At 35.1% G+C, this 118,452-nt stretch overlaps 13 protein-coding genes and 1 pseudogene across 19 annotated transcripts; 9 read left to right on the top strand and 5 right to left on the bottom strand.

Annotated features, from left to right (window-relative positions):
* Positions 1–4,379: 4,379 nt before the first annotated feature.
* On the bottom strand, positions 4,380–6,135 carry LOC145602863 (glucan endo-1,3-beta-glucosidase 1-like). The gene is made up of 3 exons (XM_081659015.1): positions 5,966–6,135; positions 4,761–5,870; positions 4,380–4,663 (listed from the first exon to the last, which is right to left on the bottom strand). Exons 1-3 carry the CDS (start codon positions 6,024–6,026, stop codon positions 4,632–4,634), a joined length of 1,203 nt encoding a protein of 400 aa, XP_081515141.1. The 5' UTR covers positions 6,027–6,135; the 3' UTR covers positions 4,380–4,631.
* A 3,693-nt stretch (positions 6,136–9,828) lies between these two features.
* On the top strand, positions 9,829–13,410 carry LOC145602611 (uncharacterized). The gene is made up of 4 exons (XM_081658791.1): positions 9,829–9,883; positions 9,926–10,823; positions 11,516–12,652; positions 13,383–13,410. Exons 1-4 carry the CDS (start codon positions 9,829–9,831, stop codon positions 13,408–13,410), a joined length of 2,118 nt encoding a protein of 705 aa, XP_081514917.1.
* Positions 13,411–18,281: 4,871 nt separating this feature from the next.
* LOC145601565 (formin-like protein 6) lies at positions 18,282–22,667 on the top strand. Its single transcript, XM_081657605.1, has 4 exons — positions 18,282–20,097; positions 20,185–20,387; positions 21,124–21,365; positions 21,438–22,667. The coding sequence occupies exons 1-4, from the start codon at positions 18,521–18,523 to the stop codon at positions 22,227–22,229; spliced, it is 2,814 nt and encodes a 937-aa protein (XP_081513731.1). The 5' UTR covers positions 18,282–18,520; the 3' UTR covers positions 22,230–22,667.
* Positions 22,668–24,186: 1,519 nt separating this feature from the next.
* Positions 24,187–27,548, bottom strand: LOC145601793 (BTB/POZ and TAZ domain-containing protein 4-like). 2 transcript variants are annotated; one of them, XM_081657866.1, is made up of 6 exons: positions 27,377–27,548; positions 26,681–26,949; positions 26,222–26,352; positions 25,804–26,110; positions 24,764–25,077; positions 24,187–24,370 (listed from the first exon to the last, which is right to left on the bottom strand). In XM_081657866.1, exons 2-6 carry the CDS (start codon positions 26,927–26,929, stop codon positions 24,241–24,243), a joined length of 1,131 nt encoding a protein of 376 aa, XP_081513992.1. In that variant the 5' UTR covers positions 26,930–26,949; positions 27,377–27,548; the 3' UTR covers positions 24,187–24,240. The 2 variants fall into 2 exon arrangements, with proteins under 2 accessions (XP_081513992.1, XP_081513993.1); XM_081657867.1 differs by having other exon boundaries at positions 26,681–26,946.
* An 8,677-nt stretch (positions 27,549–36,225) lies between these two features.
* Positions 36,226–38,462, top strand: LOC145602380 (cyclin-D5-1-like). Its single transcript, XM_081658574.1, has 5 exons — positions 36,226–36,511; positions 36,608–36,694; positions 36,816–37,104; positions 37,216–37,352; positions 37,619–38,462. The coding sequence occupies exons 1-5, from the start codon at positions 36,245–36,247 to the stop codon at positions 37,820–37,822; spliced, it is 984 nt and encodes a 327-aa protein (XP_081514700.1). The 5' UTR covers positions 36,226–36,244; the 3' UTR covers positions 37,823–38,462.
* A 3,280-nt stretch (positions 38,463–41,742) lies between these two features.
* On the top strand, positions 41,743–50,093 carry LOC145602079 (OVARIAN TUMOR DOMAIN-containing deubiquitinating enzyme 12-like). Of its 5 annotated transcripts, none has more exons than XR_014104496.1 (12): positions 41,746–41,884; positions 44,449–44,814; positions 44,914–45,083; positions 45,832–45,905; positions 46,209–46,263; positions 46,601–46,675; positions 46,787–46,860; positions 47,335–47,383; positions 48,007–48,091; positions 48,825–48,881; positions 49,194–49,262; positions 49,788–50,093. XR_014104496.1 is itself a non-coding variant. In XM_081658217.1 (12 exons), exons 2-12 carry the CDS (start codon positions 44,475–44,477, stop codon positions 49,847–49,849), a joined length of 951 nt encoding a protein of 316 aa, XP_081514343.1. In that variant the 5' UTR covers positions 41,748–41,884; positions 44,449–44,474; the 3' UTR covers positions 49,850–50,093. The 5 variants fall into 5 exon arrangements, 3 of the variants coding, with proteins under 3 accessions (XP_081514344.1, XP_081514343.1, XP_081514342.1); XM_081658217.1 differs by lacking the exon at positions 49,194–49,262 and having other exon boundaries at positions 41,748–41,884; positions 44,449–44,634; positions 44,725–44,814; XR_014104497.1 differs by lacking the exon at positions 47,335–47,383 and having other exon boundaries at positions 41,743–41,884; positions 49,788–49,937.
* Positions 50,094–52,971: 2,878 nt separating this feature from the next.
* On the top strand, positions 52,972–59,255 carry LOC145601940 (uncharacterized). The gene is made up of 5 exons (XM_081658030.1): positions 52,972–54,062; positions 55,368–55,832; positions 55,935–56,996; positions 57,352–57,523; positions 58,136–59,255. The coding sequence occupies exons 1-5, from the start codon at positions 53,025–53,027 to the stop codon at positions 59,092–59,094; spliced, it is 3,696 nt and encodes a 1,231-aa protein (XP_081514156.1). The 5' UTR covers positions 52,972–53,024; the 3' UTR covers positions 59,095–59,255.
* A 137-nt stretch (positions 59,256–59,392) lies between these two features.
* On the bottom strand, positions 59,393–64,975 carry LOC145603070 (calcium-transporting ATPase 2, plasma membrane-type-like). Its single transcript, XM_081659192.1, has 7 exons — positions 64,309–64,975; positions 63,293–63,347; positions 61,257–63,202; positions 60,945–61,103; positions 60,673–60,844; positions 60,185–60,483; positions 59,393–60,035 (listed from the first exon to the last, which is right to left on the bottom strand). Exons 1-7 carry the CDS (start codon positions 64,480–64,482, stop codon positions 59,796–59,798), a joined length of 3,045 nt encoding a protein of 1,014 aa, XP_081515318.1. The 5' UTR covers positions 64,483–64,975; the 3' UTR covers positions 59,393–59,795.
* A 5,922-nt stretch (positions 64,976–70,897) lies between these two features.
* On the top strand, positions 70,898–75,638 carry LOC145601296 (mitochondrial outer membrane protein porin 2-like). The gene is made up of 6 exons (XM_081657294.1): positions 70,898–71,052; positions 71,182–71,249; positions 74,290–74,400; positions 74,517–74,603; positions 74,680–74,888; positions 74,974–75,638. Exons 1-6 carry the CDS (start codon positions 71,004–71,006, stop codon positions 75,278–75,280), a joined length of 831 nt encoding a protein of 276 aa, XP_081513420.1. The 5' UTR covers positions 70,898–71,003; the 3' UTR covers positions 75,281–75,638.
* Positions 75,639–78,255: 2,617 nt separating this feature from the next.
* On the bottom strand, positions 78,256–78,937 carry LOC145602341 (large ribosomal subunit protein uL24z pseudogene; annotated as a pseudogene).
* Positions 78,938–83,513: 4,576 nt separating this feature from the next.
* Positions 83,514–87,544, top strand: LOC145602609 (BTB/POZ domain-containing protein At3g49900-like). Its single transcript, XM_081658790.1, has 4 exons — positions 83,514–83,719; positions 83,861–83,930; positions 85,122–85,634; positions 86,783–87,544. The coding sequence occupies exons 1-4, from the start codon at positions 83,514–83,516 to the stop codon at positions 87,542–87,544; spliced, it is 1,551 nt and encodes a 516-aa protein (XP_081514916.1).
* Positions 87,545–91,434: 3,890 nt separating this feature from the next.
* Positions 91,435–96,184, top strand: LOC145600992 (adenylyl-sulfate kinase 3-like). 2 transcript variants are annotated; one of them, XM_081656890.1, is made up of 7 exons: positions 91,435–91,849; positions 92,633–92,773; positions 93,582–93,731; positions 93,845–93,963; positions 94,076–94,160; positions 95,517–95,563; positions 95,784–96,184. In XM_081656890.1, the coding sequence occupies exons 1-7, from the start codon at positions 91,588–91,590 to the stop codon at positions 95,880–95,882; spliced, it is 903 nt and encodes a 300-aa protein (XP_081513016.1). In that variant the 5' UTR covers positions 91,435–91,587; the 3' UTR covers positions 95,883–96,184. The 2 variants fall into 2 exon arrangements, with proteins under 2 accessions (XP_081513016.1, XP_081513015.1); XM_081656889.1 differs by having other exon boundaries at positions 93,582–93,740.
* A 2,355-nt stretch (positions 96,185–98,539) lies between these two features.
* On the bottom strand, positions 98,540–106,964 carry LOC145602681 (uncharacterized). The gene is made up of 4 exons (XM_081658846.1): positions 106,685–106,964; positions 99,241–99,394; positions 99,070–99,140; positions 98,540–98,956 (listed from the first exon to the last, which is right to left on the bottom strand). The coding sequence occupies exons 1-4, from the start codon at positions 106,883–106,885 to the stop codon at positions 98,732–98,734; spliced, it is 651 nt and encodes a 216-aa protein (XP_081514972.1). The 5' UTR covers positions 106,886–106,964; the 3' UTR covers positions 98,540–98,731.
* Positions 106,965–107,572: 608 nt separating this feature from the next.
* On the top strand, positions 107,573–112,984 carry LOC145602297 (peptidyl-prolyl cis-trans isomerase CYP65-like). Its single transcript, XM_081658485.1, has 11 exons — positions 107,573–107,904; positions 108,002–108,064; positions 108,163–108,266; positions 108,900–108,991; positions 109,184–109,273; positions 109,379–109,457; positions 109,543–109,910; positions 110,689–110,945; positions 111,021–111,309; positions 112,114–112,221; positions 112,502–112,984. Coding segments are annotated over exons 2-11 (1,590 nt in total). The 5' UTR covers positions 107,573–107,904; positions 108,002–108,062; the 3' UTR covers positions 112,703–112,984.
* Positions 112,985–118,452: the final 5,468 nt, after the last annotated feature.

Here is a 118,452-nt window from a genome sequence, read left to right as displayed (position 1 = left end):
TAATCATCTCGACAATTTTTATTTCCGGGCGAAACAAGGTCAAAAAATTATAAAATTGAAGGCTATAATCAACGTTTTTAAAGGAAATTTTGAGGTTTTGAGCCCCGGTGGCAAAAAGCCTTGAGACCATAAGGGATATATCTCGAGGTCATATAATGCTGTTTGAAACCATATATGATCATTATATGTTGTCATTTTTGTACGTGGTAGGCTTGAGTTTACAAAATCACTGCAAGTTCCGAACGAGTAAAATGACCGTTTAAGGGCATATTGGATGGATCCACTGACCTAATTGAACTCCCGGAGAGTATTAGGGACCATTGTAAACATCTCGGCAATTTTTATTTTCGGGCGAAAAAACTTTCAAAAAATTACAAAATTGAAGGCTAATCCATGCTTTTTAAGGAAAATTTGAGGTTTCGGGGCCAAGTGGCGAAAAGCATTGATACCCTATGGGATACATTTTGGGGTCATACAATACCGTTTGAAACCATATATGATCATTACATAATGTCATAAACGTTCGTAGTAGGCTTGAGTTTACAAAATTGGTGCAAGTTGCGATTGGGTAAAATGACCGTTTAAGGGCATATTAGATGGTTCCGCCGACAAAATTGGACTCCCAGAGGATATTAGGGACCATGGTTAACATCTCGACAATTTTATTTTCGGGCGAAAAAAAGTTCAAAAATTACAAATTTAAAGGCTATAATCCATGTTTTTGAGGTTTTGGGGTCCGGTGGCAAAAAGTGTTGAGACCCTGGGGCATACATCTCGGGGTCATATATTGCTGTTTGAAACCATATATGATCATTATATGTTATCATAAACATACGTGTTAGGCTTGAGTTTATGAAATCACTGCAAGTTGTCAACGGGCCGGTAAAATGACCATTTATGGGCATATTGGATGATTCCACCGACCCTATTGGACTCCCGGAGGTTATTAAGGACTATAGTTAACATCTCAACAATTTTTATTTACGAGCGAAAAAAGTTTAAAAATTACAAAACTGAAGGCTATAATCCACACTTTTTAAGGAAAGTTTGAGGTTTTGGGGTTCAGTGACGAAAAGCCTTAAGACCATAAGGGATACATCTAGACATCATATAATGCCGTTTCAAACCATATATGATCATTATATGTTGTCATTTTTGTATGTGGTAGGCTTGAGTTTACGAAACCACTGCAAGTTCCGAACGAGTGAAATGACCGTTTAAGGGCATATGGGATGGTTCCACCGACCCAATTGAACTCTCGGAGGGTATTAGGGACCATGATAAACATCTCGACAATATTTATTTTCAGGCAAAAAAAAGGTTAAAAAATTACAAAATTGAAGGCTATAATCCACGATTTTTAAGGAACTTTTGAGGTTTAGGGGCCCGGTGGCGAAAAACCTTGAGAACATAAGGGATACATCTCGTGGTCATATAATGCCGTTTCAAACCATATATGATCATTATATGTTGTCATTTTTGTACGTGGTAGGCTTGAGTAGTTTACGAAATCACTACAAGTTGTGAAGGGTAAAATGAACGTTTAAGGGTGTATTAGATGGTTCCACCGACCCAATTGGACTCCCGGAGGGTATTAGGGACCATGATAAGCATTTCGGCAATTTTTATTTCCGGGCAAAAAAAAGTTCAAAAAATTACAAAATTGAAGGCTATAATCCACGTTTTTTGAGGAAATTTTGAGGTTTTGGGGCCCGGTGGCAAAAAGTGTTGAGACCCTACTGGATATATCTCGAGGTCATATATTGCTGTTTGAAACCATATATAATCATTATCTGTTGTCATAAACGTCCGTGGTAGGCTTAAGTTTACGAAATCGGTGCAAGTTGCGAACGGGTAAAATGTCGTTTCAGAACATATTGGATGGTTCCACCGACCTAATTAGACTCTCGGAGGGTATTAGGGACTATGGTAAACATCTCGGCAATTTTAATTTTCGGGCGTAAAAAAGTTCAAAAATTACCAAATTGAAGACTATAATTCACGCTTTTTGAGGAAATTTTGAGGTTTTAGGGTCCGGTGGCGAAAAGTGTTGAGATCCCAGGGGATATATCTCGAAGTCATATATTGTTGTTTGAAACCATATGTAATCATTATATGTTGTCATAAACGTCCGTGGTAGGCTTGAATTTACAAAATCGGTGCAAGTTGCGAACGGGTAAAATGACCGTTTAAGGACATTTTGGATGGTTCCACCGACCCAATTGGACATTTGGAGGGTATTAGGGACCATGGTAAACAACCTGACAATTTTTATTTTCGGGCGAAAAAAGGTAAAAAAAATTACAAAATTTGAAAGCTATAATTTACGCTTTTAAAGGAAATTTTTAGATTTTGGGGCCAGATGGCGTAAAGTGGCAAAATTGAAGGCTATAATCTAGCCTATTGTTCGAGTACAGGCTGGGTTCAGATCATTGTCGGTTAAGGTCGGCTCCTCGGGTTCAATTTGAGCCAAATTCAAATTGGATTCAATTTCAGGTTTGGGTTGTGTGTGAGTCAGGTTTGAGTGGGTTAATGGTACATTCGGGTTCGAGTTAGTGCTGAGTTGGGTTTTGGTTCAAGTTCAATTCCAATAAATATCGATGTGCTCAAGTTGAACCTATATAATTACGCCTTCCATAATTTGATACGCATTATCAAGATTTTATTAAACCTATATATGAGTAATAGAGAACAAAAGGTACACAAGCTGAATCGGGTTGTGGGTTTACATATTTGTACCAGTATATAAGTTAAACAAATGACATATAAATTTTATTAAACCTTCCATGACTCAGGTACAGGTTCTAATTGGGTCGGAACCTAGTTTGGGTTCAGATTGTTGTTGGGTCGGATTAAATCAGTTGACTGTTACTCTCAGGTCGGGTGCAGGTTCGGGTGCAGATCGGGTTCAGGTCAAAAAGTATTGGATCAAATCGGTTGTCGGTTAACATCAGGTCAGGTTTAGGTGGGGTTACAGTTCACTAGTTTCACCCCATTGTTCGGGTACAAGTTGGGTTCAGATCATTGTCGGTTCAGACCAGGTTCTCAGATCCGGTCTGTTTTTGACAGCTCTACTCTTAGGCGGCATGAATTCTCTTGATCTATTATACCTAATACTAGTCACATGAGTTGTATGTTTGCCGATGTTTCATTATTTTTACCACTTTCAAGTTCTGAGGTGGTAGTTGCTGGCACATTGAAGTGAAATCTAACAAAATTTTGGATGTCTTCATATTCAATGTACCTCTTATCTACATTACTAAACTGAGTAGATGACGGTGACCTATATGTACATGATTGGGTCTAAACTTGACATGAATCCCATCGGCAAAATTAAATAATACTCTGTATAAAAAAAAACCTAAAATATAAGTTTGTAGAAAACCACAGGCTTTTTGTGTCAAAAAAATAGGAGGGAAAAAAAAAATCTAATGTACTAAGTATATACAACAATACTTGTTAAGAATTGATTATAGGTTAAATAGAGTAATGAATTTGATTATCCACCTACCAAAAGTTTGTTAAGAATTGCATGACTGCATGATTCCCATGCTATTCGTAATTTGTTCAAGGTATACATATTTAAAATTTCACAATATTAACAACAAATCAGAGTGGCGCAGCGGAAGCGTGGTGGGCCCATAACTAGAGGTGGTTATTGGACAGGGTAGCCCAATGATAACAGGGTCAGGGCCAAGCTTATAGGGCTTTTAATGGATAGAGCTATTAATGGACAGGGCCCTTATTGGGTAGGGTCAATATAGGGCCAACATGTTTTTCCAATTTAGTTGATAAAGAAAATACATAATGTAAAAATAATTATATAGATTAATTTGTATTCATATGTATTTAATAATGACTTTGTCCAATATTTATTTTAATTGATATTTTGTAGGCCCGCCCATTATCAACCCGCGACCCGTATTAGGCCCGACCCTATATTGACCCTATAAAATGTGACCCTCTTTGACCCTGACCCGCAACCGACCCGCACCGATCCTGACCCGACCCGCCCAATAACCAGGTCTACCCATAACCCACAGGTCCCAGGATCGAAACCTGGCTCTGATAAATTAGAGAAAGCTTCCCGCAAAAATTTTTTATTTATTTTTTATTTTTATTTTTTAATATTTTGTGTTCTTCCAATCAACTTTATCTTTTCCATTATTCAACAACAAAATTAATTTATGTACTTATGTAGTACATAAAGTTATTGTGAGTCTTGGATACTCTAGATTCAAGGAACCTTTCAGGTGAATACTTCTTAATCCAAAGACACAAACCCCATAATTAAGAACAATAAACAACAAAAGAACCAAAAAGTATGAGCAAATAGATACTCTACAAATTAGATAATCTTAATTCTCCTTTTTTTTCCCATACAAATCAAAGGGCACTAAAGTTTTTGTCCATCAAGCACCATACATTTAATTTAACCTTGCTAAAGTACAAAGCTTTAGTAACCTTCAAATTAACAAAAAAGGCCCCTTCTTAATCCTAATTCCTACCTAATCAACACAAATTAACCCATACTTACTACTTAAACTATAATCATGATAATGCTACCACCATTACAACTGTTCATCTTTGGCATTCATAATTCACTGACATACCAAAAAAGCTCCTTGAAATCACACCATAGTGAACTTACACTGAAGAAAACCTGCCAAAAAAAAAAAAAAAAAAATCATTAAAGTTAACATCATAAAGATTTAAAGTAACTAATGTAATATTTTGATAAATGAAAAAAAGGAACATACTAGGATCAGAATTGATGAGCATGGCAGTGCCACCAAAGTCACAAGTACCACCATTAATCTTGTTCTTCTGCCAATAACTATTGAAAGCATAAGAAGCATGAGAAACAAGAGAATCAGGAAAATAACAATTCCCATTTGGTTGAATTTCATCACATTCTGCTCCTCCTTCACCACAAGCATAATCCATTGCTTCCTGCAATGTCTCTGCAGGAACACTTGGCTTTGCTACACACCACAGTTTCTTTCTCGGCTCGAAAGCCGGGGATGGTGCAGAAGCCTGTGGTGGTGCTGGGGCTGCCGCCTGCGGTGGTGCAGGGTAGCAGGGTGGTATGTAGTGGTGGTGGTGGTGGGGGTGAGGGGGAGGGGTTTGGGTTGGGCTAAGCCCAAAATGTGGGGTACCAGGGATTGGGCTTGGTGGGGAGATTGTAGGCCCAACTCCAACTAGAGGAGGAAGTGAACCTGGGCCTCTAGCAGTAGGTAGTTCTTCTGGTGATGGAGTTGGAAGAATGTATGTCAATTTTCTCATTGTAGGGTTGAGTTTTTGAGTGGGGTTGTTTGAAACTACCATGAAATTGAGATCTTCTGAGCTTAAAAATCCAAACTTTTTCAAAGATTTCAAGTGGGATAAAGCTAAAGATTCAAACTTTGGGTAAAAAATTGGGGTTTCATCAGAAGATGGGTTAATCATATAAGAAGAATTAGTGGAATGGATGAACTGTAGAAGAGGTTGGAGGAGAGAGAAAGCAGAATCAGAGGGTAATTCCAGACAATGGGAAGAAAAAGAAGGGGAAACCTTGATTTCTGAGTGTAAACCCCATCTAGTGAGAGAATGGTGAAGATTTTTGAGAGCAGGTAAAAAAAGATGGTGATTTTGTTGGTGGGTTTTGGAAGAACAGAGGAGATTATGTCCAACAACAATGTGGGTAATGTTGTAAGCAGGGTAAAATTGCAGGACATGGTTTCGGAGCCAAGTTTCCGCCATTAAAACACTGTTAGAAACCTCAGTGAAGTCTTGGTTGTGGACAGAAACAGCCATGGAAGTTGCAGCAGAAGCAGCAGTACTGAGGTCTGAGTGGACTGTCAGGATTTCAGCAGAATTTATGGTTGCAGCTGCAGAAAAAAAAACATAAAGTACATTGTTAGTTTCATGATTCAAAATTAACATAAAATTGCATGAAATTTAAAGAAAAGCAAGGAAATTTTACCAGTAAGACAGAGTATGAGGAGAGAGAAAGTGAGGAATTGGCATGCCATTTTGAACACCATTGTTGAGGTGCTCTGTTTTTCACTCACTCACTAAGTGTGTGTAGTGGAGTAGAGTGAGAATCTTGAGTAGTGTAGTGTTGGTCTTGGTCAAGGCTTTGTGAAAGTGTGAAGTGGTGAAGTGTGAAGAAGTGAGCATTGAAATATGTAGAGTGAGTGCATAGAATGGGCCAACCGTTTTTGGTTCTCCCCTGTCATTTTCCTTCTGTCCATTTCTGTAGTCCTTTACCCAAGTTACTATTTTACCAACGGCTCTAAATGTCCTTTCTTATTGTTATTTACTGAGACTGTTATTTTATTTTTCCCCACTCATAAAATAGATATGCAATATAAACACTCTCTTTAATCTAATTGTTTGCCTAATAGTCAAATCATATTTGATTTAGTTTGATCAATCGAAATTTTTTGTGAGTGTAAAGCTATGATCTCTCATGTACAATCTTTAAGAGCCAGCTTAAAAAGAAAACCAAAGCAGTAAAGTAAAAGGAAAAGAAAAAAAAAAAACCCTTTTGATAGCACATATTTTACATTGAATTGTACCTTAGAAAACAAATACCAGTACTATATTAAGGCATTTGATATGTGAGAACAGATGTATGAGGATTTAAAACTACTACTATAATTAAAATAGGGATGCATCCTAGATTTGTAGATGTTAAGGATAAAAATATAAAATACAATTTTAGTTACTTATCCTTGCTAATATTTGTTCCGACATTCCCTATATTAATGGCAAAACAATACTGTGAACCCACATCAAACAATTCCTATCATCCATATGTACACATTATTATGGGCATAATCTATATCTATCTATCTATCTATCTATCTATCTATACTTCTATACTTTATTAGTATTTAAAAACTATAACCAAGAAACGAATAAAGACACATGTCCCCATCCATTCTATTATACTTCTCTAACCATAGTGCCATATGTCATCTTACACTATTAATTTTTTATTAAACCATTTTTTTTTAATTCTTTCATTAAACTTATACTTCATCTTTCATACACACTTCATCTCTTCATCTTCTTCTTTACCCTTTAATTCAACCTTTTCCTATTCTCACTTTAATTTTAGCATTTCCACCTTCTATTCAAGACTTTTTTTCGATTAAAGTTCCAAAATGTTAATTTCTTTAATCATGTTTCTGATTACATATTATAACCTATCATGGCTTACTGATATTTCCTCACTTATCTCTCAATACAATTTCATATGAATAACCCGTGCATTGCACGGGCCAGAAGGCTAGTTGTATTAAATGGCGAAAACAGATGCAGTTTATTCTATATTCCTACGATCCTATCCCCTGATTTTTTCATACTTTTATCATACAAACAAGTAACAAACATAGGTTGTGTTACAAGTTTACAGCTTACAAGCGGATTAAAACTACCATTCACTGATTCACATCCTCAATTTTCATACACCAAACAGTCAAACACCCTCACCAGTCAACAATCATGCCAGGTACTTAATGAGCTTCACCAACTTGTTAATCATTTGGGCCTGGTTATATTTATATGGTGAACGGGCTGATACATCAATAAGCAGGCCAAAAGCCCAAATAATAATATTGGACCATTGCATAGCTGGTTTTCTCAATGGGACTTTTAAATTGTGGAGCCCATTTGTGATTTGTGACTATTTTAAGCTAAATAAGGTAGTAACCTAATTTAGCAAGCTATTCAAACGTGGGAGTTTGGTAACATGGGTCACGGGCTTAACTCAAATGCTGTACTAGTACAAATTTGGTGACAATCTCGTCAAATTTAAAAGGATTTGACTAGTACCAGAACAATCAAACTCTGCATTTTTTGAAACTTCGCAGTGAGTTGGCCTGATGCCCTCATGGGTGGGTCTGCTGACCCTAATTCTCAGCTACTACTAATACAAGTTTCAACATATTATTATTATTCTTAGTTCAATTATCCAGATTTTACTGAATTTTACGTTTTCCATTAAGAATTATAATTAAGGATATGAGGTAAAATCACAAAATAGAATTTTACCTTTGTTTGTTATGGGAGCAAACAATTAGAGACAGAGGGAGCATGAATTGAGAGAAAAATTAGGCAAGGTTGGAATAAGTCCAATACAGTGCTAATCACTAAATATGCCACATTTTTTACTCTTTAGTAATCAAATTTAACTTTTTCAATAATACTATTCATATATGAATAAGAAAGGACACCTCTAATGGCCTAAACTTGATGGTAATAAGGTGGCACATGAATAATGCAGCATAGGATGCTGCTACACAGAAAATGTCCAATTGTAAACAGAAAATTAGGCAAATGTATAATACAGTTAGCAATATACAAATACGTAAGTAATATATTAATATGAGTTGTTGAATATTTTACTCGCTTTTTGTTCAGTTTAGTGGTCTGAAATTGTTCCCCTGCCTTCTTCTGTACATTTGTCGATTTCCAGAGCTTAAATGTAGTATTCCATATGAACCATATCTTATTAGTCAGTAGTTCAGTACCCACTAATCCCCTATTATTTTACTCAAACACCATATTAAGGCTGTTATACAAAATTAGCCAACGTGTAACAACCTAGCAACACTATATTACGGTGTATTAATTAAGCTATATTCCCTGTTCTTTCAAAAAAAAATTAAGCTATATTCCCTCTCAATTATGTTGATTAGCTGATCTATGACTCTAAGAAGGCCAGTCTTTGACCAAACTCCGAAAAATAAGTTGAAGTTTATGTATTAATTGTATTATGTAATCATTCAAATAGCCTATGATGATCTTGGTAAGGAAATTTAGAAAAGTCAATTACAAATCATTAATCCATTGCAGTGTACGAAGAGAATTTTTCTTAGAGCATTCCCATTAGTGAGGAGAAATTTGCTCATGAGCAAAATTCATGAGCAAAATTGCATTATTTGCTTTCCCACCAATGAGCATTACAAAATATGCTCATGAGCATATTGAAATTTGCTCATCCTATGAGCAAAACTGATAGTGAACAGTGATAGCGTGGGGCCCACAGCAAGCACTAAACGTCTATTTTTTTTTTACTTTTCGCACCCTCAAAACGACGAGTTTTGGGGTTTGGTCTGAACAACCATCCTCCAAAACGCGTCGTTTTGAAGGCAGCAAAGCAAAAAAAAAATTACATTTATCGGCTGACAGGGCGCGTCAGTCCAGCCAATAGAAAGCTGACACGCGTCCCTGTCAGCCTGTTCCTCCAATCAAAAAATTCAACCGTTTAGCAACGGTAATTAAATCAAAACGGTAATTTGGCCGTTTTATAATTATTAAAAAAAAAAAAAAAAATTACCAACGGTTATATTTTTTTTTCCCCTACAAATAGAGATCCATTTTGACATATTTTGGTATAATTTCAAAAATCACAAAAACACCCAATATTACACTTAATCACATTTCTAGTGATATTTATGTTATAATTTCTAATATAAAGTTGAGAAAGGTTTTTTTTTTTTTTTGGTTTATTATTTTTAATTACAGTTTTTAGTACTTTAATTTTTTTCAAAACGTTATTAATGATATTTTAAGTAGCAATATTTTTTTTTGTTTAAAAAATCCAAAAAACTCTTTATTATTTTCACTCCCAAGTTTAGTTTGATTCAATTTTCATTTTCTAATATTACTGTTTATTTTTTAGTATAACTACTTTTTTTCTCAACAAAAAAAAAAAAATAAAATTATTTAATTACTTTTTGTAGCACTAGAAATTATTTAAAACGTTATTAACGTTATTCCATTTTAATTTAGGTGTGCCTCTTAAGTAATTATTGTTTTTTGTTATACAATATAATGGATCCAAACAACCCTAATTACAATCAACTTGCTCAACATTTTTCTGATTTAGGTGATGATTTCATTAGTAGTCCAAATTTTCAATTATTCCTAGGAAGATTAGGCAACCCTTTTTCTCAAAATTCCGTTCATCAACCAACACCTCCTCAGATTCCCAACAATGAAAACACTTTTTTTGAGCAACAAACTCCTCCCGTTACCGAAGGGAGCAACTCTGAGTACGATCTCAGCCAAGAAGAAGCTGTTCCGGAGACACCACAGTACCCTCCACCACCTCCAAGGATTCCGACCAATCAACCACTTGCCAAAGCGAGTCGCATTTGGTCGGTTGCTGAGGATGAAGCTCTAATTCATTTCTATCTAACACTAAGTGATGATGCGCTTCGTGGTACGAGCCAAAAGGCATCCGAACTATGGCGAAAAGTTCATGCAGCTTACTGTAAACTACAAGCTGAGAAACCGCATATTCTCCCGCCAAGACCTTTGAAGAGTTTGGAGACACATTGGAGAAGAATGGCAGCTGATTTGCTACAGTGGACTAATTGCTATGAGGAGGCGGGCAAACTCCCTGAAAGCGGAAGTGGTTACAACGAAACCGATCGAATTAAACACGCTTCCAAGTTGTTTTATATCTCCTCTAATCCACAACATAATTTTGCATTTTCACATGGAGTGGAAATGGTTAATAAAGATCCGAAGTGGAGGACTAAACTAAGATGGGGTCTGTCAAAGGAGGAAAGAAAGGGTTGCGGTGACGATGATGAGGAAGATAGCAGTGGAAGTGGGAAAAGGTCTAGGGCGGAGAGTGAGAATGAAATCCGTACTGATGGATTTATGTCCGGAGGATTACCACGACCAGACGGTGTCAAAAAAACGAAGGCTAAGCGTAAGGGCAAAGCAGTTGCTTCCGAAAGTGCAATATTGAGCATTAGTGAGCAGATAAAAGCGTGTACTGAGGTTAGAGAAAGGGAGGCGAATTTACGACAACAACGGTTGGAACTTGATAGAGAAAAGGAAAAGAGGAAGCAAAAACAAGTTGAGTTAGCAGAGAAGAAGATGAATTTTGATATGCTTCAATCACTTTTAGCAAGGACAACACCGCTCACTCCAGCTGAAGAGGCCCACAAGGACGAGTTACTTCAACTAGTCTACGGTAGAAATTGACTGTATTTCCTTAAGTAGTTTATTTTTAATTAGTTGTATTATTTGGTTAGATTTGTTTAATTAGTTTATCTTTTATTAGCTTATCTTTATGTTGTTCAATTTCAATTAGTTTATTTTTAAGTAGTTGTATTCCGAATTTAGATTTGTTTAATTATTTTATCTTTAATTAGTATATCTTTATTTTGTTTAATTTTTATGAGTTGTATTCATGTCCCTTGTCTTATTAGACATTGAGTAGTCATATGTATTTCATGTCAGTTGTATAAATGTATTTTGAATAGTCAAGATTCTTTTCTGTCTTACTATCTTAAGTGTCATTGAATTGTCAATCATGTTTCATCACTCATTGAGTTGTCAATCATGTTTCATCAGTCATGGAATTGTCATTCATATTTTGGACTTGTCACTGAGTTTTCATGCTTATAAATGATAGTGATACCAACTTAAGCAAATATAATCCAACTCCTCAAAAAATATTGCAAACACTCAAGTAACCAGCAAACACAATGTTTTCCATTAGCTCAACCTCCAGCTCGTCTGATTCTGATCAATACGTTGAATTTGATCATTTAGTTGACGAATTTGTCACAACCCATCTACCAACTTTGTTATATAACAACCAAACACAACACCAACCCGTATCCGATGTTGAATGTGTTCCAGAGCGTAGAGGGGATACGGATAGAAGAGATAGGGAAAAGGGGCATGTTCAATTATTTAATGATTACTTTGCAAGTAATCCAGTTTATAGCGACAAACAATTCCGGCGTAGATTTCGAATGCAACGACCTTTGTTTTGTAGGATTATGAACAAGGTGGTCGAGGGGGATCAATTCTTCCAGCAGCGTAGGAATGCAGCTGGAAGGCTTGGTTTATCACCGTTGCAGAAATGCACCGCTGCGATTAGAATGTTGGCGTACGGTACCTGTCCAGATGCGGTGGATGAGTATCTGCGCATTGGCGAAACTACCTCCAGATTGGCTTTGCAACATTTTTGTCAAGGGGTTATTACACATTTTGAAGCTGAATATCTCAGAAGTCCCACCGACGAAGATTTAAGGAGAATCTTGCATCAAAATGAAATGCGAGGTTTTCCCGGTATGATAGGTAGCATTGACTGCATGCATTGGGAGTGGAAGAATTGTCCTATGGCTTGGAAAGCGCAATACGCAGGCCGTAATAAAAATGCAACCCTCATTCTAGAGGCCGTTGCAGATCAAGATTTATGGATTTGGCATGCATTCTTTGGGATCCCGGGTTCTTGTAATGATCTTAATGTCCTTTACCGATCTCCGGTCTTTGATGATGTTCTTCATGGTCGGGCACCTCCAATTCATTTCACCGTGAACGACCATGAGTACAACTTGGGCTATTACTTAGCAGATGGCATTTACCCAAAATGGGCTACTTTTATTCAAGGTATAACACTTCCACAACTTCAAAAGGAAAAATTATTTGCTGATAAACAAGCTGCAGCTCGGAAGGACGTTGAACGGGCTTTTGGGGTTTTACAGGCTCGGTTTGCCGTTCTACGACAACCCTCCCTTGCGTTTAACGAAGACATATTGTGTGACATAATGAAAGCTTGTATCATTATGCACAACATGATTGTCGAAGATGAACGACACAACTATGCTCGGGCCGAAGTTTTAAGAAGGTACTATGAACAAGATCGCCCGCAAATTACAAGACCCACTACAAGTGCTACAGTTAACAATAACGAGCCTTTTGAATTCAATGTTGGCCGACCGCCAAACGTTGATTTCGACACGTACGTCCACAGAAGAATGTCAGTACGTGACAGAGACACTCATGTTCAATTAAAAGCGGATTTAGTGGAACACATTTGGCAAAAATATGGCTCTATTAATGAGTAAAAAAAATAAATTTGTCGTAAGATTACAATTTAATAGAGTATTAATCGTACGTTTAAAATCTAGGTTCGTTAATGGTTTGTAGTATAAAATGTATTCGTACGCTAATTAAATTTTATGTTGTATTACATTTATAATTAATTAGCGATTAAATTTCAATATTGGTATAATTAGTGATTAAATTTCAATAATTAATTAGCGATTAAATAAAAGTATAATTGTAATTAGTACCCATAAATATTATTTTAACCAAAACATATTAAATATTAATAGGGTGATGTGTAAGAGAGAGAGATATTGGTGGGGTATGTGAAAAAGTAGGAGAGAGATTGATGAGCATTTTTTTTTTTGCTCACTAGTGGGATAGATTTTGCTCACTAAAAATGCTCATGAGCAAATTTAGTTGGGAAGAGAGAGAAAGTGGGTAGAGAGAGAATGAGGAGAATTTTTTTTGCTCACTAGTGAGAATGGTCTTAGACATCTTAAATTAATGAAAGTAGTCATTGTTTACAGATACATATATGATCAACGCGACTACTAAATCCAAATAAAAGGAGTGAGCCTTATATGGAAACGGACAAAAAAGTAAGCAGCAACAGACAAATCCATAATAAGATTATGGTAATCTAATTACGTGATCAACAACCCAGGGCAGGTACTAAAATAAGAGTTGAACCCTCATGCATCAAAGTCATGTTGGAGTTTTGGAATATAGTGTCGGTGGAAGGTGAATAATACAAAGTACATACTAGATTCATAGTGGGGTGAATCAGGCAATCTATTCTAATACAGGCTATATAGCCTATAGTCTACGTAGAGACAAAGATAGTGGGCTGATGCTACACCCTAATAGGGGCCTAGCCAGAAATTTTAAGCTACAGGGGCAGTTGAATCAATATACAACCATCATTACATATTATTTGCAATAATTTGACATAAAGTAAAGAGAAAAAATGTCTAATCGTTGCAAATAATATATAACAGTATGTGAATAGAGGATCATGGCTCAACTAATAAAAGGAGAAAATTTTAATTCATGTAGCGGTATGTAGCCGATTCCATCTTTAAGATGAAGCCTCGGTTATTGTATAACTATACTTCGTATGAAATTTCCCTAGTATTGCAGTCGTATGTGGAATGTACAAGATAAAATAGATGTGAAGTGTGGCAAATGTTGGTTGCATGGTTACAAAGTAAGGTTTTGGATACTTGACGTGCTAATATTTATTAATTGGTGGTGTTTACTACGATTACTATCATGTCTTTTATTTGTCAAGCTTTGAACCAATAATGCGTAAGACACAATCATGGAACATTATAACAACATTACATTTTTTTTAAGATTTTGGACTATCATTTTTTCTTTGACAGATGGAGAAGTACGGGGCATGTTTCACAACTTTAATAAAAAAACTTGATCAAAAGGAGTAAGAATAGGTGCTGCATGAAAATTACGTATGGGGTACTCTAATTCACATTGAAAAAGTTTGACAAAGATTTATAAATTTATTTTCCCTTTTATTTCATTTTATTTTTGGTGATATAAACCAGTATCAAAGATAAATGTTAACTGCGACAAGTACGTGCTAGTAACATATCATCTAAACACATATCAACAGTATAAAATCTAGACTTCAAACAATTTCTAGTCATTAAACAATACCTAATCGATCCCCTTGTCCACAAACGATGTTGGTTTGGGCTTAAAAGTCTGGCCTATAACATGTCTAACACGAGATTCTTTAAGAATCAACATCTAACAAGTTTTAGACGCAGCTTAAAGTCCCTCCGTTTTATATGATTCATCAATAGTTAGAAGTTTAGAACCAAACATAAGAAATAAAAGAGGAAAAAGAAAAAATAACATAATGTACAATGCTTCACTATAAGAAGCTAAGAGGCCAAAGGAGGAGCCAAGGGACATATTGTAATAGTAATAAGTACTAAGAAATATATATGTTGACACTCCTACATTAATTGTTACAACTAAACTAAATTTTCTATAACACTACTAACATATTATCACCAGCTATTGTTCTTTTTTTTTTTTTTTTTTTTTTTTTTTTTCTGGGACAATCAAATTCTTGTTTATCCATTAAATCCAGAAGATATTGACAGTTGACTTTCAGTTGTACAAGATTATTGATATCAATTTATATCTGAAACAGTTAAGGATTGATAGCCTGTAAGATTAATTCCTCCTAACTGTTAAACTTTATTTATTATTGAAAAACAGAAAAAGAAAATTAATGAAAGGATATTGTAATTATATTTGTACAGCAATGTAAATTAGTAGTAGTTGAGAGCCTGCTAAAATTTCATCATGAAAAGGCAGAAATTAATTGTTTTGACATGCCACTATTATTAGTGATGGACATAAAATCTCTACCACCACTTCTATTGTTGCTCTTTGGGGCTTCAGAATTACTACTTAACATGCCACTATCAACCATTAATAATGTACTAATCATGAGAACAACCCATTTTGTTTTAATTAATTAAGGTGGTTATCCGATCCAATTTCAGTTTTTCTATTGAAATTGGCCCCTACGTAGGCACCACGAGATTAGAGCACACTAGACGCCTATACGATAATCAATAATAATCCTTATTGGGAATGAACATCTAATACACTCTTTAGCTAGTTGCTTAATGTAAATGACCTCGACTTAGTTATGAAAACCCTAACAAAATTATACGAAGTACATTATTACATATACACATAATAAGTACCAAGTTTATTACTTCGTATATCAAAGGCTTAATTTCTACCCATTGAATAGAGTGTCGCCCTATGTTCATATTTGGGGAGTAATCCGAACATGGTGCAATTTAAACTACTAGCAATAGACTAGTAGTAACTAGTAGCTCTATAACTATGTCTATGCCAAAAGGACAAATTAAGCACAGATTAAAAAAAAAAGCATAAGAAAAACCCCCCAAAAAAGTTGGAACTTGTACATTTAATCATTTATGTCCTGAAATGGGATCACTATTTCTTTCGTCCTTGATTGAGAGCTAATAGATGTTCATTTATCTCATAATGACACTGTAAAAATAACTTTTATTTATAATAAACATTCAAAAGTACTGAGTAGTACGATAATTATTATTCATAGACGGAGAAAGTAATGAGCTATAACTTATTCACACAATATATTTTATACTAGTCTTATTTCATGTAAGCAGATTATCTAGTGGATATATGTAGCAATGACTAACTCTAAAGCTTCAATATGACACATTTTGAGAAAAAGTGTTATAACGGGTAAAGCTACAAGTAGATCTCATGTTAACCACCTTCATAAATAGATTAGTTAAGCTAAGAAAAACAAGTAAAAAGAACAAGTAGCAAACATTCATAATGAGCAACAACTTTCCAGATAAGCAAAAGAGAATTAAAACCCTGGTCTAAAAACGGTCATTTGTAGGCTATTGTAGCTAGAAGTTGTATGATGAAACGCAATAAAAAGCCTTAGAATGATTAAAGTTAGTCATACAAACACGCAATATTAAAAGAGTAAAGATTGCTTTTATTAAACGATTAAAAAAGAATTAAGGATCCTAAACCTAAAGGGTTGGAAAAGGATAGCATTGTCTTTACACTATACTTTGGAATTGCCACACACTCACCCAAATACCAACAACACCAACAAAAGTTAAAGATTAAAGCAAGAATTATGTACTGTACGTCTAAAGAAAGCATATGCTCTTCATCTTGTCATACTGTCCTATGAGTCGGTGACTACTTGGTGGTTCACTGGACCAGGCAGGGTATCAAATCAAAAGGCATAAATAATGTTCAACATTGCACATCACCCCCTTTTTTTCCTACAAAGAATTCAACACTTACGTCTTTACCATTAGACAGGTCGTGTAGAGAATTGTCAAATGTCATCTACATACGTTAAATTGATTGATCTAGAGAAAGATAATGTTTCTCTCAAATTTATAAACGAAAGGTCAATTAGAAACAACTTCTCATATATCGAAAGAAATACATTATACTCGAGTATTAAGATAATGTTCACGTTGATTGTGCATGGAATGGCCTTGATTTTTTTTCTTTTTCAGCCATAAATTCATGGGCCTAATAATTGGAATTCATGTAAGCCCTAAACCTCCCAAATTTAATGGTATAAAATCCTTTTCACCACCTGCGACAGTGTACTAAAAACAGCTAGATCTCACGCACTTGGCGGTGGAGAAGGAAGTAGGGTATCAATTTTGATTAGTACTCGTATTAATATTGACGTTTTGCTTTAGCACGTGGCCAAATTTCCTTTAATCTTATTCTTTGATTAAATTTTCCCCTCACTTCTATAACTAGGGTCCAATATGACAGAGCTCAATCATGTTAGTGACAGTGGATTGGAAGTTTATACGGTGTATTACTAAAGCACCAAACAAACTACTTATGTTTAAACATAGAGAATTGTTATTATATCTAAATCAGGATTATAAAACATATTCTTAACCTATATGCTACATAGTACGACCCAAAGATAAACTAATACTCTACATGATTACGTACAGTCACTTATACTATATTGGGACGTTACTCTACCACAACAACCTCATATTGGGACATTCGAATTGGATGGCCATATTCGCGGAATCATGTTGGTTTATGACTGTTCGACCGATGGTAAAACATGATGATGAGGGGTTATCTTATAATCAAAGAGAATGAATGAATCAACAAAGGTCAAGGAAAAGTTTAGAAGCTCTAGGCATAAAAACAGGAGATTGCCGCCCCACTGAAAGTATACAAGGAATACTATGAAGAAGTGATCCCGAAGCATTTAATGGCTCTAAAGAAAGAATAACTAAACGAGAAAAAAAGGAAAGAGACAAATTAGTTTTTTAAAGAATATTTTACAAAGCAAGGACGAATAAACTTTATTTATTTTTCGATTTTAGCAGTTCTACCAACCAAGCAAAATTGGTTCTTTAAATATTTTAGCACTATCTTCTCACTATCTTCCTTTCATTGTAGAAAAATAAGAAAAAGAAACCATTTAAAAACAGAAAAGAAAAAAAAAAAAGAAAGCAGATTCTCTTCCTTTTTCCACTTGGCAGTAGATCTCTCTTTAGAACAGCAAATCAGCAATCCCACTAATCTAAGCTAGATCAGTAGTAATAAAAATCATGAAATGTTTACCTTTTACAATTAAGGATGTGACATAAAGAGTAATTTTAATGAAATCGATCTAAATTAAGTTAAAAAAAAACGTTGAATATTAATAATTTATTTGGAAATCCTGATTATGGAATATTAAATAATGTGACAACTTTTTTAGTTTTTTACTGGGTATGATTTAAAATAATACAAGTATACGAGTACATGATTATTACTCCGTATATTTTTAGACCAAGATTTAGATGCTCATTAATTGAAAAAAGAAAAGAAGAAAAAAAAAAAAAAAAGGAATGCGGCTAAGTTAATGACATCATTTCACTTCAGTACAGAGTTCTGGGCATCCAGATCTTGCAGCCTAAAGAAGGTTCCCTCCACACATACTCTTCTCTCTCTCTCTCTCTTCTTTCTCCACAAACCAAGATTATTGGAAAGCCAAATAGCCAATGAATTTAGACATGAATTGGTGGGATAATATACACATAATAAAACAATCCTACAAAAATTCACAATGAAAATTCATTCTTTAAACTTGATATTGATCATTTCACTAACCTTATCTGTTGTAGCCAATGGTGAGAAATTAAGAAATGTTGAAGTCATCAGAAGAATCCTGCATCAACCATTGTTCCCGGAAAGCTCATCGCCTCCACCCGGACTCGATGATTCGTCATCATTGGCACCACCTCCGCCTTCAGCTGATAATTCCGGGGATACACCGGACCAACCCTTCTTCCCGGAGGTGCCTGCAGGGTCAACCCCAACTCAGAACCCATCACCACCACCTCCTGTAACGTCAAATGGGGTAAGTCCGATACCAACAGCGACACAACCAGCTGCAAAGCCTACCAAGAAAGTGGCAATTGCAGTCTCAGTGGTAATAGTAACATTGGGAATGCTATCAGCATTGGCATTCTTCTTGTATAAACACAGGGTGAAGAACCCTGTTGAGACTCAGAAATTGGTTGGTGGTGGTGGTGGTGGCCGTGGTGCGAATAACTCGACAAGGCATACAGAAGAACCAAGAGTGCCCCCTTCAAATTTCCTGTATATAGGGACAGTAGAACCTTCAAATCAGAGATCAGTACCGGTTAATGAGAATAACATAGCCAATGGATCACCTTACCATAAGCTGAATAATAGTAATAGTATTAATAATGATAGTTCAATGAAGATGTCAGATCGATATAGGCCTAGTCCTGATTTGCAGCCATTGCCGCCATTGAATAGAGCTCCTCCGAGGAGTGTGCCACAGAGGGGTTCCCCAACGGCTACTATGTCTTCTTCTGATGAGGACAGAAGTGATACTCTGTTTTATACTCCATACGGCTCAATTCATGGCTCATTTCATGGCTCGGTTGCTAGTGGTGATGATGGGTATTGGACTCAAGCTACACGTTCAAATAGTAGAACCAATGGTGGAAGTTCCTTCCCTCATTCTAGGAGGACTTCACCTAAATCAAGGGGTTTAGCTTCATCATCTCCTGATGTTATCAAGCATGCTATCATTCCATCCATTAAGGCCACTGCTCCCCCTCCACCCCCTCCACCACCACCCCCGCCACGAGCAGAGATGGAGTCGGATTATGAAAAGGAGTATGAGACTCAAGGAAAGGAGGAAACAAGGTCAAATATACCCAAAAGAGCTAAATTTGCAGCTCCTCCACCACCACCGAATTTAGCACTCCTCCGAAAATTCAGCAGCAGTAGTCCATTTCATCCGAGTGCTAATCCACCACCTCTGCCGCCACCTCCTCCTCCGCCACCACCCCCTCCGCCACCACTTCCTCCACGGGCACCATCACTGACACCGAAGAAAGTGTCTAATAAGATGGAAAATGGGTCTACAGGGGCTTCGCAGGTGTCACCTAAGGCACAATTGGAAAGTCCTAACTCAAGAGATGGCCTAAGGAGAGAAACAATAAAAACAACAGAAGAGCTTGATAATGGATGCAGTTCTACTGGAAGGCCTAATGGAGACGACTTAGATGAGAGAAGGCCAAGGCTGAAGCCCTTGCATTGGGATAAAGTAAGGGCAACCTCGGATCGAGCTACTGTTTGGGACCAGCTGAAATCAAGCTCCTTCCAGTAAGGCCACCAGAAGAAAAAAAAAAAAAAAAATTTGTGTATTTTGGTTCCAAAATAACTTATGACTGACTCCTAAATTCATTGCAGGTTAAACGAGGATATGATGGAAAGTTTATTTGGCTGCAATACGGCCCCTACGACGGTTAAGAAAGAGACAGGTAGAAGATCAGTTCTCCCCCCTGTTGAAAAAGAGAACCGAGTTTTAGACCCAAAGAAGTCCCAGAACATTGCCATTTTATTAAGAGCATTGAATGTGACTCGGGATGAGGTTGCTGAAGCACTAATGGACGGTATGCATAACTCTCTTCTTAATAATCCCTGGGATAATTCCTTCATGCTTTATTTACAGACCTTAATTGCTTTTTTTGCTCTTGCCCATTGGATAAGTGAGTTAATCTAGATCGTATAGGTATGTGTCTAAGAAATTATCAGAAGTACATTCATTTATGAGTTCATTTTTTCCTGATAGCCATAAAAACTCTTTCCCGTGATTACATTAGCTAAATCACACAGATGAAGATATAGGGGCCAGAAATTGTTGATACTTGCAGAAGTGGAAGAGCCTGATCTCGATGTATATACTCATTCAATTGAGATCCTTTCTAACCATGCCTAATGATAGTACAGAAAGGTGATCATATGTCTTAAAAATGCCAAGATTTCAAAAGTCATAAATCCTAATTCCCGAGTTCAACAAGTGAACTTTGCAAATTGTTTACTGTCTCAATCTATAGTGCTTAAATACTTCCCGGATGATTCACCAGCCATGTACTTCACACATTAGAGCATTACTCGTGGTGTATAGAGAAATCTTTTAGATGCATGAAAATAGATTACATGTATTTATGATGTAGCTCAGGGAGGTTATATAAGGAACCTTCAGCATAATCCAATTTATGGGTGCATGCAGATGACAAAACCAATAAATTCCATGGCAATCAATTAATTAAGTAGCTAATTCACGTGAATAAGTTAAGTCTAGCAATACATTCCTTATAATATTAAAATCCATATTTCTTGGAGCAGGCAATTTAGAAGGCTTGGGTGTGGAGCTTTTTGAGACATTGGTCAAGATGGCACCAACAAAGGAAGAAGAAATAAAATTAAAAGACTACAATGGTGACCTCTCCAAATTAGGTGCTGCTGAGAGGTTTCTCAAGGGGATACTTGAGATACCATTTGCCTTCAAAAGAGTTGAAGCTATGCTGTACAGAGCTAACTTTGACTCAGAAGTGAAGTACCTAACAAAGTCATTTGAAACCCTTGAGGTAAAGTCCCAGAAATCCCCACCCTCTAGTTTGACTCCTTTTTACCATCCCTAAGTGAATGACATATTACAGGTAGCAAGTGATGAATTGAAAAGTAGCAGACTCTTCCTTAAACTCCTCGAAGCTGTTCTGCAAACAGGAAACAGAATGAATGCAGGAACAAATCGTGGAGATGTAAAGGCCTTTAAACTCGATACACTCCTAAAATTAGTAGACATCAAGGGAACAGATGGAAAGACCACATTGCTCCACTTTGTCGTCCAGGAAATCATAAAGTCTGAAGGCATTGGCTCTGATGTCAATCCTCAGACAGCTGATCAATTGAGCACCACAAAGAAGGAAGAAGCATTTAGAAAGCAAGGGTTGCAGATTGTGTCAGGACTAAGTAGAGAGCTAGGAAGTGTTAAAGGTGCAGCTGGGATGGACTCGGATGTCCTAAGTAGCTATGTGTCAAAGCTAGAAATGGGGCTTCAGAAGATCAAGCTAGTATTGCAACTTGAAACACCAGATATGCAAGGGAAATTCTTCGAGTCAATGAAGAAGTTTCTTAAGGAATCCGAAGAACAAATTGCACGAGTCAAGACTCACGAAAGGAGAGCATTGGCTCATGTCAGAGAAGTGACTCAATACTTCCACGGCGACACAGCAAAGGAAGAAGCACACCCATTCAGAATCTTTCTAATTGTGAGAGACTTCCTCGCTGTACTAGACAATGTGTGTAAGGAAGTTGGAACAATGGAAAGCAGAAGTGTAATGGGAACGGCTAGATCATTCCGAATATCAGCATATGCAACAGCACCAGTACCCACAAAGTATAATGTTCGACGAGATGACAGTTCAGGAGACGAAAGCATGTCCTCATGATACAAGAGAACAACGCCTCCACACAACCACAGGTTGTATATGAGTCAGATAATCAAAATGGAATATAAAAACGAGGCAATCATGCCCAACAAGTCATTCATATATTTCCATTTGAGAGGCAAGCAACGGTATACAACAAAAAAAAAAAAAAAAAAAAGTCGGTCGACAAATCGATTCTTCAGGGGCATTGACAAGAATCTATTGAAAATACATAATTATAAAGCATCTTCTGGAAAAACCCAGCAATCAAAAGCTCAATAATTTCAGATTTTTTGAGCTTTAGTGGAGGAATTATACAGTAGTCAGATTAATTAGTGTTTTTTCTACAATCTACACTTTGAAAATAGGTTTGCTTCCTATTCCATGTAAAATTATTATTAATTTTATTCTACCAAAATATCTTAATAAATGAAGCATGATTTGTTACAAATTGTACAACATTATCCTAAAGTTGTTCATAAAGATGTGCAATTTATGAACAATGATTGATTGATGGAATTTAAAGAAGTGCACACCACATGTTTGTGAAAATGACTGAATGAGCAGTAAATCAAAAGATATGAAAGTAACCATAATAAAGTTGGAAAATTTGCATTCTGATATTAGATAGTGTAAATTTCAACCCAGAAAATTAAAGTTGAACGTTAATTAAGGAAATTTAGGTTAAAATGCATACCAAAATAGCGACGGAAACTGCGGAATTTGCCGGTGACAGTTGGATCCGATTAGCGGGAGCTTTCAAATTCAACTTCTTTTTGAATTGTGTTTGGATTTTTCGAATAGAATCTGGAAAATTTAGGCTTTGTATACTCAAAATTAAGTGGTTGGATTTGGAAATGAAAGCAATTGATTTCACTTTGATTGGCTTTCTAGTTTCTAGGTATGAATTGATGAAGCCTTGTATGTCATCAACGAAATTCTACATGCATTGATGCATAAGGGAATAAGATCACCCTCTCGTGGAGAGTGCACTTACAGTCCTAAACTTGAGTATACCTGAGCGGCCCGTGTGTAGAGGTGTCAAAACGACACCCGATCCAACCCAATTCGAAATCAACTCGAAAAATATCCGATTTACATTTTGACTTGTGTGAATACAATAATATAACATGACTCAAGTTTAAAAATAGACCTGATTAAATTGACACCTCTACCCGAGTGCATAAATAGATGTTACGGTAACTATGGGGAGTCTATCAAAAACATTTTTGTTGATTGGTATTGTACTATTGTTACTGAGTAATTCCTTTTTTCCTATCAATTTATTACATTTAAAGTATAGGGTACCCTGTATAATATTTGGTAGAAAAATGAGAAGAGGAAGGAATTATTATTAAGCAAAACTAAGTTCAAGCAATTAGCTGGTTTATCCAATTATTAGGAATAATGAGCCCAACAACCTTGTGGACTTGCTTGATTCCAGAATCACTCATAAAATTTAGGACATATGCTACCATAATGAATAAGTTATTAAATGGACCCAAAAACACCTAGCATGCTTTTCATGTGCCAATGCACAACGCACACACTACTACACCAGTGAAGGAGGCGTATTTCTTCCATAAACTAACGCATGAAGACATTGTGGACTTTGTGATCCAATTTGCACAATATAATTCTACGAGTATCACATACCCAAATCGCCCAAATTCACTATGTAATGTGCACTTACGAACACATTGCAAACTAGACTATTATACGTAGAAGCTCTATCTTATACATTCACATACAAAGGCTCTTACACAAGATTTTGAGCCGTGTACAGTTAATCATCCAACTATAATGAAATCCCTCACTATCCTACAAGGTCTGAGGGGAAAGGAGGAAGAAGTTACGCCCATTAATAAAATAGAGCACATCTTCGCCCACGTCCTTTGAATAAAGTTGACACTTTTAATGAACAATACTCTAACCCCTCACGTAATCAAGAGACAATATTCGTGCCAAGAATAAAGAATAAAGAATTTTATATATTCAATTGTCAAGTAGCTGAAAGGTGTTCATTACATTGTCATGTGGAGCTAGCCAAGGAAAAGAATGGCGCTCCAGAGATACTCTTGGACCTAACTATCTTTCTTGCCAATATCTTCCACCTCATTTCTTCCTTCTTGTTTTGCTTCATACTTTTGTCCTTGAAGTTCCTGAAACCACCAAATTTTTCTTTAATTAGTAGCAGTGGGTAATTACAAAATGAACATGAATATAGAGTAACAACCTAAAAGTAAAAGAATAATGCTTCTCTGTCCTGTTGTATGTGTCGTAGTTTTTACTTTCTATATCATTGAATCCCGGAAATAAAATCACAGTTGGTCATACAAACTTGCTCGTAGGTTCATGAGTATTTTTTAATATGAGCTGAATAATGGTTATGAACAGATACTGTATGTTTCTTGATATATGAGTGTGTTATTTCAGCTATAACAAACAAGGTGCAATGTAAAGAGAGCATTTGTTAGCAATTAACAATAACCAACAAGTTTTACTTTTAAACTAGCTTATAAGAAAAGGAATATGGAAAGGAACATCTTAAGTACCTGCACAAGGGAACTCTGCATGCTTCAGAGTCAATGCAAAGGCGGGAGTGCAATTCAAAGAGCTGCCACATCCTCTTACACTTAGCGCAACCACCAGGAACTCTAAGCTTGCAGGCAGCAAAGTGTCGGACCAATTGTTCGAGTCCTTTGCAGGCGGTGTACCCACAAGGATGTTCGTCTTCCTTTAGTGCTTTATCATGAGGGCCAATTGTTTTGCATCCATCTCTGCATATATGGACTAGAGCCTCCATGGCCTCGTACAGTTGTACATACATCTCCTTCTCCTTCCTCTTTCTAAAGAGTACCCTTTGCTTCTGCAGGTGAAAATAATGACAATGAATAAATTGAGGACATGAAGCTGGGTGAAAACACTGCAAAACTAAATCACGAATGAAAAAACCCTAAGCTTTGATCTAAGTGAGTAGCTACTGCTGCAAATACACAGGCAACACAGCCTAATGAGCCTTAAATTGTTTTACTGAGGGCATTAAAAAAAGATGTTTCCCCGACATTTCCAATAACAAGAGCTATGAAGAGTCAATGCCATAGTTATGAATTTAGTTAGTTCATTGTTGGCGATTTGGTGGTTGTTACAGCCTGGTTATCTAATTATTCAAGTCAGGCATCAGAAAAAAGGATAACAGCCAAGTTGCCAGGCCAATATTTGGATAAATTTTTTGTCAGGAGATGGGATGGGACTCCAGAGGGCTAATGGGCAATGCCGAAGGGGTGTTTATTTACTTCCAAATTCCAAGTCATTCCAAGTTTGGAAGATGTTAGTTTATTAAAGAAGGAAAATGGATCCATCCCGTTCCTTTCCCTCCCCTTCCCTAATCTAACCAAACAATATACCAATCAATGGAAAATTAATCCCTTACTGTTCCTCTCCCCCTATAAGAGATCAAAAGTTGAGCTTAGTCCAGAATTGACAAAATGAAAATATACCCATACATAAAAAATGTACACAGATATGGAGAATTATATAAGATTAAAGATGAATATATATTGATAAGCCATAGAGGTGTATACTGTATACTTACTCTATCAGCTTCGGCCACAGTCGCTAGAATCTCTCTTTCAAGGATTGGGTGAGCCTCTTTCATCGCATTCCAGCCATCGGTGGCTGAGACAGCCTTGAAATTGTTCAAGATCATCCGGTGACATATGAGGCTGAGCCTTGGGGCATCACATAGAAGAGTAAGCTGGAAAACATCGACACTGTTCTCTATGTTAAGCAAGCCATTCTCTAGCTGTATTTCACACTCTCTTTTCAAGTGAGGAACCACATACACATGAGACAATACCAGAAGGTGCAGAATATATTCTTCCATATCTTCTGGGTTATAGCTGCAGAATGACAGCAGAAAATCAGCAATCAACATCCATAAAATAATGTGCTTTTACAAGATTCATTATTACTATATACAATTGAAAAGATGAAACTCTGCAATATATTACCACGAAGAGTAGAGAAATCTAATGAAAACACGAACTGCATCATGTGGAACACCACGAATTGTGATGGATCTTCGTCGATTTTTGCCTTTGGATTCCTTCACCAGGTGTCTGATCACTGGAGATGTCATGCCCTGTCAGTAGACAACTATCATCAGCAAAGGCTACAAAAAAGTTGTTGAATCAAGAACATCAACATCTTCTTGAATGACAGCATAAAATCCATCCTAATTAAGTCTTGTTTCCATCAAGAATAAACTAAATCTATAGCAATTCAAGGGAACTTGGGTATATTGGACCATGCATTGACAATATCACCAACTAAAACACGCGTTCTTTCAGCAATATGTATAGATTGAAAAATCAAAGTTTACAAGCCAACATTGAATATAAGCTGAATTGAGAATTGTCTAATTTCATGAAAAATATGCAAAAAGTCAAATGGGTTCTGAAAGATCTTACCAAAATGTTAGCATGGGCATAAATCTGGCCACCATCATCTGTATGAACGACAACATCAGCTCGATAAGCTTCATCGAAAAGGCGGTCATACAAATCCGTTGTTGCAGTGCTCACAGAGCATTGGTCTCTGTTAGATGACATGCCCCTAGACTTAACCAAAACCCTCTTAGGTTGTGCACAGGGCAATGGAGGTGCTGGTGGAGGAATCACACTGACTGAATTGTCTACCACATCTTCCATTTTACACATTTTTAATATTTCTACTCCTGCTAATAATGAAAAATTACTCAATTTTAGTAAATCATCAATTTCTCAATCATAATTCAAAACTCTTCTATCTTCTACTCACAACTTATATATTGACTATTTAAGGCTCCAATCAAATACAATAAATAAAATCAATCTCTAAATTTAGTCTAACATAATTTTCATTTTCACCTTCCCTAAATTCCACCCAACAAATTATAAATCTATAAATTTTATAAAAAATTATAAAAATTAATAATATCCCTTTTGGGTTAAATTCAAGCATAATTGAACCACTTTCATATAAGATCATACCACCCAAAAAAAAAAAAATCATTTACAGACATTGATAGCAGATACCCAGATGAATGACAAAGCTCAACTAAAACAAAAAATCAACACCCATTAAAACTAAAATTATAAACAGAGGAGAAGAAGAAGAAAACTTACAATTTGATGACAAAAAAGAATCCCAGAATTAAGAACAGTCGCTATCTATTTATGATGAAGAAAATTGAACCCAGAAAATAGAAGTGTAATGTTAGTTTTCTTTTTCATTCTTCTCTTAAGTAGTAGTAGTTGAGGGAGATTTGAGAGGTGGGGTTGATTGAATCTGTGAAGGTGGGTCATGTCATGGATATGAATTGACTGTGTAATTAACAAATAATAAATATTAATTAAATCCATTATTAGCATTTTGTTGAATTGGAAAATACAAGATAAAAGGTAATAAGACAGGGTACTTATCATATAACTTTATGATCTTCGTCTACTTCCTGTCACCTTCCTTTTTCTTAGCTGTTTCTGGGTTTTCTTTTGGCTATTCCTACACATTTTATTGCTATTACATTCTTTGTCCTTTGCGTTTTTTGCTGTAAAAACCTTAATTCATTTAATTCTCACGATTCAATTGATTAAGCTACTAAGACGATAAGGGTTAATAAGTTCATAACTCAAAAAAAAATTAAGAATATAATAGTCTCTTTAATTTACTTACAAAATAAATTAAAATTACGAGATGTTATATTAAAAAGTGGATTACATGTGAAACTATTACACCTAAAGTTTAAGTGTGATCTGAAAGGATTGATATGTCTGTTAATCTCTTAAGATTTAATGTATCTCACAATTTAATCCCAGTTTATATCTTAGTTTATACTGTAATTTTATTATTAGATTTAATATGGATTATATCTTAGTTTATACTGTAATAGACATGTTATACAATTATCCGTAATTAACTAATTATTGATAATTCAAATTGTGACTCATAACCGCTTTAAATTTCACAATAATGGATATAAAGATTCAACAAGTCTCATCCTCTAAAATTGGCGAACTTTTCAATAATTTAGAGGTGGACTTATTCATATATTTACTTTTCCTAATCTTATTATTGGTACTCATACTATTAATTTGTTTTTTAAAGGTGCTTGGTCCTCATTATCCACATAAGAAAAAGGATTATCCTAGTCATAATCTAGTCATGAACAAATTGTATGCTAAAGTAGTAAAGTACACGTATTAGTAGACGAAAAGGTACGTTCAAATTGACAAAATAATCTATATTACGTTTATCCATTAAAAATGATAATTAATCAAACTACTTTTTGTCACAAGTTTTTCAGTTAGAAGCTGCTCCAGCTAAAAGATTAATTATAATTAATTAATTTTGTATGTGTGGATAGCATGCATTTCTGGTAAGATAGTACACGAGAAAATGAACATCATCATGTTGGCGTGGATCCAAGTCATTGCAACCATACAATTTTTATTTTGTCAACACCTAATAATATTTCCATTTTCCATGCTATCTTCTGATATTTTTTATTATTAGATTTATACTTCTATATAACAACAGCACTTTTAACAGTTTTTAAATAGTAGTAGTTCTTTAAGGTGGACGGTGGAAAGGAGAGTTCGACCGCCTTACGTATGTTCATACAAGTAATTTACGTTGCCCTAGTATTTAGGGATTGCCCTTGCCCCACACGGTCACCTGCCCTATGAAACACATGCATTTCCAAAAAAATACATAAATGTCGTCAAGATCTTTAATTTGGATGATTTTGATATATGTCGCTTTGCGAATAGTGTGAAAGAAGTTGAAGCTTTAGGTATGGTAACTGAATAATAGATGTAAGCGTGGGAGATTTGTCATTAGAATTGCGTATGATGACACCATTATCTACAACGGAGTATCTTTAATTATAAGTCACTAACGACCAAAATCATCGAAGTTGTGTTTAAAGAAATTAGGTACGGTGAATATACATCCTAAACATCCATAATGAAGCTGGATTGAGGTGGTTGTGAAAATTGAGTTTTCATATAATGAACCGAGCAATATATAATAGCCTAAGTTGTCGTCACTCCTTTTTCTCTTACAATTAAACGGCTCCCATACACATTTGCTACATACGAAGTACGTCTTAATTTTTGAACAAAATATAGCATGTGTGAGTCAAGTTTAATCACCCCACATGAAGATGGAGTTGGGAAATTAACATGTAAGTCTAGTGGTCAACTAGACACATATGAAATTATGAATGTCATATGAAATATGCTTAAAATAAAAGAAAAATAAAAAAATATACATATATAATGATTGTATAGTCGTATACAGTACTTTGAGGTGAGGGTCAATTATCCTATTCTTAAAGTGTTTGACCCGCAAATATCGGACTAAAAAAATCGTAACAGTTGTGGTTCGCTACTTTGGTCAGGGTTCTTCTCCTTACCTTATCGTGTTTTAAAAAAATAAATAAATAAAATACTTTGTTATCAGCCCAAAAAGGCAAGAGCACGTCTACGGTCTATCCCAATTCTTAAAGGTGGGCCGAAAGTCCTAAGCAGCCTAGCCACCCAATACATTGGGCTGAGTCAAGGTCAGAGGGCAAGCTGAAAAACGTGGTTTTAAAAGTTGGATTGGGCCATTAATGGGCTCCACTCACTGAACCTGTGGGCTGGTACGGTGATTTATGGTCAACTATAGCTCTATATCCAACATAAAAAGAGAATAAAATAAAGAGGTCAAGTCAAAGGTTCATAGTTCAATGTTGGAGTATTACAGGAGTTAAGTATAAAATTAGGGACTATCTTTTTCAATTTTTCACCTTTTGGGACCTCAAAGTTTTTTTTTCACCTTTTGGGACCTCAAGGGTATTTTCCGGCCAAAAACTAACCAAAGGTGAGTAAATAAGATAGTCCCTTGATTAAGAAGTGAGTGCTCTGAAAAGCTATTTGGGAAACTAAAAACTTAGTCCCCTAATTAATACTCCATATGTCTGCCATCAGTAAATACTACCTCCGTTTCTTATTAGTTGCAACTTTGGGGTATTATTTGTGAGATATAAAATATTCCAAAGTTGCAACTAATACGAAACGGAGGTAGTATTTGAAAAAAAAAAAAAAAGAAATCCCTCACCCACCCACTATTCCTACGATCCTGCCCCCAACTGCCCCCTACCCACCCACTACCCCGACCCGTACCCAACCGTTTTTCTACCTAAATACCCACGCGGCCACGCCACCCAACTCCTCCTTACCCACCACCACCACCACCACCATAAACCCCCAAAAACATCATAAAATCCACGAAATTTTAATTAAAAAATCAGTAAATACTAACATACCCTTAGCCTTTTTTCATTTCTTATGGCTTTAATGGTCAAATTCGACCATTAAAACTCCATATCTGGAGTTTATACGGTCGAATTTTACCAAAAAAAAACGCAACTCCGATCAAGTAGCGCAACAATCAAGCTACTATCTCCATAAGCATAGTAGAAATTAAAGATTGAGAGAGAAAGAAAGAGCAAAACAAAGAGAGAGGAGAGAGAAAATGGGAGGAGAAGGGGAATGAAGAGAGACGTGAGAGGGATATGCATGGTAATTAATTTGGGGATTTTTTTTTTTTTTTGTCAAAAAGGTAATAAAGGGACTATCTTTTTTTTTTGTCATTAATTAAGTAGGGGACTCAGTTTTTTTTCCGATGGGTTAAAGTTGGGTTAATTCACCGGAATTCTAACTACAGGTCCCAAAAGGTGAAAAAAAAACTTTGAGGTCCCAAAAGGTGAAAAATTGAAAAAGATAGTCCCTAGTTTTATACTTAACTCAGTATTTTAGTAATTGAATTCATTCATTCATTCATTCCTGGATAATCCCAAGTAACTTCATATCATGATACTACGACTCTTCAAGGGTGACAACCTGACAACTGAATCTTTGCCGTTCGATGCACGGGGCTCGTTACACATTGCATCGTTTTCGCCACTTTCCAATTTACAACTACTAAGAGTTTGAGATTATAGGTAATAAAAAATATTCCCTTCGTCCCTTACTACAATCCCTCTTTTGAGCATTTATTCCTCACAAGAGAAAGAGGCATTGTATTAAGAGACGGAGGAAGTATTGTACTAATAGATAAAATAGAAAATCATATATATAGTGTTTAAGGCTATATATAAAAAAGAAAAAAAAAAAAAAAAAAAAGGATAAAATACATGAAATTTACATTTATTGTCTTGTACTTCTGAATTAGAAAAGATATTACATGCTTATGGCTTTATGTGTAAGACTAATCCTAAAAACTACATATATCATTATTTTGGAGATTCGGGAGCACAATATTCATGGTAGATTCTTGTGTTTTGTAAATAATGCTCTCATTTCACATGATCAATGTTTCTTATCCTATTTTCATGTCAATTGGTTGTGTGTTTTACACGTATGTTTTAGTAGTATTTTTACACTGTAATATACCTTTTCAAGAACTCGTATAAGGGCTTTTCAAGAACTCGTATAAGGGTGTGTATAGTGCTCATAAATACTAAGGTTGTGATATATAGTGGACAAAATAAACAATTAATATGTACTTTATTTCCCATAATTATCATCACACCCTCACAAGGTAGTATCAAGAGGTGCAAGCAAAGGCCCAACGCAGTTACGCAGGGTGGTAGCTAAACTAGAGATCGATGAAAGTGAACTAGCAACACGTACTTGTACACACATACATATAAGAAATTTAAAAAACCGGGTATTCTTAAATAATATGTGGATATATTATTAAGAGTAGATCGACCAAAGTTCATATCCCTTTCCAAACTATTCGTCAATTAATTACTTCTATTTTCCTTTTAAGATGTGGATACATTATTAAGAGTAGATCGACCAAAGTTCATATCCCTTTCCAAACTATTCGTCAATTAATTACTTCTATTTTCCTTTTAAGACCCTTAATTAAATTTTCAACAAGGGGATCATTAATAGATGCATGACATGTCTTTAAATCTTTGTTTAACATAGAGGCATTATGATTAATGAGAACATCCTGAAAAATAAAAGGGGGGCATGATTAGGATACCATTCATACCAATGCACTCATGTGAGTCATACTTTTTCCTCTTCGAATCTCTGTGATAAACCTACTTTCTCAACAAAATATAACATCTTAAATTATCTATTCTTAAAAAATTACCTCTATTTCTATTTATTTTTACAACATCTATTTTTAATCTATAAATTGTTACCTTCCATTTTTGGAATCTTAAGAGTTACTATAAGCTTTAATTATCAGATCGAATAATAACTAGCAACTGTGTCATTGACTTATACTTGTATTATTATTTTTTACTAACATTATATTCATTTAGTTAAATTAGGTAGAGACACGAGATACTGTAGCTTAAGAATTAGGTAGACAGCAAATTGATTTTATGAAATGAGTGATAGTATAAATGTCACACGTTTATTACTTTTATTTTTTAAAAATTTTATATTGACAGCCACGTTTATGGCTAGGTGGGCTGGAAGATAAATGGGGACTCAAATACACTAATTTAATAAAATTTGCAATAAATTATATAGTGTAGCATCTAAATTTAAGTAGGGTTGAAAATTGGGTTGGTGACTTGAACTAACAATTTACTGTTTTGTTGCCAAAATTGAGACACGATTTAAGGAATTTGCAATCGATCTAGTTAAGAAAATGAAACCTAAATTAACAAACACTATTAGTGCTCCTTAAATGTCATTAGGTCTCTAACTAGTTTCACATTTGATTTAGTGGATAAATTAGTATAACCAAAAAGTCTTAATTTTCATAGGATTAATGAACTAAAAAGTTTTATTACATCTTTATTGTAGTGAATGTTAGTAAAGAAAGACTCATGTCCTTGCTAATTGGTTGTCATATTAATTATCTCACATAGTTATGTGTAAATATTAAATATATTTCCTACTTTGATGTAATTTGTAATTATGCTTTTGCGAGTTTTGTCTATTATGTTTGGTATTAGTTCATACGACTTAAAAGATAATTATGAAACGGTAGATAATGCACATTTAAGAAAACTCGAGCTTGAGCCACATTCTCATATGTCCAGGTTAAACAAACATATTTCATGTAGAGACAACAAACGACAACCTGAGTCATATTGTACTTAATAAACACTAATTAAAACTAGTTTTTCATGAGATAATTGTGCAAAGTAAGATATTGATGTATTAATTACTAAGACGTGTTAATGTTGAGATATACTTTCTATACATGTATTCATTGGTACAATGAACATTAAGGGCATGTTCTCATACGATTATTTTAGTTCAGTTCGACTCTAATAAATTCAGTTCAATTCATTAACTAATTTTCTACTCTTATAAAATATTTATTTTAGTTCAGTTCGATTCTAATAAATTCAGTTCAAACACAGTGTTAAGTTGATCGATTAACAAGTGGAAACATTTTTTTTTTCATCATACTTATAGTTTATGGTTGACTTTTGGTCAAACCATGACAATTTTAACAATTAATTGCTCACATAATAGTATAGTACCATAAAGTAAAAATGTTATAAACATTTGTGACCTTTGAAAATGAGATGCACCCTTGGATAATGGGTGGTGGTAAAAGATAGAGTGAAAAGTCCACATAGTAGTGAAATTGTGAAAGCAGCAGTCCCAACTCCCAAACCAAGCAGATCAGAGAGGAAAACAAATACCAACTGGCAAAGTCTGTGTGATTATTTTAATAAGGGGTATTTGCCAGTTGGGAATTAGAGTAGTCAATATTGATAGTTGAAATGTTCCATTATTTTGGCGCCAAATTAAGCAAAATAATTATAACATGGAATGACGTTGTGGTCCCTCCTTTTTTCTGTTTTCTTCCCACGGGGATGATGCTCGTGTTTGCTAATTATACTCATCTCTGCTCACTCGAGTATAACACTATATTTTGATACATACTACTCGTATAATAAGATTAGTATCTATATTTTATATTTCGTATTACTGAAATTGTTGTATAGCATGAATTAATTTGTCTTCATTCTAAAAAGCGTTCGATAAAGAATTTCTTTTTTACTCCGTATATGCGTATGATAATGCATTTACATGACACAATTTATAAATACAATAAATTATGTGTCAGTCAATTATATTATAAAAATCTATAATATTCTCACCAATACCGTACATCGTATGTATTACAAGATTTAATTGAAAGAATGGAGTATTACACATAGTCATAGTACATTCTCAGTATTACAAGATTTACAACACACATTAGCATAGGTCCGATCTCGATAAATATGTATAAATGGTATGTATTATCAGATAATTAACTATTTATTTTTCATGATCAACTTTTATTATTTTACATCAACAAATAAATATTTTTATTGTCCAATTATACAGCCTTACGAAACTATGTGGCTAAAATGAAATATTGAACAATACTATTGAGTTCTTATCCTCAAAAACAATAATCTTTATATGGAAACTTGAGAGGAATCTTTCTAATTAATTTATATATTTTCTTACTATTTAAATCCTTAATTTTGTATTCTTCAATAAGTTACCAATCATGGTGATTGTTACAAATTAGAATTGATTAATCCAAATTTATCCACGGGTAAACTTGAGTATTTGGAGTAGAAAACAGAGCTTAAGAGAGTATAGTTTGTTTAAGGTGATAGGAATTTGATTGTTATCTTCATGAGAAAGATATACTTAGCTGAAAATGGTAATTTTATTGATTTTTTGTGTTAAAAGGAAAAAAAAAAAACAATTAAATTACCATTTTCAACTATATCTTTGAATTTAGACTCATATATAAATAAGTTAGAAAAATACTCTTTTGACCGATCGTCAAACTTTAGTAACTACCTATTAGATGATTAGATTAATGAGTATATATTTAACAAAATACAAGATTAATAGATTTAAATTAATTCATATAATTTCTCCTTCATGCTGGTCTAATAACTATCCATTTCCATGACCTTGCTCCAAAAATTATGAATATTCATGCTTTATCTTTGTAGATATTCTCCAAAATCCAAATCAATTCTATATACTTTGCCAAAAATAGCTTAATTGCTAATCTTCTCTATAATCGTTTTTGAATACTAACCATATAGTGTCAATTATTAGTGAACTTCTAAAATAATCACATGAATTAGTCAACACTACATTACAAACCTCCCTTATAGCTTACAAACATAGGATGCAACATACATACTCGTATTACGCTATATTGTGTATACTAAAATCTAATACCGAATCCAACAGTCTACCATGCATTTATCAATGCACACCTGAAATCCTTCCAAGTAAATACGCAAAACTAACACATGTACATAACAAATAAACACTTTAAATTTCCCACATTCACGTGTACTATGTACTGCATGCAAATATGCGATAGATCAATACCATCTAGTTAGTGTATACACTTAAACACACCACACACATGTTACAATACGACATATATCATACATGGTTACATACACTGATACACACTATTTTAAAACTCGTCCTTAGTTGACTTTATTACCATCAATTAACCCCTTAACCCACATTTTACATAGCAGTCAATAACTAATCTAAAAGTAAAAAAAAAAAAATGGAAGAAGAAACTGAAAGTTTAAGTGAGTGCAAAAAAAAAAAAGTGAGTGCAAAAAAAACAACAGTTAGTTCATATATAACCGCTGGAAAAAAAAAAAAAAAAAAAAAAAAAAAAAAACACAATCTGTATATCACATCCGCTAATTTTGGCGGCACCAAAACCGCTCTCAACACCTCCCCCACACCTTTTAGACACTCTTTTAGCGCCAGAATCCTCTCTCCTCTTTCTTCCTAGATTACCTCAATCCCAATTTTCTCTCCTATTTTAGCACTTCAATTTTCCCTACTTTTTCTTCTTTCTTCACTCCTTTAATTTCCTACTGCTACTACTACTGTAAAATTCTTCATGTAATCCAACCCCAAAACCCCACAAAATTAATTTAAAAAAAAAATAAAAATAAATAAATAATGGAGGGTTCAAGTTCTCAACGTTCATCATCTAATCTACTTTGTCGAGAAGATAAATCTTACTTAAATGAAGGGGATGAACAAAATCGGGAAACCCAATTTCAGAATTCTCAATTAGTTCCGTACTATCAAGATTTGGATTCTGAAGATGATTATTATCTTCAAATGTTGGTTAGAAGAGAGATTAATTCATCGTCTAATTCTTCTTCCAATTACCCTTCTTGGTTAAAGAATTCTCGTGCTCTTGCCATCAATTGGATTCTCAATGTATGTGCGTTGTTCTTTCTTGTCCTCCCCCCTTTTTAATCAATCACTCAATTAATGGGTTAATCATTAATTTGATTTGTTGTTTGTTTAATGTAGGCTAAAGATTCATTTGGGTTTCAAAATCAAACTGCTTATTTATCAATCTTGTACTTGGACCGTTTCTTATCAAGAAGATACATCTATGTGAGTTTTCTTTTTTTATCATTATCTTTATCTTTATTTTTTATTATATGGTTCTTGAAAATGAAATGTAATGTTGAATCAATTTAATTAATGGGTTTGATTAATTTTTATAATATGATAGGAACATCAACCTTGGGCAGTTACATTACTAGGAGTAGCATGTTTATCATTGGCTGCCAAAATGGACGAATGTAAAGTGCCTGCATTATCAGAATATCAAGTACCCGATTTCGAATTCGAAAGAAATGTGATGCAAAATATGGAGCTTCTTGTGTTAACTACTTTGGAATGGAACATGACATTGAGTACTCCTTTTGTTTACCTTAATTGCTATGCTACTAAGTTGGATGATCAAAATGTTGATCGATTGATTTCAAGAGGAACTCAATTAGTAATGGGGTTTATTAAAGGTATAATCTTTACTAATCTTATGTACTATGTAGTAGTTTCAATGTCAAATTTGTGTATGTTATGATTTGGAGTAATGATCGTATAATGTATGGTTTGATTTATTGATGCAGAGAGTAATTCGGTTGGAGATTATTATCCATTTGTGGTTGCTGCCACGGCAGTGATGGCTGCTATTGATTGGCAATTAACACAAGAAGCTTTGAAGCTTAGGATTAGTACTGTTTCATTGTGGCAGACTTCAGACGATGTAAGATTTCTCTCTTTAAACTTGTGATTAATCAATGCATTGTTATTACTTGTGTTACTCGGACTTGGGTACGTGTCCAAGTGTTGGGACTACTTGAATATTGTGTTTTTTGAGAAATTTTGATACTCATGTGACAATGTGGGAGTGTTGAGGATCCGATATGGGTACTACATTACTAAGTGAGTTGAGATGAAGAGTTTGGAGTAAAATGTAGTAGATTGGAGCAACTGTAATCTGATTCTGTTTACATGATTGTAATGCTGCAGCAGCAGAAGCAGCAGCAGGAGAAGCAATTGGTTTCCTGTTATAGCTTGATGCAGAGATTGTGTTCTAGGGAAATTCCTAGTACTCCTAACTTGACTACTGAGGTTGAACAAACTACTACTACTACTGATAAACCAAGTACATCAGGCACAAAGAGAAAGCTAACATTCAGAGACAGTGACCAAAATCCTGATCTGCCAGACTGACAAAGCTAAGCTCGATCGATCAATAACCAATCCCGGGATAATAATCGAGTTTATCGTTGATTAAGCATTGTTTTAGGATGATGGATTAGTGAAAGGGAGGTTCTTACTTCTTAGTTGAGAAATTGTTACTTGCATTATTTTTGTTTTTGTTTTTGTTTTTCCTTCTTATAAACAGAAAAAAAGAAGGGAAGTTTTTTTTTGATTGTGGGGTTACAAATTTCCTATACCCAACAAAAGGGTCTGGCAGGGACAACCTAGCATTTGGACCAGAAACATGGAAGTAAATAAATAAGAGAGAGAGAAATAGATGATTTTTCAGAACATCCAGGTATAAGAGGTTGACTGAAAGGCCAAAAGTCATTAAGTAAGAAATAGAAGAAGTGAAAAAAAAGGGGGCCAATTATTTGTTCTTTAGTTCATTCTTAGGATACTGTTTCATTTCAATGCCTTCCTTTTAACCATTTTTCATATTTTGTTGTAGTAAACTAGTTGTAGTTTTTATATTTATAATGCTTTCTCAGACTTTTGGTTGATCATATAAAATGTATTCTAGCTCATATTGTTTGTTTGAGCATTCATATAAGCATACATACTCTTTTTACAATATGTATGGAATACTTTTCAATGGAAATAATCTGTTCTCATTTGGTGCTCTATGATTTCTACAAAGTCGTCCCTTTCCTTCACGTCCTTTTTATGCATGTAAACTTGATAAAGTTGACTCATACCTAATCATTCTACCTAATTCGAAATATTTATGGAATTGCAATGGCTTGCTTTTGATTCGAGGTGAAATTGACCATAGTTGAAATTTAATGTTACTTTTATTAGTTACTAAAAGAAAATAAGCTAATTATTAACACTAGATATGGCAATGCTTTGACACTAGAAAATCTAACCTAAATCATCGGTGCTTAGATGAAATTACTCTATTTGTACGTAGATAACATGTATATCTATTTTTAACTCGTCCAACATTAATAAGTCGCTTTTAATTTTAGTTCTTTAACTTTCAACTTGCTCATTACCCTTTTTCAACATCTTGAAAAGAACATAAGCTTGAGTAACACATATATAGTGGAGATGTACAACTTTACATAGAGAAGAATCACATAACATTATAACTCAATTTAATACTATATATAATCACTATTATTAAGGGACCAAGGAATAAAGTATGGTGAAGTTTTTAGGTCTTGAACAATGAAAGTAGTGATGAATGTAAGGCATTTACTTCTGTTAAGGTAGATTGTAAATATGAGCTGGTATTTGGTAGTGTTGCCCTACCCCTTTTTTTGGTTGGATGTGCTTCTTAATTATATGCAACTTCATGTGCCTTTCGAAAAGATTGAGAGCTATGAAGAATATATACACTACTAAGCTCTTGCTTTGGCTCGATTTGACATTTTTGTGTTACATATTGATCCAACCTTTGGAGATTATTGGGCAATATGATAACGACTAATTTGTCAAAGTATAAAAGGACACATGCCTTTTCCCTTTTTCGGGGGGTTTAACTTAAAAATAAAACATCAAACTTAGTATTAATAACTTAATACGATGTATAAAACATCAAATGTCTCAATGACTCGGTCTCTCAAAACTAATTAGGACTTTATGTAATGCATGCAAAACGTAAATAGACGAAATTGGTGTACATCATTTTGTATTATATCTCAAACAAGGGTTGATTATGAAGTACATATTGGCAGAAATAGTACAGAAAATGTTATTGCATACCGTTAGAACGACTAACCTATAGTATAAAGACAAGGTTTGGAAATTGCTCAAGATATTACTACGACTATAAATTATTGAAGAGTCCACTATCATCTGTCCACCAATTGTGAACTCAAACACTCTATATCAATTCTGAGTAAATTTAATGTCAATTCGTTGTTAATTACAATTGGGTTGACGAGTAATGGGGTTGCTGCGGCTACTCAAATATTCAATACTCGCTCCTCGTGGAAGAAATTAGTTATACCAACTTCTTTAGCTAGAGAAAAAAATTCTAGTAAAGGTGTCAAAAACTGTAGTTTAGAGACTAAAGACGAATAATTAAATCGATAGCTAGGTTTATCACATATTTGAATGTCACTTGCTTGTCTTAAACCCCTGAAAATAACATCTTGCAAATGCCAACATTAAAGTTGCTTAATATTTTTCCGACACTTTTCGAAAAATGAAACTCCTTGAATAAAAATACAAATCTACATACCTAATCAAACATTTAATGTTAAAAATAAGTGTTGTATGAAATAATGTTAAAAATTAATATCGACACAGAAATAAGTGTTGTATGTGTTACTTTTTGGGTGCAAGTAATTACAATTGGAACTAAATTAAAGGTAGAATGACAAGCGAGTTAGAAGTCATGTGTGATATTCATGATACTCATAAAATTCACAGCTCGATGGAATATGGAACTAAAAGACATCCATTCATCCATCCATTATTCCATATAGTAAGTAGTAAAAGAATTGATGAAGAAAGCATGTGAATCAAATCATTGAGTGTGAATCTTGTAAATATCACATTGACTACAGTACATGAGGTAATACTGTTATAGTAGTGGGTAGAAATAGAGCAAATTTAAAGCCATTATTAATCAAGCACAAAAAGAGTGCTATGAAAAAGACTATCATGAATGAAAATCATAGGGAATACAAGTCAGAAAAAGGAGCCATTTTCTCATTTATAACTTAGCCAAAAAAAGGGTATGAAAATTTAATCAAAGTCATTTTCACTGCCTCAACATACATGCAGTAAGCAGTATATATATAATTTTTTTCCATTAGCCCATAACAGAGTGGCCATACCACTGGAATTGAATTGATGAGTGCTTGTTTATGCCATCAAAAGGGCTTTTATGTTTCACTGAAATGGTTGTATATGTGATATGTCCCACTTCACACCATTTTTTCACTGTGCCAGTCAATGGACCTTAGCTTGCATAGTTGCAGAGTATATCAGTTTATGCATGTGCTATATTACAAATATGAGAATACACTTGATCATGATTGAATCTTTTGTTCTTTGCTTTGTTGTTCTTTCTTTCCTTACATGAGTTACACCACCATGACACTTGTTCAGATCTAAGGATTCAAGGGCGAAAATAGTTTTCTCACTTAAATATTTTCTTATCTGGACTTATATGCGTCGTATAAGTATATATATATATATATATATATATATATATATATATATATATATATATATATATATATATTGTGACTCACCTACTCCTATTCTCCTATAGAATCTAGTGGCTAGTTTTCCAAGGCTCATAACGATCACACGGAGTATCTCATTAATAAATAACTTAATAATTTCACGTGTGAATTAGTATTAGGTATGCAAGATACAACTAATCAACTCAAAATGTTTTGAATGGTTTTAATGTTTTGTGTTACCTTAATCATTCTAAGGTGTCATGTTTTAGTTAGTTCATACATTATCTGTTGTTCATGTTTTAGGGCGTGAAATTCATGAACCAGAAAGTAGGGTGATTATTATTGGAATTCAAGGAATAGAAAACCAAATAATTCAATTGGCCAATTGGATGTAATGCACAAAAACCCAAAAAGAAAATTCTTTTTTATGAAAGCACACATCACCTACCTTAATCAGCAAAAACAACCAAAAAGTAGAACCAATAAATTGAATTTAAGAGAGGTTTAAATCAAATTGCCTTTTTGTAGCTTAACCAAGAAGAAATAATAATACTCAATTAAAAAAAAAAAAAAAGAAGAAATAATAATACTCAATTAATACAATAATAATAATACGTATACTCAAATAAAAGCCCAAATAAAAAGTCAGCTTTTCACATGATATCCGAATCCATAGGCCCAAACCTTCCGCAAGTTTCATAACCCACATCATTACGTAAAGTACCATTCATTTTTATTCACCGCCCATAAAATTTCTCATCCTAAGTTCGTTCTTCCAACCCACAATTTAAGCCCATTTTCTCTCTCCTCTCTCTTTCTCTCTCTACTTCTGCCGTCGATTTACCAGATCTCGTTCGCCGATTATCGTCTCCGATCGCCGATTTAGGTATTTTATTAATCATTCTTATCTCTCGATTTTCATCTTTCTTGATTATTTTAGGTTTTTTTTTTTTTTTTTTTAAATCCATTTTATTTTCTTTTTTCTGTTGATTTTATCATCGTTTTGAATATTAAAGGTTAGTTATTGTGTTCGACGTGATTGATTTTTAATAGGTTTTTGATTAATTTTGAATTGATGATTTAATTATTTTTGATTTGTTTAATCGTTTTTGATGATTATTTTGAGTGATTTATGTCAGCTAGATTGAATTCTGATCAGTTTCGTCCGTACTTTTATTTTTGATGCTGTTTGATTGCTGCCGCATGGAATTTTATATAATTATTTACTCACAACTTGTAATTGTTTCATGATTTAGTTGATTCATAATGCAATCTTTGTTTTATTTTTGTTGAATTTTAAATGTGAAAAGTAGAAGCGGCTATTGGTCTGATTATATATTATTCTTGTGGACCTAATTGGAGAGCTTAATAGTTGAATTGGTAATTATTATTATTTATGGAATGCGTAGTTTTATATTACGAAGCATATAGTTTGGATTCGATAAGTCCTTCCTGTGATAATTGATGCTACATATGCAAAGTTTAAGTAGCTTATCAAGTTTGATCATTGTGGCAGATGATAATGTCATATGTAAGGTTTACGGATTAGGTTATTAAGTTTGATCACTATGGCGGAAAGTATTTCTTGGTTACGCCTTCCTGATTTCTATTCCTAAGAGAAGTAAAAAAATGTTATGTACTATGAAAATGTTAGGTGTGATCTCAGTTCGATTGTATAGGTAAAGGTTTATGGATTAGGTTATTAAGTTTGATCACTATGGCAGATAGTATTTTTTGGTTACGCCTTCCTGATTTCTATTCTTAAGAGAAGTAAATGTTATGTACTATGAGAATGTTAGGTGTGATCTCACTTCGATTGTGGTTGGTAAACTACAAAGCACTATCTTTAATTGAAGGGAAGTTGCTTCAAAGGGCTTTTCAAAGGAAAAGGTGAATTTTTAACCCCTATGGGATGAGAAGCTTTTGCTGGAGATTTAAATTGTTGATATAGGGAAGGAAAGTAATCAAGACGCTGTTTTAATGTGGGAAAAAATAGACTTCCCAGTTTATTTTGCTGAGGATTTGGTTTTGGCAAGGTTTAATACTTGAAGAAGGATTTTGTCTTAAATACTACATACTGTATGTTTTCTAGAGTTCTAGATTCCTCCCTCTACCCCCCTCCATATTTCAGTTAAATCACCGTTCTTTATTTATTGAAGTTATAATGGTTTTCTTTATGTTTTAATTTCTGGTCACTGATCTGTTTGGGAAATTCTGAAGTGTTCATCATGTTTAATCGCCAAAGTTCTTATTGTCATTGTTGAACACCATATATGTTTAAGTTAAGCTGTATAATTTTGGAAACTAGATGATAAAAAATGTGCATCAATGGGAGTAGATAGAGGGGAGTGGGGTAGCCTGTAATTGATCAAAGTCCTTCGTTGAGTTATGATTTCTTGCATAGTTCATTTGGATGGAGAGTGAAATATATGAGAGTCAATTTGACACATCATCGTTTTCTTCATTGGTGTTTTATCTGTCAAGAGAGGAATTGAGGGGACTCTTTTTTTTTTTTTTTTTTTTTTTTTTTTTTGTGATTTAGACAATCATAGATTTTGGGGAAGAATAGTGTCTGGCAATTTCCAAAAAACATACAAGTATGCACAAGTGTATTCACCAAATAGTAATATTTGTTCCGTGTTTGGTAATTACTAAATATTATACTGAGTAATAGTGTTCCGTGTTTGCTTGTGGCTTAAATATTCTCCTGAAAAATAAGGTGCTCCTCCTTATCCACTGTGTATTCGGCCTAGTAAAAGACACAACTATTTTGGTTGAATTATAGTAAACCTAAATTTGTTTGGGATTGGGAAAGTTTGACACATACCAAAATGGCAAAAAATAATTTACATAAGTGACTATTATTTGTAATAAATAATTAGTTAATTTGCCATTTAAATTTGATAAGTTTTGTAGCTGCATATTAGAAGGGGAAAGTAATAGGAACATGTGAATAACTCCAATAATAAGCAAAGGGTTTGTGAAGAATGCAATTGAATCAATTCTTGTATCTAGGTTCTTATAACTTCCCAAAAATGTTGATTTTTTTTCTATGCTCTAATGATAGACATATACTTGTTGTGGACTTCCTAGAAATAGATTTTTGCCTACAATTTCTTACTTAGCATGCTCTCATGGAGTCATGGCTTTTGTTATGGTTAAGTTATCCCTGATTTGCAATTATAATTTAACTTTGTGAAACTTATAGACTTGGGCCTGTTTGAGTTATATGTCGCTTAAGGAAACATTAGATAGGCAATTTCTGGGTTTCAAAAAAAAACACAGAGAAAGAAAGAAAGAAAGATAGGCAATTTCTGAAATTCATGGAAGGATAGATTGTTCCACCATTTTTGAGGCATGTAGAAATGCCTAACTTATTCTTCATAGTTTTTGTGTGTGTGTGCAAATTTGATGGAGTATGACCTCTGCTATCATTGACTACTTATGCAGGTCTTTGGTTGATCTAACATACAAAGATGACTACTGATGAGCAAGATCAAGATGTCATCCGGTGGGGTTTGAATCTTCTTGATTTTGGACCTCTGTTCAATAGTACATATGGTGGGGATTATAATACAGAAGATGGGAGCAGTTATCATCAACAATATATGAGAGAGTACAATTATGACCCAGCGTGTAATTCCCACTGTAATTATGTAGAAAGTGATGCTATACTAGCGCATAGTCTACAAGAAGAATTCTCACGATTAGAAGTTGATAATGCAGCTCAATCTTCGCATGCAGAACAGCAGCAGTTTCATTCATCCAATGTTTCATCAGACTGGCTTATACCATCTTCTGCCAATTATTGTCCTGGTATTTTTAATTGATTATAGAGTGACTCTTCTCCTTGTTCTTCTTCCATTATCATGTGCATATTCTGATTGTGCTTTTTTTAAAAAAAAAAAATCTCAGCTCTTGAGAATACCCAGGAGGCAGATGATACAGGACACTCAAGTTCATGTTCCAGCCCAGGAGAAAGGTCCAATGATGGTGAAGATTATTCTTATTCTCTGGAATTTGCAGACGAGTCTGCACTTGATGGAGAACTGGGGAAGAGGTTAAATCAAATGATCCCTGTGCCAGTAAGTAATCCTTGGGTCTAGAATTCTTTCACATATTTCTTGCTCACCTGTGTTCATATGTCCCATAGTTGATTATCCTCTTGTTCTGAGGTTTGCACCTTCTGTCTACATTATTTTTTCATCCACATTCTTCCCTGGAGTAGCGAATAGGAGTTATTAGTGTTATATTGTCCTATACAGTAATGACGCTACCTTGAATCTTGTAACTGTTGTGAGTCGTGCTTTTTTCTTTGTCTACTTGAATAGTATTTTTATTGATATCATTTTAGTCCATAGAGAATGTGTTTTCTGCTGGAAGCCTGGAGTTTATCTAGTCACTATATGTTTGTTTGGTTTGGCACCCCCCCCCCCCCCCCCCCCCCCTCCCCCCCTTTTCTTCTCCTGTGAACTTATTCATAGTCTACTATTATTAAGTTTTTTTTTGTTGTAGTAGTAGCCTAGTAAGTAAGGAGGTGGGGTTTGCCAAAAAAAAAAGAGGGGGGGGGGGGGGGGGGGGGGCTGCATACTGCTGATCTCCCATATGGCCATATTGTATCCAAAGCAGCACAGGCCTCTTTAGCAGCATTGGAGTAATGTGATTATTTGAAACTTTTTCCTTTTCTATTAAATCAGTGGTGTTTTCATGGTCTCCTGCTATGTTTAGTTAGTGGAAGTCAATATTATGATCAAGTATTCTTATGGACTTGTATATCCTTGGTCTAGCTGTATAAGGGAACCATTCAAGTGAAGAATATTTTTGCCTATGCAGCATGTACCTCGAATTAATGGGGAAATACCTTCAATGGATGAAGCAACTTCAGATCATCAAAGACTACTAGATAGGTATGGATATATCTGTACAGTTTTTCGTTTTCTTTCCTTTTTTTTTTTTTGGTTGTTGGGGGGGGGGGGGGGGTTATTGAAGTGTATTGCAATTCATCTTTCTTTTTTTTGTTGCCTTTAGAGTTTTTTCACTTAAATTTATGTAATATAGTACTTTGTGCTGGGACTGTTTTTACAGTGGCTGCACAGTGCCACTTTGGAGAAATATAATTTGTTATGTTGCCTATTATTGGTGGTTCTTGTCAGTAATTACAATCCAATTGTCACTGTTATGGCTTTGATAACAGAGGCACTTTTGATCAGATTGCAGTTGTATGATTTGGTTGAGCGCAAGGTCCAGGGGGATGGCAATTGCCAGGTCAGTTGTTTGGCCTTGATACTTCAGCTCTTGTTAGGTCCTGCCCCAGCTGAAAATTTCAAACTTCGCTGTGTTTTTTTTTTGAAATTGTCAAATATTTTTTGTTTGATTCAATAACAGTATCATTTTATGTTATACATCTTAAAATCAGTATGGTCATGACCTGCTAATATTAGAATAAAACTAAAAATTCTATACTGCATATGCTCACATTGGTAGTTTAGAAAGTACTGCCTGCAAGTTTCATCAGAATCATCACTACACTCTAGCTTTGACTATGTTCCCGTCTCATCACTAACAACTGATAATCATTTCAACCTTTAATGCACCTTTTCAGTTTCGTGCTTTGTCAGATCAATTCTATCGCACCCCAGAGCACCACAAGTTTGTGAGGCAACAGGTTGTCACTCAGGTGGGTTTCCTGAGAAATTGTTACTTGAGCTTTTCTATCTGGCTGGTTTTACAGTTCCATTGGTACTTTGGTAGTGTAATTTCTTATTTGCTCAACTGTTGGATATTTCAGCTCAAGTCAGATTCAGAGGTTTACGAGGGATATGTGCCCATGGAGTATGGTGAATACTTAAACAAGATGTCAAAGTACAGTTTGCTTAACCTTTTTTTTTTTTAAATCCTCAGTGCTATTTGAAGAACTATTTTATGATTTTTGTAAATGTCAGAAGGATTCCGGTCATGTGCTTATAGGGATTTTTTTTTCACTCTTTTGGGATATGGTGGTCCTCCAAGATTTACGGTTTTCCTTGTATTAGTATTGTGCTATACCTTATTTTCAAAAAACGCTTTTATTATCATCTCTTTCACAACCTTGATTCATTTTATTCAGGTTCCTTACTATTGGGTTCTGTTTCGCTAAAAAAATTTTCCCCTTATGTTGGGAGAGTCCTGAATACCCTTTGATTCTTTACTTGTTTAAGGCTGTTTTTAATCCTTTTTATTTTTTTTATTCATTTTGTTTGACAAAAGATTGTTTGAGGGTAGTCTGTATATCTGAAATTGGGAAATTATTTATGTTATATTTGCCTTACTTATTTTATTTTAATTATATGAAAATAGGAGTGGTGAATGGGGAGATCATGTCACCTTGCAGGCAGCTGCTGACTCGGTACTTCTCTACCCTTTCATTTTTTTTAAAATGTTGGATTCTCAAATGAGCAACATGGTGCTTGTTTTAGAAGTTGGAGACCCATTTTTTTCAATCTTGGTTTCATCGAGTTCTTCAAAGTTGTTGAATCATAATTTTTGTATATACATAGTAGTAGTGCTGTATTTTTAATATGGCTAAAATTGAATCCTTACTCAAAATCATGCACATGCTAGCCTGTTCCAATTTAGAAAACAGGTCTTGCTGATTGTCGGTTATAATTCTGAGTGTGGTCTATAGATTAAAAAAGTTACTTTAGGATCTTTTCTGTTGTCACCATGACACCTCCTTGCTCCTGAGTGCTGACACATCACAACTTTAGAGAAATTTAGTTCACTTCTTATATCATGGATCACAGGTTAGATTTACGTCAGTCTTATTTTTTGAACTTTTCCCTTGGTGCCAGTTAGCCTTGTATAGCTCTGGAATGAGGCTCTGTTGTTGAATGATGAAGCATTCACATCCACTAAAATTATAAAATATCATGTCTTACCATGCATATGTTTTGTTGAACTGTCTACTTGACCCGTTTTGTGGCACTGGAATATTTTTCTTTACTGATATATTGGAGTCTATTCTTGCAGTATGGTGTTAAGATATTTCTCATTACTTCTTTCAAGGACACCTGTTATATGGAGATCATTCCAAAGGTTCAGAAGTCAAAGCGAGGTGAGCTGTTCGGGGTGTATTGAGTACATGCTAACATCATTTTATTGTTCTCTAAAAAAATTACATACCTCTATGTATTCAGAAGTCAAGGGTATTTTCTACTCATTTATGATTTTTTGCTCATTTTAATATCTAAAATGAGCTAAATAAATATCAAATGAGCTATCAAAACCACCATTGGTGCACGTACTTCTATGTGCACCCGGGTGTATATAAAAGGTGGTGCTTATTCTCTGCATTACCTTTTTTTTTTTTTTTTTTTTTTCCTCCTCCTCTTAATGTGCTCGTTGTGTATATACCTTATTAATTCACATTATCTTTATTTGGTGTCAGGTCTTTTGGGTTGTAGGCCTTGTGGCTCTGTTACTAATTAAGTACCATTGGATTGTTGAAATTTTTTGAATAAGGAAGTTCTCAATTGGTATTCAATTGTTATTCCTAAACTGATGTTACAGAATTTTTAACAATTTTATTTTCCAAATTTTTTTAAACTAAAAGGGTTTCCTGTTAAGAAAAGATAAAAATTATCTTGAGTCCATCTGCTTGCTGATGTTGTTTAGTGTGTTGTTTTTGTCCTACCTTTTGAAACTATTACAATTAATAATATCATTAATAAATCTTGTTTATAACCTTATATTCATTATATTGCCCAGTTTCTGCTCATGAAGAATCAATCTTATTTATCTTTTTTCTGGGTTGTTTTTTTTTTTTTTTTTTTTTTTTGGGGATGCAGTCATCTTTCTGAGCTTTTGGGCAGAAGTGCACTACAATTCAATCTATCCGCAAGGAGGTAAATTCAGCTCTTCATTACCCTTTACTAATCTGTCTGGTTTAGTGTGCATCATGGCCTTGCATTGTTGCTGCTGCTGACGTCTGTGTACTATAGAAAAGAGGGTGTGAAAGCACAGTCTATGAAATTTATATTTGTTTAAATTGTTATTCGTAAATATTGTGGGTTGGTTGTGGGGGGTGGGGAGGGATTGGCAGTGGGGTTGGTGGAGAGGATGGGAGGGGATTTGAACGACATCAAATCAAATTTAATGGAAGAGTGGTAGTTGGATGATAAGAAACACACTATTTTACAGTAATTTGTTTTATGTAGACGAGGAAATGCAATGAATTGGAGTGTCCATTCAACATCTCTTGGTTGTTTATGAGACTTAAGATCAAGGTGAACTCTCTATCTTAGAATCATCTTCAAATTCCTTTTTGTTTTATATCCTCCAATTGTGAAGTGAAGGTATTGTCATTATGTGAGTGTTGGGTTACAAGGGACAGATTAATGGCTGTATTAGTGAGCAAAATTAGGCTAAACAGGAGGGTCTGCGAGGCAGCTATGCTCTTATAGTTGTTACGACAAGACTTTTTATAGGGTCAAAACCAATATTCCTTCCGTAATCCCCCACAGATCTTGATATATGCTTTATAAGCCTGCATGCTGTGATGAATACCAGTAGCAGTTGTGTAGCACCTTTACCAAATGGATGGTGATATGTTGGCACCTTTTATGTATGACACCCAGTGGGTTAAGACTTCATTACCTAAAATTGGGATTTGTTATGGGAGCTAGTTTTTGAGCATGATAAAATTGTCTGCAGTTCTGTACTGTTCCTTTATACTCGTGCTTGCTTGGAATTGAACTGACTTGTAAAACAATGAGAAACTAGCTAATTAAGGTGTTGAATACATTATGCAGAGTTGCCGCCGCCCTGGGAGATGAAAAAGAAGAAAAGATGGTGGCTTTTCAGAAACATTTGAGGAGGCTGGTTTTATATTGATGCTTTTTAACTTCTAATTTATCTGTATATATGGGTCTGGAGCAGCAATGCAAGCAGCGCATTTTATTTGCAATAATCTCTTATTCTTTCTTTGTATTTCTCTGTTTGCGGCCCTGTAGAATATTGTGCAGGTGATGAGAATTAGCCTGGAACATAAAACATAATCATAAACATATATATAAAGGTTGGCATGCTTTTTGATTTCGCATGCCATTTCGGTTTCATTTTCTACACTATCTCCTGCTCCTATCCTCTTTTCTTTTTGTATTTACTAACTTTCAAAGTAGTATGAGGGAGTACATATCAAAGTGATGTCTAAAATGATGTTTGTATTTCTACCTCTGTTCTTTCTGGTTCTCGAAGTGCCATCATATTAAAGTGAGTGCTCTACGTTCTTTAAAAAAAAAAGTCACTACCGAATGGTAAAGGGACAAGATCATTCACTATATATCCGTAAGACCGTAATATGTTACATAGAAAGGCAGGTTAAATGTTACCGATGACAAAGTGATGTGGAAAACTCTTGCCTCCAATAAATAAAGAAATAAATAAATGATTTGTGAACATTTTTTTTAACATCACACATACTGCAATTTCTTCTTTTACAGAGTATTTTTTCTTGTAACGCCCAAAATTGTGTTACTCAAATGACATTAACCAAATAGTGTTACTCAAAAGACATTCATGTAAATACTTGCCTAATGTTTGTGCAATATTAATTTTAAATGAGCTGAGGTGGATCAGTTCTAAATGGTGTAAACGACTGTTTATTGATGTCTTGTTGATGGAGCTCCACCTCCATTTTTTCACATCTAAAACCACGACTCAATCCACATCAAAGTAGTGTGTATATTAATTAACCTTTTTTTTAAGATCTTTTTTAATTTTTGTAAAATAACTAATTATATTAAAAGGTAGATATTAATTTTTAAAAATTACGGTGCATGACACGGGATCTAAACTAGTTTCATATGACATATATGCTTTACTCATAAAATGCTTAAATATGCTATACAGTATACATCCTGTGATCTTCTCTTGGAATCTATTTATGGCTTTGTAAAATACTCTTTTTATACATGACCTGCATAGTTTCTTGTAGATAACAACTTTAGGAATGATTGTAGCCTAGGTTTAGGAACAACTTTGCCTATTTAAAGTAGCCATTTACAGCTTTGTTATCTCTATTCAAGTATACGATATTTCCTACAAATATGAAATTTCTAAAGCACCAATCTCTGTTACAGAAAGCCAATACAAGAGGAACTTCCTTTTCAGATGACTATTGGACAACAAACAATCTTGCAGCGGTTGAATCCAGAAATTGGTCCTATTCTGCCTAAATACCAAACCATTCCAAGAGCATCTGATCCAGATAGTAGATATGCTCTTAATTCTATAGATGTTGTTGGAGTAGTGCTCTTTGTAGGAAGAACTCATAAAATTCTGGAAAACAGCACTGTAGTAATGCAACAAGTTTTGTCTTTTTCCTAGTTTTATCAAGCTAGCCATTTGCATTATCATCAGTTCAAGATATGAACACCTGTCTGAATAAACATCTGGTCTATTTCAATAAGGTCATTTATCGGTATATCCAAATCATCCAACCAAATGTTCTCATCCCAGTTGTACAGTTGTACCAACTCTACTGCAACAACTGCTGTCGGAACAGAATTCACTTCTAGCGTGTGGGCTGCTAACATATTATTGAAATGCAATGCATGTGCCTCCGCAAGTGCAGCTACCTGCTCAATTGCTTCTTAACAATTATACTTTGTTCAAACCTCGAACTCGAAGGTAATCACACGAATGTCCGTTCAAACGCCAATTATTAAAATATAGAACATCACCGTGAGCCTCCTCATGAAACCAACTTACTAACTATACTACATCCCAAATTATTGTCTAATATTAATAGCCAACAATGCAATCGTCTACAGAAAAAAAAAAAATCTCTCAATTAAGCTACAATCATTATTTAACCGAATATTTTCACATTATTTGTTAATTTACGAATATTTCGTATATAATTTGTTTATAATTACTATGTTGCTTGATATATTATTGTTATTGCTTGATCACGCTCACTATTGCAGGTTCAATCTCTTTTAGGTTAGATTTGTACCTTCATCCCCGAATATCCAGTCATGGTTTAGGACCACTATGGAGCTAGTGATCTCTGTGATCGTGAATGGTTTATAAGTTATTAAAACTCGTTGGCGACTTTTTTACTCTAGTTTTTTTCCCTTTGGACGCCACCATGCTTAAGTGCATAATCATAGCGGGCTCAAGTTTGGGATGCTTGAAATATTCCCTACACTGATATATGCTTATCCACCCAAATATTACCGTCCCACTGGTACACTTTACCAACTTTATTGCAATTTCTGTTGTCTGAACACTATTAGCCTCTAGGGTATGAGAGGTTAACATGTTGGTGTAGTACAATGCTTTGTTTCTGTGAGTACAACAAGTGCTTGTTGAGTCTTTTCCTGGATCATTGTACTATGCTCTAATATTTTAATCCGGAGGAAATTTAACCGTTGTCCGTTCAGACGCCAAACTTCAAGATTTGGATTATCATTTTCAGCCTGCTCATGAAAAATTTCCAACGCCTGATTATACTCCGTCGTGACAACAGGAACATCTTGTTCTAATTGTCGAACAACAGGTTCTGTTATAGCAGCGTTTGTTGTAAAGCTACGTATGCAATCATGGAATGACTTTGCTCCACTTTGTACATATCCATATTTGACTAGCGAGTTATAATGTTATTTGAGTAACTTCAGTTGTTACTCAAATTGTACAGAGTATTTTCATTTCTCCAATTTTTTAAAGGCATACGTACAATTATGGAACGACTTAGCTCTACTTCGTACATATCCATATTTGACCAACATGTTATACTTTAAGTCTTTAATTGTTACTCAAATTGTACAGAGTATTTTCACTTCTCCCATTTTTTTTTATTTGTTTTTAAACGAAATAAGATTACCAAATGCCCCAAAATATAGAGTCTCAGGAAAAAATATATATATATATATATATATATATATATATATATAGAGTCTCAGAGACTCAGAGTTGAGCGCCATTGTTCAACCATTCAAATTTGCACCCTTCTTCGTCTTTCTTCTTCCCCTCTCTCCTAAAAAATGGAGAAACGGCTTCGTTCTTCTCTGCAAAATTCTGCAGATTCATTTCTAGCATCAGCCATCAAATTCCCTCTAAAATCAGCTAGACCTTCACTCAAAACCCTAATTTTCTCCATTAAACCTTCTTCAGACATCTCTACTTCTCTCCCTCTTTCTCTCCACTCCTCAATTTCTCACTCAATTGCTTCCTTCAAAATCCCATCTAACCCCAGAACTCCGCCTTCTCCGCCATTGAAAAAACCTCGAAGATCTTCTCGAAATTCAACGACCCAAGTCGAAGAACCTCCCCAACAAAAAACCCATCTTCACAATCTTCAAATCTACGCTTACATTGCCCTAATTTGTACAAAACATCCCCAAAATGCCTTCTCTGCTGACGATTTGTTCCCGGCTGTTCGGGAATTGCACGATAATTTGATCCTTTTCGAGTCTGATAACGGCCTGTTATCCGACATTTCTAGCTTGTGTGAGTTATGGTGGAAGGAGGAGCTTGTTGGGAGAGAATTGTTAATCTCTCAATTCGTCCCATTTCTTGTTTCGAGGTCGTTAACTTTAAGGAAAAAGGTTGATATTCATAGGGTTTATGTATTGAGGGAAGCTTTTGTGTTGTTTGATTTTGAGGATGAGAGTATAGAGGACTTGAAATTGTTGCTAATTAGATGTGTGATTACCCCTCTTTACTTAAAAACCGAAGATGGAAGGCGGTTTATCGCCTTTTTGTTCGGTTTAAGTCTTCAGGTTCTGAAGGAGGTGTTGGCAATGATCAAATCCCAAATTCCTTTTGGAAGGAAGTCAATGTTGGAGGCTTATGGGGAGATTTTATTTAAAGGGTGGAAAAGTGTGGAAGGTGATTTTAGGAGAGAAATTGAAGATGGGTTTTTACAGGGTTTGATTGAAAGTGCAACATTTGCTAGTTCTGCTTCACTTGCAGCTTCTGTTCGCAGGGTTTTAGGAGGGTTCATCAATCAGAGGACTACTGATGGGGTGGAGAAGATCCTTTTTCGCCTCGCTGAGCCTGTGATTTTCCGGTCATTGCAGGTACTTTGGATGCTATTCCAGTATTTAGTAATGGTTGATCATTAAGATTTTTCCTTTATTCTGAAATAGTAATAATTTTTGATTAGTTATTCTCAATTGTCATATCCTTGAATGTTAAGGGGAATAATATTGTGATTAGATGTTTAATTGCTAAAAATTGGATGTTTTACTATTGCTTCTGTGGTTTCCTTCAGTTAACAACATACTACGTAAGTTGTATCATTAGGCTTATCTAGTTAACTGCTATTTAACATATGTTATACTCAAAAAATCTTGCGTGGACCTGGTTCACAATAATATTATTGTGAACCTAAGGTTTATCCACACGTAACTGGCATTATATTCAACAGAGTGACCCTTAATTTTAATATAGTAACTTTATTTTTAACATAGTAACCTTTTTTAAAACTTGTGTGACCATTAATATTATCATGAACTTAAAGTACGAAATTATGTTGAATAGTGACCTAATTTTAATATAGTGATCTTTATTATTCATATTGACCATTATGTTAAAAATATCATTAAAAAAATAACCTCTTATAGCTTTTAATGTCCCACTAACTTTTATTTCAACATAATAACCTTTATTTTAATATAGTGACTTTTTTTTTTATTAACAAAACAATCATATTGTCTCTAATGTTAGTGGTCCACAATAAATTAGTGTGAACCAGGTCCATTTAAGAATTTATATGTTATACTTATGTAACTAATGCATTTGGTGTCTGAACATCAGTACTATGCTGCTTATTTCTGTCATTTTTGGACATTCTAAATGGTATTGGTAGTATAGGTAACTGGTAATGATCTTTCATACCATGTAGGGGAAGGATTGTGAATTGGACACTCCAAATGTTATTGGCTCCTCTTTGTTTCATTAGGTAGGGTATAAATTGGGATTTAAGTTGTTATTCTCTCGAAGACATTAGGCTTATTCTTTGGAGAATTTGTGTAAAAAGTTGTTTGAGCATTTGATCAATCTTGCCTAATTTAAGGGTGAGAAGTTCTACGTCATAGCCCCTTTTTTTGAAGTTTCCCATCTTGTAGAAAACTTTAGTTCAGTATTCTGGGGTTGACACTCAACTAATTGTGCTGGTTTGCTAAATCATGTGAAATTCGAAATTTAAAGTACCAACAAATAAAGGGTTTAAAACATCAGTGTCATGTAAAATTAATTTCTAAGAATTGTGTGCTAAAGCATAGTGGTGCAAGGGCATAAGAATGTCTGCATTGCTATTGGCTTTATGGACTGGTAACTGAAAATTTTTGCAAATCAATTAAGAATTATGTCTACCATTGCAGGTTGCAAATTCAAATGTTCGGCAGAATGCACTTCATTTACTCTTGGACATGTTTCCTCTTGAAAATCCAGATGCTACAAAAGAGGCTAAGGACACTTTGTTTGAAAAGCAGTCTTTCTTGTTAGAAAAATTACTTAAAGATGATTGTCCAGATGTGAGGGTAGTTGCTGTAGAAGGTTGTTGTCGTATTCTTCGTTTGTTTTGGGAAATCATTCCTTCCTCAACTATTACAAAAATGTTAACCATCATTTTTGATGATATGTCGCATGATATATCCAATGAGGTTAGACTCTCCACATTGAATGGCATAATTTATTTGATGGGCAATCCTCAAGCTCATGAACTCCTTAAAGTACTTTTGCCAAGATTGCATAGTTTAATTTTGGATTCAGTTCTGTCGATTCGAATTGCTATGGCTGATCTCCTTCTACTTATTATGGATGTTCGAGGGTTCCAGTTTAATAAGGTAAGAGAAAAGTGCCTTGTACACAGCATCAGTATTTTTTTTTGATTGCCACCTACTTTTCTCCTTGCTGGTTGACTAATGCTGTTGTAATTTAATCTTTAGGTGGTCAATTTAGATGTTTTACTGACTACTCTTGCAAATGATCAACCACCTGTTGCTCAAAGGATTGTACGGTTGCTTTTACCGTCGTACTTTCCATCAAAGGTCAATGCAGCAGAAGCATGCACTCGTATAATCACACTAATTAAAAGGTCTCCTTTGGCTGGTGCAAGATTCTGTGAGTTTCTTGCATCAGAAGGAGCATCTTCAAAGTCTCTCACAGAACTAGTCAGATTTCTCACTGATCTAGTCCTTTCTTCTGATGAACTTGATGAAGATCATACTAAGGGAATATTTGTTGCTTTTGGCCATCTTTGTAGAAACCTAGTAAACGATTCATCTCGCAGAGACCCTCTTAAGAAACTATTTTCAGGTGAAATACTGGAGGGTTTGTTGGCTGCTGCAATGCTTGGGAATGCTCAATCCTCGTTTTTTGATATCATTTCTGTTGTCTCTCCTATTGGTGCAAATGGACTACTTGAACAATGCTTAGCTGCAGTCTCAAACTGTCGTGGTTTGTCTGGGAATGAAGGAAAGCAAGCTGAAGTACGCTCTGCACATAAACTGGCTATTTCTTGCAAATGGTTTGACCAGATGTTCGAAGTTCTATCAAAGCTCTTGCAAGACACTGTTATCCAGTGTAATGAATACTTCAGTTTAGAAGTACCCAGGGAGATAACGCAATCTGCAAAGAGGAAGAAAAGCAGACTCACAAGAGAATCGGGAAAAGGGAAATGTGCTAATGGAAAAGGACCATTAGCATTCAAGAACAGCTACCAAATTTCAGTAGGAATAGCATGGCAAATAAAAGATCTCTTAGCTTCAGAGATCAGCCGAAAAGCTATATTCAAATCCAAGCACTTAAAATTGGTGACTGTTTGCTTAAAGGTCATATCAGAAATAAGCATTGGGCACAGTATGTGTTGTGAATTTTTGGATGCATTGGTGGTTGATGCATATATGGCTCTTTCTCTGCACATGACCCTTCAACTTATTAGTGTCAATGACGTTGATGATCAAAATGACAGAGAGGATAATATGCAAGGTTCTGGATTGGAAGAGGAGGTAAGTAATTATAAATCTTAATGCTTATAGGTTTTTCAAATAATTAAGCTGATAGATTTGCTTTTATTGGATATGTTTTACTTGTTATTTTTTCTGCATACTAACCTTTGTGAAGGTATATGTTTGATACCTTAGCTACTAGTAGGGAAAAGTTTACAAGCTTGCTTTTTTATTTTTATTTTTTATTTTTGGAAGAGGTCATTGTTCTTGAACATTCTTGTGATCCTTGATATTAGGTCACAAGTTTATAGTAGTCTGAGGTTGTGCTAGAAGCTCTTTACAGTGATATCAGTGTAGCTGCAATAATATAATGTAATTGATGATTGTTTGGCAATATCCTTTTATTCCTTTTCAGCAAACACTAGTGAACAAAACATTGGATCATCTTCTCATCTGTACTGAGAAAGTACTTAGATCTGGGGGTTTGGCAAAAATCGGATCAATGTTGTCAGGATGTAAGTTATGTAACAACATGGCTGTTCAGCTTCGCAGGCAAAAGCAAGAAGACTCCGATGTAGATGATGATGGTAAGCAACCTGCTTTCTTTTCCCATATTATTGAGAATAGTGACCATAACCAACAAGGTAAAAAAGGATAAAAGTTGTGTAATCTGTTGAACTTAGAATGACATGTTACGTACGAGGTTTATGAACCATTTAACTTTCTGTATTATTGCTGTCTATATCCTTTTGGTTTAGAATGACTAGCTCCTGTTAATCTGGCATTCAGTATGAGATTGGTTTTAGTAACATAATCAAGGAGTTTTTGTGTCTTGTTTTTGTTTACATTAATAGTGCTTCTCATGAGTATATTTCCAAACTTGCTAGACTGTAAACAGATAGAAAACAGAGTTCTGGAAACTGTGTCCCATCCCGGATTTTGTTTAGTTTTCTGTTGACCAAGCTTAACTTGGATGTGTAGTACAAACTTTTTTGGTGCTAAGTCTACATATTTCACTATCTTGGGAAGTGGTTGCAATGACTGTCCATTTTTCTTTCGTAAATCTGGTAAAACATTTTGAAATTTCTTATTAGATTTCTAGTAATCACCTGTTACAACTGGAAGGATCATGATGTTCCTACTCAGTGATTAGCTCAGATTTACTTTAATCATTTCTATCGAACTGCTTGTTCTTGTAGGAGCTGCCTTTTCTTATCGACGAAAATTGTTGAATTCGGTGAACATTTGCACCGCAGTTCTGAAGTTCATAGTCGATGTTGCAGCAATGGACCTTATCTTTCATAACAGACACAGAGTTTTGGTTTTTACATCTGGCTATATGCAGAATATGATATCCATCTTAAAACGATGCTTTCATGGAGAATTGAAGTTTCGGGAGGAACAATTGAAAGAACTTCATTTTTGCTTGAAGAGTTCTTTCACTTATGCCGCGAAGCTGCTTAATGTAGTACTTGCAAGCACCACTGAAGATTCTCCTGCTCCCGGAGAAGTCTTTGAAGTTGCAAATTATCTGCTTGATCTAACAGCCTCCATTGAGTTATATTGTGGACCTGGTTATGCAGCACGCGTGGTAAGTTTAGCAAAACAATGGCTGCCCGATGTGATTTTAAGTTTGGGATCTAGGAACATGTTTAAACATTCAATGGAAGAAAATGTTTCTCTTCACTTGTCTAGTGATGGTGAAATGCATATTCATCCATGGCTCTCAATTTTAGCGAGTATTGAGCTTTATGAAACTAAGTGCTCTGAATCAGGCGATGAGGAAGATGATAAAGACGTGGTAAATGAAAAGTTTCCAGCTTTTAGCAAGCTAATTGGAATGATGGTTCGACTAATTCGGATGAATCACGAAGTTTTAGACATTGTGGGACTAATATTTCTAATTGGCTCTACAACATATTTGTTAAGGAAGGAATTTCCCTCTGCCTTGGGACTTGTACGCTTAGTTTGCACGAAACTGTTGAGGCCGGAAGACATACAGTTGGCAAAGTTCAGTATGATACTTAATTATCTGAAACAGCTATACCCACAAGTTGAAAGCTGTATTGAGGATGCAGAGAACAGTGAAGGATTACAAGAACTTCTTGGTATCAAAGCATTGCTTGATCCTGTCTGGGATTATTCATGTGAAACCTGATGTATATCGTGATAGGATATTGGATTTTCCTTATGCACTCTGAAAGGTTCAGTTCTGTAAATAAAAAACCTAAAGTCGACTAAATGCAATGTAATGCTAGAAGTTTCCCATGTGGACGCGACATGTAAAAACAAACTTGCATTATCAAATTTTTTGTACTACGTATCCCTTTTCAATTACTAAGTTTCAACCATGGTATGTTTTCACTTCTATTTTCAGAGAGGGTGACATTGGTGATGGGATGTTACTAAAACATTGAAATTCTAAGCGTGCAATATTTCGTATCTAAAGAGAAACATTACCCTGTGAAATCTGGAATTCACATAGATGGTGATAAGCGTTACAGTTTGACTGAATGAAATCAAGAGTCTAGTTACAGAGAAATCATGTTGATTTACAAGTCGTCAACTTAAAAGGAATCTAAATAACAAAATACTACTTCCTAAACCCTGGTAATCTGGCATACAAATGCACCTTGGTTGTAAAACATTAGAAAATTTAAGAAAACAAAGTGATCTCCTGCTTTGCTGCTGATGATTTGATATTAGAACATTTACTTTAAAGTCTTCCAATCAAATGCGTCTGCAGGTCATGAAGTTAGCAGCGGGCAAGTAACAAAAGATGTTAGACTGTTAGTGCTTAATGCAAACAATGCTTCTGGACTTGATCCATACATAGTGCGCTTGTGTGATACAGGAGTCTTAAACTGGTATTTTCTTTAAGCCGGCTGCGACTGGCATGCCCAAAAATCCAATGAAGATACTAAGGAACCACTGCATGAAGCTGAGGGGAGTGGTGTTGGCAAATGTACCAAGATATTCGACGATTATAATTTGGAAAAAGAGGGTAATACTGATGACGGCAACAAAAACATAATTGTCTAATATGCCCTTAAATACATCTATCTCCTCCATGTCTCTTGAGCTTATTTCGTTGAATATCTGCATGAAGAAAAATGCATTATGAGCCTCTCAGATTAGTTTTACTGTCAAATTTTGCATAATATTGCAAAACAATAAATATCTTTCCTTAATAACTACTGCAATTCATTAAAATAGAGCTTCTTAAAGCAAATAGAAACTGTAAGTACCTGACAGAATACAAAGGAGTTGAAGATCAAAGTATTCAAGCTCAAATCACCCTCAGGACCTTCAAGGCCAAACAAAGCTTTTCCATTTGCTTGCAGAAACCAAATTACCATGAACTGGTAGAAGGATTGGCCTAATATATTCCTCCACATGACATTGCTGATGAAATTCCCTTGCCTCCCAACTGGTGTTCGCTTCATTAAGTCGTCATTAGGAGGCTCAGTGGCCAATGCAAGAGCTCCCAGGGTATCCATGATCATGTTGACCCATAAAAGCTGAACAGCAGTAAGCGGAGCACTTCCTGAAATAGCCAGATCAGAGTGTCAAACATCTAGGAAATTGATACATTACAATTACCTTGACTAGGAAAGATTAGTTTAGATAAACCAAATTAATGATCAACTTTTTGAATTAACCTGCCTTTAGATCAACTCATAATGATGTTACATATGGCCAAAAGATCGAATTTTTCATATAGAAGGATTCTTACCGGTCCAACAGGCTGAAAAGAAGTTAACAAGCAAGGCAACGATATTAACAGTCAGCTGGAACTGCACAAACTTTTGAATGTTTATGTAAACTGAACGTCCCCACTTAGCAACAGTAACAATTGTAGAGAAATTGTCATCTAGAATGATAACATCAGCACTTTCTTTAGCCACCTGAAGATTTAGAGACAGAGCAATGTCACTGAGAGTAAGCAAAATGATCTGGAATCTATATGACGCCAATATTATACTAATATGTGTATATGATATATACCTCAGTACCAGCAATGCCCATTGCAAGTCCAATATCAGCTTCATGTAGAGCAGGGGCATCGTTTGTCCCATCTCCTGTGACTGCCACGACTTCATTAAATGTTGTTCTCAAGTGCTTCACAAGTGTGTGTTTATCTAGGGGAGAAGATCTTGCCATCACCTGCAAAAAGAAGGCTTTGATGAGATTAAAACTTGTTCTCTTCAACCGTAAAAATAAACCTTTTGCTTAGTAAAAATCACAATAATTTAGTAAAAATCAATTTTAGTCATTAAAAACCAGTTTGAATCCATTAAAATTGGTTAGTGGACCAACCTGAATTTTAGGAACGATTTTCTCTAATTCTTCTAGGCTCTTCTCTCTGAAAACCGGACCTTCTATGGCAATACCATCATCAGTAAGGATACCACATTCCCTAGCAATAGCCTTGGCTGTATTAATGTTGTCTCCCGTAACCATCCTAACAGTTATCCCAGCTGCACGACACATTGCAACAGACTCCTTGACTCCAGGTCGAACAGGATCTTTAATACCCACAATCCCTATACAAGTGTACCCTTCAGTGGGCACAGGGTCATTTGGAGTGAATCCTGCATTCTCCATATCCATATAGACAAGACACAAGGTTCGAAGAGATTCATTTGCAAACTGATCAATTGTAACAGTAAGATGCTCCAAAATTTCTGCATCTAGGGGAACTGTCTCTCCATTTGCATTGATCACTTTATCACAGGTAGCTAAAACTATCTCCGAAGCACCTTTGCTGTGTGCTCTTAAACCTCCTCCATTAGGAAGATCTAATACTACACCCATCCTTTTCTTTGTAGAGTTAAATGGTTCAACTTTAATAAGCTTAGATGCTTGCCTCTCAGCATGAAAATCCCCACCAAGTGACAATGCAAATTCCAAGAGAGCGGTTTCTGTGGGGGTTCCCAATATTTCATGCTTCCCATTTTTGTTGGCAACAACCTCTCCTCCCGTGTTATTGAATATGGATTGAAGCAAAAGCTTCAAAGTAGAATCAGGCAGCTCAGTGCGCAAGCTAGATTCATTGGTAATTTCCTTAACATTCAAGCCAATGCAAGATTTTACCACAGTCATGTGATTGGTAGTTAAGGTCCCGGTTTTATCACTGCATATAGTAGTAGATGATCCCATGGTCTCACAAGCAGCCAAGTTGCGGACTAAGGCCTTATCATTCATCATCTGCTTCATGGCAAAAGCAAGACTCAAAGTCACAGCCAAAGGCAACCCCTCAGGAACAGCTACCACAACAATGGTAACTGCAATTGCGAAGTACTCTAGCAACTCCAGTGCTTCATCCCCAGCCCAATACCAATGAGTCCCTTCTCTCCATTTGCGAGCAATTAGACCATTTACAAGTACTGCAAAAGTCACCACAGCAAAGAAAAGTCCAATTTTACCAATAATGGTGGCAACCCCGTTAAGTTTGACCTGTAATGGGGTCTCATCATCTCCCCCTTCACTAAGAGTTGCCATCAACTTGCCCCATTGAGTCCTCATCCCAACAGTAGTTATAATCATCTTGCATGATCCATCTTGGACTTTGGTCCCCGAGAGAAGAAAAGGGTTCTCATCACTGACCATAACAGGTTCACTCTCTCCTGTTAAGCTTGATTCATCAATCAACACCGAGAATCCTGAGACAAATAGCCCATCAGCAGGGACTTGATCCCCTATAGAAAGATGCACAATATCACCAGGAAGTAGGTCATATATAGACATTTTCTGCCTATCACCATTCCTAGTAACTTGAATAGCAATCTTCTTCTTTTCTTTGTCAAGATCCCTGAACTGCAAGGACTGACGATAATCACTTGTTGCAGTTACAAACACAACTAATAAGATGGAAGCTACAATGCCGAGCCCATCATGAGCCCCCAGAGGCCACCCTTCTGTAGCAATACCAACTATCAGGGAGAAAAAAGCACAAACTCCAAGAATCATCAATGTCATATCCTGAAGGGCTTCCCAAACAAACACCCAGAAACTCCGAAGTTGAGGCTCAGCAAACTTGTTGATCCCAAATAAGTCCTGCCTACGAGCAAGAGTAGCTGGATCGGTGGTAAGCCCATTTTCAGTTGATGTGCAGAGCTTTTCTGCAATTCCCGTTACTCCTCCATGGGCTTTAACCTTCTTTAGATCATGACCTTCCGCAATGCAACTCAACTCATCAGCACATATTCCATAACCTGCTGCTTTCACTTCCTCAGGGACTGCATAATCACTTGGTGCCACACCTACACACACGAAATGTGCCAACAATTTAAACACTCAGCTCAACTCCTTGATTGTACGACGAATATAACTAAATTTGCAAAAGCACTTACCCTGTATAAACTGGAATGCAGCCTTTGAAACCAGAACAGCAATCCTCAATTTCTCCTGCAACACCAAAAATGAAAAGCTGAAGTCAGTTGAATTCCACCAATAAATAGCATTTTGATAGTTGACCTTCAAATTAGAGGTGGCAATCTTGACTAAGGCAAACCAACCCAAAATCAACAAGAAATTACATAGAATAACTCAAACTCGTACTTGACATAAATTCAAACACAAATCAACCCAAATCTATTTGTTGTCATCTTGCATTTCATTAAATTATTGAAAAGTGGAAACTATTTCAAATTAAAGCGAAATCAAACACAAACATGACTTGTTTATCCAAATTGTCAGCTCTACCATCAAAATTCTAAAATCATCAAACAATAATACAGTGGATTTATGTGTTGCATTAATATTTGTCACGCGTACCTTTATGGTTCGCAACAAAATCTAGAAAATTATACAGAGTATCAACTAAAATGCCTCCTAGCATGTAAAAACTGTGAAACTGCATCTTGATTAGCAATAAAATCAAAAATTACATGTAACAACAAAGTCTCAAAAGAAAAATCAACCAAAAAAGGAAAATCTAGAACACACAAAAAATAATAGTATTAATTTAGCTAAATTTCTTTCTATAAAAAATGACATTGCATCCAAAATGTGTTCTCCCTGTTCTAGTTCATACAACAATACACATTTGTAACCTCTTGTACAATTACCAATACGGGAAAAAAAAAATTAAAAAAAAAAAAAAAAAAAAAAACTAAATATAGTCAAATAAATTTTGTTAGATTTGTCTCAATATTTGGTCATGGTTACATTGTGATTTGTAAGCGTGAAAGTCCAAAAATGTATTGTAACGTGAAAGTCTAAAAATGTATTGTAAGCGTGAAAGTCCAAATGATGCAATTTGAAAATACGATTGATTGTCCAAGCTGGTGAGCACAAATGTACATATTGACCCACCAAAACAAAATGATGAAAAGAGAGAGAGAGAGAGAAAAAAAAAAAAAAAAACCTGATTGGTACGACGCATAGCAGCCGCCTCATAACGCTTGGAAAGGTTGGCAGTGAAACGAAAACGACGCTTTGGATTTTTAACGACGCCACACAAATTCCTCCATCTTTCCAACACTTCATCTGATGATCCTTTTGGTTTCACCTCAAAGTTTTGACTCAAATAACTCTCCATTTTTTCCAGTTTTCTCTCTCCTTTAACTACAACTATGCTCTTATCTTATATATATATACGAGTATTTTTCTAACTTTCTTATATTACCCAAAAAAAAAAGATAAAATAAAATAATTTCAGCTTCTTCTCTCCATTACTTTATACTTCATTTAAACAACAATGATTGACCCGTGAAACCGAGTTTAATATTATAATCAAGTGTTGCAGAGAAATTTCTACGAAGAAGAGTAGATGAAATTTTGCCAAAAAAGTAAAAACGTGTAGGAAAAATAATGGGGTTAAGTTTTATTCTATTTTACGAAACCTCAAAGAAAGAGAGGTTAAAAAGAAAGTAGCAAAATTGTAGCATTTGCATTAATTGAAGAGAAAATGAGAAATAACAAATGCCATTTTTTTTTATTTTTTTTGGCTGCTTTTTGAGGTGAGGTGATCCGAAATTTGGTGGGAAATTTGTAGTCTAAAAAAGAATTTTTCCCCGTAAATTAGAACGAATTGCTCGGAGACTTCATGTTTATATAATCCACAAGACTAGACTACCACTCTTTTTCGTACCACAAGACAATAACTTCATGGGGTATCATGAACCCGTGTCAACTTGGCCCTATTGTCATTTTCATTGTCTTTCATCTACGACCTATAGCTCTACATTATTATCAATGCTTTTCTCGCTTTTTTATACGTGAATCGGATACTTTTAAGATAATAACAATTTCGTTGTCAAATATATTATTCCTCTTGTTGAATGTTTAGGCAACACATATAATTGGTTGTTTAATGATATTATTCGAGATCATACGTCACTTATATATGTTGATTCTTACGTATATAATCAATTTTGTTTTGAATTAATTTATTCTTAAAATTAATAAGTTCAATAACACTTTGATTCTGGAAACAACTATAACAATTAGAGCCTTAATTTTGAAAATGGAGTTGACTACATTAATCAAGATTCTATCTTCCAAAGATTATACAAAGTATACAACATAGTCCGATGTTTTACATACAAGTACAATTTTTGCTACACTATGTCGCACTCGTTTTACTTTATTAATATTGTATTCACATCCATATCAATTTCTAATTATAGGTATATCACATTATAATTACTGCATTGATCTAGTGTTCTGTTTTTGGACTACATGAACGTGATCATGTTCTTCAACCATCCAAAATATCTTCATATTGACAAAGTAAGGAAAACACAATAATTTCTACTACCAAAATATTCGTCAAAATTTTTAAGTAACATAAGTAATATAGTACAATTAGTCCACTCTAATCGAAAAAATTAATCAAAAGATAAAATAATTTAAGCATAAACAATGGTTACTATAAGTCTTAGATCGTGTCCATAACGCGTAACGAACTAAACAGTCATGGAAACTACTAATTATACACGGCTCGAACATGTCTGCAAATTTAATATGAATGCGGGATAATTGTCTTGGACCACCCTTTTACTAATACTTCCAACCCAGAAAATAACTAAGAATATATAAAGTTATGGGACCCCTCTAAATCGCACACAATATTTTTTCAATAATTATAGCTATTAATTAATTATATGTGTAACAATAATTAATTAAAGGGCTTAAATAGCTATTAATTCTCATTAAGAAAAATTAGTTATTACAGTAATTAAATGGCAATCACATGCCATGGCAGTATGATACCATTATTGTGCAGTGTTAAAGACAAACTCAACTGTATGCCAAGATTGATAACCTTATTTAAATGTTCAAATAACATTATTATTATGTGAAGATCCGATCGCTTTTGATGGCAGAAGAAAATAATCTGGAAAAAAAAAAAAAAAAAGAGGGTGGGTGGATAATAGCCTTCAATTCTTAAGATGTTTACCATGGTCCCTATAACCCTCCGGGAGTACAATTGGGTCGGTGGAACCATCCAATATGCCCTTAAACGGTAATTTTACCCGTTCACAACTTGCAGTGATTTCGTAAACTCAAGCGTATCACGAACGTTTATGACAACATATAATGATCATATATGGTTTCAAACGGCATTCCCTTAGGGTTTTAAGGCTTTTCGCCACCGTGCCCCGAAACCTCAAATTTCCTCAAAAAAGTGTGGATTATAGACTTCAATTTTGTAATTTTTTTAACCTTTTTTCGCCCGTAAATAAAAATGCCGAGATATTAACCATGGTCCCTAATACCCTCCAAAAGTTCAATAGGATCGATGGAACTATCCAATATACCCTTAAACGATCGTTTTATCCGTTCATAACTTGAAGTGATTCGTAAACTCAAATTAAACCTACCACGGACGTTTATGACAACATATAATGATCATACGTGGTTTCAAACGGAATTATATGGCCCCGAGATGTATCCCTTAGGGTTTTAAGGTTTTTCGCCACTGGGCCCTGAAACCTCAAATTTTCCTCAAAAAGCGTGGATAATAGCCTTCAATTTTGTAATATTTTGACCTTTTTTCGCCCCGAAATAAAAAATGCCGAGATGTCTACCATGGTTCCTAATATCCTCAGGGAGTCAAATTGGGTCGGTGGAACCATCCAATATGCCCTTAAACATTCATTTTACCCGTTCACAACTTGTAGTTATTTCGTAAACTCAATTCTACCACGGACGTTTATGACAACATATAATGATCATATATGGTTTCAAACGGCATTATATAACCCTAAGAGATGTATCCCTTAGGATTTCAAGGCTTTTTGCCACCGGGCCCCGAAATCTCAAAATTTCCTAAAAAAATCATGGATTATAGCCTTCAATTTTGTAATTTTTTGACCTCTTTTCGTCCGGAAATAAAAATTGCCGAGATGTTTACCATGGTCCCTAATATGCTCAGGGAGTCAAATTCGGTCGGTGGAACCATCCAATATGCCCTTAAACGGTCATTTTTTCCCATTCACAATTTTCAGTGATTTCGTAAACTCAAGCCTACCACAAACGTTTATGACAACATATAATGATCATATATGGTTTCAAACGACATTATATAACCCAAAGATGAATCCCTTAGGGTTTCAAGGTTTTTCGCAACTGAGCCCCGAAACCTCAAATTTTCCTCATAAAGCGTAGATTATAGCCTTCAATTTTGTAATTTTTTGACCTATTTTTGACCAGAAATAAAAATTGTCGAGATGTTTAACATGGTCCCTTCCAGGAGTCAAATTAGGTCGGTGGAACAGTCCAATATGCCTTTAAACGGTCATTTTACCCATTTACAACTTGTAGTGATTTCGTAAACTCAAGCCTACCACGTACGTTTATGACAACATATAATGATCATATGTGGTTTCAAACGGCATTATATGACCCCGAGATGTATCCCTTAGGGTTTCAAGAATTTTCGCCACCGGGCCCCCAAACCTCAAAATTCCTCAATAAGCATGGATAATAGCCTTTAATTTTGTAATTTTTTGACCTTTTTTCGCCCGGAAATAAAAATTACCAAGATGCTTACCATGGTTCCTAATACCCTCCAGCAGTCCAATTGGGTTGGTGGAACCATATAATATGCCCTTAAACGATCATTTTACTCGTTCACAACTTGTAGTAATTTCGTAAACTCAAGCCTACCACGGACGTTTGTGACAACATATAATGATCATATATGGTTTCAAACGGCATTATACGACCCCGAGATGTATCCCTTAGGGTTTCAAGAATTTTCGCCACCGGGCCCTGAAACCTCAAAATTCCTCAATAAGCATGGATTATAGTCTTTAATTTTGTAATTTTTTGACCTTTTTCGCCAGGAAATAAAAATTTATATGATGTTTACAATGATTCCTAATACCCTCTGCCAGTCCAATTGGGTCGGTGGAACCATAGAATATGCCCTTAAACGGTCATTTTACTCGTTCACAACTTGCAGTAATTTCGTAAACTCAAGCCTACCACTGACGTTTATGACAACATATAAAGATCATATTTGGTTTCAAACAGCATTTTACGACCTCGAGATGTATCCCTAAGGGTTTCAAGACTTTTCGCCATCGGGCCCCAAAACATCAATATTCCTAAAAAAAAGTGGATTATAGCATTCAATTTTGTAATCTTCTGACCTTTTTTCGCCCAAAAATAAAAATTGCCAACATGTTTACCATGGTACCTAATACCCTCCGGCAGTCCAATTGGGTCAGTGGAACCATAAAATATGCCCTTAAACGGTCGTTTTACCTGTTCACAACTTGCAGTGATTTCGTAAACTCAAGCCTAACACAGACGTTTATGACAACATATAATGATCATATGTTGTTTCAAACGGCATTATATGACCCTGAGATGTATCCCTTAGGGTCTCAAGGCTGTTCGCCACCGGGTCTCGAAACCTCAAAATTTCCTAAAAAAACCTGAATTATAGCCTTTAATTTTGTAAATTTTAGACCTTTTTTAGCTTAGAATTAAAAATTGCCGAGATGTTTACCATAGTCGACCCTTATATTCTCCGGGATTCAGATCAAATTAAGTCGGTCGAACCATCCAATATGACCTTAAACGGTCATTTTACCCATCACAACTTGCATCGATTTCGTAAACACAATCCTACCACGGACGTTTATGACAACATATAATAATCATATGTAGTTTCAAACGGCATTATATGACCCTGAGATGTATCCCTTAGGGTCTCAAGGCTGTTTGTCACCGGGCCCCGAAACCTCAAAATTTCCTAAAAAAGCGTGGATCATAGTCTTCAATTTTGTAATTTTTTGACCTTTTTTTGCCTGTAAATAAAAATTGCCGAGATGTTTACTATGGTCCCTTATATCCTCCGGGATTCAAATTGGGTCGGTGGAAACACACTCCTACCACGGACGTTTATGACAACATATAATAATCATATGTGGTTTCAAACGGCATTATGACCCTGAGATGTATCCCTTAGGGTCTCAAGGCTGTTTGTCACCGGGCCCCGAAACCTCAAAATTTCCTAAAAAAGCGTGGATTATAGTCTTCAATTTTGTAATTTTTTGACCTTTTTTTGCCTGTAAATAAAAATTGCCGAGATGTTTACTATGGTCCCTTATATCCTCCGGGATTCAAATTGGGTCGGTGGAACCATCCAATATGCCCTTAAACGGTCATTTTACCCGTTCACAACTTGCAGTGATTTCGTAAACTCAATCATACCATGTACGTTTATGACAACGTATAATGATCACATATGATTTCAAATGGCATTATTTGACTTTGAGATATATACCCTAGGGTCTCAACAGTTTTCACCACTGGGCCTCAAAACCTCAATATTTCCTCAAAAACCGTGGATTATTATAACCTTCACTTTTGTAAATTTTGACCAATTTTTCATCCGGAAATAAAAATTCCCGAGATATTTATTATGGTCTCTAATACCCTCCAGGAGTCCAATTGGGTCGGTGGAACCGTCCAATATGCCCTTAAATGGTCATTTTACCCGTTCACAACATGCAGTGATTTCGTAAACTCAAGCCTACCATGGGCGTTTACGAAAACATAAGATGATCGTATATGGTTTCAAACGACATTATATGACATCGAGATATATCCTTAGGGGTAGGGTCTCAAGGAATTTCGCCATCGGGCTCCGAAACCTAAAAAAAAGCGTGGATTATAGCCTTTAATTTTGTAATTTTTTACCTTTTTTCGCCCGGAAATTAAAATTGCAAAGATGTTTACCATGGTCCCTAATACCCTCAGGGAGTCCAATTGCGTCGATTGAACCATCCAATATGCCCTTAAACGGTCATTTTACCTGTTCACAACTTGTAGTTATTTCGTAAACTCAAGTCTACCACGAACGTTTATGACAACATATAATGATCATATATGGTTTCAAACGGCATTATATAATATATAACACCGAGATATATCCCCTAAGGTCTCAACACTTTTCGCCACCTGGCCCTGAAATCTCAAAATTTCCTCAAAAAACGTGGATTATAGCCTTCAATTTGTAATTTTTAATCTTTTTTCGCCCAAAAATAACAAATTGCCGATATGTTTACAATTGTCCCGAAGTCCAATTGGGTAGGTGGAACCATCCAATATGTCTTGAAACGGTTATTTTACCCGTTCGCAACTTGCATCGATTTCGTAAAGTTAAGCCTACCACGGACGTTTATGACAACATATAATGATCATATATGGTTTCAAACGGCATTATATGACCGCGAGATGTATCCTTTAGAGTCTCAAAGCTTTTCGCTACCGAGCCTCTAGACCTCAAAAAGCTTGGATTGTAGCCTTCAAAATTTTTTCATAACATAAAATCCAATCAATTATAATAAAGTTTTCTCGATTTTTAAAAAAAAGTTTTCTATCGCACAGGTCAGAAAGCTAGTTGCGGTAACAATATTTCTTCAAACGCCACCTTTTGAGCCTCCGCCGATCCTCGTCACTATTCACTACCTCGTGTGTTATTTTCCCTGTTTGTCATTTTGTTGGTACTCATCGACTGGTCGTCACCTTCTTCTTCCTTCTCCTCTCTCTACCTCTTTCTCTCTCCTCTCTCTTCTCTCTTCCTCCGTCGCTGCAACTATGGCCAACGGTCCAGGTCTCTTCTCCGACATCGGAAAGCGTCCCAAAGGTTCTTCAACCATTGTCCTTCTCCATTTTCGCTTTCGATTTTCTCTTTTTTCTTCTGGAATTTCTGATTAGATTTGTTGTGGATTCGATTCATGTAAATATAATTTGTTATTGAAATTTTCGAGTGCAGATCTTCTTACGAGGGATTACGTCTCAGATCAGAAGTTTTCAGTTTCATCATTCAGCGTCAATGGCGTGGTATTTTTTTTGCCCTAATTTTTTTCGCAATAGTCATTTTGAGGCATTTGAGCTGATGTTAGTTTAGTTACGATCGATTCGTATAATGCTCAAGTTATTTTGTCCAGTTTCTACTTTCCTTAATCGGATTTTGTTCTTCCTATAGTTGATGCATGATTTATCAAGTATATGCAAGTTATTTGTTCAATCGCTTCTACTACATTTGTACTTTTTGTAGCTGCCAGAATTTGAATTTGGTTTGGTGAATTTCTGTGGCAAAATGCGCAATGTTTGGATGTTATGAATATGCTTGACTAAATTATATTTAGATCCAATTGTGTGCACATTTGTAAGCAATAAGTTGTCCGGTTCCGATTTTGAAGATAAGGAGATATAACATTATAATATATAGTTAATCTTACAAACTTAGACTATTGTTTTTCGAATAGAATTTTTCACTTAGGCAAGCGAGGTCCAAGGATATTCTTCTGCATACGACAGATTTATTTAGCTAACTTGCCTGAAGCACCAAGCTAGCATTGATCCTTGCTCTGAGTACTTTTCTGATGCACATCTTCTTGTAATCAGAGTAGTTTTTTATACATTAGAGAAGTTTTCTGATGCATGCATACTGCTTTCAAGTTTTGACCTAGGCGAGTAACAACTGATATTCTAGAAGACTAGAACTATACAAGTCATTAATGTCTTTGTATGGGAAGCAAAGGCCTGCATTGGCGTATGCTTTAGTGCTCAACTCATGCCAACTGAGTGTATTGATTGTTTTATTTCTGAAATTTTAAACTTTGACGAGAAATTGGATGCGTTGGAGGCTATTGTATAGATGAGTGAGAAACTGCGTTTTGTGGAAAGATAACGAGCAATTACCATAGTGGATGTCTGTGAGGCAGGGTTTATTTTTTTGTTTTTTTTTTTTTTTGGCATTGGGGACAGTAGATGTTCAGTTACTAGTTGACATTTCTTCTTTGCATATGGGCCTAAGAGATAATCAACAAAATTGATTATGGTCCAGAATTTAGTCATCAACAGAGTTTGCATAGTCAGGATACAAGGCTGTCCATTGTTTATCATATCTATTTAACTGATTTGATGTGTCATCTGCTCCCATCTCCTCCTATCTAACCCGCAAGCATTTGATAGTATATAAACTAGCAGTTTGCCTGTAGTTTGTCCACTTGTGCTTCTTTTTTTTCCCATTGTAAGCTAAAAGTCCATTTGCGGAGAAGCTATAGTCCTGCTATGTTATCCTTATTGTCTAACTAAGAGGAGGAAATCCTGATACTGGAAAATAGCTCTTGGAGTGTTTAAGGCTCTTTATGCTGGCATGTTTACAATATCAACTTTAAGCTCGTTATGCTATGGAATTTACTTCAAATTTTTTTCATGGATGAAGTTGTTTACACTCTTGTTGACTGTAAACTCCATATTTGACAATCAATGGCTACTGCACAATTTATTCTTTTGTGCTCAGCTACCCCTATCAAATATGTATCCTACCCTAGTTCTGGCTACTATAGTCTTTTAACAATTATAAAGTGCTTTTCAAATTGACTACTATTGTCCTTTAACAATATGTATCCACTACCCTAGTTCAGTAATGCAACATGACTTTCAAATTGTGACTGGAAGCAATGCAACATGACTTTCTATGCTGAATTCTATCCTGTTGCTTAGGCTGCTAGCTTGCTTGATCACATATGAGGTCATTCACTTATGCATTATCTGAGGACTCTGACCTCATCTTCGTGATTTGAAGGTCTTTGTAGCTTGCTAACTTTGAAAATTGGAAGGATAGAACTGCAAGGTAGATTTAAGAAGAATGACTTGTGCAGGAGATTGTTTACAATGACTTTGGAAATCACAGACTATTTATTAGGCCATGCAGTATTGGAGGGAAGAGAGGACATTACGATCAATTTATATTAGCTATGTTATGTTTAAATAGTGAGGTTATGAGTGCTCTAGACATATGTCGTGCACTTCAATTATACTGTCCTTCGGTTTTGGAACCACTGGTCTACCTTTTTTACTACCACTTGCACAGATATATGATGAGCCTAATAACAGAATGAGCCCTTTGTGGTTTGATTAAAGTAGAAAATCTTGCCTTATAATTGATTTCTGGTTGCTTCATTTCCTTGTTTATGTAGTTTCATGACCTTTCTTCTATAACTGTTTTCATCACTTAGATTTAGGTGATTTGAACTTATTTTAGTTAACGTCAAGTTAGGTCTTGTCTGAATCTTTTTGGTGTGGTCTGTCTTGATATGACCAAAGTTTTATTGTGTTCTGATGCTAATGTTTAACTTTAAAAAATTATCATGTTGTGTCATCTTCATAAATTTTATTTGACCAGTTTAGGGTTGTGTTCTCTTAACCTGAATTGAATTGAAACTTTTAAGGTAGGTTGGTCTACATTTTGGTTTGATCGTGTTATGCTGTTACTTTATGTAAATATCTTAGAATATTTACCAGTGGGATCTTATTCAGCTCTATATGTATCTTTTTAATTATAATTACCCCACAATTTATTATATTCCGCACATCCTCTATTTTTAAACAGTTACAAATCTTACACCAAAACTTTGATCATGAATTATCACTATTATCATGTGAGATCTTGTGGCTTTGTATTCACAATGCATTTTCAAAATATCAAATTTGTAGCTTCTTTGCTAATACATTAATAATGATATACTTGTACATAGTAAATGGTTCTGTGCGTTGGACGGGGGAGACTGTGTAAAACCAAGTGTAATTAATAATTAAAATAAAAATAGGGGGAGTAACTATTAGATGAAAATATAGATCTATTATGGTCTGAAGATGTACAAATATTAAGCTCCTGAAATAAGTTCACATTTGTGGTGGTCCAAAATTTTCTTATTCTGATAAGAATTGGTATCAGTTTATGCATGCAAGTAATAATTTCTTGTTTTTTTGTAGTCTAAATCTTTTATTTTATTCGAAGAAGAATAAGTTTTAAGTTTCTGAAATAAGAAGGGAACATATTTTAATGTCATTTTCTTCTAAAAACCTTTAGGCATTCACCTCAACTGCTGTGAAGAAAGGAGGACTTTCAAATGGAGATGTGGCTGCCTTGTATAAGTACAAGAACACCGTGGTTGATGTCAAACTTGACACAGAGTCAAAGGTAATTTATTTTTCTCAGTTTGTTTTTTGCTAGCAAAGGTTAAATGGCAAATGTGTTCTATATCTCACAGTATCCTATTGTGTATGAGCTTGTGCCTATTAACTCTGTTTTGGCAGATCTCCACAACCATCACAATTGCTGACATAGTCCCATCAACAAAAACTATCGCTTCATTCAAGATACCAGATACATCTGGTGGCAAGGTATAATATTCCTTTTGAATATGGATTTCCTCTTTTTGTTACCTCTATCTTAATTTATTTGCCATTTGTCAAACAGCTGGAGGTTCAATACTTCCATAACCATGCAACATTTACGTCAGCTGTTGCTTTAAACAAGTCTCCTGTTGTTGATGTTACGGCTACCCTTGGCACCCCAACTATTGCCTTTGGTGTAGAAGCTGGTTACGACACCACTTCTGGTGACTTTACCAAGTATACTGCTGGTGTTAATCTTTCAAAGCCAGAGTCATGTGCTTCTATTATCCTGTAAGTCCTCGTCTGATTGACTAGTATTTATCCATCATAGTGTGATGAGAACGGTGCATTTTTAACGCTTAGTCTTCCTACACAGGGGTGATAAGGGAGATACTGTGAAGGCATCATATTTGTACCATTTTGATCAGCTGAAGAAAAGTGCTGCAGTTGCTGAACTCAGCAGAAGGTTTTCTACTAATGAGAATACTTTCACAGTTGGAGGATCGTATGCAATTGATCATTTGACACTTGTCAAAGCAAAACTCAACAACCATGGGAAACTTGGCACTGTTTTCCAGCACCAGGTCATTCCTAAATCAGTGCTCACTGTCGCCAGTGAATTTGACACCCTGGCCTTGGATAAAACTCCAAGGTTTGGCTTGGGACTTGCTCTTAAGCTTTGATAACCTGATACTTTTCTTCAGGAAAACGTTTTGCAATCCATCCCCACCCTTTCCCCGTCCCCCATGGGGCTCTGTTCATTGGAGCTATTAATAAGTAGTTATACAGATATATTTATTTGTTGGTTCCCTCTGGTTGAGGTTTTGTTGCTATATTACATTGTTGTTGATACTTGTCTATAGATTCGGGTCTGTCCGATCTGCAAGGAGGCATTGTAATTTGCCAAGATATCTCCTGGTAGCATTTTTTTAGCTGGAAGAAGTTTTAATTGTTGATACTGTTCTTTTTGAAATTTTGAATGCAGACATGAAATGGAATAGGTTGTTTGCCTGACTTAAATTTTAAGTTGATTTTTATTTATCCTGTAATTTCTTACTCTTGTTTAATCTATTGGTGCTTCATGCCTTCATCATTAAGTTCATTTTACCAGGTTAGTTGTTTAGGAGTGCGGTGAGTTACACTTGTATTATTGGCTGTCCACAAATATCATTAGAATGAATCTATAACTTTATACTATAGGCGAAACCAGAAATGACACATGTCATCTCCTGGTTAAAAATTTTCCCTCCAAAAGTTTTTTTAATTTTTTTTTTTCATTTTTTTAGCCAAAGCTTCTTAGGGAAGTTTTTAATACAAACTATACAATAATATTTCACTTCCTATTTGATAATTATATTCCATTTGTACACATTCAAACAAGATTATTTTTTTTATACAATACTAAGCAATGTAATAGTTTTCTATCTATAACTTTGTAGTTCATAGTTATTTTTAATAGTCCTGCATATATTATTCTCTTTGTATTCTTTAGTATGATAAATTTTTTTAAATATTTCTTGTAATCACAAAATTTTCATCCTATTTTGCAATTAGGAATAATTTTTTATAATTAAATAATAGTGTTAAACTAATAATAGGCATTAAGTAATAAAAAATACCGTGCATAGCACGGGACTTAACCTAGTTATATACTATTATTTTTTATATTTTTGAAGGGAGTTATATACTATTATTAGGATTGCATTATTGGCTCAAATGCCAATTATTTGCAATACGCAGTGTCTATTTTGTAAGCACCTTGTATGAATGTATGATGTTCATGGAAATTTTCAGTTTAGGCCATAGTTACGAAGTTGAAGGTTGAACGGTTGGATTACGAATTGGGAGCTCTTGGAAAATCTTTAGCGGTAAGATTGAAATGTTCTATACAAGTAAAAAACAATGCATGTTTTAAAGTGATCCCTTAATGAGTTAAGGGTGTGGTATCATGCTATCTGTTTTGAAGGCTTTGAATTAAATATTTCTGTGAATTTTTAATGGGATGGCCAAATCTTCAATAACTTGAAAGGAAGAATCGAATTCAAGGCACCAAGAAACATAAAGCAACAAAAACTATAATCGCCTTATATTAAGAGCCAAAATAAACTTGAAAAATCATGATTAGCAAACAACAAGGAAACAAGTATCTAAGGGGTGCTTGGCAGATAAAGGTTTAGGACTAAAAGAGAAGCCAAGTTCAAATAAACAGGGAAGACAAATCTTAATCTTGCAAATGTCAAATGTAGTTACTCCTTATAATGACTAGCGCCATTTTCATGGTAGGATGCGGAAGAATCTTCGTAACTGATACAATTGTAGGATTAAGGGTTTGATTTGTCATTGTTCTTGTTGTATTGTATCGAAGAAATTTTAATAAGGTTAAAAGCCTTCAACAAATTATGTGAATAGAAAACAAAAACGACCACATTACCCAATCTTAATCTTGCTAACGCTTCTATACCATACATAGCCTACTCATTAACCAACTTTATGATACAAGACCTACATTTGCCCTTACACATCTTATCACACACAGCGTACTCATTTACTAACATTGTGATACAAGACCTATACTTGCCCTTACACTTCATATATGACATCGGATAAAAAGTCATCTCGGAAGCAGAACCCAGACGACTAACTCCTCACAGAATCACAGTTATTATCCAGTCCCACATAATACCATAAGCATTGAATTGTCAGTTCCACATCTACAACATACCTCACATACACTTTCTTAATCATATTAGCAACATTGTCAGATCCTTACTACACCGTTAAAGATAATCACAACAAACAAGCTACCATAAGCATTACAGCCAATCCTTGTAAAACACCCAATGAATCCTTCCTCAGACTGAGTTGAATAGAAAAGAGCAAAACTACCAGATCGAAGAATCAATCAAGCAATCCTTGATGCTAGTTAAGCGGCTAAGCATTACAGCCAATGAGCCAATCCCTTGAATCTACAAGTCTATATCAATTATTCAATTGTACAATCCATCTAAGAATAATTCTCCAAAAAAAACCTGACCACCAACAAAGGATCAACTAAGCACAAGCACGGTGTCATTTGAAGGTCGCTCTGTTATTGTGTAAAGGTTCAACTATTAGAGTTAAACACATTAATTGAATATTCTCGCATCCTTCATACTAATTACAGCAAAACTTGAGATCTCAAAACAACATAAATTCCCATTTTAAAAGCTTTTATATGCACCCAACAAAGTATAAGGGAATAAGATAAGAAAACCACAGTAGATGTTCAAATGTTATGTCAAATATGGGGAAAACTGTGGCGGTCGTTATATAAGAAGCTCAATTAGAAAATTAAAGACCTAAACTTGCACCAAAACAACATTAAGCTTACTGTTGATTCAAATAAACTAATTACAAATCATTAAAGAGCTCTTACACATTAAAAGCCCATTTTGATTAGCTTGTCAATCAGACATTCTCCTCAAACAAAATTCGCCATGAATTAATCAAATACTAACAATTCATTTCATATTAGCATCAGTCGAGATTGTCACTTAAACCACACACATGACACAACCCATCAAATATATAAAATACTATAATAAATTATACCCAGTAAATCATCAAAATCAGAACCATTTCATAACAATACACCATGAAACAAAGGTAAAACTTATAATAACAGTAATAAGAACGTAGAAAATATATCGCATAAATCAGAGAAAATCGAGAGGTTCAACAAAAACCCTAATTAATCGACTAAGCAGCCATAGATTTAGATCCAAAATCTTCTTATAACATAACAATACTAAAGTTCCAAACAGAAATTAACAATAACAAAAACCAAAAGAGCAAAAACACCCTTTCATTTGAATTACCTCTCTCAAATTCTCTCAAAATGAAATTTAATCAACACTCTGCATAATATCCTCAGCACTGAACTTGGTACCCTTATCCTTATCAGCAGCAGCCCTACCCTTAGCCTTGCGATCCAACAGCGACTTCCTGTCTTTGTCCAACCTCAGCTTCGTAATCACAACCTTGGAAGGGTGGATTCCGACATTAACAGTCGATCCATTAACCTTCTCACGAGTAATCCTCTCAATGTGAATCACCCATTTCTTCCTGTAAACTTGGACAACTTTACCCTCACGACCCTTGAAGGTACCACGAACAACCTGGACTTCGTCGTCTTTGCGAACCGGCATTGATCGGACGTTGTACTTGCTGCGGAGGTCGCCGGAGAGAGGTGCGCTCATGATGACACGGCGGACGCTTGAAGGCGCCGTGAAATGGGTCTTGCGGCATTTCCGGCGAGAGCTGGAGACTCTGGGGTTGTGCTTCATCTTGGGTTTTTTCTGGGGTTAGGGTTTTCTGAAAGGGGGCGGAAAAGATGAAGAGGGTGATGAATTAGGGTTTGAGAGGGTCTTATAATAGGGAGAGTGTGAGTGTTGTTAGTGTGAACAAGGGTTTTGTTGTTGTTGGGCTGTTAATTGTTTTGGGTTTACTCGTTTTTGTTTGGGTTTATTTTTTGATAAAAGAAAATTGGATTGTGAATATTTTTTTGTTACTTTATATTGAGTTGTTGGCCCATTTGTATATTGTTAACATTTATTTTGGAGTGTTTGGGTTTTGATTATTTATCTACATTTTTTTAGGGGGATTTTTTGACCTACAATCTACATGGAACATGGTAGATTGGATGTACTTGTACATGTTTTGATTAATCCCATTGTAAAAATTGTCTTTGATGATGGTGAATTGAAAAGTGGTCTTTGTTTTGACATTTTGGCAATTAGTTGTTGGTTGTCTGCTAGTTTGATCGATTGTTTGTTATAACAACACAAAACACCTATATACGGCTATTGAAGGTAGCGTCTTGTCTTGCTTTAAGTTAAGGCAAGGCAACACATCTTAAGAAATGATAATGAGGGGTGGACCAAAAGCATGAATGAGGTGATGTTGGGCAAATGGGCACCAAGTATGTCTGTCGAGGCTTTTAATCATGAACCTATGTAAGAAGTTTGGGGGGGAGGGGTTAGGGTGTGAGTTCTGGGTGGTCGTGGTGGTTAAGGTGGTGGCCGGCCGTTTTCCGACGAGATAAGGGTGGGGCTAGGGTTTGGCGGTGGTGGGGTGGCTGGGAAAATTTTGGTTTTTTTTTTTAAAAAAAAATTTGTTTTTTTTTTAAATTTTTATGAATTAAGATAAATTGACCACATTTGGTGAATTTTTAAATTACTCGGTGGCATTTGGTGAAATATCCGTTTTTTTAAATGTGTTCTCATCCGCTTCATCTTTTGGACTAATCCCACCCATTATCATTATTGATGTATGGGTTGGTGTTACACTCTCCAAGTCTCCATTACCATCGTTGTTGATTGATAAAGTAATGATGAGCACACTTGTCATTTTTTTTACTCCATAACATGTAGTTACCAATTATTAAAGCTAATTTTTTACATCTACTAGTATATAAAACTCAATGGGGTAAAGACTGAAAGTAGTAGCAACTCTTCCATTCATCTTCAAAGAAATTACTCAAGTCTAGACTAGAGCATTAAACCATTAATCATACGTTGCATTATGCACACATATATGTGTGTGACTGTGTGAGTACGTACTGAGTAGTGTGTGATTACCTAGCTAGCTAGTTTATTACTCCATATTTTATATGCCAAAGACATAGTCAAATTGTAATCTTCAAACTTATGAAGTAATCCTTGATTAATTTGACATTTAAAATACAAAGTGATATACAGAGTTCAAGCTATATACTTGTATGTTTTTATAGTTGGCACATGTACTAGTTATTTCTTTTTTGCTAATAATGTATAGTGATCTACTAGTATTTATGTATTGCATGAATAGTTTTTTGAAAACGAACTTATGTATGCTATATATTCGTTTGAAAACGCAATAAGTAATAATAATAATAATCAAAAAAATAAAATAAAAACACCTCCACTATGCCAAATTATAATCATCTTTTAAATAGTAAAGTAGGTTGGTCAAATTTCTTTTTTAATTATGTGATAGGGAGTGTTATATTTCATAATTATGACAAAGCGTACTCACTTGACACAGATTATAATGATCCAAATCCAATCAAATTCGTGAATAATACATATTATTACTAATTTGGATACCTCTTAACCACCATATCTTATTATTATCTTCACACCCTATAAGAGGCCAGCAATATTATATGTCGTTTGAGAGCCACCTCTTACCTTCCTTCAACCAAATATTTCAAAACAGACAAAATAAACTATGTCTTTTGTTGTTGTACGTTGGATTGATGCTAAGTACATACTTTTTGATTTACAAAATATTTCTTGGTCCATAACTCATATGGTTAAACAGATGATTGTTGTCATCAATTACATAATACTAAAAGCGAATCTGAGATGACACCTGTCATGTTCTGATTAAAAATTTTCCCGCCACTTTTTTCTTTCCAATTTTTTTCTTTTTTGTACAAAATCTTCATTACTATTATTTTATATATCCTATGATATTTAACTTTCAATTTGGCAACTATATACGAAATATATTCTATATGCATATCTTTCAAATTTTTTATAATAGGTATTTTTGTATAATAAACAAACACATAATAAGGTAATATATTAGAATAATAAAATGTACTACTCCCGTACTTCGTATCATTCTACAACGTATTTTTTCTTTGAAAGTTTTTTTTGCTCTAACCAGGATTTGATACTTTAGCTATTATCATTTTTTTTATTTTTCTTTTTTTATAATACTCCATTCGTCCCCTTTTGATAGTCCCTTTATGGACATTTTTCACGGGAATTAATAAGTACAAATAAGAATAGTAAAAGTACATTGAAAAAGTAAATTGACATTGGGTATGAAAAAAAGTTGAAAGAGAGAAAGTAATAAAAGTACATAGAAAAATAAAATTTACCTAGAAAATTTAAATTTACACAAATATTGTTGCAAATTGGAGAAAATTTTGGTAAAAAATTAATATTAATGGTTGTTGGAAAAAGCAAATGGGGTGAACATTTTGGGACTAAAATTTGCCCATAAGAGACTATCATTTGGGGACGGAAGGAGTAATAACATTACAATTCAATAACTATAAACACAAATATAAAACAAAATGAAAAAATCATGATTATTAAATATTATAAAAATTAGTCAATTAAATTTGTAAAACATTGTGCCAGTTATAGTATGCTACTCCGTATAAAATATTGTGCCGGTCAAAACATGCCAACAAAATAGGGACATATGGACATATAATTACATTGCACGGGTTATAATTATAAATTGCATTCTCATGTAAAACACTATAATCATTAAATTTTTGTGTTTTTTTAATGTTTAATAATCAATAACTTTTGATAACAATATAATATTAATTCAAGTTTTTTTTTTTTTTTGAAAAGAAATTCAAGTATTTGTTTCAATTAAAAATATTGTTTTTTTTTATGGAAAAAAAAATTATTGTTGTATTAACATTATAATTCACTGATTCATAATTTGATTAAGTAAAAACCGTGTGTTGCACGGGATTTAAACTAGTATTATATAAATGAATTTGATTAATGAGCAGTATGACTCTATTAAAACAAATTAACCTTCTTTTTACTCCTAATATTAATAAAAACAAGGATATATTGGCTAATACGGATTATGAGTTTATGACTCTATTATAACAAAGATAGACTGATTAACTTGTAGTAGACCATGTTTGTAGTGATAAAAAATATGGACTTATAACCTATTATGATATATAAGTACTTATATTATTAAATTAGATAATGGATTATGATTCTTATAACCTATTATGATAAACAAGTTCTTGCCAATTTTTCCATTAGATTTTGTATTTTTTTTAAAAAAAAAAAATTTGGTGGTCAAACAATTAATAGGCAATGTTAAGTTGATGGCTGTTGAGCCATATCTTTTCACCCAAAATTAAAAATTAATTAATCAACTGGAAAGGCCTCTTCTCAATAGCATGTGTTAGAATTATTTGGTCAACAGTTGGTTAATAAACACATGAACACCTAATATCCAACAATTGATCAATTTTTTGAAACATCATTGCGTAAAACCAATAAAATTATTCGAGAATGCTAGGAAGTCCATTAAGGCAAAAATAATTAACTAGTCATTAGATTTCCTATGACACCGATGTTTATTAAAATATCAAAAGTCTTTCTCATGCATTTAAGTATGTATAATGTTAGAGAAAGGATTAGACAATGACAACAATTAATTTATTTTAACAACGAATAAAAAGACAACTTTTACAATATACTTGTATTAATGAAACCACGAAGAATTTCAGCCATATGAGTCACAATATCTAATCGAACATAGAAAATTAAAATAATTAAACTCTCTGCAAACTACAAAGTCCAAAACAATAATGGTTAACCAGGAATGATGAAGCTCTCTCCAAATCAATTTGTTTTTAGCATTTCTTCTCACCAAACCAAGTCTGAAACTACCAACCTTAGAGAAATTTCGTGTCATATGATCCCCACAAAATAATAACAATACTTCAACTCATATCATATTATTATGTACTGTATATATTATGTTTATTTATTTCTATAATAATAATTTTCAAAATCTAATATTTTTATATTATTACCAATAAAATGAAAAAGATCCAATGCATTAAATACTCTCACAATACAAGCAGTAGGGAAATGACAATAAATACCCTTTCCAACCAAATTCTATATATAACAGGCAAATAATTTATCACCCTACCCAAAACTTCTGCACTATTTTACTGCTTTACAATTATTATTAGGCCCATTTCCAGACCTTCCTACACCAACAGAAAATACCTTACAATTATTTTCACTATTTTTTTCCCTTCTTTTTTTTTTTCATCATTTCATATATTTATATTTTATTTTCTACTATACCCTTTTTAATCTCAATTCAATGTTTACAACTACTTGTCATGAAAGAGAAGTAGAAGAAAATATGAAGGTGGGTTGGAGAAATTTAGGGGTTGCTTCAGAGACTATCTTTGAAGATGAAGACGAACACAAACACGAAACCGAAGATGATGAGGATGAATTAGAGTCTCTTGGTTCACCTCCTCTTTCTTCCCCTTCTTCTCCTCTTCAGTCTGGTGTTGATGCTTGGTATGTTTTATTATTTTACGCCAATTATATACTGAACAATTTGTACTTTATATTAATTTTGTTATACATATACGAAGTATTTGTGATATGTTTATCCATTTCTTTAATTTATGTAATTTATTTTTTCGTTTTTTAATTAAGGACGGAAGCAACGGGAAGGAAACCAGACGTTAAGATACTCGTACGAGGCGTGTGTTTTCACTTGCACAAGGTATGTACTGTACGTTTGCCCTTCCTTAGAGATTTCTTCATATTTAATATTTGGCTTAATTATAATTAATATGACCTTAAAAGTCTGAAACTGATATCATTAATTTTAATTAAAAGTTATGTCGTAAATTTAATATTAATACTATTTATGAGATTAAACTTAATTTTTCCAAAATTCATACTATGTTCATTAGCCCTTTGTAAATCTCAAGTTACTAAATTAGCAACGTCTATCTTAGGTTGTTGTTTTCACATTATAATGAGAATTTTGCTAATATGTTATGTCATAGTTAAGATTATATACTTAATTAAAGAATTGTATTAATGTAAATTTGTAATTTTATATGTGAACCCAAGAGATTAAGGAAGAAGGGCAAAAAAAAAACAAGAATAAAATAAAGAGTAGAAAATGTATGATGTTGACAATATGAAAGGATTAGCAAATATAGAAAATTGTCTCATTAAGTGTCATTACCAAAGCTGTTATAATCTGTTGACATTTTTGAGAATTCAGAACCATATTTGTCTTTCATTATGTTCTCATTATCTTTAAGTAATCATTTGTTTGCATGTAAGGTCAATTCATTATTACATTGATTCATATCTTTAGAGTATCAAATATCCAAAAGCAATTTCATTTTGTTACCTAATGTATGTGAAATAATATCTAAGATTTCTAATTACGCCTTAAACACAAAGCTTATAGCCTTATAATAAGTTTCGCGAACTAGTTAATTACAATGTTGCATCACATGACCATATATATAGAAATTAGAAACTATGAAATAAATGTTATGAACCCAATTACTAGGGTTTGTATTGTTAACTTTGATTTGATTTAAGATTTCACACAATAAAAATTACGGTCAAACTTTAAGAAGGAATGGTGCAATTAAAATACGGAGAAAGCATAATAGCATATATATGCAACAATTTACAAATGCAATCATGTATGAATAGGAGTATAGGGCTATAGGAGATAGAACCGATATTTGTTCCTGATTCGGGAAATTGATCGATCATTTGATGAATTATTACATGGAAAACAAAACATAAACAATAAAGGGCCAAAAAAATAGTGAAAACCAATGTACTTTCAAGCAATAAATGCAAATGAAAAATCATTATCAATGAAATAAATACAAATTCAGTACGTATATTAAAGTACTTATGTTATTTGTATTTGTAACAGGATGTTTTAGTTTCAAAAAGTGGTTACTTTAAGCGCCATTTAACAAGGGTTTCAGAATTCACTCTTTCTCCACCGTTAAAAGTTACGGCAGACACTTTCAAACAAGTTGCCGATTTCTGTTACAGCAATTACGCCGTTATAACACCGTCCAATCTCGTTGCTCTTCGTATAACGGCCCAACTCCTCGAAATGGACGGCATTGTAGGGGAAGAAAGTCTCCGTGAGTTAACGGAGTCTTACTTCCGTGAAGTGGTTATTGTAAATAGAACATTAATATGTAACGTTTTTCGTTCGAGTTTGTCGTTGCTTCCAGAGGCAGAGCAATCGGCGTTTCTTCCTAGTAGATGTATTGAAGCGTTGTTGGATGACGGCGAGGGAGATGGAGCTGTTAGTTGTGCTGATGGACTTAAGACGGTTTCGCCTGAAGGGATCAAAGTGATTGTAGACTCTATGCAGGGGAGATATACAGCTAGTCATGATCTTCTCTATAGAGTCATCGATGTTTATTTTCTGGTAAGTTTTCTTATACATTTCACCACTTTATATACTCGTGTTTTATTCACAAGTGTGACAATAATAGAATAATTAACAATGTTGGATATATGCAAACTTAAGGTCACGTGTTTAAGACTTGTAATGAGGGTGTCATGTGATAAGTAGGGCTATACGGGGTAATTGAACGTTTTTAAATGGATTGTATATAAGACAATTGACAAAGTTTTTGTTGAAACATAATTGACTTGATTGAGAAGTTGAAAGAATTCGATATACTGTTTTGTTTTTAATTACTAGTGAAGTACTAGAGTAGACAAAATAGCATAAATGAAAGATGTACATTAGTACTATATTATTGTTAACAGAGCATGAGAAACTTCTAGGAATGACACTTCTATGGTGTACAACAACTATTGAACATGACACAAATAACTGAATAAGTTGTACATTGTCCATCGTTTATCTTGTGTACAAATATAGATTAAAATTTGGAGAGAATTGGAAAGTAGGAAATTGGCTAAAGCGAAACAAGAAATAATATAACTGAATGTATATATGCATTTTACCTTTCATCCAATAAACCAAAAGTTGTACGTGTTTCATAAGAGCTCTTTAAAATCTCAACTTTCAATCCAAATCCAAATTTCAACGTAGGTAATTGTTTTTAGGGAAAAAAAAATTTGCATTATATTGATGATCATTTTTATCGGGGTATTTTTTTTTATTCCCCTTTTATGTGTTTCTATATGATTGTGATGTGATGTTTGTTTGCAAATTTTCAAAATTCAAAGTGTACTATTTACACATGCAATTTCATTAATTACCAAGTTTGACAATACAGTACCTATGACGATGACATATAGATGAGTCGGTTGAACACTAGTACACTACTACTGATAAGAATTATTGAGAATATACGAAAATATATACTTCCTCCGTTTCTTTATAGTTGCAACACTTCCCTAAAATAGAAATGTCATAATGGTTGCAACATACTATAAAAAGAAGGTTTTAGTGGTGAAATATGTACGGTACTTTATTTGCAATTATAAAGAAACGGAGAAAATATTTGACATGTCTATTCTCTAATCATGCATCCATGCATTTTCTTCATATCTTCATCATGTAAATTAAATAAAACTAATCATTACATACATTATACACAGGTATACAATGGAAAAATGTCAGAAGATCAGAAGACACAAATAACAAGCTGCATAGATTGCAGCATTCTATCTCCAGCCCTTCTAATGCACGCCGTACAAAACCCACGTATGCCTCTCCGTTTCATAGTCCAAGCTATGCTTATTGAACAACTCAACACACATCGTTCTCTTTTCTCCGTCCTTAACCCTAACACAACCACGAATCCCCTACAACACTCCCAATATGACCCACGGACCGACTCCCCGGCCACCCTAGGAGCAATCCTAGAGAGGGATGCAGCCCTACGCCAAGTCACACAACTACGATCAGCTATTGATACTACGTGTTCAAGGATACAAAGCCTAGAGAAGGAATTATGTAGCATGAAGAAGCTTCTTATGGAGTCTGAAAGAGATCAACAAAAGGGTGGTAGTAGTGCTTCATTGATGGATGATCAAAGGAGGACTTCGAGTTGTCGTTTTGATAACAAAAATAAGGTGGAGAGAGGAGAAAGAGGGTCGATTTCTTTGAGTTTTTTGAGGTTCGGAGGGAGTAATAATAATAATAATGGTGAATTTTGTGATATGAATATGGGATCATCTTCGTGTTTGGATGATAATAATAGTGATGAGATTAATAATAAGGTTGTGAAGAGGAATTTAGGGCAGAGGTTAATTAGGGGTTTAAGAAATGCTTTTGGTGTTTCTAATAGTAATTCTAAGGTTAAGGACAGTGGGAGATTTGATGGAGGAGTAAGAAGAGGAAGAGTTCTTAATAACTAGCTAGTATTAGACTGATTTAATTGAAGGATCTTTGATTTATTTGGATTAATTGTGTTAATTACTTTGTTTGTTTGTAGTATAAAAAACAAGCTTTTAGGGGAAGAAATGTAAGTACAATGATAAATATGAGTGTGTTTTGCTTTGATTTAAAACTTACAACTTTCGTCTTGTCTTGTTGCATCGTTTGTATATACGTCTAAATGTGTATTAAATTTCAGAGAATACAATAACTCTTCTATCTCATAATCTGGTGTATTTTTTCTCTTTCTCCAAAACTATGCATCTTAAAACACATCATATACTACCTCCGTTACAGGTTATGTGCAACGGTTTGACATAAAACAGAGAGGGAAAATGTCTAATCGTTGCACATAACCTGTAACGGAGGTAATAGATACCGTATAACATTATGATGTGAAGCATTTGAGATCATCTATTTATTTAGCCGATTGTTTGACAGAAACCTCCAACTATAATTGGGCCTGACAGCAGTGGTCCAAATTTTCCAAGTTAAAACAGAATGCTAGCCCAAATCAATATTACGATGTTGGGCTTTAGAATTTTGAGCAATCAAGCCTCGCATATAATTCGTCCAGCTTGAGGTTCGGATTGATAAATGAACTTTGCATCTTCATTGATGATATCATTTTTAAGTAAAGCTACATGCCTATATTATACAATTCGGATTGAACTAAATAAAGGGGAAAATAGAGTAATAAGAAATGCTTCCTCCAATAACATTCTTAAATTTGTTATTAGTCATCTTATACTATTATTTTGTTTTTGTGACTTACTTTTAAATGCAAATAAACAAAATCTAAAGTACATAATCATACCTAAATTAAAAATAAACACACTTTACACACTAGCTAGTTTGAAGCTAAATTGTGTCTATAATGAAGATGCATGCTTCACTACTAAGATGAAGTTTTATCTCATTATTAAGAGAGTAGAACACAAAATGAGACAAATAACATCAATATAACAATATCTTACCGTATTTTTTTAATTATTGAAGCATTTGTTTTGGCAAATCCAATATGAATTGAATTTTCAATACAAATGCATGGAGATTTATTTCTCTCGCGTTCAATTATATCTCTCGATTTGTCTTTGCGTTTACGTAGGGTTTTGCTTGTCTAAAATATTTATTTCAGCTCATAAAATATTCATTTCAGCTCTATTCAGTTCAGTTCAGTTCAGCTCCAATCAGTTCAATTCAGTAAATGTGAACAAGCCCTAAATCAAACAAATAATGTACATAATTTTATGATTCATGTGATCTATGCTTATTCAGTTCAGTTCAGCTCCAATCAGTTCAGTTCAGTTCAATTCAGCTCAATTAGTTCAGTTTAGTAAATGTAAACAGGCCCTAAATCAACAAATAATGTACATAATTTCATGATTCATGTGATCTATGCTTATTTGATCCAAAAATTATATTTCTTCAATCTCATGACTCATGCATTTTGGGGTTTTTATTTTATTTTATTTTTGTTTTTTTTTTTAAAAAAAAAAAACTTCAACAATTTTCTACGATTAATTCATCAAAGTTTTGTTTGTCCCATATAAATATGGTTTCAGATAAAAGTGGGGACACCACTAAATAACAATCATGCAATTATCCAACTGATAAGTGGAAAAATATGCAGAATACACTATAACAATTTCAATAATCTACAATTCAATAATCCCTATAATGACGTAACGTACATGCTTGCTTAATGCTCGTGTTTTGTGTAATCAACAATTTTGAATTTTCACTGTAATCTCATCCATATACGTGATTTGATGCTTCCCACTGTTTACTCCATCATCGTTCAATAACATAAATTCAGTATTGTAAATGAATGAACTTAAAAGCAAAATGTTGTATGTGTAAGATTATGATAAACGGGCCTGGGCCACATCCGACACAACTATCCACTTTACACGACCAAGGAGGTTCTAACTCAAAACCATATATATGGCAATGAGGGGACTAGCCCCTTAACCTTATAAAGTGGACACAACATTCTTATTTCTTCAACGTGGGATACACATCCCATTACAAACTCAAACTTATAAACTCAACCAATGTGGGACAACACACCACTCACATGTGGGTTTACTCATGGGCTTAACAGATTATAAAGAATTGAAACTTTGAAAGTAATTGATATGAGTGTTATAAACAAAGTCTTATTATCCATATAAGGCTGATCATCACATCCTTTTCTTAATGTTGACTGTTTATCATAAAATTATGATCTGTAGCTAGCAAAGATTATATAAATACGTAACGAAGTATAGCGTATAAGTTTTCTTTTTCATGCATTCCTATCTGTTGATCTAAAGAATATGACCCATCCATTTTTCATTAATACTGGTAATAAATTGGAGAGGTTCCCAACTCCAATAAAACAACTCACAAGCTTAACAGTGGCATTTGAAGTCTGCATTTGACATCATTTATGAGATTTAATTTGTCAATCAAATATTAAATATTTTCCATCATTATTAATTGTTAACCAATTCCTAACTAGTCATATTTAAAAAATATTTTTCACATGAGGGTTTATAACAAATGATCAAGGGTTGCGTGGAAATAATTTTAAAGTTCAATAGATTTCCTACCCCTTTTAAAAGTTTGAGACGACTATTATAAAAAGTGTTTGGACAATTATATCATCTAATATACTCCCTCCGTTCCTGAAAAAACGACCTATTTAGCATAATTTTAGTCCCAAAAAGAATGACCCATTTGCATTAAAACACCCATCAATTTGCAACAATATTTGTGCAAAATTTGTTTCCCCATACTAAAATTTGATTTTCTATGTAATTTTATTACTTCCTCTCTCTATTTTTTTACAAACCCCATGTAAATTTATATTTTCAATATACTTTATTTTTTTTTATCTAACTTTCTTAATACCCGCGTAATCAACCCAAATGGGTCGTTCTTTCGGAGACAGAGGGAGTATTTATTATTTATTTTACCCTCATTAATGTTTCTTTTAGCTTTTGTGTGGACATTTATATCCTTAAACATTTTTGTTTACATATTTCCATTCATTAAGCTACCAAACCAAAAGAGCTTCAAAGACATGGCTAACTATGACGTGCACGTTAGCTGTCCTAGTTATGACAAATAGTACAAAATGAAAGGTTGGAAGAATTTTGTAATCGTGGAAAACGAGCTCTATATCTATAAATAATGTACACGTTTTTATTTAGTTGACACGTTTTAACTTTAGCACTATTCACACACCTCCCTTTGACCGTGTTTTGTGCTTTGTATGTAATGAAAAATATAGTTATGTGGGATCTTGTTAGATTCGTCACGTTATACACTTTCAAAATATCAACTTTTCATACTCCCTCCGTGTTTTTTTAAGTGATACATTTTCCATTTCCAGCCGTGTTTTTTTAAGTGATACATTTCCTTTTTTGGCAAAACAATACATTAAAAAATTATATCTCTCTCCTCTCATGGTCCCCACCCAAACCCACTACTACTTTTTTATTATATCTTTCCTCTCACGTTTATTACTTTTCAATAAACTATTAACCTCACTATCTTTCTTTAACAATATTTTAATACTCCACTACCCCACTTACCTCTTATTTTATTTAAGTCAATTAAATTGCCTAAAACTATGTGCCGGTCAATATGTATCACTTAAAAAAACACGGAGGGAGTAATTTTTGCTTATCGATAATTACAAAAATTAATGATTGTATAAGTGCATTGGTAAACGTAACTAAAGAAACGTGTCAACTAAAAAGAAACAGAGAAAATACGAAAGTACTGGTTGTAATCTTTAATACGTTGTTAAAAGAAAAAAAAATCTTTAATAAATAAATGTATGTTGTGATTATTTATAAAATGGGTGCGTGACAAATAATTTCCCGCCAGCCGTTTTCCCCTCAATTCTCTCTCTCACTCTCTCTCTCATCGCTCGTACCAAATCAATGCTTTGATTGGATTTCCTATTTTGTCGGCACTTTTCAATCCTTCGATCTATCCGCCGATAAATTAGGGAGTGAGTGTCAGAGAAATGACGGTGGCATTCAAACTGCTGCCGTCGTTGATCGGAAATGTATCGCCGGAAAACGTTTCTTCGCCGGAATTAGGGTTTCCGATTTATTCGGGTCGTAATAGGATCCGATTTGGTAGTCATTTTGATAAACGAAAATCGAAAATTGGGCAAAAATTAAAGCTGGTCAAAGCGGTGGGGAGATTAGATGAAACGTCGTCGTTCAATGACGTTAATGGTCAAGCAGATTGTCACTGTACCAACGGTTTTCCTAACGGAAATGGTAACTTATTTTTTCTCCAATTTTTATTTTTATTTTTATTTTTACTTTTGAATATATATTCCAGAATTTTAGTGATTCGTTTGGAAATTACTCTGTATAAAAAGGAAAAATTGAATTTTGTTTGACTTCCTCAATCTTTGGCAAATAAATTTATCTTTTTTGAGTTTTTCCTCTACTGCTTGTCAATTAAGCGAAATTGGATTTGGGTTAGTTTTTATCATTTCTTTGTTTATAGTTTTTGGATTAATTGTAATTTAATCATATTGATTTTTATATTGGTGTTTCAATCTGATTTTTTTGATGTATCTGATATAGGAAATTAGTTGATGAGCTTAAATCTTGTCGTATTTTTAGATGGGTTTTTCTGTTTGCAATCTAATTTTTCTGGTCAACATTAAATTATTGCAAAGTTTTCGTTTTTATTATGTTTCTAGAATATATTCGAGATCTTTGTTATAACATGAATTGAATTTCATTCACCAATTAATAAAAAAATTATGAGTTTACTGTATCATATTTTCCAGATTCAATTTTTATGTGATTTGGGTCGATTATTGATGTTTTTTATGAGATTATATTGTGGACCTAGTTAGTTTGAGTATGCTGTTACAAAAGGGTTTTTATGGTTCAACACTGTATAGATCAACCTAAGCAAGTAGTGTATTTCTTTCATCGCCTCAATGTAGACTGTAATGCCTATATACTACTCGTATATATTGATTCGATTAATTGGATGAATTACGAGTTAATGATTAGAGGAACTGATAAGAGGTTACTGACTAGGTACCTTTCGAAAGCAGATGTCAACAATTGAAAAATCTACCAACATATTGTGGCATGAATGCTCGGTCAACAAACACGATAGGGAACGATTACTACAACAAAAAGGCTGTGTCATCTGGATAACTGGTCTCAGTGGTTCAGGTTCGCTTATGTTATTGACACTTATAATATTGGCGCAATTTTATTTGTACGTTTGTATTATTTGCACCACATGTATTGAGTTGTTAGTCTTTAATATCTGGACCTCCCTAACCTCTCCATGATAAAAACCTGTTTGAGGTGATGGTTGTTTATTTTCATTGATTCACCTAACCATCACTGAACAGTGAACACTTTTGTTTGTTCATGTTAATGTGTTACCCTACAAAAGGTAGATTAATAGTATGAGTTAATTAAGCAGTAAAAACGATGGATTTTAGTTATCCTTAGTTAATTTTTTGGATAAACTATTGAGAAATGAATCCTAATCGCTCGGTGTTGTTTTGCTCTGCTGTGCTGGAATTAACTTGGTGGTTCTAGTTACAACATATTAATTGCTATCTGATTGTTTGGTCTTTTATGGAAGCTGTAAATCACCATTACTCAATTTTACTGCACTTCTGACCTCTGTCTGCAGTCTTTGTACCCTTCTATTTTGAAAGTTGCAATCTTGTACCTATTAGCAAAATGACAATTTTATGCCATCTTTTTTCTTTGAATCAATGAATCTAATTTGAGTAATTTGGATTCATAGTCCATAGACTCCATACTTAAGTGATGCTTAACAACAATTTCTCCATGGTGATGTCGAATTTATGATTTTATGGTGTATAATCCACGTTTTTTTTTTTAAAACTCTATAGACCTTCCTTTTTGAAGACAACTATAGACCTTCCTCATTTCTGAAAAGTTGTTATATTGTTGTTTGATTCTTCCTTGTTCTGAGTTCTGACTTCATATTTTGTCACAGGGAAGAGCACATTAGCTTGTGCATTGAGTCATAGCTTGCACTCAAGGGGAAAGTTAAGTTATGTCCTTGATGGTGATAATGTTAGGCATGGTTTAAACAGGAATTTAAGCTTTGGAGCGGAAGATCGAGCAGAAAATATTAGAAGAGTTGGTGGGAGCTGTATTAATTTTCTTTGTTCCAAAAATTGTTTTTATTCCCCTTTTTTTTTTTTTTTTTTTTTTTTTTTTTTTTTTTTTATCATAACTAAGTTATTATGCTTCCAGGTGAGGTAGCCAAGCTTCTTGCTGATGCTGGTATCATCTGCATTGCTAGTTTGATATCTCCTTATAGAAAGGACAGAGATGCTTGTCGCGCCCTATTACCGAAGGGGGACTTCATTGAGGTATTTCTTCTCCTTTATTGGTACTTTCTGTTCTTGCTGTCTTTGATTGTCTTAAAAAGATAAAGAAAGGCTATACTCTTATTTATATAATGACTCAGCTATCAACTCACAGGTTTTTATGGATGTTCCACTTCAACTTTGTGAAGCCAGGGACCCAAAGGGCCTGTACAAGTTGGCACGAGCTGGAAAAATAAAAGGTACTTTCTGTAGTGTGTTTTAATTGGTGTGCTTTGATGTTTGTCTCACTGCTTGCCATCGTTCTTGTTTGATTCTCTTTTGACCAAAGCTAGATGAAAGTCAATGGACTAAAAGATTTTATGTTAAGTTAGTAGATGAGAACCTATCTGGGTGTTTCAGAGGTGTTCATTGAGTGTCTGAGTCTTATGAGGATATGTATCATTTCGATTGCTGATTTGAAGCAAGAGCTTTACTGATCAGAGGGTTAGGCCTAAAGTTAGATATGGTTGTTGATATGAGTCTTGGGGAAAACTATCAAAAACGTACTTATATTTTCAGGTAGTTATATTTCACTAAATAAAAGAACAGGTATTATCGAAAGAGGCCAAGTAGTCAATGGAAAGTTAAGATTTTTATTTGAAAATACCCGCGGCGGCGGGGGTAGTAAACATATGCTAATTCAATAATAATCAACATCAGTATGCCTGGATTGATTAATGAACTAAAGCCAATAATTAACCCTCACACCTTGGAAACTAATTTAAAGTCTGAGACACCCATAATATGTCCAATAATAATCAAAGTTCACTTGTAAAATTCCACTTTAAGAGTAAGGTAAAACCAAGAGAGTTCCTAAAAAAACTGTAAAGATAGCCATCTGGAGTCTTAATCTGCATTAGTGGTAAACTGGTAACAAGTAAGGATTGAATTGCTAACAGAAGTTCCAGAATGGGTAAAGGCATTAAAGCCATTACCTAGATGAGTGTTGGTCAGTTGTACTAATCCTGGAATGGAGTAAAGTACCTTGTGCAAGGATGCATGGTAAGGGTCAAGTTCAGTTAGCTTCTGTTCTACGCCGAAACTTATCATACTTAAACTCAATTCAAGTTCATATACTAGTTCCGGCTTTTTTTGTACTCGAGTGGCAATAAAAAGGATAAAGCCTGATATGTTTATTTCTATGAATATTTGGAATATTTGGATTAGGTGGATATAGTTTAGGTGATCTGGTTTTGCTAGCTTTTGACCAGGCTCCGGCAAATCCTGATTTCAGCCTGTATAGTCAAGCTGAAGTTTGGAATAATTAGCTAATCAAACTAAACTGAGCAATTATTCTTTAATTGTCCATGAATTGCTCTACCTGCAGCCCCTGGAATGTTTTGTTTCCTGTCTTCTTTCTGTGCCATGATTGTTATCTAGAGAACATGATATGATCAATGCCTTCGTCTCCTCTGTTTTCTTGAAATTACAGTTGCCATTGACTCTCCTCTTTGATTTCTTTTGGCAAGTCTGTAACTGTAAGGCAATGGCACATAGCTGTTTCCTTTTGATATTGTTGTTTTGATGGAATGAACTCCACTGTGCATAACTTTCAGATTTCACCGGGATAGATGATCCTTATGAACGACCTCTAAATTGCGAGGTACAATCTCTTTGTTATACTTTGTTCTAAATATCTCGACAGTGCATTAATGCTTATTTATTCAAGGCCCTGATCTCATTCGAGTTTTTCTGCTGACCAAGCACATCAGCTTACAGTTACCTTAATCAGATAGACATCTTTGTTTGTTTTCTTTGTTCACAAGTCCTATACAAGGTCATGGTCTTCATTCTATATGAAATTTTGAACACTAATTTTGCAGATCGTCTTAGAGCAGAAGCCAGATACTTGCTCTTCTCCATGTGAAATGGCCGAAACTGTAGTATCGTATTTGGAAGGTCATGGATACTTGCAGGCCTAATGCAATCGTTGTGTCCTGGTGCTAGACCTCTGTACCTGTCTATATCAGAAGTAAACCTCTTTGCCCCCGATTTTTGAAATGTCAAATTGGAAACTACTCGTTTCCCACACCCTGTAATTTTAGGCAAGTTCTTTATTCTCGTCCTGTCAAATTGGAAACTACTCGTTTCCCACACCCTGTAATTTATTTGGTTGTGTTATAATCTCTTGTAGCATGAGATTATAACAGAGAATCAATACTTTCTGTATGTATGGACGCATCACACATGAAATAAAGAATTTATTTGTGGTTAGATTATGTAACGTTCCGTGTGTTATTGTATCCATATAATAAACGCTTAAATATCATTAGTGAGCTGCACACATGAAAATGCTGATAAAATTGTATTTACTTTGGACTCCAAAATCAGCAATAAAGATGCTAACAGTTTACTAACTGCATTACAATTGTACGAGTGAATAAATGAGTAACAATCTGTATTGAGCTGGGAAGGGTGTAACAATAATTTTTAGTCATGCTGAAGGAGCAAAATGACCAAAATTCTTCTGCCATGCATAGAACTATCACATGAAGAAAATTCTATTTGCTAAATTAGATAGACAAACTAATTGGTTGACCGCCGGAGTCATTTTCTGTTACTTTTTACTTCAGGCTCTGCCGGAAACCTTACAGCGGGCGAAAAAGAGTTACATTTTGCTGCACAGACATGCAGAATTGCAGAGGATCATATGAAGGCATAACTCAGCTCCCCTCTAGTCTGAAGCGAAAAGAAACAGAAAATGAGCCCCATAGTCATGTATCTTGCACCTGAGCTTACAGCTTCAAACACTGCAGAAAACCTCCGTTCTTGTAGCCCCCACAGTGTGTTCATGCAGTAACCTAGACCTCCGAACACACTCGACAGGAAGATCGCCATTTCACACGATGAGAGACTTAAAAGAGATAGAGAGATGTAGAAGATGAGGATGATCTGTTGGACAGCTTGAATCTCAAGCTGAATGTGGCTTTTTCCTGTGAGTTTTTTCACCTAAAATGAGGTTGAAGACACAAAAAAGTCGGAATTATTTATAGTTAGATTAGTAACACACTATCACTCCACTAAAGAAAAAGCCTTTGGTCTGCCGTAATAATATAATTGTTAGGAGCATATTATCTTGAAAAAATTTGTTATTTAGCAATTTCTATGTTCCAAAGAAAGTGACTTTAAATTGAGAGATGGGACCATCTGTTTCTTTATCATTAAAATCTGCAAAATTCATGTTAAAAAAAAACTGCTAACTTGACTTCAGAAATGCAATGCCACATGCTTTGTTTTGTGCTCCTTCAGTTTTTTTTGTTTGATTTTCTTCGGATTAATCAACACCTAGGTTCATTCTACAATAATAATTAAACGTTTTTGTATTTTCTTTCCCGGAAATATTCAGCTCTTTATTTTGAAAGTCCTTGTCAGAATGTCAGTTTAATTATTTACCTCTAATGGAAAATTGGAAATATTCTTTTGTTGCGAACTGATCATGTTAGGTTAGATTATTGTACGGAGTACATAAATAAAAGTACATAAATAAACAACAATTTTTAAAAGTTTTTTTATAAATTTTTTTTTAAAAAACCCATAATTGATCCTGTTGATTGATAGCGCAACTGTGCAAGGCAACGCAAGCCCAAGCCGTGAAGCCAAGACATCCCAAGGCATGATAGATTGATAGCAAAGGGTAGGCGGTGGCCGGTGGCCGGTGGGTGGTTGGCCAAAGCATGAATGAGATAGGTTTGAGCACTAAGTAAGCCTCTTGGGACCCTTTGGAAAAGGATCTGCCTGATGCTTAATCTGGTCGGATCTAAAAATGTTATTTGGAAGTAAAATTCTAACGCCATAATATATGAAAGCGAACCAATTTTGGGGTTTCGGCCCTAAATGTTGAAAACTTTAAGGATGGTAGAAATACATCCCGGGATTATATAATGTAGTTTAAAATCATATGTGGCCACTAGTCAGTCACATATAGAATCATGGAGGCCTTGAAATAGTGAAGGCTGGGAGGCATAAATGTAAATTGTTGAATTGACATATAAAGGTAAAGTGGATGATTCTAACCACCCAAATAGCGTGGAATCCATGTGAAGCACATTGACCTTTACTCTTTTCTAGGTTTTGGAAAAGTGAAAAATTGTCTAAAGCTAAAGAGTAAAGTACAAGAAATCGGACCAATTTTGGTGTGGAAAACTCTCGAGATTGTAGAGGATACATCTTCAAATCATATGATGTTGTTTGGAATCATATACGACCATTAGTTGGTCACATAAAGGCCCGTGACGATTTTGAGTTGATAAGGGGAGGCGTGTACATAAATGGCTAATTTGACAATTTAAAGGCTAATTGAACGGTTCCAACCACCCAAATGGACTCTCAGGGTGTCATCGAGTCCATGCAAAGCAATCCAATATGTTTCTTTTTCGGGTCTAAAAAAGTAAAAAAAAATGTCCAAAATTGAAGGCTATAATCCACAATTTCGGGCCAAATTCGGGAAATTTTCCAAAACTGAAGTGAATGCGTAGGGTGTTCCCCGGGGTCATATATGTTGGTTTGGAACCATAAGAAACCTATCAATAGCTATATAAACTTTAAATAAGACTGATTGAAACGCAAACAAGTCAAGGGATCGGGATAACACCTGATTATACTATCTTAGCAACTATACTTCAAAAAAATTTAGTTTCAAATACATTTTTCCTAGATGACAAAAAGTTTAATAAAACTAATGTCCCAAATTAGACAGGAGGCGCATCCAAGGAACCTACTCTTTTGGTGGATGGAGCTATGATCAGTAGCGCATCTCAGATTCGAGTTTGAACTAACGAACTCTAAATTTCTGCTGCATCTCTCTAGCGATTGATGGCAGCCATTTCTCCCCCCTGATTTTCTTCAGCTGTGCAACTCTTTCTTCCTCTCTCTTAGCAGCTTCTTTTGCAGCTGCTTCTTTGGCTTTCAATTTAGATAGAGATTTTAAGCTTGCATCTTTTGCAGTAGCTAAGATATCCATTCCCTCAACCACAACAGACTGCAATTCTCTTTTAAACTGCAGGCAAACATAAATCCAGAGAATCAGTAGCCCTTCTTACATTATGTGTATTCTCTCTCTAGGGGAGGGGGAGAAGAAAGACTAATGAGAGTACGGAAAAAAAATAAAACCTTCTTTGATTTCTCATTAATTGCTTCACCCGGGAGAAGTCTTGGTTTCTTTTTTGGTCCCTTTAGTTCAACTGAAAACAAAGAAAGAGTTCTGACTGAATATTTTCCAGATCTAAAATCCAGCATTTGAGCCTTTGATGGAAAAGATACAAGAGAAAAACATATTTATACCTCTATGATCAAACACTATGCCAACAGGAGCTTGTTTGAATAAGCGAACCCCACCATTATTTGCGACAGGATGATCATCATTGATGTCGATGGGATCTGAAGTTTTCACCACATCTAAAGATTTTTTCATTATGTCATCCAAGGTCTTTTGTGCCTGTAGTTACAATACTACCTCTCAGCAAACAGCTTAAACAATGACCTACTAAGATCACTTTCCTTGCCGAATAATGTGATTACTTAGGAGACATGCAAATAAGTTCCCAGTAGTTCGAAGGGGAAAAAAAAAAATCTCTCAATGACACTTGAATTTCAAGTCAAGTAAATGTAGTATACCTTTATATTGTTCCCAGTAGTTTCCATTTTCATTGCATAGCAAATTGTTTGAGTAAAAACAAAAGAGGCAAACCGGATGAACATTTCTTTTCCTAGCCTCTTACAAACATTAGGTATAGTATTGCGAAAGGGGTTTCGAGGAATAATATGGCTTTAGCATGATAATATCCTAAGCATAAGGTCAATCAATCGTAGCTTGTTGTCATACACAGTTCCATTTGATCATGTATAGTCCAAGGAGGCTTCCTCTCCTATTCCCATTGAGACATTCCACTATTCTCATAATAACTTAATGAGCATGGCATACATTTAGTACTTCACTAAGTCAGTTGTCAGTACATATTCAGTGTCGTCTTTATTTTTCAGTTTTCACTGGTCAATATGAACCTAAGGCAATCTAATGATATACGGAATAATTTAGGAGTCAAGAAGACAAATTTCTCAATTTTGTCAAGATAATCCCCCACAAATGTATTCGTCTACAAGTCCCCCTCCAAGTTTCCTAGCTCTAAAGAAGGCTAAGCTTAAGGTACAGGAGTTCTACATGATCTTAACATGGTCCATTGATCCTTGGGATGACTTAGTGACGGAAAAGGAAGTCTCTTTGTGAAGCTGGTCTGCAATCAGTATCCTTACCGAGATCAAAACCCTAATCAGCATCAATTGATGCTGTAGCTGATAACAGAGAGTCAGAGATGGTCTTGATAGGTTCAAGCATAAAAGAGATTACTGGGGCGACACTAAGATACCAGGGGATAAGCACTCTTTGCACTGAATTCATCATAACTGAACAATAAAGTTTCACACTGCAACCAGAATTGATCTGAACCAAAAGGATCTATTCAAGCTTGCTTATCCTACATCAGCTACTTGCAAAGCGATTATTGGGGTTTCTTAGGAATATCTTCGGTGAACTGGGAACTTCATTTTAAAACTAGTTAAGGACATATGGTAAACATTCAGCCAGTTATGGCATTATGCATCTCAAAATATAGAATAGGAATATAGGATTATTGGCTTATTGCTAGTATTTACTAGGTTGATGCAATGCACCCAAGACCTCCTCCCGTGACACTCACCTACCACAGGAGACAGAGAGGACAGCAAGGGCTGGGCAACAACACCAACAATGCACCAAGGCAGCAGCAACATGAAACAGAGGGCTAAAGCAGGGGACAAGCACTTGTAATTGTTTGTTTGTATTGCACTAAAGTAGTAAGAAGACAAGAAAGTAGTAATTGTATTAATTAAGGCAATATAGCCAATTCGAGTAATGTATTGGTAGTATAAGAAGTAGTAGCTTAGTATGAGAGGGCATTCAGAAAATTGTAGAGAAAACTTGGAGAGTCATGGCCTAAAGCCATGTTCAACCTTCGCAAGCTTTTAGCTTAATCAATCAAACAACCCGTCCTTCTACTATTTGTTGAGTATCACACGTATTCCGTTGCAGTTGGTATCAGAGCAACCATGCCGTCGACGCCGTTAACAGTGACGCCGGAGCGAGTGGCGGCGCTGGAGGAAAAAGTGGAGGAGGTGCTTGAGAAGTTAGGAGAGGGGGAGATTTCGTTGCAACGAACCTTGTTGAAACAGCAGGAAGACGCCATGGAGAAGTTGAGGATAAGGGAGGATGGAAAAATGGACAGATTCCGGCAAGACATTAACCAACAGCTGCACATGACGACGAGCCGACAAGACAAGGTCTTGGATGAGATACGCAACACCCTCAAAGCCATGAACGCGCAACCCAGTCCACAACCGATACCGATTGATGAGGAGGTAGAGCAGCCACCGTTGGGAGGCGGATTCAATGATCCGACTTTAGAGACGGGGGCCTTTAATGGTATACGAATCGGTAATTGGGAACCCCGGTACGGTGCCGACCCTAACCACAACAACCACCAGCTAGAAGCACGAGGTAGTTGGAAGTTCAGGAAGCTTGACATGCCGTTGTTTGATGGCGGAGACCCAGATGGGTGGATTTTGCGAGTGGAGCAATATTTTCAATTCTACTGCCTGACGGAAGGGGAGAAAATTCAGGCGGCCGTGGTGGCCATGGACGGTGACGCGTTGAGGTGGTACCAGTGGGAGCATCGTCCGCGACCGGTGATGAATTGGGAGGATATGAAACTGCGCGTCCTCTCGCAATTCCGACCGATTAACTCCGGCACCCTGCACGAGCAGTGGTTGGCCGTCACGCAGGTCGGCTCAATGGTGGATTATCGAAAGGCGTTCATTGAGAAGGCGTCGCCATTGACGGATATTCCGGAGAGCATAATGAAAGCTCAGTTTGTTAATGGGTTGAAGGAGGATGTGAAATCGGAGATCCGTATGCTTAACCCATTAACGCTAGAGGATGCGATGGATCTCGCGATCCGGGTAGAAGAGCAAAATCGGGTTAATGGGTTGAAGAAAGGAGGTGGAGTGTATGCTAGACCCGGCCCATATTCGTATTTCAATCGGAGCCCCGCGTCCACACTTCTTGGTGTTGGGCAGCCCAAACCTTACCCTCAACACACCAGCCCACCAACCATCCTAACCCACAAAATTCCAACCCAACCCAATACCGAGCTAACTCCACGGCTAATCAAACTTCCCAGGGATCAGCAGCCTCGGTGACTTTTCCCCCACCACCCTTTTCTAGCCGTAACAACCCAACCCAACCCAACCCAGGTACGGCGGCTGACGGAGAGAGAAATTGCGGAGAAGAGGGCTAAAGGCCTCTGTTTTCGGTGTGATGGCCGCTGGACAGGCCCGACTCATGTGTGCGCGGCCAAGGGTTTAAGTATCTTACTTGTGGAGGATGATGAAGCTGGAAATGAATTGGCAGTATTGGAGAGTTGCGAAGAGAAGGAGGAAGAAGAAGAGGCTACACTTACCGCCATATCTGTGAATTCCATTGTGGGGTTGGCAAATCCTAAAACCATGAGATTGCGGGGGGAAATAAGAGGAAAAGGAGTGATAGTGATGATCGATCCCGGCGCGACTCATAATTTCGTATCAATTAAAGCGGTGAAGGAGTTGGGGCTGGAGGTAACCGGTGATGCCGCGTTTGGGGTGTCCTTAGGGAATGGGGAGACAATTAGAGGGAGAGGGCTGTGTTTAGGAGTTAAATTGAAGCTTAGTGATGATGTGGAGATCGAAGAGGAGTTCTTACTTCTTCAACTTGGAAACTCGGATGTGATTTTAGGTGTACAGTGGCTAGAGAAATTGGGCTCTATCTTAACCAATTGGAAACTCCAAGAGATGAGCTTTTCGGTGGGCGGCAAGTTAGTCACGGTGAGGGGGGATCCGAGCCTTGCTAAGTCGGGAATCACCCTCAAAGCTATGGTGAAAACCATCAAGAAGCAGAGGGGTGGCGTGTTGATAGAAGTGAATCTAATGGAGAGGCAGGGGAGTGAGAAAGAAAAGGAGGTGACACCTTCTTTCTTGGAAGAGGTGATAGAGAATTTTAAAGAAGTGTTTGAGGAGCCAAATGGATTACCACCTAGTAGGGGGCATGAACATGCTATAGTGCTCAAAGAAGGAAGTAATCCCGTTAGTGTCCGGCCATACCGATACCCTCAATTTCAAAAGGATGAAATTGAGAAATTGATACGGGAAATGCTCACCGCCGGCATAATTCGGCCGTCTACAAGCTCTTTCTCGAGTCCGGTCTTGCTAGTGAAGAAAAAGGATGGATCGTGGTGTTTTTGTGTCGATTACCGAGCCCTCAACAAAGAGACCGTACCGGATAAATATCCGATACCGGTAATTGATGAGCTCCTAGATGAGTTGAATGGGGCACAAGTGTTTACCAAGTTAGACCTTAAGGCCGGATATCATCAAATACTTGTGAGGGAGGAGGATACACACAAGACCGCGTTTCGTACTCATGAGGGTCACTACGAATTCTTAGTGATGCCTTTTGGGTTAACTAACGCACCGGCAACATTTCAATCATTGATGAACGATGTATTCCGACCATTCTTACGCAAGTTCGTTCTTGTGTTCTTCGATGACATACTAGTGTATAGTGCAAGTCAGGAAGCTCATATCTGCCATGTAAGAGAAGTGCTCAGACTTCTCAAAGCCCACTCACTTTTTGCAAATATTAAAAAATGTGAATTTGGCAAAAGGGTAGTGGCTTATTTGGGCCATATAATCTCAAAAGATGGTGTTGTTGTGGACCAAGATAAAGTCCAATCTATGTTGCAATGGCCCACTCCCAAATCTCTTAAAGAGTTAAGAGGTTTTCTTGGCCTTACTGGATACTATAGGAAGTTCATCTTCCATTATGCTCAGATTGCTTCACCTCTCACCGACCAACTCAAGAAAGACTCCTTTGGGTGGTCCGAGGCGGCGGAGCAAGCCTTTATGAAGCTGAAATTAGCAATGTCTTCAGCACCGGTATTGATTATGCCCGATTTTACCAAGGCCTTTATAGTAGAATCGGATGCATCGGGTTTCGGGTTAGGCGCGGTTTTAATTCAAGAAGGGAGACCGGTGGCGTACTATAGTAAAGTTTTGGGGCCGAGAAACCAAGAGAAGTCGATCTACGAGAAAGAGTTGATGGCCGTGGAAAAATGGAAACATTATCTTTTGGGAAGAAGGTTCATTGTGAGGAGTGACCAACAAAGTTTGAAGTTTATTACTCAACAGAGGGAGGTGGGGATGGAATATCAAAGGTGGATTCGGAAGCTCATTGGGTTCGACTTTGAAATTCACTACAAACCCGGGGTGGCCAACCGGGTGGCCGACGCTCTCTCGCGGCGGGGTGGTGCTGCAGGGGAGGCGGAATTAGGTGCTTTAATCACGGTGCAAGGGGTTGATTGGGAGGCCTTGATGAGAGAAATTGATAGTGATACGGGGGTGCAAGGTCTGATAAGAGTCGTAGAGCAAGGTGAGGGATATCGGGGGTTCACTTTAGAGGGTGGTCGTTTGAAATACAAGGGGCGGTTGGTAATTCCTCAACATTCGACCATGAAGGCGGAGATACTCCAGGCATATCACAACTCACCGGAAGGGGGTCACGAAGGTGAGCTCAAAACTTATTTGAGGGTGGCAAGAGAGTGGTACTCGCTGGGTATGAGGCGTGAAATCGCTAATTTCGTGAGGGAGTGCGTTACTTGTCGGCGTAACAAGAACTCCCAGCAATCTCCGGCGGGTCTTTTACAGCCTTTGCCGATTCCAGAGCGGGTATGGGAAGATATCACGATGGATTTTGTAGAGGGGCTGCCGAAATCCAAGGGTATGGACACGATATTGGTGGTAGTAGACAGATTGTCTAAATATGCCCATTTTTTGGGGTTAAAACACCCATTTACAGCAGTCAGCGTGGCGGAATTATTTGCGAGGGAGGTGGTGCGGCTCCATGGGATTCCTAATAGTATTATTTCCGATCGGATCGAGTGTTTGTGAGTGCTTTTTGGAAAGAATTATTTCGTTTACAAGGCACCGATCTTAAGCGGAATACGTCTTATCACCCGCAACCGAACGGGCAATCCGAGGTGGTTAACAAGCGGCTGGAAACTTATCTTAGGTGTTTCGCCGGAGAACAGCCACGGTCATGGGCTAGATGACTCTCGTGGGCCGAGTATTCTTACAATACATCCGTTCATTCTTCAACTCACATGTCCCCTTTCAAGGTGCTCTACGGGCGTGACCCTCCACGCCTTGTGAGGGTGGGGTATGGGCAGTCTGCAGTGGGTACAGCCGAGGAAATATTGCAAGAGCGAGATTTAATTTTGGATGAGTTGAAAATTAACTTAATTAAGGCTCAGCAGGTGATGAAGTCCAATGCGGATGGTAAACGCAGGGAATTGGAGTTCCGAGTTGGGGATCGTGTGTTCCTAAAGCTACAGCCTTACCGGCAACGCTCTTTGGCAAGGCGACCATTCGAGAAGCTAGCCGCACGATATTATGGACCGTTTGAAGTGGTGCAGAGGATAGGGAAGGTGGCGTATAAGTTGTTGCTTCCACCAGATTGTAAGATTCATCCGGTGTTTCACGTGTCCCAACTGAAACAGGCACTAGGTGCAAGCCCGACCTCTCCCACCATTCCTCCTCAACTCACACCGGAGCTGGAATTAGTGGTGGAGCCGAAACAAGTGTTGGACAGCAGACCTAAGCTAAGGGGGTCCGATGGATTGGAGGTGCTGATAAAATGGCACGGGCTGCCAGAGTTTGAATCGACATGGGAGGATGCGGAGTCCGTCAAGGCCAGCTTTCCAAGCTTCCACCTTGAGGACAAGGTGTTGCTTTTGGGGGGGAGTGTTGCAATGCACCCAAGACCTCCTCCCGTGACACTCACCTACCACAGGAGACAGAGAGGACAACAAGGGCTAGGCAACAACACCAACAACGCACCAAGGCAGAAGCAACATGAAACAGAGGGCTAAAGCAGGGGACAAGCACTTGTAATTGTTTGTTTGTATTGCACTAAAGTAGTAATTGTATTAATTAAGGCAATATAGCCAATTCGAGTAATGTATTGGTAGTATAAGAAGTAGTAGCTTAGTATGAGAGGGCATTCAGAAAATTGTAGAGAAAACTTGGAGAGTCATGGCCTAAAGCCATGTTCAACCTTCGCAATCTTTTACCTTAATCAATCAAACAACCCGTCCTTCTACTATTTGTTGAGTATCACACGTATTCCGTTGCAGTTGAGCCACCAAGTAGTTGTTTATTCTATCTAATGGAATTGCAATTCTCAGTTCTTGGGAAGTTGCTCAAAGTTATATTTCAATTCTTAATCAACTAAAAAATCACCTATCAAATGATAATCACAATTACATTCACAATCACCACTCTAATTTCAACCAAAAAACTTCAAAGATACCACCTTGCTAACTAATTAGAACCTGCTTAGGGTAGTACTAACAGCATTCAATTCACTTCAATTACAGTTCTAACAATTAGATATATTTGGAAATAAGTAGGCCATTAAACAAATGCAATTATCATCCAACAAGTGGTTAGAGTTGGGATACAAATTACCACAATTTTGACAACATCTACCAAATGGGTAATTTGTAAAGCAGGTTAATATGAACAAGAATTAATATTTAATGAAATAAAAGTAGAATAAATTGATGATAATATTACGATGAAATAGGTAGGAGGAGGAAATGACCTTGATTTGATAGTGCTTGATGGGTTGGGGTTGAAGAGTTTTGGCGTCTTCATCATCGTTATCAAGCGCAGGAGTGGGAGTTTTGTTGGGCTGCGTACAGCCTAAAAGGGTGGAGGCGGCGGCGTTAATGGCGGCTTTCCATTCAGCATCACCGTCTTCGTCGTCACTGCTGCTGCTGCTGCAGTGTGGTGGTTCTTCCATTCTCTTCGATGGAGTGCTGCTGTCTATTCCCCCCCTTTTTTCTTTTCCTTTGTTGGGCTTATTCTAGTCCGGTTCCATCAATCAACCCGAAATGCTTGCTAACGCAAAACTTTGTACTTAAGTGGGACTCATTTTTCGGTTCAGTTTTTCTATTGTTTCAGCCTTTCAGAGCTTGTTTGGTTGATATGAAATGAACATGTAAAAACTTTTGAGAAATTACAAGTTAGGCGTGTTGTTTACTCCGTGATTAATAAAAGTTTGGTGAAAATGAGGAATGCCAAATTGCCAATTGGAAAGCTCTAAGATGGTTAAGCTTGAGGAGTTGAGGTAAAAGAGTTCTACATGATTTTGAGTTTTAACATATCAACCATATAGTGACAAACTTGGTCCATTGATCAGAATAACTTGGACGGAAAAAGAAGTCTGTTTGTAAAGCGGGTCTGTAATAAGTAACCTAATTGAGAAGCCAATCGAGCAACAAATTATGTTGCAGCTTTAGGCCATCAAATTGCAGATTATCTAAACATTGAACCGTACATGTTATATTTTCTTATTAATTTCATCAAATGAATTAGGGTACAATCTTAGGAGACTTACTTCACTTTTATGTCTTTTCTTTCAAAAAAAAAAAAAATACAAAAAAGTTTAATTAGAACAAGCCCTAAAATTAAAATCTCAAAACAAAAAAATAAAAAATTAGCGTCAAAATGACTCGAAACAACCCGTTCTTCGTAAATAAACACCGCCTAGTCTAGTCAAGGTCACCTTAACCGCCTCATCGTAAACACAATAAATCCGGCGACTTCTCACCGGAACCCTAGAAAATTCTATCAATTCAATTTTTCCCCAAATCAAAGCTTAGGAGAGAGAAATTGTAAGAGAAATTGAAAAATGGGGAAGAAGCAGCATAGCAAAGATCGTATGTACATTACGAAGACAGAGTAGGCTACTGAATGGGGAGGTGCCAAGTCCAAAGATCTTCGTACTCCCTTCAAACGTCTTCCTTTCTATTGCTGCGCGTAAATTTACCTTCTCCATCTTTTTAATTTTATTTTTATTGTTTAATTTATGATTTTCAAGTGATAATTTTTAGAATTTTTGAATTTGATTTTGCAGTCTCACATTTACGCCTTTTGAGATTCCAACTTGCACTCAGGATGGTTGCGTTTTTGAAACAATGTTAGTTATTCGATTTAATTTGTTGATTTTACTAGCAATTTGATTGTTTTTGTGAGTTAAATTGAAGGTTTAATTGGGGTGAATTTATTGGATGATAGGCATATAATCCCATATATTAGGAAGTATGGGAGAAACCCAGTTACTGGAGCTCCACTTAAGCTTGCGGATCTTATTCCTCTTGCATTCCACAAGAATTCTGAAGGTATAATACATTATATAATATTTATATAATAATTATTATTACTATTCCTTTTATTGCTTGTTTTTAATGTTTTAATATGAATGAGACTTAATTAGGTAGCCATAGATTAGATTAGTGTGTATTCCATCACCGCTCTATGGTAATTTCGAATCGGGATTATTGTGCATTTCATATTATGATAACTGCACACTGCCAGGGTGTTTAGGGGGGGGGGGGGGGGGGGTTGAAGGTTTAGCTATTCTGTTGTTAAATAATGAAAAAGCCATCGGCGCTAAAAGTTTGTTTTCCTTAATGCATTGATCAGCTTATTGCCATCATGGTAAGCAGGGTTCATTGTTTGCTTAGGAACAAAGAATGTTGACTGACTTATGATTTCGAAGGGTTTCTTATTTATACAAATTGTTTACTACTTGTGTAGTTTGTATGGGACGGAAAGGAGTGAGGAGAGGAAGGTTGAGCAATGACTTCATATTCCAGATGACTGCAGTGTTTTTGTTTTTAGATGTTTGCATTTGGATGATTAAATTCATATATGTGTGTGTCTGTGTGATGTTTGCATTGTGTGTGTGTGTCTTTATTGAGTTTGATTATCTGTTGATCAAGTTTTTTTTTTTTTTTTTCTTTTTTTCCAAGGGGAGTTTCATTGCCCAGTTTTGAACAAGGTTTTTACTGAATTCACCCACATAGTTGCTGTGAAGACCACTGGAAACGTGTTCTGTTATGAGGTTGGTTCTTTTCTTTGCGCTGCATACACAGATTTACCGAACTTTTCAGGGTTTAGATGGATATAATCTATAGAAAAACCAGTGTAGCACAGAGATATTGCTGCTTCTAATGATACACATACACTGTTGAGTTACATTCATGTTCACAGTAGCTACCTACTGACCTTAAGTTTTGTGCATTTTCTTGTACAGGCAATCAAAGAGTTGAATATTAAAACAAAGAATTGGAAGGAGCTGCTCACAGATGAACCATTTACCAGAGATGATCTCATAACCATCCAGGTAACTAGAGTAATTATTATGTTCTACTTGCCGGTTTTTAAGTTACTCATATCGTCCCTAGTCACCATTAAGCCCCACACTGACATTTATGTTATCTCTATGCAGAATCCTAATGAACTTGATACCAAAAAAGCTCTAGCTGAATTTGACCATGTCAAGAAAGGCTTGAAAATTGATGATGAAGGTATCATTTTGTGCAAAAAATCTTTTGCATTTGGCTTGTGTTTGCTTCTGTGGTCACATTTGACATGTTTGTTAATCTCTGTCAGAACTGAAAAAAATGGAATCGGATCCAACATATAACATAAATGTTAGTGGGGACATCAAGCAAATGCTTGCAGAACTTGGAACTGAGAAAGGAAAACAAACAGCATTGCTTGGAGGAGGCGGAAGCAAGGCACAACAAGAAAGAGCTGCAGCACTTGCTGCTATTTTAGATGCAAGATCACGTATTGTAGATGATTCTAAATCTAATGGAAAGACTGAAAACAGACAGGGGTTTAGTGTTGTAGATGCTGCATCTGCTTCAGTACACGGAAGAAGTGCTGCTGCTGCAAAAGCTGGCTCAGCTGATAAAACTGCTGCTCGTATAGCTTCCCACATGGCTGGTGAGAGAGCTCCTGTGAATGCAAAGCTGGTTAGTTTTATTAAGCTAGATTTCTCCCCTTTGCTTTCCTTAAATATTTGGTGTGCTGCTTTTGTTACATATATTACGTGCCATTGTCTTGCTGGCTTTGCGACACAGCCTTGTCAGCTGTAAATATTCAGCTTTTTTGTGCTATTGATGATATTTTCATGCATGAGGCATGGAAAAACACTCCCTGCTGTATTTTTTGTATGTCTGAAATAGTGAGATGTTTCTATTTATGAATTACCCGAAATGCCTTAAGCAGAATATTTAGGTTGGCTTGATGTTTTTGCGACCTTTTGTCTCTTCAATAAAGGTTTTGTGAGGTTTGCAATTTGGTGGCTCCCCTCTCATTCTAAGACTTACTCAATTTCTTCCCCCATTCCTGTTGGCTCTTTGTTATGGCTTTCCATCTCTGTTGGTTTTTGTCTATGGTTGCGCTTATCCTTCTCTTCCAGCTTTTAGATCTGCCTCTAACACAGCAACACACTTATACCTAAATGCTCTTATGTTTCGTCTCACTCTTGTTAGAACCTTCAGTAATCCAATTCAATTACTCCATCCACCCCTTTATACTTTCACATGTTCCTATTCACGCTGTCCAAAAAAAAAAAAAAAAAAAAAGGAAAAAAGAAGTGGGTTCTGTGAGTTGTTTTTAGTGTTATTTATTTATTTTTAATTTGTTACTTTCATGGTTGATATCATCTCTTCATCCAGTGTCTTAATATTGTGGCCAATTGCTTTTTGAAAGAGAAGGTGTCATAAACTTGCTTCTGGTGTGACGCAGGTGAAAAGCCGTTACACAACCGGTGCTGCTTCAAGATCCTTCACGTCAACTTCTTTTGATCCTGTCACCAAAAATGAATATGAATACATCAAAGTTGAGAAAAATCCCAAGAAAAAAGGATACGTACAACTGCATACATCTCATGGTGATTTGAATATTGAGTTGCATTGTGATATTGCTCCTAGGACATGTGAAAATTTCATCACTCTTTGTGAGAAAGGATACTATAATGGGGTAATCTTTCACAGAAACATAAGGTATGTAAATATTCAATTTCTTTACTGCTTTTATTGTGGTTATGCTCAAACTAAAGGCTGGTAATATAATGTTAGGAATTTTATGATTCAAGGAGGTGATCCAACTGGTACGGGAAAAGGGGGTGAATCGATTTGGGGTAAGCCTTTCAAGGATGAGGTGAACTCAAAGCTGCTTCACTCTGGAAGAGGTGTTGTTAGTATGGCAAATAGTGGACCTCACACAAATGGTTCTCAATTTTTCATCATGTACAAATCTGCAAAGCATCTAGACTATAAGCACACTGTATTTGGAATGGTAGTTGGTGGCATGACAACGCTTACAACATTGGAAAAAGTTCCTGTGGATGATGAAGATCGACCTCTGGTGAGTTCGATTTTTCTTTGGTCGTTATTTATCTTTTTGTGATCAAGCAATGCCATAGCTGGATGTTTTTCCAAGTTATAATAGCTTAAGTTGATTGGCAATTTCTCTTTTGCGAGTAACACTTACGGATACTTATGTGGAATGATTGATTACCAGATAAGAAATTCGGGTTGGTCAAATGTCAACATGTCCTCAAATTGTTGTCTGGTTTCTTTAATGATAGACTCATCTGTTAGTATTTTTGAGTTGACTTGGTAGAATGGAGTGGAGGGAGATAAAATCTAGGTTCTTGCTGCTGACCCATCATATTGGGTTTAAGCTTTGGTGGTTGTATCCATGTGACTAAGTGACTAACTATCATAACAATGAAAAATGACAAGTCTACAAGGGTAATTTACAAACTTTGCTCATTGCAGCCTCAATGAATCCAGAAGTGTCTAGTAATTATTTTTATAAAGGAAACCGTAAACTTGGGCTACCTGGCAAATCTCATTGAAATATTAAAATTGTTTTAAAGATCCTGGTGTTTACGTATGCTATTGCTACCTATATTTTGGTCACTAACACTAACAAACACAGGGTGTCTTCCAAATTGGCTGAGTAATTGACTGCTGAAAACTTGGTTTCATGCCTGAACTGGTGTCACTTTTCAGGCTCATTTATTTGGTTTAAGCAATGTAACTATGGGTGACCTGACCCCTCTGCCCACCCTCTCTTCGCCCTTTATATATAGGAGAAACTGACTGCAAGGATCTTTCCATTTTTGTTGATCTTAACAGTTTTGTTCTTGTGCTTTTTTACCAGGAAGAGATTAAAATAAATAGGGTAAGTATTTTTGTCAACCCTTATGCTGAACCTGATGAAGAGGATGAAGAGAAAACCAAAGAAAATAAGGCTGAGGATGAAGAAAATGTAAGTGTTGGAGACTTTTTCTCTGTCTTTATGTTACCTATCATCTCATTTTCATTACAGAACTGCAAGTACAGTAGTGTGCAGTTCTCTCTCTCTTTTTATGTATTTACAAGTATTTTTTTATTTTATTTTTTCATGTTCATATGCAAATTTATCACCCCGTTTCTTTCCTCTCCACCCCCTCTTAATTTTAGTATTTCTTTCTTTAATTTCTTAGTACTCTATTTTTTGGGTGAGCAATTTGGAAACCGAGTCTATATATTGCTTTTGTGAACTTCAGGAAAAGGTGGGATCCTGGTACAGCAACCCGGGCACTGGTGCAACAGATTCTGGTGCTGTTGGTGGCGGTGTTGGGAGATACCTTAAATCAAAAACTGCCCCAGTCGAACCAGTTATTGCTGACATTAGTATTCCAGCTGCTGGTACCAAGAAAAGGAAAGCAGGCCAAGTAGGAGACTTCAAAGATTTTTCTGCCTGGTAATCATTTTTACTCTTATGTCTGTAATTGTAGTTATTTAGCTCTGTAGACCTATTTGTAACATACAAACACTTTTAGCAGAAAGAAAACCACCAAATACAAACAGTTTACTAATGATACTTAGGTTTACATTTTGATTTGTATAACCATATTCATGGAATGAAGTCGCAATTTGTTGCTTTCTGAAATTTGGTAGCTAGAAAAGATTCTGTTCAATCTAAAAATTTGTATGTGACGAGTACTTTTAGAAAATTCACCATTTGAATAATTTGTTGTATAGGCGCTATATGACCTCAGCTGTAATGCTATTATGTCAATTGTTAACCCATCAACTCCACTACTGGAGAAACTTTTGTGCATTAGTCTTTTTTTTTTTCTTCTTTTGAGGACAATCTTTGTGTAATAGTTGATGCTATTTAGAAAGGGAAAGATATATAGCTTAATTCTCCTCCAACCAATATAACGAAGTAGTTCTTTAAGATGTCGAAAAAAAGTTATCTGGTCCCTAATATGTTCTGTAGTAATGTTAGGGCGAGGATAGAAATGACCCAACTATGAACTCCAGGTCACTATATGTTGAGCTTACCATGAAGTTTTCACTTGCTTCTTGACTCTTGGTAGTAAGCATGATTAGAATAATGGGGAGATATGTTGAAAGATTTGATTAGTTGCGAAGCCTACCAAATATTATATAGACCTATGGAGTATTTTATTGTTGACTTTATAGGAGAGTAGCTATTAGTCAACGTATTATAAATTCCAAAGGTTCTTTACTTTTTCTCTGTATGAAATCGTTGTACCTAATCATTAGTCATTTGCTAGAATTTGTTTTGAGAAGGGGTTTAACTAGCTTACGTTCTACGACCTAATTGTGATTAAACATTTTCAGTGTTATCAAACTTCTGAGTGAGCATTTTGGTTTAATTATTGTGAGTTAGTAATAGTAATTTACTACTTAAAACAGCAAAAGTAAATCTTTTACTTAAAAAGACTTCTCCTATGTGTAGTTTTACAATAAATCATTGTGATACCGTCTTAGTTTGCTTACTTTTAGGCTCGAAGAACTGTCATGAACACCAAAGTAACTTACATTATTGGATGAAATCGCGCTTTAAATTTGTCGGTTTGAAATTATTAAAGGCAAACTCGTACAATTCATAAAATTAAAGTTGGTTCCCTGTTAGGAAAAGAGATAATTTCATGATACTTCGTTCTTGTAAAAAGGACAAGCATTTCTTCACAAGATGGCTACTTTGCTTCTAAGGGACCCCCAAATCTTAGAAAAACAGCATTAAAGTGATTAAACCAATTTCTAATGATCTAATCCTAGTTTAACCATTCTATTATTGGAGTATAATTATTGCATTTGGCAATATTGGCATGTGTTAATTGTAATTATATGGTAAATAGTTCTGTTAAGGATATGAATTGATTAATTTCATGGATAATCTCTTCGGGAATTGAGTCTAATTTTTTAGCTGCTTTTAGTTTTGTCCTTTGTACAATTTCAGCGGAAATCAGTCCAAGAACTGGTATTATACTGTAATATCAGGGTAACAAAGAGACAAAATAAACCATATAAGTCCAAACACCTCCATTTTTCTTGCAATGATGAGGAACCAGAATTGTGTTTGGCGTTTTATTTCTTGGACCCAAAAAAACTAAACTGTTATTGTGATTTCAAATTCCAATAGAGGGAAAGATTAGGTAACTATAGTTAACTAGGCTAGAATATCCTAAGGGCCTGTTCTAATTGACTGAACTCAGCTGAACTGAAATGAATATTTTATAAGAGAATGAAATTAGGAGCTGAACTTAACTGAGCTGAACTGAAATGAACTGAACTTCAACGTATGAGAATAGACCCTAATTTACGATTAGGATCAATATTTGAGGTTTGAGATGTTTGTATTCAGAAGAGCAAGTGTTTCAACTATTATTAAAATCGCAGGAAATATCTATTATTGTACATATAAAAGTTGATTACGGAGTAGGGGCTCGTTCTCATTGACTGAACTCAGCTGAACTGAGCTGAAGTGAAGTGAACTGAATTGAACTGAAATGAATATTTCATAAGAGAAGGAAATTAGGAACTGAATTGAGTTGAACTGAACTGAGCTGAACTGAACTGAACTGAATTTCAACGTAAGAGAACATGCCCTAGGTTATTGCAAGTAAAAGCTTTAATTTCTAAGAAAAAAGATATTTTGAGGATGGGATAGATGGTGCACTTTATTAGGTTAATTTATTAAATGAACGGATGAAATGACGATTCAAAATGATAATTGATTATAATTATAATATAATGAAAAAGTTATTTGCAAGTAAATTGGCTGGCTAACCTCATTATCATGCAAAATAATAAAATTTTGTTGATATAATTAGGATTTTGCTTAAAAGAGAACTTTTAAACTTTGACATAATGACAAGTAGATAGAGAGATTAATAATTTTATACACTTAATAATAAAGTGGTGTCTAATTTACGAGTAATACCTAAGCTAATTTTGTCACATGTTGTTTGGCTTTAATCCTAGATCATTTAAAGCTACTTCAAAGATTTCAGTGCAGCCAAATGAGTTGTTAAAATAATCAAACTTTCGGCTTATGAAATTGACATTATACTCTTTGAATTATAAAGGGTCAAAAACGGAGGTTTTTAATTAATTATGAACCTCAAACATTCTTTCCTCTTCTTTACCTAATTATTTACTTAGCTTAATCACTAAAGATGACAAATTAGAGTCTGACTTAGCACTTAGCTAAGCGGCATGCAATAGCCTTAATTGTCTACTTTAATTAATAATCAACTCAAATTACTTAGTCATAACATCTTTCAGGATAATTAATCAGTGATCATTATTTATATATTAGTATAATAAAGTTGCCTATACATTAAACAATTGACATCTTAGCTTATTCTATTGAATATGATCTCAATGAACCAGTTATTTGAAGTACGAATAACTTAAGACAAATATAAAATAAAATGTTAGTTAAAATATGTAAAGTATTGTGTACACTAGTTAATATGGCATTCTTTGTGGTTTGTACATAACGAGCCCATGTGCATCTGCTATACCTTCTATTTCATTTTCTTTTTGGTTGGACAACGAGGTAAGCAACTAACACAAAACCAAAGGTAAGCAAAAATTACAAAAGAGATACATACCCTTTTTAAGACATAGCTACCCTACTACATTTCAATACTAAGAATCTAGGATATTGTTAATTATTGTAATGATATTCAAACTTTAAATCCACGTAGCATATTGCAAAATTGTCAAGTATTATAATTAAGTAGGTTGCACTTGAGAGAAATAACATGCATCAAGAGGGCGAAATACAATACATAAAATATCTCAAGTCCTATGTACCATTCTAATTAAAATAAAATAAAAAAAAGGAAAACGCGTCCTATGTAGACTCGATTGAGGGTCTGTTCTCATACGTTGAAGTGAAGTTCAGTTCAGCTCAGCTCCTAATTTCGTTCTCTTATAAAATATTCAATACAGTTTAGTTCAGTTAAGTTCAGTCAATGAAGACAGGCGCTGAGTCCAGTCAATGAAAACAGGCGCTGAGTCTTAAAAATAGAATACAATTAAAGAAATGAGTCCTAGACTATATGGTACGAACTAATTAAGGCATACGAGTAAGTACGTAACCAAATCATTGAGCCTGAAAATGCCTACAAGAAGACCTAGAATTTAAAATCTTAAATCCTAGTCTTCTAACTTGTCTTTATATATCAATTCTGGAATCTTAAATTCTAGTCTTCTAGTTTGTCTTTAATCTTGATTAAAGCCCATAACTCTCTTAACTTGCATACAATAATAGAACAATATCAACAAATATTCAAAGTAATGGATAATAATATTTAAAAAATCCTTCATTAAACATTAAGGTAATTCATCATTAATCAATGTTTTATTTTATGACATATCTAGAAAGTGTACATTTTAATTTTATGATTTATAATGTACAAGCTCGATTAACTAATCTCTACTTCACATTAAATGTAAAAGTCTTTTTTTTTTAAAAAAAAAAAGAAAAAAAAAACTAGCATATGGAACATGAAGATGGATAGAAATAGTCAAATAAGAACTTTCACGATTAAAGACAGTTAGGAATCGATAAGCAAATAAAAGCTCAAGATTCTTGCCACGAAAAGGTGGAACTATGATGAGGTTGTAACCTTAGACTGCATGTGTGTTGAGCAAATCAAGTCCAATGTTATTATTGTGTTTCATTGGAGTGTATAATCTACGGACTATAAACTATACACTATATCATATCTATCATAAGAAAGCGAGAGAAAAAAGCTTAAAGCATGCTCTAGATTCGGGCGAAATAATGCAATATAATGCATACACATATATTTTATTTATTCTTTCCTCCGTTTTAATTACTTGTTTCATTTTACTTCTTTAAATGTCTTATATTTTACGATCTCTTTTCTTCATTGGAAATTATTGAATCAGGTTATTACACCTTGATTACATACAGAGTACATTTTTTCGTATAACTTTTGGATGCAAATGGTTATGCGACAAGTGAATTAGATCAAGAGAGAATATTATAACATTTACTCGTATTTTTTAGGTAAAGAGACAAACCCTACTGAACAAACATCTATTATAGGTCATGTAATCCAGCTGCATTGGTCAACGCTTGATAATAAAGTTATAGAGAAGAAAGATAGGAAAAGTAGGGCATGTTCTCTTTAGATCAGCTTAAGTTCAGTTCCTAATTTTCTTCTTTCATAAAATATTCAGTTCAGTTCAATTCAATTCAATTCTGTTCAGCTCAGTTTAATAAATCAGAACAGGCCCTTAGCCTACTTACGAGCATATGTAGATAGTGGGGCTAGTTTAAGATAACACAAGGTATACAAAATTAGTAAAGATTAAAAAATAAAAAATAAAAAATAAAAAAAAAAAACTACAAGTAGTGTAAATGAAGAGCAGAAAAAAGTAGAGAACGAAGGTGAAAATGGCAGAGATTGGAGGAAGAATGGGAGGCAAAGAATGTGAGTAGCTGTGCCCTTTTTGGTGGTGGTGGGTTTGATGATCATCATGCACGCCGGCAGCTTTTTTATTTTCTCTCTCCTCCTAACACTCTCCCCCCCATTTTGGCACGCCTGCTCCCACTCACCCTCTTTTTATTTTTATTTATTTTTTTAATTTTTAGTATATACTCTATAGTTTATTTATTTGGAAATTAATTAAATGAGTTTTTGTAAAGCTAGCTAGCTAATCCACCTTAACATATGGAAATTTTGTCAATCTTTTTCACTTTTTTTAATAAATAAAATGTCAGACTGATGAATTCCGACTACTCTATTTCTTAACAGCTGTTCCACCTCTTCTCTTCCCTCAGTTTTAACAGATTTACCTGTCTAACAATATATTTACATGAAAATAGTTAAATATTTTAAATTTTATGCTCAAGCTTTATTAACTGAAACTTACTAATTATAGTAAAAATAACAAGATATTCAATTTTTAAAAACTCTTCTTCATGCATGGTTAATAAGAGATTCTATATGACTCTTTACAAAGTACAACCTTACTTATTTTTCTATACAATAATGACCTTTGGCACAATTGTTTTATAGCCTTAGCTGTAATAAGTTCCGATAAGAAAAATTCAGGTAAAATCGAAAATATGAATGTATAAATCATTAAACAAATACAATAAACAAAATTTAAAACAATACCCTTTAGGCATTAGGCCTTTACATTCCCATACTCT

Source organism: Chenopodium album, chromosome 21 (genome assembly GCF_948465745.1).
Source record: "Chenopodium album chromosome 21, dcCheAlbu1.1, whole genome shotgun sequence".
In the NCBI taxonomy this organism is placed as follows: Eukaryota; Viridiplantae; Streptophyta; class Magnoliopsida; order Caryophyllales; family Amaranthaceae; genus Chenopodium; species Chenopodium album.
Note: the sequence above shows the minus strand (reverse complement) of the source record. Positions and strands in the feature narration are given on the sequence as shown.

What these genes read in the sequence shown, in the direction of transcription:
- LOC145602863 (XM_081659015.1), bottom strand. Translation starts at nt 6,026, where the DNA reads ATGGTGTTCAAAATGGCATGCCAATTCCTCACTTTCTCTCTCCTCATA. An exon ending in CCTCATACTCTGTCTTACTG is followed by an intron (nt 5,871 to 5,965) that starts GTAAAATTTCCT and finishes TTTTTTCTGCAG; the next exon opens with CTGCAACCATAAATTCTGCT. An exon ending in GCTCATCAATTCTGATCCTA is followed by an intron (nt 4,664 to 4,760) that starts GTATGTTCCTTT and finishes TTTTTTTGGCAG; the next exon opens with GTTTTCTTCAGTGTAAGTTC.
- LOC145602611 (XM_081658791.1), top strand. Translation starts at nt 9,829, where the DNA reads ATGGATCCAAACAACCCTAATTACAATCAACTTGCTCAACATTTTTCT. An exon ending in GCGAATTTACGACAACAACG is followed by an intron (nt 10,824 to 11,515) that starts GTTGGAACTTGA and finishes GTTTTCCATTAG; the next exon opens with CTCAACCTCCAGCTCGTCTG. An exon ending in CGGGCCGAAGTTTTAAGAAG is followed by an intron (nt 12,653 to 13,382) that starts GTACTATGAACA and finishes CATTGTTTACAG; the next exon opens with ATACATATATGATCAACGCG.
- LOC145601565 (XM_081657605.1), top strand. Translation starts at nt 18,521, where the DNA reads ATGAAAATTCATTCTTTAAACTTGATATTGATCATTTCACTAACCTTA. An exon ending in CTGAAATCAAGCTCCTTCCA is followed by an intron (nt 20,098 to 20,184) that starts GTAAGGCCACCA and finishes AATTCATTGCAG; the next exon opens with GTTAAACGAGGATATGATGG. An exon ending in TGCTGAAGCACTAATGGACG is followed by an intron (nt 20,388 to 21,123) that starts GTATGCATAACT and finishes TTCTTGGAGCAG; the next exon opens with GCAATTTAGAAGGCTTGGGT.
- LOC145601793 (XM_081657866.1), bottom strand. Translation starts at nt 26,929, where the DNA reads ATGTGTAAAATGGAAGATGTGGTAGACAATTCAGTCAGTGTGATTCCT. An exon ending in AGATTTCTCTACTCTTCGTG is followed by an intron (nt 26,111 to 26,221) that starts GTAATATATTGC and finishes GTCATTCTGCAG; the next exon opens with CTATAACCCAGAAGATATGG. An exon ending in TGCAGAGTTCCCTTGTGCAG is followed by an intron (nt 24,371 to 24,763) that starts GTACTTAAGATG and finishes TGGTGGTTTCAG; the next exon opens with GAACTTCAAGGACAAAAGTA.
- LOC145602380 (XM_081658574.1), top strand. Translation starts at nt 36,245, where the DNA reads ATGGAGGGTTCAAGTTCTCAACGTTCATCATCTAATCTACTTTGTCGA. An exon ending in CCATCAATTGGATTCTCAAT is followed by an intron (nt 36,512 to 36,607) that starts GTATGTGCGTTG and finishes TGTTTAATGTAG; the next exon opens with GCTAAAGATTCATTTGGGTT. An exon ending in TATCAAGAAGATACATCTAT is followed by an intron (nt 36,695 to 36,815) that starts GTGAGTTTTCTT and finishes ATAATATGATAG; the next exon opens with GAACATCAACCTTGGGCAGT.
- LOC145602079 (XM_081658216.1), top strand. Translation starts at nt 44,475, where the DNA reads ATGACTACTGATGAGCAAGATCAAGATGTCATCCGGTGGGGTTTGAAT. An exon ending in TTCTGCCAATTATTGTCCTG is followed by an intron (nt 44,815 to 44,913) that starts GTATTTTTAATT and finishes AAAAAATCTCAG; the next exon opens with CTCTTGAGAATACCCAGGAG. An exon ending in GGTTCAGAAGTCAAAGCGAG is followed by an intron (nt 48,092 to 48,824) that starts GTGAGCTGTTCG and finishes TTGGGGATGCAG; the next exon opens with TCATCTTTCTGAGCTTTTGG.
- LOC145601940 (XM_081658030.1), top strand. Translation starts at nt 53,025, where the DNA reads ATGGAGAAACGGCTTCGTTCTTCTCTGCAAAATTCTGCAGATTCATTT. An exon ending in TGATTTTCCGGTCATTGCAG is followed by an intron (nt 54,063 to 55,367) that starts GTACTTTGGATG and finishes CTACCATTGCAG; the next exon opens with GTTGCAAATTCAAATGTTCG. An exon ending in CTCCGATGTAGATGATGATG is followed by an intron (nt 57,524 to 58,135) that starts GTAAGCAACCTG and finishes TTGTTCTTGTAG; the next exon opens with GAGCTGCCTTTTCTTATCGA.
- LOC145603070 (XM_081659192.1), bottom strand. Translation starts at nt 64,482, where the DNA reads ATGGAGAGTTATTTGAGTCAAAACTTTGAGGTGAAACCAAAAGGATCA. An exon ending in CTATGCGTCGTACCAATCAG is followed by an intron (nt 63,348 to 64,308) that starts GTTTTTTTTTTT and finishes TTGGTGTTGCAG; the next exon opens with GAGAAATTGAGGATTGCTGT. An exon ending in ACTCCTTTGTATTCTGTCAG is followed by an intron (nt 60,036 to 60,184) that starts GTACTTACAGTT and finishes TTCTTCATGCAG; the next exon opens with ATATTCAACGAAATAAGCTC.
- LOC145601296 (XM_081657294.1), top strand. Translation starts at nt 71,004, where the DNA reads ATGGCCAACGGTCCAGGTCTCTTCTCCGACATCGGAAAGCGTCCCAAA. An exon ending in CATCGGAAAGCGTCCCAAAG is followed by an intron (nt 71,053 to 71,181) that starts GTTCTTCAACCA and finishes TTTCGAGTGCAG; the next exon opens with ATCTTCTTACGAGGGATTAC. An exon ending in AACTTGACACAGAGTCAAAG is followed by an intron (nt 74,401 to 74,516) that starts GTAATTTATTTT and finishes CTGTTTTGGCAG; the next exon opens with ATCTCCACAACCATCACAAT.
- LOC145602609 (XM_081658790.1), top strand. Translation starts at nt 83,514, where the DNA reads ATGTTTACAACTACTTGTCATGAAAGAGAAGTAGAAGAAAATATGAAG. An exon ending in CAGTCTGGTGTTGATGCTTG is followed by an intron (nt 83,720 to 83,860) that starts GTATGTTTTATT and finishes TTTTTAATTAAG; the next exon opens with GACGGAAGCAACGGGAAGGA. An exon ending in TGTGTTTTCACTTGCACAAG is followed by an intron (nt 83,931 to 85,121) that starts GTATGTACTGTA and finishes TATTTGTAACAG; the next exon opens with GATGTTTTAGTTTCAAAAAG.
- LOC145600992 (XM_081656889.1), top strand. Translation starts at nt 91,588, where the DNA reads ATGACGGTGGCATTCAAACTGCTGCCGTCGTTGATCGGAAATGTATCG. An exon ending in AACTGGTCTCAGTGGTTCAG is followed by an intron (nt 92,774 to 93,581) that starts GTTCGCTTATGT and finishes ATTTTGTCACAG; the next exon opens with GGAAGAGCACATTAGCTTGT. An exon ending in ACGAGCTGGAAAAATAAAAG is followed by an intron (nt 94,161 to 95,516) that starts GTACTTTCTGTA and finishes CATAACTTTCAG; the next exon opens with ATTTCACCGGGATAGATGAT.
- LOC145602681 (XM_081658846.1), bottom strand. Translation starts at nt 106,885, where the DNA reads ATGGAAGAACCACCACACTGCAGCAGCAGCAGCAGTGACGACGAAGAC. An exon ending in CATAGTGTTTGATCATAGAG is followed by an intron (nt 99,141 to 99,240) that starts GTATAAATATGT and finishes CTTTGTTTTCAG; the next exon opens with TTGAACTAAAGGGACCAAAA. An exon ending in TTAATGAGAAATCAAAGAAG is followed by an intron (nt 98,957 to 99,069) that starts GTTTTATTTTTT and finishes GTTTGCCTGCAG; the next exon opens with TTTAAAAGAGAATTGCAGTC.
- LOC145602297 (XM_081658485.1), top strand. An exon ending in CTCCTGTGAATGCAAAGCTG is followed by an intron (nt 109,911 to 110,688) that starts GTTAGTTTTATT and finishes GGTGTGACGCAG; the next exon opens with GTGAAAAGCCGTTACACAAC. An exon ending in ATCTTTCACAGAAACATAAG is followed by an intron (nt 110,946 to 111,020) that starts GTATGTAAATAT and finishes ATATAATGTTAG; the next exon opens with GAATTTTATGATTCAAGGAG.